The 144,179-nt window shown below is 38.1% G+C and overlaps 3 protein-coding genes across 10 annotated transcripts in view; 2 read left to right on the forward strand and 1 right to left on the reverse strand.

Annotated features, from left to right (window-relative positions):
* Positions 1–2,212: 2,212 nt before the first annotated feature.
* LOC134529715 (succinate--CoA ligase [GDP-forming] subunit beta, mitochondrial) lies at positions 2,213–42,626 on the reverse strand. Of its 4 annotated transcripts, none has more exons than XM_063364084.1 (10): positions 42,386–42,626; positions 40,135–40,224; positions 35,278–35,407; positions 18,151–18,250; positions 17,859–18,011; positions 13,601–13,781; positions 10,171–10,429; positions 3,155–3,289; positions 2,516–2,644; positions 2,213–2,440 (listed from the first exon to the last, which is right to left on the reverse strand). In XM_063364084.1, the coding sequence occupies exons 2-10, from the start codon at positions 40,210–40,212 to the stop codon at positions 2,331–2,333; spliced, it is 1,275 nt and encodes a 424-aa protein (XP_063220154.1). In that variant the 5' UTR covers positions 40,213–40,224; positions 42,386–42,626; the 3' UTR covers positions 2,213–2,330. The 4 variants fall into 4 exon arrangements, with proteins under 4 accessions (XP_063220154.1, XP_063220155.1, XP_063220157.1 ...); XM_063364085.1 differs by having other exon boundaries at positions 18,151–18,247; positions 42,386–42,606; XM_063364087.1 differs by lacking the exon at positions 2,516–2,644 and having other exon boundaries at positions 18,151–18,247; positions 42,386–42,606.
* Positions 42,627–43,183: 557 nt separating this feature from the next.
* LOC134529716 (lachesin) lies at positions 43,184–82,020 on the forward strand. 3 transcript variants are annotated; one of them, XM_063364088.1, is made up of 7 exons: positions 43,184–43,429; positions 47,788–48,029; positions 48,713–48,969; positions 61,746–62,009; positions 66,107–66,246; positions 77,328–77,445; positions 81,393–82,020. In XM_063364088.1, the coding sequence occupies exons 1-7, from the start codon at positions 43,372–43,374 to the stop codon at positions 81,412–81,414; spliced, it is 1,101 nt and encodes a 366-aa protein (XP_063220158.1). In that variant the 5' UTR covers positions 43,184–43,371; the 3' UTR covers positions 81,415–82,020. The 3 variants fall into 3 exon arrangements, 1 of the variants encoding a protein (XP_063220158.1); XR_010074680.1 differs by having other exon boundaries at positions 43,195–43,429; positions 77,328–77,549; XR_010074681.1 differs by having other exon boundaries at positions 43,195–43,429; positions 77,328–77,502.
* A 17,628-nt stretch (positions 82,021–99,648) lies between these two features.
* The window catches only part of LOC134529722 (organic cation transporter protein), a 98,010-nt gene continuing 53,479 nt past the window's right edge, over positions 99,649–144,179 (forward strand). The window contains exon 1 of one of the 3 annotated variants that reach the window (XM_063364104.1): positions 99,649–99,716. In XM_063364104.1, coding sequence (XP_063220174.1) covers positions 99,710–99,716 — 7 coding nt within the window. In that variant the 5' untranslated portion in view covers positions 99,649–99,709. Of the gene's footprint in view, positions 99,717–109,551; positions 109,708–144,179 lie in introns of those variants that run through there. The other 2 variants (XM_063364103.1, XM_063364105.1) reach the window with 2 other exon arrangements.

Below are 144,179 nucleotides of genomic sequence, written 5' to 3' on the forward strand. Positions count from 1 at the left end.
CGCAATACACACAATTAACATGCAATGCACACTCTTGACACGTAATGAACACACAGTACATACTGGAAATGCAATGGACACACACTAGACATGCAATGGACACACAGTACACACACACACAGGACATGCAAAGGACACACAATGGTCACACAGTACATGCAATGACCACACAACATATACATGCACACACACAGATGACATGCATTTGACTGAAAGAAAGCACATTTGGACGAAAAATTTAACTTGGTGTGGTACATTCACATCAGTAGGATGCAATAATACATGCTTGACTACATACATACATTTTTCACGAACATTCAACACAGTATGATGCGATTGCCAACTTATGATAGGATATAATGCCTCCAACAGTCTTTTGGCTCCAACAGTCTTTCCCTCCAAAAGTTAATGGCTCTAAAAGTCCTTTGCTCCAGCTGTCTTAGGTCTAGCTGCTATTGACTACGTGACTAGGAGGATACGAAGTTACGAGACTATAGGACTACAAGGCTTCAACTGGCTATGAGGCTACAGGGTTACTAGGCTACTAGGCTACAAAGCAACAAATATACAAGGCTATGTGACTACATGGCTCTAACTGTCTTTGACTCCATTTAGCTGCTAGAGTCAAATTATCTTCCTGGATGCAGACCTTTGCACCACAAGCACACACGGAATTCTCTGCAGCCCTTAGCCACACGACCAAATCGCTGGAAATTGCCACATTGAAGAGGGCCTTTGAGGTCGCAATAGTCCTCAACTCTGATGCTTTCTGGATTCACACATTTTGGTAGTTGTACTACCAGCTTGTTAATGGACCGTCTGGTCTGCCTGTTGGTCGGAAATCATAAATTCTGCACTGGGAGTTGCATATATACAAACACTACTTGGATAAATTCTTTGTCTGTACTGCTGTGCACCCAACACAAAAACTATTCTAGATCTCATCCTGCTGCAGTAGCATGGAATGTTGAACTTCAGTGTACTGCCCTGTGGTACACCTCCAAAGTGGAAGTGTTTACTAACAGTTGGCCATGACCTCTACTGAAACATAACCATCTCTCCTACAGGGCTGCAACCAAAGCAGCCTTTATGACAAAGGTCAGCCATGTTATAATAAAAACACAGTGAACAACTACACGTGGAAAGCCTACTAGCAACTGATCCAACCATTGAACACAGGCCGGAGACTCAAGTCAACCAAACCTGTGGCTAGGCAAAGGAGTGCTACTCCCTGGGTGGTTTCATTCGCTATACTATCTCTTTAACTAGACTCAATACCACCTGGCAATACTTACAACACAGACAATACTTATTCCTCGCTGCAAAGCTCCTTGGAACACATCCGTCCTTGTGCCAACTCAACTCGACGAGCTTATCAGCGAACTGCAGACATTGGTTTGTGTGTGTTTGAATCCCTCTCATGGCACAGCCAATGACAGGCAAGGACTTCACTAATTGGCTGCGCACCTAAGAGCTTATATTATTAGCTGGTGTCTTGTGGCAAGGGTGGTGAGTTTGCAATTGTTTTTGTGGTAAAATAGTTTCTCTTTTAATCAAAGGTAGCCACATGTCATATTTAAATACTTTGTTGGCTGATAACATTGTTATTGCTAACACTATATGTTGTTCTGTAATTTTTTCTGTCCTTGTTGCAACTGTTCAGTTGTTGTCAGTCCCTATGTTCTCTGTGCTATAATTTTTTGACCAAATTATTTTCAGGGAATTTCCTGTGTGCTGTCATAGGCATATAACGTTTGACATCAGCTGATATTGGCTTGTCCACCATGTGTTTATGTAGTTATCTTTGTTGTCCATTCTTGAGGGTTTTCTGTGACAACCAGTGTAATTAAGCAATAAGTGTAATTATGTCCATGAAATTATTTGTAATCAATCTTTCCCATTGCAAGAATTATTCAAAGAATGTATACATAGTAAATATTATAAATAGTCCATTAATAGTTTGACTCATGGCCATCAGGTGCATAAGTGTGAAGGTTCAGAATAAATAAAACGAACATTGTGACCTCAAAATATGTAGTTGTGTGTGTTGTTCCAGATTAAATTTATCAGTAACTAACACAGCAACTGAAGACTCTATTAGTTGAAGAGTTAAATTTTGACAAGAAGAGTCGAGAAACACTAAAGGGGAGATATTTTTGCTACGAGATGCTTAATTTTGCTAGCATATAAGAATAAATAAATATTCATGGTATGGACTTGAAAATATTTATTGTAAAAATATACATAAATGCAAAAAAAAAATCATCTGGTGGGTTTTAGTTATTAAACTTCAATAACATTGTTTACTTTTGCTTAAAATGTTGATTTCTTTACTGAATGCTGGCCACAGCTTTCTTTGCTGCATCATCTAAGCTGTCTGCAGACAGAATAGGAAGCTCTGAATCGGCAAGGATTTGTTTTGCTTCTTTCACATTTGTTCCTAAAAGAAAACCATACTCATTGTTAAACAAGTGTAAAATTGTACATACAAAAACAAAGTAAAGATTTCACATACCCTCCAAACGGACAATCAGAGGTATAGTCAAATTCATCTCTCTTGAAGCATTGACAATGCCCCTTGCAATTGTTGCACAGTTGACTATTCCTCCAAAAACATTCACCAAGATTGCTTTTACTTTTTCATCTGGGAAACAAACAAAAATCAATAACCACAATCTATATACTAGTTTTTCAAGAATAAATTATTTTAATACTTTTTTTTTAAATTAGAACAAGTCATTCATGGTTTTTTTTTTTTTGTAAAACTAGGTACTGGTGTTGACATCTGCCAGTTATTTTTTCAACATTGTTAATTCTTGCTACAAAAATACTATTAATGAATCAATATTTCCAGTAAAAGTATTTATGTAAAATATATCTCTAAAAATATAATGCAGTAAATATTTTTTTAATGGATTAACTATAAATGATAACAATTTTCACTGTGATTCACAGAAAAAAATGTTTTGACTTTAAAATTGCTACCATCTGCAGCTGTTTTCTTTACATCAGTGAAGTGCCATTGAGTTTTGGCCATGGATGACTGAAATCAATGCTATGTTACAATGATTATAAATAAAATAAATTGTGAGATTGCAGAAGAAGCACACGCGACAAATTCCAACATAGAATACATGCAACACTTAATACACACCTGATATAAGAATTCCAAAAGCTCTAAGAACTTGCTCTTCTTGCACTCCCCCTCCAACATCAAGAAAATTGGCTGGTTCTCCCCCATACAGCTTAATTATGTCCATTGTGGCCATTGCAAGACCAGCTCCATTCACTAAAACATCGCAAGGCCACTATTACTTTAGTAGGTACCAAGCTTTCAAGATAAATTTCTTAAAGAACATCAAATGATTGCTTCCAGACATACACTATCATCTATCATATTTTGCTGCACACTCACATCATCTACATCTCCACTACTGCACTTAAACATTCACTTATTTTACATCCCTAAATATTGAACATTCACTTCACACACATTTTAACACTGCATATTCAATTCATATACATAACCCACACTACTTCATTCTCACTGTAGCTCCATCATACAAATACAACACTACACACTAACTTTATCTACATCATGCAATGCTGCACACCCACTTCATCTACATCATGCACTGCTGTACAACCACTTAATCTACATCATGCACTGCTGCACATTCACTTCATCTACATCATGCACTGCTGTACACCCACTTCATCTACATCATGCAATCCTGCACACTCAATTAATCTGCATTCCCCCTAGTGTTAACTCATTTCACTAACATCCCCAATGCTGCAAACTGACTTCATTGACTTTTCCTACTGCTGCAAACTCATTTCTTCTACATCCTCCCAATACTGTACAATCACTTCTTTTAAATGCCCAAGCACACTGTAATTCACTTCATAATCATATCCTGACACAATACATACACTAGAACCTCGATAATCCGAGCTTGATGGGACCGGGGCCAACTCGGATTATCAGAACCTCGGATTATTGGAAATACGAATAAAAACACGCAAAATCAATTTCTAATACATAGTATGTCGATGTTTTAATAAAAATAAAATACAAACATATTGAAAGGCAGATTAGAAATATATACATAATTATTATTTTTTAAAATAATCTATTATTGTTTTTTGTTTTTTTAATGCTCCTCGCTTCTCAGCTGCTCGTGTGCTCCACTTCTTAAAAAACATTACGTCATTTGGCGTGACGTCATCTTGCTGCTCCACGTATTCGAGTGCCTTTTCTAAGCGTAGAAACCCATCTGCATGGCTAATTTTTTTGTTGGTTTCTTCTTCCCCTTGTTCGTCTTTTTCGGTGTCCTCATCCCGGTTGTTGACCATTTCAATAATTTTCTCATCTGTCAATTCTTCAATTTCATCACTGTCTAACCACTTCTTAACCTCTTCAGCACTGGATTCCATTTCGCAGCCAGGGATTGTCACCATTAAATTCAATAGAGTCATATTATCACAGTCATCTTCAACTGTTTCTTCTTCTTCACTTTGTGAAACTCTCGGTTTTATAAGTTTTGACCAGGATTTCTGTATAGTTTCCTGTTTAATTTCTGACCACGCATCAACTAACCAATAGATAACGTCTTTTATATTAACTGTTTTTAGCATATCTACTAATGAAATTTCTTCTTCTTGCAAAATATATGTCAGAAGCATGCGTCTGTACTTTTTCTTTATTGTCGCAATGACGCCTTGGTCCATAGGTTGAATGAGGCTAGTCACATTTGGGGGCAGGAAAACAGTTTTAATTTCATCACTTGAAAGCTCTTCTACGTTTGGATGGGATGGAGCGTTGTCAATAACCAACAGTGCTTTTCTCGGTAATTGTCGTTCTTTTAAAAAAGTTTCTACTGAAGGAACAAATTCCTCGAAGAACCAATTTTTAAAAATGGTCGTATTCATCCACGAGTTCTTTTGATTTTTGTATGCGACGGGTAGTGCGTTCATATTTACATTTTTAAAAGCTCTAGGTTTTTTTGATTTTCCTATCACCAAGGGACGAAGCTTATGTGTCCCAGAGGCATTGGAACATGGCATAACAGTAATTCGTTCCTTGCTCTTTTTATGCCCAGGAGCGGAAATCTCGTCTTTGGATGCTAGACTCTTGTCAGGTAGCATTTTAAAATTTAACCCAGTCTCGTCACAGTTATATAATTGATCATGTGTGTAGCCCCCTTCTTCGATCATGCTTTGAAATTTTTGAACATAGTTTTCAGCACCAGCAGCATCAGCTGAAAGCTTTTCTCCTGTGATATGCAATTGCCGCACACCGTATCTTTTTTTCCATTTATCCAGCCATCCTTTACTGGCATTAAAATTGCTTTCACCTTCTTGTAATTTATTACGAAAATACTGCGCTTTTTCTTGTAATATAGGCCCAGAAAGAGGGACACCTTTTTGCCGCTGTGCTAAAAACCATGAAAACAAAGCTTCACTTGTTTTTTCGTACTCACTTTTTTTCATACGAGATCTGGACGTTGTAGCCTGAGAAAGATTTTTTTGAGTTTGCCATAACTCCAATTTCTGTCTGTTGCGCCTCCAGTCACCCACAGTAACAGCACTCACTCCTAAATCACGCGCAATTGTTTTTAGCGGCTCACCTTTATCAACCCGCGTCAGCGCTTCTAATTTATCACTTAATGATATTTCAGTATGTTTTCTTTTACTCATACTGGTTCGTAATAGAACTGGGACGTAACTACATAGATGTGCTCACGGCGAAGAACTTATGGGAACTAACAATTACCCTCTGGAGGGACCCTACATGTATGTGTGTTTGCAAAATTCATATTTTTTTCTTTCTCATAACCCCCGAAACTGACTCGGATTATTGGGAACTCGGATTATCGGAGCTCGGATTATCGAGACCCTAGTGTATATTCAATTAATAAACACCCACTTCCCCCCCCCCCCCCCCCCAAAAAAAAATCATACTCACTTTATCTACACCAAGAAACACTTCACACTTATGTTGTCTACATCCCCCCAACAATTGCCAAATCATTTCTTTTACATACCCTACCACTGCACACTCATTTAATATACATCCCAACACAGTTCATTCACTTAATCTACATTCCTTATTACTGAACACACATTTATTTTACATCCCCTAACACTGCACATTCATTTCATATACATCCCAACTTTACATCTGCCAATGTTGCACAAAGACACTGTAACATAGCATAATTCCTGCCCCCTGCTACTAATAATACTGTAACTGAGAATGGTTTATGTGGCTGATGTTTTCTTAATTTTTCATAATTAATTCATACTCATGTTGCTTCTATTATGCATAGGCATTTAAGGTCTTTTGTTTGTGCTTAAATATTAATTATTAATAATTTTGGCTAGGATTTACATAAAGATTAATGTATTTTTTATTATTTTTTCACTCTAATTTGTTTGGTCAGTTATCAAAACAAGCCATATTGTGTTTTTTTTTTCCCTTCAAAATTTTAAGGGAACAAATTTTAGAAATTCTTGTTTCTTATATGGTCATGTACCTGGTTCTGTTTTGTGATTGGTCAGTTGACACACGGGGTTGCCTCCCCTTTGTAAGGGAAGACAACTATGTTGAACAAGTAGTTGTCACTCAATTGTCGCCGCGTGCAATAGTGCCATCGACAGCTCACAGAAATGAACTGATATTTAACGAATAAATAGTTTCACGCCTGTTGGTCGGGGCCAGTTTTAAGAGTAACTTTACTTTTGTTTTCTGACTTCTTTAACTAGAAATTCGACCCCAGGCATCGGCCCAAGGTAACTGTGATCACCCTCTCGGGACATTTCCGCGGGATATGGTACCTTAGTTAAGAACTTTTATTCATAATTGATTGATGAGCTACAATGAAAATGTGCAGAAAATCACTTCAACATAGGTAAGTTGTGATCCACATGTTTTTGAAAAAAATCATAAAAAATAAGACTGTCCAAAAAATCTTTTATTAAAACTCTAGCAGAAAAAAACTACTCCCTTGAAAGAATAATTCATTCTCAATGTTGACAAACAGACGGACTTAAAAATATAATTTAAAAGTCATTATATATAAACTTTCCAGTGATAAGTGTCCTGTTACTGATAAGTTTTTGTATAAAATTTCACTTCACTAACAAACAGTGCAAACTGATCACAAAATAAAGAAACTGTGTATCTGGACCAGCTTAAATTTAAATTTCAAAGTTTCATTACTTATTTTGATGAAATCAGGCATTACAAACAGATTTTGTGTCAATTGCAGAAGCAGCATCTGCAGAAGTGGTTGTAAACCTCACATACCCTTCTGTTGAAATGATAGTTGACACACCAAATGACAATGTAGTCTCAGAAAGTAATTCTGAAGGTAACATATTTTTCTCATGTGGTATTTATGCCATACATTCGAAGACATTTGATAATGAGGCGGGCTTTGATCAAAGAAACTATTATCCACCTCATAAACAAAAAAATTCCAAAAAAATTATAAAATATAATTTTCCTTTTTTCAACATATATTCACAAAATGCAATGTACTGGGTGTAAAAAGATGCACAAGTTTTTGAAATTATCATGGTGAATATCTATTGAAAATATTTGTGAGACAATAAATTAAAAATATATATTGTGTTAAATATACAGACATAGCTCTTAACTGATAGAAATGAAAAAATGGCATAAAGATTGAGCTTTAACTTTTAAAATACACTTGTTATGTTTTTATTGGAATTGGCAATAATCAACTTTTTCTTACAAGAAAAATGTATTTTGTCTGAAGGTATCTTGTTTGCATATGTTGCAAACAATGCAAATAGTTACATTGTACGTTCCAATTGTACAGTGAAAGTGAACCATATGCCATTTTGTGCATTCCAGGATCGTGTGGAACTGCATCAATGGATCACACATACGCTACCAGTCATATGTAAGTTGTCATGAATGTGACATTGTGTTCCCAGATCTTGCTGCTGATGATGTAGGTGCTGGAGTACTTTCAGAGAAGTTGTCAGATGGTAAAATTAAGTTTATCCTGCATTTGTAATGAAAAGTAAATGATAACATTTTGGATCTTGCAGTTTCTAGGGAAAGTATATATTTTTAAGCTGTAAACCAACTTCAATAATTGTATGGCCTAAGTTGCTTCATAAAACAAATTCTTGTAGTATTTTATTTTAACTTTGTTATTATTTATTTCATTTACAATGCAGCAATCCTGTGTAGAGGAATATGTACCAAGGTGCTTTCTTAACCATACAAGGTAGGATGGAATAATGTGGTATTTCCTTGATGTTAAGGAAATGTAAACCACCGGTACAAAAGAATATGAAAAAGATTCATACTTTTTTCCTTCCAATAATAAGATAAATACAATGTTTTTTTTTTAAATAGAAATGTACCACACACCTTACTGATCAAAATCCATAAAACTTAACTATAAGTCTGTCACTGTTTATCATTCTGAACATAATCAAATCTCACTTAATGTAGTCTCCATGGGTAAATGAAATGAGGCTACAGCTAACCTTTCCTACATAGTGAATCACATCTCATCAGTGCTAACTGAAGCAGGAAGTTTAGCCCAATGTATAGGAAATGGAACCATTCTTCAATGTAAATAATGCAAAGGTGTTTTATAATTTTTGATGTGCCACATTTATAGCTTCTGAGTCACTTGAATGGAATGGCCAAAACGCAAAGCGGGAAAAACATTAAGTAGTTGTGGGATATTGACCAGAAGCATCTGCTGATAAATAAGCAAAATTTAGCAGAAATTCACATTAATCCTAAAGGAATGGGAAAAACAACTGTAAAATATGCTGCACAAGCCATTAGCCAAAAAAACAATACTGCCCTTCAAAGCAACAAACTTTACACCAATGGCCAAGGCCCAATGGCTATTGTGGGTGCAGGTGACACTCCAGACTTGCCAACTTTTGAAATTCCCAATCCAGTAGAAAAATGTATATGGTTAATTTTATTGTAAATCAAAAAGGCAATTTGGTTACTCTATGATTAAACCTGACAAATTACTAATTATTGTACATTTTATACTATCAACCAAAGTCAAAATATCTTCAGAAAAAAACAAAAATAGCTTTTAAATGACCTGAAAAATCTGGTTTGTAAATTTTATAACACAAATCTTCTAAAAGTACTTTACACAATATTGCACCCAACATCAGCTGCACTCAATTCATCTGTTCATATCTAGGTGTGTACTAAACTACATAAACTTATTTACAACACTTTTGTACTAGCTATTTTTTCTTAAGGAAAATGCTTGAGTGATGTTGCTTTTTAACAGGTTATGTTTAACAATAAAATGTGTAAACACACTTCTAATGAGAGCACTATCCACGTTTTCAGATCTTGGTATCATATTAGACTAAAAATTTTTTTTTATCTCCACAACAACTCTCTTGTATCCACTTCCCGAAGAAATCTAGCATTAATCAAGTAAATAACATCCCATACTTCAAATATTGATTATATTCTTACCCTTTACCTAGTTTTAGATAGATCCAAATTAGAATATTGTTCAGTAATTTGGAATATCATCAATTCTGATAGTGAAAAAATTTAATCCATTCAAAATAAATTTTTCCGAATAGTCTTAGACACTATCATTTACCTAAATAAGATACCCTTTTTGATCACAGAACATACTTACATTCTATTTTTGTATATAACTGTTATAGCTCAAAACTCAATAATTGTAAATAATTACTTGATAATACTGGTATAAGAGTTCCCCAGTTTATTCCTTGCCTAAAATATATGTTTTGTACATTACTTAACAATAATGATCTTATTTATAGATTATTTACTAATTTTAATCAAACGGATAAGAATTTTATATTACCATTATTTTCCTAACCTTCAATTTTTTTAAATTTTTTTAATCAGTATCTACATGTTCAAATATTATTATATTGCATATTACATATTCCTCTTTGTTTTGTATATTGTGTCTTGTATATGTCAATGTCTTTATTAATGTATATATATTGTTTTGTACTTGTTGTGTATTTGTTTTCTTTATGTAATTGTTGTTTCTTTGTTTTAATGTCATGTCCACCAAACAAGTTCTCTAGCTATTGGTGGGCATGTTAAAAATGTAAATAAATAAATAAATTAATATTATTAGCAACACTTACCAAGGCAACCAATATTTCCAGACATAGCAATGTAATTCAAGTTGTATCTGGAAGCCTCCACTTCTCTTGAATCAATTTCAGATTTATCTTCCATTTCAAAAATTTCTTTTTGACGGAACCATGCATTGTCATCAAAACTGATCTTGGCATCAACAGCAATTACACATCCCTTATCTGTCTCCACTAGCGGGTTTATTTCAAGTTGAACAGCGTCAACATTCAAAAATAATTGCCAAAGTTTTTTTATTTGCAATGCTGCCTAGAACACAGAAATTATTATTAAAATTACAATTATTATAAAAAACATCATAAAATATATTCCAGCAATAAATATTTAGTTTTTAATTTATATGATTATACATGTTGGTATGAATACTACACCAAGTATATAACATTAGGTAACAATCTCAGTAATACGTTTATTGTTCGTAAACACCTTTCAGGCATATACAAAATGCATATATATTTCACTGTATCATTAAAAAACAGGCAAAACAAAACAAGTGAATTTTACATAATATTCCAGCAGTTAGAACTTTTAACTGTAATAAATCACAGTAATAAAATGATTAGCGTGCACAGATTCCATGCAGCGACGGCCACCAAAGTAACATCTAAAACCCAGCACGACTTGGCAGCCTATAGATGGCAGCCCCACCAGCCCGCTGTACGGCATGACACGCCTAGTAGGTCAACGATTCAAATAAAAAATGTACTATTGAATAAAGTGAAATGCCAGATGGCTAAAACAGGAAAATGACCCCAGTTATGATTAGGGACATTGAATATCGGTATTCTTACAGGGAGGATAGAAGAAATTGTGGATGTTATGACAAAGAGGAGGTTAGATGTTTTTGGCCTGAGCAAAACAAAGTAGAGTGGGAGAGGACAGATGGAACTGAGGGATGGCTATAAGGTGTACTGGATGGGAAATGATGAGGGAAAGAGAAATGGAGTAGGCTTGGTAGTGCAGGAAGGATGGTAGGTGGAGGTAGAAGGCATCAGTGACCGGATTATACAAATGGTATTGTATGACAAAGGAAAGAAATAGGATGTGCTTCAGGTTCATGCAACACACGTAGGCTGCGTAGCTGAGGAGGAGACATTTGAGGAAGAAGTGGAGAAACGATTGGGAAGAGAATGGCAGATAGAAATGGGAGATCTTAACGTACAAGTGGGCAAAGATAGAAAAGATTTTGATAAAGTGTTAAGAAGCGAAGGATGGAACAAAGGAAAAGTTAAGGTAAGAAGTTGCTGGAACTATATGCAAGGAATGGAATGAAGGTAGGGAACACCTGGTACAGAAAGATGATACAAACATGATAACGAGGTACATCTGGGATGGTGAACATCAATCCATCATAGACTAATTCCTACTGGAAAAAGATGCAAAACAATGGGAAACAGCAAACTAGAAATTTTGAAGTGGTACCAGATGTGCTAGTAGCAGACTTAAAGGGCTGGACATTCAGAAAGAAAGTAACTCAATAAGAGAAGAGAATAAGGGTGTGGAGACTGAAGAATGAAGAGGAGAGACAGAAATATGTGAAGAAGGTAAGGGACGTTCTCCCCAGGGATGAGATGCAAGGTGTCGAAAAGGAATGGGAGAGATTTAAGAAATGTCTGGTAGGAGCCGCAGAGGTGTGAGTAAGAACAAGCAATAAAAATAAATGGAAGGAAACACCATGGTGCATGAGAGTGTGCAGGAAGCAATGAAGGAGAAGAACAAAGCATTCAGAAGATGGTTTAAGAGCAGGTGTCCCAATACAGAAAAGGAAAATAAGGAAAAGAAGAGACACGCAAAACAAGTGGTAGAAGATAAGAGAAAGGAATGCATACAAAAATGGACGGAGATTTGACACCCCAAAGTACAAGGCTCTCAGAGATATCAGACATAGGAATGGAATACGTTATTGGTTGTTTCATAAGTAGACGGATTATGGTTGTAAGGTGGAAATACATAAACACTAGAGAAATATTCAGCAAAACTGTTAGCACTAACTAATGGGTCATTAGTAACATAATTATTAACTTTGAGAGCTGGTTGAGTTACATAACCATCCCTCATAATTTTCACATATCAACAAAAGATTTTAGGATTGTGTTTAATTTTATTGTTTACATTTAGCAGCCAAAGTTTTTAACTTGCAAAATAAATGACTTTGCCTCTTTTCGAAATCAAGAAAAAATTCATAATAATGATTCATGTTATGTTACATTTATATAATTTGTGATAAATGTTTTTTTTTAGATTTTAATGTCTGAATAAGTTGTTTAGAGTATCAATGTGGATAACTTGAAGTAGTTTCTATAGACAGTGGGATATAGTAATTGATATATTCACTAACTGTAGCAGTTAAGTAATTAATTATAATATTTACATCACCACAATTCATTAAACTTGACCTGACAAGTTCCTTAATAGAATCAAATAAGCTTAGATACACAATTCCTGAAGTTTCTGAATGCAGAGGAAACATATTCCTTTGATGCTTGCTTTAGGTGCCCGCCCGGGGCAGTATATTTACTTTGACTACAGGATCCAGCACTTTTGTGACTATGACAATGCTCTAAATTATAAAAACAAAGGTCTAAAAGGTGATCTGAAACCTAACAGTAGTAGAGGTTGGGATAATCCCACACCTGAGATGAAGTTGATCACAGCCTGTTCTTTGGATTTAATGCCAGTTTGATGTACATTGAGTGTTTGCCTAATTGTCCAGTCCACTCCTGGCACATTAAAGACACCAATTACTAGGATATCATCTTGATGATTCTATAATTTGTCTGCAAGACTTTCAGGTGATGCATGAGGGGGAAGCTTTAAGAACTTTGTTTGTGGAGTTTTAATTGGAACCAAGACAGCTAAGACAGATCATTGAAATATAGAGCAGACTTGCCAATTGTGTCTAAATTCTTAGGATGGATTCCTTGATTGCTATTTGTTCAGGATGTAATTTCCCATAGAAAGGACTGATAAGGCAGCCATTCAGCCAGAAAACTGTGTTGTAAATACTATCAAAATCTTCCAGAACAGTGACATGAAAAGCATACATGTTGTATTTAAACAGAAACTTTAATTGTGAGAGATTCAGTTAGTTCATTAGCGATATAATGAATTATTTCCTTTTCTTGGACAGCAGGGTAAAAATGTGTTACAAACAGTGATTTTTTCTTTTCTTTTGTATGCATGTTTTAAGATGGATTTTAGGAAGAAAGTATTTCTTATTCCAACTTGTACATGTGTTTTCTTTCTATTGTTTAGTATTAGTTTCCTGACTCGTATTGGATTTGAAGCTACAACTCCTCTGCAATACAATGCCCTGATCGTCTAACATCTGTTGGTTTTTAGATTTGCTCATGTAGTTGCTGACGTACCGGAAATTCCAGTAGAACTACTTTTGTTTTACGTCATGTATTGCACACATACCTTTTTGATCAGACTGCCTTTGAACTGTAACACTTGGGCAACTTCTTCTGCCAGTTTGTCGGTCACCCCCTCCTCAATGTCCACCGGAACTGTACTGATCAAATGTGGAGAATTTTTTGCCACTGTCTCTATGTCTGTTCCTCCAGCCGCTGACGCAATGATCACAGGGCCGTTGTGTTCCCTGAGAACAACACGACAATCATGCATTTAGAAATGGTTTTATATCAATGAGACATTAAAAGTGCTTTTTTTAATAGGTCATTTCTGTTAAACAGAATTAAATGCTACTCTAAACAAGACAGTTTTTATGATTGCGTAATAATAAACTATACTTGCGTTTTATTGTAACCATATTGACAATTGTTAATAATCAATAAGCAATAAGTTTGTACACAGATATTAACTGAAATGCTACATTTGACTCAATGCAGACTTGCCAACTTTTGAAACCCTCAATTAGTAAAATACATAAAATATAATATAACACGCGTAAACTGCTCGCGGCAATTGAAAAATTAATAAACTTTCATGATATCAAATTTTTTCTAGTAATCGAAATTATGTAATCGTTTTAACATACATTAGCATTGCAGACCAACAATCATTCCCATTATTTACCATTATGGAAACATTTTTGCTTAGTATCACATCAAAGAAAAAACTTCGTTCTTTGTGGTACCCTACAATTCAACCGAGTGTGCCTTTGTTACAATATACACTGATATCAGTTAACTTCCAGTAGAATCTCCCTGGAGTACCTACTGGTAATGAAAGCAACCTTAACACTATCATTTTCAAACTTGCATCACAAAATGTTACTACTAGTGGATATAATTTGGATTCAGAGTCATTGCTGCCGTCGGTCGTGACTGAAAATGCCACAGTTGGACAAACAATTTTATAGTTGCATCTGTTGCCATTTCTTTCACGATAGCCGTCGACTTTGTTCTTGCGCAATTAAATTTTTTTGCTACTTCAGAATTTGAAAACATTTTTCTGAATAACGGGCCGGCGTGATCCGAAACATTTAAAGGAATATTATGTTCAACAAAAAAGTTTGTAAACATACATTCTGCACGTATTACAGCATTGTCTGTGCTGTTATTTTTAGCGAACTAATCACTAACCTTTGAACTGACTGCGACACTTTTAACATTTTCGAGATGTTTTTAACAGTTCACGTGGAGATTGATGTCATATCTTCCGCCGTGCCCAATGTTGATGTCGCATCTACACACTGAAAAAAATGTGAACTGTGTTCCCTTGCTTGATTTAAGAATACACAGAAAATCACGCGTGTATGTATCACGAAATGCCTGAGAATAATTCGTATCACGTTTTGGGGGCATTTTCTTCTTCACTTGATTCCACTTCCGTTAATTGTGCACATAAAACGTTTATATTAAAATCATGCAATAAATTTGTTTCCTAACCTGTAATAAACCAAATCAAAATTGGCTCAACTTTAACTGAATAATCACAACATACGCTTATGTACGACACCATCTTGCCAAACTAAAAATGCTATTTAAACTGGTTCGTGATTGGTTGTAAGCGCATCAATGTAACTCAGGCGGCCAATAAGGAAAGATATACAATCGAACAACAAATTACGTGGTTCGCTGGCCTTCGACCAATAATATAACTCAATTACCGCACTCATTTCCACAGCAACAACAGGTGGCAAAAGATTTCACAAACCATACAATAAAACATTTAAGACAGACGGAAAATACATGTTTTAATAAACGTCTCGTACTAGAGGTGGGTTGTTACAGCAATTTTCGGTATCTGTTCCAACCTGATACTGATACAGTAATGTACCTAGTTACAAGTCTCTGATACTTCTGTATCAGACGGTCCCAGGAAGCAACAAAGCTCCGCGTACGCAGACAGTGCGACCGGAAGGAGAATCTGATACATTATTTATCACGCCCGGTAAATTCTCTACCTCTGTTACTCTCATGCCCGCCTGATACAGCCAGTATCAATCAGTTCAACATTCACTGCAGTTCGTCCTGGACGTGTATCACCATGTACATTGTTGCGGGCTGTCATGCTTTGTAGTTAGTATCTTTATAGTGAAATAAGGAATGGATAGGTGCACGAAAAAGCCTTCATTTGTGTGGAATTTTTTTATGGAAAATAATGAGTTTGCTAATTGTAATTTGTGTAAACAAAAACTGAGTTATAAATCATCATCGACTAATCTGAAGAAACATTTGAAACGTAAACATTGATATAGTATGCTCACTAATGTACGTATGTTTTTTTTTTAATTTTTAATTTTTTATAAAATCGTAATCTTTTAATGTATGAAAACACTAGTTACTAATTGATTTCGAAAAAAAAAGTCCTAATGTTGATTACATCTGTTATTAGTGTCAACTGAGAATTTATTTGCATTTTCATAGCTGTTAGGTGCACAAATATAAATATTATATCTTGTATTAATGTACTTTTTAATATTAAAATTTCATTAGTTTTATTATTGAACGAGACGGTGCACGCACTGCGCACTGAGTATACTTTGATGTGGGACAATAAACAAAACGACTCGTAACAATTTCGCTCTGCCCTGCGCCTCTCCTTCAACGCCTTCCCCTGCGCTTCCTCCCCTACATTATTTCCCTTCTTTATCCCTTATTCGTCGTTCCTGCTCCCTCCCCTTTCACAAGCTCCGCCCAAGTGACCGTCATCTGCGAATGGGTTCTGCGCACGCGCACATTGGCCGTGGTGTTGTTCCAGGCGAATTCTGAACTGATACTAAAGTACCTGATACTTTTCAAGTGTACTCGTTTGCCGTTCCTGATACAGGCGCGTATCAGTGCCAAAGTATCAGGTTGATACTTTTCGACCCACTTCTATCTCGTACTTAAAATTCGTAAAAAATGCAGACATCCTCGTACAATCGTAAAACGGACGTGATTTTCGTACATTTTACGAAAAAATCGTAAAGGTTGGCAAGTCTGTCAATGCCTCTGTAATAATTTACATTCCCAACTCACACCAAGTGTAGGTTTTGTTCCTTTTCCTCCAACTATTACTCTTTTGCGATTCCATGCAAAACATCAGTGCGTGGAGGCATGGAGGCATGACGGCCAATGCCAACAGTACCAACTTATCTGTGGCACTAGGGGCCATGCAAAACTTCAGAAAACAAACCATCATTGAAAAATACTAAACACTGTCTGATCTGTATTCAAATAGCACACATGCCTATATGTGTGTCAGTTTCTTAACTGCTCAGTAGAGAAAATTGACATGAGTATCAAAATGGCTAAAATTATTATATTCAAAGTGCTTTTAAGATGAGAAACTTCAAATGGGAGAACATAAAATTATTATAAGTACTTAGGAATAACCTGTGTTGTTCTTCGCATGCAATAAAGTTATAGAGAGTCTGCTTTAAGTTTAATAGTTGTATGAAAACTCAACTATGTTGACATTAAATAATGTGACTATTTGCAACTCTGTTTATCATTACGTACGTAAGACTGGGATCAGTTCTTCTCTTTAGCCGTATTTGAATTGATGGTTGGCTATTTAACACCCTTCTTTAGCTACTAAATGATATAAACAGAGCAAATTTTAAAACAGTGGTTTTAAATACTTTGTGATTTTCAAAATTTTTGAAAGGTTTATCAAAAGTACAAAAATCCCACAAGTAACAACAAAACTAATGATCCAGTATATTAAAAAAATATATCATTTTTTTAACAATTAAAAATTTATATTGCAATGGAACAGGAGCCACTTTTTGACTTGGTCTCCAGTGGCTGTCCTTGTAAGTGCTATGTGTACATTTTTCTCAATTAGTTCACCACTATTTCAGCAGGATGCACTAACATGGTAAACCAGTTTTATGATCGGCCTTCTGAAGATATTTCCCACTGGTTAAATTAAAATTATTATTGACCTTCATGGGGCAAGGTGGTGCAGTGGTGAGACTGTTACATGCATAATTTTCATCTTCCATTATAAACTTTTGTTAAGCTAGCCATGTACTCCCAACTCATTGTGTTGGGAAATTAAAAAGCATCAATGGAATCCAATAAAATATTGCTTTTCTATAAAAATAAATAAAAAACTTGCATAACCTTGCATACGTTGGCCAACTGCAGGGGGAGTGTTTATGTACCTTCAGCAACCAGTGTCCTTATCTGTATATGTCGTGCCCACCGCAAAAGCCCTCGGCTGTTGATGGGCATTTGACAATTACATATAAATTAAATAATTGTCTATGAAAAGTACTGACCTATCCATCAAAATGCAGATGTACACTTCCCTGATTATAGTAACTGATTCAGCTACCATAACTTTGTGTACGAGGCATCCAGATTTAGGAGTCTGCTTTGTGATTAAGTGATGACCTATCATCTTCTTAACAATGGCCGGCACCTCACCAGGGCTGTAACATGACACAGCAATAACTGACAACTGCATCAATAAAACTTCTACTTTACAAAATTATCTGAATTAACACATGCTGAAACACATCTACCATATAGATGAATAAGAGCATACTTAACTATGTACAACACACTCACTCCTTCGTTATGTGAACACCACCTTTGAATCCATTATCAAAATATCCGAGTCCTCGACCCCCAGCCAGTATCTGGGCTTTAACAACATACTCCTCTACTTCTGAAACAAAAATATATTCACTATATAAAAACAAGAAGAAATAGAAATGTTCATCCCACATATATACTTGTATTTACAAGTAGTGTATATGAAACTCCTAATCTCAAATTTATAAACGTGTATTATTTTTAACTTATTTATATTTTATGTTGCACTGTTTCTTTGAAATTAAAAAGGTGCTCTCCCACTGTTATCTTTTCTGTATTAGTAGTGCACGCACTGGGATTTTGTTAATGTTTGTGGAATGTGGCACCTAGTGGTCCTGTCACATAATCAAGTGTGTATTGTAGCCCAGAGCGAGGCAGTCATGTTTGGTGTATGGTGTAAGGTGTGTCTCGGTGCTACACAACAGTCATGGGACGCTGAGATGTGGCTAGAATTCTGTTTGTTGACTGACCGAGTTTTCAGCATTCTGTGAGTCGCATGTGCCATGCGCAGGCTGGGTTGCAGACAACAGACTGCATGCTGGGCTGTGGTTCTGCACGGTCTTCTGCAGTGGCTTTGTTGGACTGAGCAAGACAGCTCAAGCCTTTGCTAGAGATTGGACGATTTTAAACTTTAAGCGCCTCGACTGCAGCATGTCGCAGACACTGGTCACAGATAGTTTCAATAATCGAAGACGAACATTTTGTCGGTTGAGTTTCTGCCAAGAGCCACAGCGAGATAAACGACTCAAGATGTGTAACAACTTATCTCTCAGTACACAGCATTTGGTAGGAGTAATTTCATGAATGGAACGGAAGATGATTTGATATGTGGGGCTTAGAAACCTCGAAAAGATGGCGTACCTACACGATTCATCCGTATATATAGCTTTTATGAACATTGCAGAATATAGGTATCAAAAAATAAAACTTTAAATTGTACAACTACCCTGCGATAATTTATGTTATAATTTATTGACATAAAAAGAAATGACAACAACTTAAAACATAAGTTACAATCCTAGCAATACAACTGAGGGCTCCAGTGAGAGAGAGCTATGCCACTTTAACAAGAAATTAATGAAAATAAATTGAGTTTTCTAAAGCATTATGTTGAATAACAATTTATATAAGAAAAGGTAAACTTTTTACGGGAGCTATGCCACATGGTTGTAGTTCACATGATAGATGACAAATGGCAGGAGAAGAATGGAAATAAAGAAAATTAAAATGTAAGATTTTTAATTTTGACAACCCTGTACAAATGTGGAGATAGCATTCATCATAATATAGAGACAGAACAAATTGTTAACCTACAATGCCAAGAAAAATAAAATAATTCTGTGATGAAATTTTTACTGCTAAATCTTAAATGTTGATACAGCTCAATAAGGCTAAGGGTTGTTTAAAGGAAGTATTCATTGACTGATTTCAGATGTTTAAGCAAAAACAAATATACAAACATACACTAAGTGTTATAATATGTTTTAAATTTTTCAGGTAAATATTTTAGTAACGCCATAAACGTATAACTTCTAATGTGTGTACCTAATACACATTCCCTTTTTTTGTATACGAGATACTTCAATTATAACATACACTTAATCTTAATTTTAAAATAAGTAATGTATAAAATGTTTGAAAATGTAACATGTATAACTCAGGGACATGCCAACAATTCTGATTTGGCAATGGGGGAAGGGGGGGGGGGGGGAACAAATTATGATATTATTGAATAATGTTTCTAGTGGAATTAAGTTTACTGCCCAGCCCTTTTCAAACTTCTTTTGTATAATTTTTGATATGTAACATCTCGGCTCCTGGTATACTACATTTGGTAGGAAGTAATTTTGTGAATGCAACGGAACCACGGTGCTGCCATCTGTGGCAGATGGCATGAACCAAAGTTCACAAAGTCAAAGGAAAAATTTACTGGATGGAGAGTTATTTTAATAAATTCTCTTGTCTAAAATCAGGTCCAAAGCTTGTTTTTAGTATTTTTTCTAGTCTTTTTCACTTTTATCAGAGTCGTTACATTATACAGTTTAAAATTTCGCTCTGCAAATCGAATGATTCGATAGTCGACGTAGCTGCTCCGGCAGCAAATTCTAGGGGTGGGAGCAGAAACTGCATGTGATTCAAGTCTAGAAATGTACTTAAAAATACCATTTGTGCATATTTATCATGCTCAGTATTATTTAAAAAAATTCTGCATTAAATTTTGTGTCCGAGGCCAGAGTTTTGTATTATAAGTGTATTTGCTCATTACCTAGATTAGCTGTTACATATCTCTGGCGAGTACTGAAAGACTAGCTCACTTTATTTTTATGAATAGTGGACGGCCAGTTTCATACAGCGGGATTCTACTGCGCAGCAACAGAAAGATTAGGCTTAGTCAAAATACTCATCAACAGAAAATCTAAGCAGGTACAAATTTTTCACGCTGTGTCCAGTTTCACGCAGCTGTAGAACATTTTTTTTTTGAAAGAGAAGAAATTTTGATTGTTTTCTTTTAAATTTGAAATAGAGTACTGGATGTCACACAAAATGGCATGGCAAATTAGACTTTTAATTAGTATTTTATGGCTGTATGAGAGTCTTTTATAAAAGTTACAGGCAGACACTAAAGGCAGCTTGCAGAGTCAGGTAAGTAAAATCCAAGCAAATACCTTGTCTGGTAATTAAAAGGAGGAGTACTTTCCTTTGCCTCAAGTCTTGACTGTGCAAGCTGGCCTAAGATCCCAATTTGGGGACCAGCATTTAGTTTATTTTTTTACATGCATGAGCAGGCTTATTTTTGTGGATAACTTTATCTAGTTTTTTTTTGTGAGATTCTTGGTGGCCAGTCTAACCACAATAGAGATTATTGTGCTGAGGAATAGTAATGTCCATGTATTTTATGTTATAATTGTTATTTGGTAGTTGAAAACAACAGAAGAGGAATGGTCCGAGTTAATGAATAGCCTTTACAACATCTTTAAATAATAATAAGATGTTTCAATCACTCTGCTCCTGGTGGGTAGAAGAGGTACTATGTTTTTCGGCTTGGCTTTTACAGTGAAGCATCGTAATGCAAGGTGAGTCAAATGTGCCTGTCGTGCACATCTTGATCAACTTCTTGAAGCACGTTGGAAATTTTTATACTGGGCCGTTCTGCCAATAGGATGCCAAAATCCTTTCAATTTTACTATGACTATGTCTGAAGTTTTTTGCATTGGAAGTTCGGTTGGTGGTACCAGGTGGGAGTTTGTCGTGGTGCCAAACTAAGAAAATCTTGTTAGATCTATCCCAAATAAAAAACATTATTTTCTAATTATAAATTATAAACATACAGTTAAAGAAAGAAAGGATTACATCTCATAAATTAAGATTGCTATATTTCACACATTTGTTTTAGTAAATTTTTTTGATTCTTGTATGGATTGTAAATTTTTTAACATTTTTGATGTGAATAATAACATTTACTTTATAACTGAGTAATCTCTTGTTAGTCATTTTATTTAAGTGCTACATATCTGTAGAAATAGGTGTATTTCCACTTTTAAAAATAATATGCACACATAGAGGCTACCTAAAAAAAAAAAAAAGATCAGAATCGGAAGCATATATTTATTGTATTTCTGATGATTTTATATAACTGAGTGAATCCTTTTATTTTTAAATAAACTCTCTTTCTTGAACTAAATATTATGTAAGTTGTGATTTCATTACAGTAAATTATTTCTAAGTGTTATAATTTTATGCATGGGAAAATTAGGAGCAACTACAAACTAAAGAACCAACACTTTATCATAAGCCTGAGGCAGCCACCTGTGGTAAAGAAAAATTGGAATTTTTTTGTTTATGTCAGTATGTTTTACGTGTAGTTTTTGGTTTTGGTGACCTTATGTCCTTTCGTGTCACTTCTATTACACTTCAAATCATATTTTTTTGGTTCAGTTTTTTGCATACTTTTTTTTAGATTTAATTATTTGTGCTGATTTCTAAAATTAAGATCGGCAATGCAAAAATCTGTAACGACCTTTTGGGGCAGCAGCTGCCATTACTCCTTGCACCTCTTTTAAAACACCTTTTTCAATAAAAGTATAAATAGTGGCATTTACCCTTGCAATTGGAAGCTTGCTACAGTCATTCCTGTTCCAAAAAAGGTAGCAATATAAATGTTTCAAACTATAGACATATATCTCTCTTAAATGGTTTTGCAAAAGTATTCAATAAAATAATAGTTATATATCTTAATTCAATAAAAAAATATATTTACAGATTCACAACACAGTTTTATAGCAGGAATAACTACTATGCCCAACTTAGTATATTTTATTAACCCTATTTTTTCTGAGGTAATTACTCGGCCAGGTCGATGTATTTTTATTTAGCTAAAGATTTGATACTGTAAATTATCACATTCTTCACACTAAATGTGCTAATTTTGGCTTGAGTGACAAATTTATAAACTGGTTATCTAGTTATCTAAATAATAGAAATATCTATGTTTCAAAAAAAAATATCAACTCTGATTTACACCTGGCAACATCTGGTGTTCCGCAAGGTGGTACCCTTTCACCATTACTTTTCAATATTTACATTGATGACATAATTTCAGTGTTAAACTTTTCTACTGGCAATCTAATCGCCAATGATTTAAAATTCCAAAGGAAAATACTGTCCTATAATGATGGCTATTTACTTTGGTGTGATATTTCTGCTTTTGTTGAAAAGTGTAACTTAAACTTAGTTATTCTTAACAATGATAAGACTATCACCATAATATTCTCCAGAAAAATTCACTCAATAGTTTTCGAGTACAAACGTGCAAATATACCTATCTCGAAATTGCAATATGTTAAAGATCTCGCTCGATATCTTACTTGATTCTAAGCTATATTTCCATTAACATATTGAATCACTCCTGAATTACCCAAACAGAATACTTGGACTCATTAAATTCATTACATATCATGCTTCGACTGTGGACTCCAATCTGTTCCTCTATACTGCTCTTGTAAGGTCTACACTCGAATACGGATCAATAATTTGGAACAGCATCAATAATACGATTGATTATTAACAAACTCAACAGAATACAAACTAAATATTCAAATTCATAGGCCAAAAAAATAAATAATTCTATTAATGTACGTCGCAGGTGGCGGACTAACAGGAGCAAAGAAGCCAGGCTCCACTGGCAGGCCTGTCAGCGACGTTGAGGTATCTCGTTAACCTGGCTATTTGGTACTCACGTGGAAGTCAAAAGACTTGCCACACCCCAGCAGGCGGCTTTGCTCACTTTAATCTATTTAATTCCTTGTACCATTATAAATTGTTAAAATTTTAATTTTTGGCATTGTTCTCTGTTTTGTTTCAAGTTTTTTTACATTGTTTTATATTATTACAAAAATTGTTATTGTCCGATTGTTTGTACAATATCAAGTATATTATGTTTGTTTGCTGTATAATTGTATACGTGTTGTGCCTTTCTAAAAAGGTTTAACAACTGTTGACAGTTTTTGACTGAGTCAGTTAGTATTCGGCAGCATGAGTAATGCAGACCGAGAACATACACACTAATAATATTCTCTTGTGACAGACACCACCACAGTCCTATAGTTCCAAAATGTATCGGGCAATAGTTGCCTTGAACATAACTTTAAATAACTGCAAGACAAAAAAACAACTAAAAATGAGTTTAAAATAGATCACATAACCAATAGTTTGGGCTGACAGATGTGCCTGTAATTTTTGTTCGATCAATAGTATTAAAGTGATGATACACCTTAATCTAGCAATAACATTTACTTTCAAGAAACAGGTATTATTTATATTACACCTGATGCACATAGCAATATGTATGTTCATGGAAATAAACAAATCCATATGAAAATAGCACGGAAAAATATTGGCTTCAATTTTCTACCGTGATGAAGGATGCTCTGTGGCCATGATTGTTAAGGCATCTAGCTCATGAGGCACCACCACCTCGGCATGACCGTGTTTATGAGCACTGAGTCAGAACCCAAGTGGTTCGTAGCTTACTATAATCAACTCAGTCAAGCCCCTGTGCACAACTCTGTGATGCAAAACCTTATACAACAAACAAAAAAATCGGTGATGGTGTTAGTTTTTCATTATAATTTTTGTTTGTCACAATATGTATCTTTACTAGGTCCCAAGGAAAAACAAAACATTATGAACACATGAGGTATTTTATACTGAAATATATTTTGGCATGAGTTACAATTTTACTTCCAAGTGCACTGATGATTTATTTATGTCTACATATTTCTCTTCAAATGCTGTAAGTTTAATGACTTAACACGAACCACGTCTAGCCGTAACCTGTCTAATTATAAATCACATGTTTAATTAGCACAACAAAGGTATTTTGCCACTTGGTCAATATAATGTTCTTTTTTAAAAAAAATCAGAACTTATGCCCTAAGTAAATTACAAAGTAATTATGTGGGTTCTTCACCCAATAATTTCTAAATTATGTGCATAGTTCTGTCCAGTTGCTCACAGAGCTTGTATTCTTTTGATCTTTATTCTTCACACAAAATTGTAATGATTTAAGATGTTATAGATAAAAGTTAAAAAGTTTTTTATGTGATGTGATGCTATGCGAAATAACCCACAGGAGTAGAGTTGGATGAGATCCTGATTTTTCGGGGAAAAGTGAAAACTTACCGTTCCCAAAACATTTGACGGAAAATTACTTTAGCCCATTCCCAAATTAATTATGGTAGTATACATGTCAATGTGGTGAAATAGTTCTTAACAAACTATTTTCAAAGGAAGCACAGCACTTTAAACCAAGTCAATACATGCACGTAATTGAAAAAAAAAAAATATTTTCAGCAGTTCAAACCAAACTCAAAACTATTCATGGTGGCATAAAAACATTCACAGGCACGATCATAAACAAGCACTTTCAGCATTTGATACATACGACAAATATCAAAGTTACTTCACTACTGACAAAACCGTAGCAGAACGAATCTTGTCCAAGATTGAAAATAATACAGACTATTTAACATGTTAAATAGTTCAGGATTTAAAAACTGACTACGTATTTAACACGGTAAACATGTAAGAAATATATATATATTTTTTGTTTCTTAATAAGTACCAGTAACATAAAAATATATATAATGGTCTATGACCATTGACAAAATCAACAAAAAACACAGACACTGTTTTGCTATGGACAAAATATGAACACATTAGTTGAAATGATGTTTAAGTCGATGGTTAAGATCACTCTACCACCATATTCACTTAGTAGTAGCTTACTACATTTATCTATGACACTACATATGTTGTAACTTGTGACTCAAAAGCAATATAAACAAATGTTACTAGAAATAAAAGTGCCCCAGATTTTAGTGGAATTTCACTGTTAATGTGTTTGAAATATTGCCAAATGGGTACATGACTATAGCAAATAACAAAATTGAGTGAATAACTCTAGTTAAAAGTGTAAATATGAGCTTATTTTGTTAATATTTTGCCAATTAGGCTTTTTAGGTTGTTTTAATTTTAAAATTATAAATTAACTAGCTGCCCGACCCGGCTTCGCACGGCTATACTAATGAAAAAAAAAATTAAGCCACATCTCCCATTTACAGTAATGGTAAATACAAAAAATTCAGTGAAAATTTATTACAATGCTGTATAATGTACCGGAGAGAAAATGAATAGCACCGATGGTTTCCCGACTCGTGCACGCAACGTACAACTGATGTACCCGTACTTCGCTACGGCAGTCTACAGGCAGATCACTCTTGCACCGCTCATTATACATGCCCCTCCTTGTGGGTACGCCACTGCCGCGCGATGCCCGTTGGCATGGAACCGCAGAAGGCATGAACAATGCAAAATCCTGTTCTAATGCAGACAAAGTACCCACTGTTGCCTGAATTTAACCACCCATGGGATCTAATTTTCAGAAAATTTCATCCAGCGTAACATAAGGAACATTACTGAGAAGTTTCAAGTCTGTAAAATATATATACTTGAAAAAAAAGGGCAATTTTTGATATTTAAAGTACCCGCAAAATTTCAATGGTGATGAGGACTGCACTAACAATGAAATAGTCGTTGCCATAAAGACGAATGAAGCATCAACAAAGCAACAGCCGTTGCCATGGTGATTTCCTACCAAAATCTGGAAATTTTGATATATTACACCCCCGAAACTCCCCTTGGGATCGGATTTCCGCAGAATCCGTTCTTAGTGAGCGTCTACATCACAAAATGAGTAACTATGCTAAATTTCAAGTCAATCGGGTGTATAGTTTTAGAGATCTCGTGATGAGTGTGTCAGTGAGTGGTATTTTGCTTAATAAACTTCTAGTGCCTGCGGCATTGTCAACACACACTTCGTACGTGTACTGCAGGTTGTATCTAACCCCTTCCAATGCATTTGATTCTAAATTGGACTTTTAGTAAGTATCCCTAATGTTATTGATAATATAATATAGCCTTCCTCGATAAATGTACTATCCAACACTGAAAGAATTTTTCAAAACGGACCAGTGGTTCCTGAGATTAGCACGTTCAAACAAACAAACAAACAAACAAACAAACAAACAAACTCTTCAGCTTTATAATATTAGTATAGATTCATCATTATTTTATTGTATTTTGCAATTTGTGAAAATTACCTCCATCTATCAAATTACAATCACTATATTTGGGCTAACATAATAAATATGATATAATTTTTCTTTTTAAAAGTAAAGAAATAGTTTAAATTTGTAACCTAAAATAATTCCTGATCCCATACAGTTTCCAGTGGAAAATATTTTCCATGCCCAAAATTTTCCCAAACCAGAATTCCCCATCTCATTGAGCTCTAATACAGACATTATAAGTAATCTAATCTACATACACAACCTATCTAAACATCAAAATCAACATATAATTACCAATCCTCAAATAAATGATTATTTTTAATAACTTTAGGATTTAGATTAATGTTCCTTTGTCTAAATTTTATTTATTTATTTATTTATTTATTTAATTTGTTACATGCCACACCAACAGCACAAGGCTCCAACGGTGGGCACAACATGTAAGACATGTAAAAAAAAACAAATACAGTAACAGAACAAAAATAAGAACAAAACAATAAATTATAAGAACAACAAATAGTAGGACAAAAACAAAGACAAGACAACATAACATACAGTTGGTATCCTTAGATTAATACATCTGGTATTAAATAATTTAGGTAATAACATTAGAGCATAAAGATAATTAATCTTTGGATGCCGAAAGAATAATTTTTTTAACAAGTTTTTTCTCTCTGGTAGGTTGTAAGTGATTAACATACATATTAAAATTGTTAACAAGTCTATATATAATATCATTTGTATTTAAAAGTGTGCACAAAAAAGGTGGGTTACGGCTATTAAAAGAAGGAATTTTAATGCCAGTAACATCAAATATATGAGGACATATAAGATTACCATAATAACAATGGAAGACAAAAATGGCATCTAAGATCTTTCTTCTAGTTGATAATGAACCAAGGAGGGAATTTAAATCTATGTTATTGATGGTATTTAATTTTTTGTTAATATAGTCAGATACTTTAGATTGAATCCTGTCAAGCTTTTCAATATCAGTGTTATTGATGCTATTCCATATAATAGAACCATATTCAAGTTTTGATCTTATTAGAGCTGTATAGAGGGAGAGAATAGAGTCAATATTGGAGGTGTTAAAGGTGATAAATTTAATTAGACCAAGTATTTTGTTAGATACCGAGATAATGTTTTCAATGTGAAGATGAAAAAATAGTTTTTGATCCAGTAAAATTCCTAGGTCTTTGACATGTTGAGATTTTTTAATAGGTGAGTTATCAAGTTTGTATTCATATTGCAATGGTTAGGTTTTTCTAGTGAAGGTAATGATAGCAGTTTTTTCCATGTTTAGATTGACCAAATTATTTGTGCACCAATTTGCAATTTCTGTAATATCACATTGAAGTAGATAGCTGTCATGATATGAAGAGATTTTTCTATATATCTTTAAGTCATCGGCAAAAAGAGTGCCAACTGAGTTCTTTAATCCAGATATTATATCATCAATGTAGATACAGTGAACTCTCGATATCTCGGACTTCGATATCCCGGACTTCGGATAACTCGGACATCTGCAAAAGTGAGGTGCGAGTCATACGTGGGTATTTGCTGGCGCGAGGTGCGAGAGACTTGGCAACAGTGCGTGGTGGGTGGATCGGGAGACGTGGCAACGGTGCACGGTGCGCGGCGCGCCGAGGTGGCTATTGTTATTAGTACGAGCTCGTTACGCCGGCTGTAACAATGCCAGTTATTGATGCACTTGTGAACTAATGGGTAGTTAGAAAAAATAAATCGACACGTAGCAGTATCTTTTTTGTTTATGTTCAGTTAATTCTTTGCACATTATAATGGCGCCTAAACGAAAATGTGTATCTTTAAGTATCGCGCAAAAGTTAAAATTGATTGAAAGGCTAGAGTCTGGTGCATCTGTGGCTAGTTTGTGCGTAGAATTTGGGATTGCTAAACAAACTGTTTCGGATACAAAAAAACAAAAGGAAAAGTTGAAGGCGTTTGCTGTGAAGTGTGATGCTGAAGAAACTGTTGCTAGCAGAAAACGTTTAAAGTTGCCAGGCGATACAAACTTGGAAGAAGCTGTACACAGATGGTACGTACAGCAAAGATCCAGTGGTGTAGCAATTCGTGGTGTTGAGCTACAAGCAGCTGCCGACAAGTTGGCTAAACACATGAACATTCAGTTCAAAGCAAGTGACGGATGGTTGTGGCGTTTCCGACACAGACACGGCATCGTTAATAAAAGGATGTTCGGAGAAGCTTTGAGTGCAGACACTGCGAGTGTCGAGCCATTCAGAAAACGGCTTTGCACTTTAATTGACGATGAAGGAGTGACAAAGGCGCAGCTTTACAATGCGGATGAGACGGGCCTATTTTGGCGTTCGCTGCCTGAAAATACACAAGCTTATAAACATGAGGGCACTGCGCCTGGGCGTAAACTGAGTAAAGAGAGGCTGTCTGCTCTACTGTGCGCCAATGCTGACGGCAGTCATCGTCTTAAGTCGGTTGTCGTGGGAAAATCACGCCGACCTCGAAAGCTAAAGGATATAATGACTGATCTGCCAGTTCACTATACCAGCTCAAAAAATGCTTGGTTTACACAGTCAATTACAGGTGACTGGTTTCATAAACAGTTTGTGCCTGAAGTAAAGAAGTTTCAGACGGAAGTTTTAGGCATTAATCCAGAAGATGTCAAGGCTTTGCTAATTGTTGACAATGCACCATCCCATCCTGATACGGAGAAGATGTGTAGCCAGGATGGAAAAATTAAATGCTTGGCATTGCCTCCTAACACCACATCTCTTATCCAACCCATGGACCAGGGAATAATTTTAGCATGCAAGAGAATATACAAGAAAAATTTTTTAGACGAAGTGATGGTGGTGTTGGAAGAACCAGAGGACAAAGAGGATGATACTCGAGGAATGAGAACACTGCAGAACATTCGAAATTACAGCATTAGGTCTGCAATTTTCAACTGGGCTTCGGCATGGAAGGAAATCAAGACATCTACACTTGCAAATGGGTGGAATAAACTGCTCTTTGACGATGCCATAGAGCCAGATTTTCTAGGGTTTGAAGCCAGTGACTATCAGCGCACACTAATGGCTGGAGGCGAAACAGGTGTCACAAAAGAAGACGTCACTGAATGGTTGGATGCTGATGAAGGAGATCTTGGTTATCAGTTTCAGACTGAGGAAGAGATAGCTCAATATGTTTTGTCTCCTACTACCACGCAGCAAGACACAGACGAAGAGGATGAATTAGGGCCGCTATCAAAGCAGGACCTTTCCAGTGCTAGACAAGCCCTGGATACTCTTATCAACATTGTTGATTCAACTTCAGATGCTGACCTTCAGTCATATTACAGACATTTCCGAGCAGCACGGGAATTAGTAATCAGTAAGCAGCAACACAAGACCGTCCAGAAGAAGATTGACAGCTTTTTCAAGCCTTCGAAGTCAACAGAATCTGCAGAAGCTAGGCCAGCTGATTTACTCTCCCCTTCATGCTCTTACAGTGACAGCCGCGAAAGTGTGTTTTACTCAGACTCTGACTAAACGATGTAAAATCAGAACATGTTACAGTGATAATTAATGTTTATTTTCACAGTTATAAATTTATATTACATACGCTCATAAAAACCTTTATCGGTACGTATTTGTTATCGGTAAATATTTTGTATCATTATCTCCCACGTTTTCCGTCCGCCCCCTCCATTCCGTAAGAGACGTTAAGAAACAGACAGCTGACCTCGCATCTCTCCGTCTCTCTCTTTCATCTCCTCCACTAGACCATTCCGTAAACAACACGAGTCTCCGCAGTAGGCAAACACTGGATTCATTATTCAGCATATAGCACAGGCTTATCTTATCACGTCCCTTAAGTTTTTTGTATTTAAGATGCAATGTAATACCACAGTCAACCGTAGCCCTAAAATAACTTGCTGTGTTGCCACTTCCCGCGTGCCATGTGTACTAACAGTACAGTCTGTCCCGTTTGTTAAAACATATGGCTGTCTTCTCTCCCTTTATTTCCCTTCGGTATCTCGGACAAACGGTAACTCGGACCACCTCTCACCCCTTTTAGTCCGAGATATCGAGAGTTCACTGTATTGAAGAGTAAAGGAGATAGTGTGCCACCTTGCGGGACGCCAGAAGGAGTTGGGTGGAGATCTGAACTTATATTCTGTACTGAAACATAAAAGTTTCTGTTATTTAAATAGCTTGTTAACCATGATAAATATTTATCACTTAGCCCAATTTTGGAACATTTGCTTAGTAGTATTTGATGATTAACAGTGTCGAAAGCTTTAGCTAAATCAAAGTAACAAACATCTACTTGACCACGTGTGATGACTTCTGAATAAATAGGATTAAGAAAGGAGACTAAGTTTGTCATGGTTGTTTTACCTGTTCTGAACCCATGCTGTGAATCAGACAATCTATTTTTTACGTTAAACGCTAAGTGTTTAAATATTATTTTGTCAAAAATTTTGGCAAATCCATTTAACAGGGATATAGGCCTATAATTTGAAACAATAGAAGTTTTGCCCTTTTTGTGTACAGGAATAACCTTTGCAATTTTCCATTTATCAGGGTAGATGCTATTTAGAATACTGAAATTATATATATGCTGTAAGAGAGGAGCAAGGATTAAGGAGCAACCTTTGATGATAAAATTTGGTATGTTATCAGGTCCTGTGGACAATGTAGATTTTAAGGTTTTTATACTCCATATGACTAAACTAATCGAGATATTAGACATTGGAATATTGTATGAACAACAAGAAGATATGTTTTGGTTATTTGTGTTATTTGTAGTAACATAGACACTTGAAAAATATTCAGCAAAGGAATTTGCAATTAAATAATTATTATCCGTAATTGAGTTATTAATTTTAATTGAGGGATGCTGACTATAACCCTTTCTCATTATTTTAACATAATTCCAAAATTTTTTAGGGTTTTGCTTAATTTTATTGTTAATATTACAAAGCCAGTTTGTTTTATCCCTACACATAAGTGGTTTAGTTTCCTTACGGTAATCTGAGAATAATAAATAGTAAAAAGGATTCAGATTTCGTTTATATAATTTATGATAGTGCGATTTCTTCTTAAGAGATTTTATTAGTTGGTTGGAATACCATAGGGGATATTTTTTAGCCTTTTTAATAGTGGTAGGTACAAATAAATCTATAAGATCATTCATTGTACACGTTAAGTAGTCAACCATGGTATTTATATTTTTAGAATTGTATAAAATTGACCAGTCATGGTCCCTAAGAGCAATAAAAAGGCCGAGATAGTCACCAATCTTATAGTTTTTATATGAAGTCGATGTATTATCGTTTATTGACATATCAAATTGGAAGTTTATCTCTAATGCAGGATGAAAGCTATCTTCTTTAACTAGTGGTTCCAGAGCTTTGCTAACCAGACATGATTCAATATTAGTGAGACATAGGTCCAAGAGTTGGGCCGAAGGTTGAGTTTGATTAAGCTGAATTAAACCTCTTCCTGATACAAAGTTGATTAATGATCTGGCTTTCGACTTAATATTTGAATGAACTATATTTTGGGTATGTAATTGAGGCCAGTCAATGCCTGGAACATTAAAATCACCAATTATTAATAAAGAGACATCAGAATTCACAAACTTATCTTCAAGGGCTTCAAAGTATGAAGTGTAAGCTGAAGGAGTTGTTTGAGGGGGAATATAGATATTCCCAATAATTAAAGGTTTATCATGTGTTTTTATATTTATCCAGACAGCTTCTATTCCTGGATAGTCATATTCATGCGTAGATGTTACATTTTTGAATTTATGTTTATTAACAGCAGTCAGGACACCACCACCTCTACTCTTCAAAGTTAATACAGGGTCCCTATCAGATCTGTAAATAAGGTAATTATTGTTGAAATAATGAGAATTCAGACTATTATCAGTGAACCAAGTTTCAGTTAGACATATCACTACGCGAGATGTTTTCAAAAAATTCAATTGCTTTGGTTCTCAAGCCTCTTACATTCTGATAAAATAAAATAAACTCCTCATTTTTAAGTTTCACACTGAACTAGTGAGAAGCCCCTCCAGGCGCTAAGGCAGAAGTAGGAGCAGATGTAGGCTTAGAAATAGCAGTAGAATTTGTTGCGATGTTGCAGGTAGAGGTGTTAAGTTCCTCGGTAGTGGATGAGTTGCTCAAGATTTGTTCAGGGTGTAATTTACCATAGAAGGGGCTTATTAGGCAGCCGCTAGGCCAAAACACAATGTTATTAATTCGACTGAAGTCCTCTTCTAAAACCTGAACATGGAAGGAGGCATATGAATTGAATTTAGTTTTCATCTTCGTTACTTTAATATGATCTAAGTTCAGTTCACTTGAAATGTATTCTACAATTTCTTGTTCTTGTACACTTGGGTCGAAACGAGTCACAAACAGAGCTTTCATTCTTTTGGGTGCTGGTTTGGGTAACATTTTAAGTGTGGAAATGTTACGAATCCCAATTTTCATAGGAGTTTTCTTCATTTCCGTTGAACGTTTAATGTCACTGGTATCTCTTGTGTTGGACTTGCGCCTGTGTTCCACTAACGTGAATGGTGTACTGTCGACACGTTCTTTGTCATCGTGTCTCATGACGCATCGGGATTCCTGCTGACTGGTAAGTAGGTCACGCGGCTGGCTGCGGTTTACCGTGTCCCGTTGAGAAATTACACGTTCCGCTGTCTTGTGAGTGGAAGAATTCTTAATTACTTGACTATAAGTTGCATTATGGTCTTTACCTGATGATAAATGTTCCTTTATTTGTATCATTTCTTGCTTAATTTTGACAGTTTCTTCTCTGGAATCAAGGAGTAGCGTTTTTAACACGAGGTTCTCACTTTTTAGTTCATCAACTTTGACACTTAGAGAATTCACTAGATTATATAGAGCTTCCATATTTATTTGATCTGACTTTAATGGTTCGATACGCAGCTCGTACATAGGTTTATCACATGATCCCGTCGCATTAGTAGGAGTTTTTTTCGTGGGTGATCGAAACATACTCGGATGAGTTAGATCGTGATTAGAAGTACACGGATCATTTAGGGTTGAGGGGAACCCCAAGAAGTCAGACTGATTAAGTAGCGAATTATTAATACTGATTTTATCACAAAACAACAGATATACACGGAGCGCGATCGCACACACACGACCGTCCGCTTTGAACACACGGCGGCTATACAGGATATGGATGCCTTTGACGTAGCAACTTTCCTACACACTACACTTTCAAGGACTGACTTTTCACTCGCACCACAAGTATCTCAGCAGCTCAGCGATATCTTTTGTAATTTTGCACACGTCCATGCTGCTTGTTTCCTCGGCAAGTCAACACCATTGCGTGGTTACGACAAGGCTGCGTACAGATCAATGCCAAGCACTGTATGGCCATAGCAACTCACTTAATTTACCTTCTGCAGTGTATTACGACAGCATGGTGTGCAATGCAGAGTTGAAAAAATACCAGGGTTTTTAAAAAAATCAAACAAGCTTTTTTTTGTTTAAACCAAGTTTTTTTTATTACATTGGTTACTTTGGTTCTCAGCATGTTCAAATGAAAGCTATACAACATCATGCTTTCTGCCACTCATGTTGAACCAGAAAAGATATAACATCAAAGAACTGAAGTCCAGCAAATCTGTACATCTGACTGGGACTTGACCACAGAAAGGGTATTTCCTCACAGGAGGAGGATTCTCCATAAAATGGGTATTTCCCGCACAATTTAAATTTACAGTACACTCAGGGATTTCCCACAAAATAAGATTTTTTTTTAAAATAATAAATTTATTTATTTCCTCTTTTTTACACTTTTGACTAAAATTTACTAATTTATTTAATTTTAGAGGAGTATTTCGCTGGGTATGATTTATAACTTATTTAGAAAATTTAAATGATAATATCTTGATTCATATGTAATTATTAGTTCCTGTAAATCACAAGAAAAATTAATGAGCAACTATTGTTATTAGAATGGAATTAGACCAAACATTAAAATTTATTAAGATATTCTATTCTTGAGTGGAGTTAGAGAACACCAACAAATCTGCATCGAGCTGCAGACAACAGATTGTTATTGTGTACTCAACATTGTGCTATGGAGTGGTTTAGTTCCGAGGAGCTTGGCGACGTGTATTTGGTGTATGTAGTACGGAACCTGTGGTCACGTGTTTGTACGAGCACCTTGTTGCTGGTATACTTGTGGAACCATGCTAAGTTCATTCCGATAGCATTATCCCCTATGCTACACCAGTTGCTTACCTGAGAGGCATTCACCCACTTCATGTCAGTATCTACAATTTTATAGATCACAGGAGGACAAAATTTCAGTTGTAATTTTTGTGTACTTTACCATGTCGAATTTCCTCCTAAATTCTATAACATAAGTTGTGTTACACTTTTTTTTATAAAAATATATGAAGCTAAAATATAATAAAACCTTTCAAATAGCACACTTACTGAACTGTTGAGGTAGACGCTCTGCTTCATCAGTAGTTTCAACAATTTTGAACTGCTGAACAGCAACACCATTATTTTGTAAAAGCACTTTACTCTGATATTCCAATAAATTTAAATGCCTCTGTACCACCTGAAACAAACATTTTAATTACAAAAGAAATACATTAAAATTAATGAAATCATTAAATCCAACTGCTTTGCTACTTCTACAGACACTGATTAAATACTAGAACAGAAAGGGATGTTCATACAAGTTTTAAGCTTTACAAAGTTAATAATTAATAATACGGTCTACTTATCCCTGCACAAAAAAAATTATATGTATAATCATTATCACTCATTATTATGGTCAGTAAAACCAGCACTAATAACTAAGAAAATTTCAGATAAAATCCACATGCAACATGGCTTTAAATCTAAAGAACAAAAACTTTTAGGAATAAAGTAACAACTTGAATTTTTTTTAACAAGTGACTACATCAGATGTTAGATGGCAACTAAATATATTATTATTTGTCAAATGCACATTATTTGACCTTTCCTTAATTCACTTTTCATTTACACTGCCCTGTGAAGTCTAGTGCTGACTTTTATATCACCTACTTCATTGTTTATTTCATTTTTTTCTTTGTTTGATTTTTGGTACTTTTTAGTTTTTTGTTTTGTTTTTTCTTGTCTGGGCAAGTTTTTTTTTAGTATTACCACCATTTCTTGGGTTATTTTTATCTTCTTTTGTTGCTATTTTTTGATAAGGATTTTGGTTGTAATCTATTAATACTTGCTGTGGTGGCACTTCGTTTGTGTGGGTTTTAGAAATGCAGTTTAATGGTTTTAGAGTTATGCTTACAAAAACAATGATGTGCATTCTGCGAGAACGATGTAACTTGTCGGGATAAAAAGTATCCTAAATGCTATGTAACAACATACAATTATTGTGAACAATTTCATCAAAATCCATTAGAATGGTTTCTGTGTGATGCTGTAACAAATTGGCAGACAGAAAAAAAAAATTTAACATTGTTGCTTTGACCATTGCATAATTCTTATTACCAAATAAACTACTATTTTGAAAATGAACTCCATGTACAGACATGACTTTGGTACAATTTAATTATATGTATAGATGTAGATGGTTTTTGTGTTTTTTTTTCATCTCTGCCATTTGCCCTATGGCTATTTGACTGCAAGGTTCAATCCCAAGGTCGTTTTAAATATTTCTTGATTCATTTTAAGAAATGCAAATTGAAGATCTTCAACTTCTTCCCATAGCTTCTGGAGTTCATGCAGCACAACACAATCATTTCTATGATCAATGCTTCTTGCATGGCAATTCGTTCTGTTTGTGCCTGATGACGGCAACTGATGACATTTCCTGATACATCACAACTGTTTTGTCGTAGGAAACCTACAGCGTTCATCGGTGCTGTCGTTATTGTGTTGTCCATAATACTTGTTTATTTTCATTGTTGTGTTCGTATGTTTGCTGCATTGTCCAGGTTTGTTATCTATCTGCAACTATCTCGTTGTTGTTAGCCTACTGTGCTCGTCTGTGCTATTAACTTTTCATGACTAAATTCCTTCCACATAATTCTTGTGCTGACTGATATTTAAAGTTTAAATGTGTTCATCTGTGTTGTCATAATTGTGTTGTCCATAATACCTGTTAACTTTATCGTTGACCCATCTGTTCGGCATCAGCTGATTTAGGCTTGTTCTCTGTGAATTTATGTTTTCTTTTTATTTCTTATTTTGCATTCTTGAATTTTTTTCCATTACAAACAGTGCAATACTGCAATGGCATATGTCCAAAAAAATTTATTATATCAAAATTGCCCATTTAAAGAAAGTTCTACAAGAATTGTTTTACACCATTTATTAATTTCAGAAATATCTTTTCGGAATTGGAGACAACCGTGTACGGAAGTAATCCTTCTAAAGATTTTTCAGTCATCTGCAAATAAAAGGCCAGTAGAATGATATAGAACCTGAGTAATATCATTACTATAAGTATTGAAAAGAAGTGGTGATAGCGTACCTCCTTGCGGAACTTCAAAATTGATGTATTAAAGAGAAAAGTTAGTATTGTTTATAGATACAAAAAATAACATTAATTTCTTAAATAACTGGTGAACCAATTTATGTATTTATCACACACACACCTAAATTTGACAACTTATCCATTTTATGAGTGATTTACAGTGTCAAAAGCTTTAGCTAGATGAAAATAGCAAGCATCCTCCTGACTACTGTTTGATACTTCATAATAAATTGGATTAAGAAAGGTGAGTGGATTTGTTGTAGTGGTCATTACAATTCTGAATCTATGCTATCAGACAGCCTATTTTTAATTTGTTTCACAGTCTTCATTATTTTAACTTCAACTGGACTCTGATGACGTGCAGTCAAGCCTTTTATGCCGTTTTCTGCAGCTTACCAAGTTCTCTTCTACAGCAAAGCAAATATAAGCTAACTTTTCTTTTAATTCTATATCAGAAGTACTGAAAATATTAAATACTGGGTGAACTCATTTTACAAATACAATGTAACTATTCTTCAATGAACATTATTCAATAATTAAGATATAAAATGTAAAGTAAATAATAAATCTTAAAAACTTAATGTGAAAGGGTCCTTGCTCATTTAGTTTATCTTATTTTTAATCTTTAATTAAAAATTTCACATATGTAATTTAAAGTTTGTAAACTTTGTGATCAGTAAATGTTAGTATAAAAACCATATTTTCTTGTTATTCATTTTTAAAACCTGGTTAATTTAAAGTAACATGATTCATCTATAGGTTCACGAAGAACGTCAAATATTTAACGAATGCCCTGTAGACAGGTAATTCTAGGATTTTTAACATACATATATCTCTCCACCTCTGAAAAGGATATTAGGTACGTATATATTCTTAAAATCAGCAAGTATCCAACTAATGAATTTTCAAAATTATAAAAATTAACTAATCATTTGTAAATGTGACAGTGTGTATTGTGTACAGACAATCAATAGGAAATGTGCTCAATTTCATTTAAGTTTTATTAAAAAGACCACCAAAAAAACTCACTTTTGTACACTGCAAAATAACTATTAACAGCAGAAAATTTTATACATAAAGGTTCAAGCCATATCCAACTTTGAAATGAAAAGAGCAGTATAATAACATTCAGTGTATTAAAATTGCAGTTTTTAGTATGTCAGTAGCATTTGAAGTACGTAGATTATTACATTTTCAATGAAATCACAATGAAAAAATATTTTACCAAGCAGTAAAATTTTAAAACAATGAAAATAGCATCTTCATTAATTGAAGCTCTGACTTTGTTAAAAATGTTTCAGATATTATTCCTTTATTTTAAAATTAGATATTAATTTTTCAACCTTATGCCAAAGGTTTTATTGGAGTAAATCTAATCCTAGAAATCCAATGCCTAAAGTAGACTCATATCCTCAAATCCTTGATTAGAAAGCAGTAAATATTTTACTGTTTATATAGTTTAATTAAATCATTGCAATATTAAGTTTATTGTTGACTAAGCTAAAAATTATTTTCATTATTACATTTAATGCTCCCATTTTAGTATGGCAAGTTAATCCACAACGGATGACAAACAAACGAATATTAAACTTTATTTTTAAAATGTAACCACAGCACGGCATGCCCGAGATTCTGACCCTAGCTCGTACAAAGATGCTTAACAACTTAAGTTACGAATGTCAACTAAAATCTTAACCTATCCTGCAAAATTAATATTGCAAATGAGTGGTCAATATATTTTGTACATGTACATTGCTTTTCCTATTATTTTTTCTTAAAATTATTGCAATATTTATAGGTCCACCAATTAATTTAAAGCTTTATTTTCCCTAGAAGACAGTCAGACTGCATCATTGGTTAGCCTACATTTACTGCACAATATCTATGAATCCATTAAAAAACATTTTATGAACTAAGCATAAAACTTTTTTACTAGAGATAATTAGGTCTAATAGCCAGTAATTAAACTACAGAACTGCATGTTTATGTCTTACTATTATTTTAAATCCCGAAACATGTTTCCTCCCAAACCCAGCAAAAAAAGCCTGAAATAAGTGTAATATCATGCAATAACATGCCGTACATTGTGATGTTTAGCAGCTCACACAAGCATTAGTTGCTTGCTCTTGTAACATCTAAGCCATTTTCCTCCCATATCTGAAGCGTAGCAAGCCACTGAGCTGATCTGAAGAACACAATCACAGGGAGTGACGGGTGGGATGTGTCATTGCCTGTTGCGGAAGAGGTGGGTGGGGGAGGGGTAGCGAGTGTGGTGACAACCCCACCATTCCCTCGCCTCCAAGAACGGACACCGAATTGCATTTCGGGGAGATTGAACCACTTTACCTGTTGTTTTCTTTCCAATTCTTTCCTTTTGTTGGTGGGAATGATAGATTTTTTTAGGGATTGGGAGTGGGTGTTATCCCCCCCCCCCCCCCCCCTGTGTACGCCCCTGACCGCCTCCTCACCACCAAAGCACATCAAATAACCATCACGAGGCTGCAGCCTATAGGTCAGGCGCCATTAAAATCTGCATTTTAAACATTTGCTGCTACTATTTTTAAAGTCACCACTGACTTTTCTTATCAAAAATCCATGAAGGACTTGGTAAATTGTATGGGGATGCAACTGAGGCTGAAGTAAAGCATGTGGTAATGTTTGGAGGAAGGTTTAGAGCATTTCAATCATCCATTCCTGTGTGTGACATGTGTCACTGGCTGCTGCTCTGAGCGCTGGGATCAACAAACACCATCTTGTTGAAGGTGTCATACGATACATAACATGGCTGAAAAATATCAACTATAATGATGTAAGCTCACCTTCTGCACAACCCAACAAGACTGGTTGAGTAAAACAGCATTCACGTTCTTCGAGAGGCTATGTAAAATGGAAATCATTTTAGGGAAAAACTGCAACAAAAATCACATCAGCACTTATTTACCCAAGTGCTTCATTAAATTATCATATAAAATTTTAAAAAAATTATATATTTATTCTGTGTGTCCATGTGTCTTCTGGGCATCTTTTTTAAAAATGTTGCTTTATAGATATTTACTGATAAGAAGGAACTATGTATGTACTGCACAGGGTAGCCACAAATATATGATTTAGAAATTCAGGAACATTTCAAGGGCCAAAATGATGTTTATGAGGTTAAGTAAATGAAAGAAAAGTGACGAAAATAATTCAAAGCATAAACATTATTTACTAGGAGTGTATACTATGCGTGATGATATCAACATCGTTGATGTACAGTTGTTCACATCACCATACACACATGGTGTTTAAGATATATAGTTCAATTTTTTTCTGAACTGGTAAACTATACTGAATATTGGGCGAGTAGGAGGGTGAGGAGAGCTAAGCAACAAGTTGCAAAGGGAAAGCCTATAAGCAGGAGGGAGAACTCTAGGAAAGTTTTTAAGGAGAAAAGTAGAATGGAAAGGGGGAAAAGTTTTATGGTATTGAGAACAATAGCTGTGAGAGGAAGGAAGAACTTGAGGAGGCTTCAGGAATCGGGAGAATTGGGCGGAAGCCCAATGGCAAGCGTACAAGCCTATCGTATTGTAATGTATCACTCTAAAAAAAAAGGAAAAGCCCAAAAATGGATTTGTTTAGTTCCTTGTTTTATTTATAATGACTCTGTAAAGGTATATTCAGATGGTTTCAAAAACTTCACATGTAAGTAACCATTTTACATTCGCCTGTGTGGTAACATGACCGCCACCATGCTTGAGTCCCGGTAAACGTTGAATACTACTATTCCAGCTACATGTGAAATATGGTATTTTCAGACTAAGAGTTGGTGAAAATTAATATAAATACTACCTGTAACATAAATATAGTAATGTTAATTTGTGCTGTGCTTTAATACTGTAGCCGAGACTGTTTTCAATGAGAGATACCCCTGATCCTGTTGTCACTGCCCATTTGTTTAATTGATACTGTGACATGAACATGTGGTTCTCCAGAGATGAATAGCAATTTGAGTAGCCGAAGCTATTTTAAAACAGTCAAGGATTTTTATATTCCTAGGGATCGCTAGAGAACCACAAAATCATGTTTCAGAATCAAGTAAGTAGGGCAGCGACAACACTATATTTACATTACAGATCATATTTACAATAATTTTACACTATCCCTTCACCCCATTAAGGCCCGTACTATGACACGTACGCTCCGCAATGATGAGATCTTCCTTTTACATTGCTTCATGCGACTAATAGTAGCTGAGTACTCAGCTGCGGTGGTAGCCACGTTTGTTTGTATTCTAAATGCATTAAAAATGCTTCAAGTAGAAGAATATAAAGTGTTCTAATATTACCTTGGTCCTTAATTTTTATTACATATCTAAATTCTGCCCGTGCTATGATCTCGAAAAAAAAATGTATATTTTTTTTAATAAATTAATGTTTCATAAACTTTAAATGCAATCTCATTGGCTGCCATTTAAGTTACTGTGCATTGTAGAAGTAGCAGACAAGATAGTGAAGTGTTCCTGAAGATCAGCCGTCTCTGTTTACGAGATCAGCCTTCGTTTGCGTGCCATTGTAGACCGGGCCTAAAATGTTTACCTGGGCTCAAGCACTGCAACGATCAAGTTACAGCACAGGGGGCCATAAAAATTATTAATTACATGCTTAGTTCTTAAAAATATATAAATGTGCCGCGACTGAATCATCGGAAGCTGATCCCTTTTCTTTTGGAGTGGCGCATCAACTGTTAACGACTACCAAAAGAATTAATTTTTATAGGCTAACTGTTTTTAAATTTAGTTGGTAGTTGTTAAAAAAAAAATATCAGTTCTTTCTTTGATCTTCAGCAAAATGTCTTATGATTTATTAGTATGCTTCCGTAATTATAACCTTAAAAAGTATTATTTACGCACTAAATAGTGTTTACTTAAATCTTGTCACTATACTAGCTAACAGAGCATTTTTGCAATTTGCAGTCTTTCCGTGAAATATTAAACACACAATACGCACGTCAACCGTTTCAAACCAAAACAATAAATGAAAATAGAGGAATTTCACGCATTTGTTTAACACGTTGTCGTCAAACAGTACTCACAAATAGTTGTGTAAATTTAAGCAACAAATTTTAGATATTGCCCTTCCACATTCCTCTTAAACCCACTGAACTTCAGACTTCTTATCACAACAAACAACCGCCTCATGGTTCTCGATATAAAATGTAAACAAAAAACAAAATGCTAAACCAAATATTTTAGGACAACAATATAAGAAACTCATGCATGTTAGCATTGAGAACGCTAATGACACCGACTACAGAGCTACTAGCTGCTTGACCTGAAGTAAGCCCGCGAAATTCAAATTCGCTTGTGTTATAATAGGTTCATATCGGCACATATTTTTCTCTCGTCGTTTGAAATATTATTTTCGTAAAGTAATGAACTCATACTCCATACATTTGAATGAAAACAGTGTATTCATAATCGAAACAAGTTTTCGCAATCTAAAAATACATATTTACTTAAAGATGGCGAAAAATGCCCTAAATTTAAACATGATGACAACGAAACATATTTAACATTAAAACTGAATTTTTGTAAATCGTTTATTTAGTAAACAATTTCGTGAAACGTGATAAAACATTCTATCTCCTAGAATAGGTGCTCACCTGAAAGTTAAAAATAAATTATCACTCCGAAAAATTGTATTCTTGTGTACTACTTTCCAGAGAAACGCCGTTAAGTGTTTGATAATTTATTAATAAAATATTTACAAAAATGATTTTGAATCATTAATATATTAAAAGAATGAATAATTAAAAGCATAGTCTTCAAGCCTTGGTCGTTGGCTTTCCTCTAGAGACCATAATTCTCAAAAATAAAACTCTAGTTTGTTGTTACAACGTACCTGTTTTCAATATCTATGGAAGTAACCAACGCCTTCACGGCGAAGCAATTTGAAAACGTATTTATTTACGAAAACATTGAGGAATTCTTTGACTTGTGAATATAATTTTTTGTTGATATTGAAAGTAAGATTAGTGTAAGGTTGATAACGAACGTAACCTTTCCTGTAAGATATATTATGGCGATGTTTACGAGGATGTCAATCTTCATACTGATGCTTTGTTTATGTGGTGCAGGTGAGCTAAGCAAAATATTAATTTAAAAATACCTAATAAAGAGTTAAATGTTAGTAGTGTAGGGATTACAGAAATGGCCAGTGTGTATGATGCGGGAGGACCCAATTTACCAACTTTGTGTAGATGACAACATTTTTGTAGGATTGGGAGGGGCATCAACAAATGTGGCCCACCTATATTTTTGTTTGCTTTATAGTTCTTGCATTTATTTTATTTACACTACCCATTACTAGCATAGGGTAAAACTCGGAAGCGCGGCTTTTTAGAACGAAAAGAAAAAAAATATCTGAAAACATTGTTTTCACACACCACATACGTCCATAAATTTACTCCGAAGGAATGGTTTCGTAATTCATACTAGTTTGTGAAAAAATAAAAATTTATATATATTATGATACCTGTACTTTTACGCTGCCATAGCCATTCATCTTTTACCCGCAGATAATAGGAATGTATGTTTTCCATATACTTGAGACGTTCCAGAATTAACCCTGAAAGGAAGGTTTCTTAATTCCTACTGGTCTGTGAAAAAATAACAGTTTATAGCTTACATTACAATACCTATGTATTCACGCAATCGCCAACATTTATTGGTTACCAATGTGGGTTTTTTTATTTTGGAGAACTTTAGTCAATGTAGGTGTTGTAATTTGTTTAAACGACTGGATTGCAACTTTAAGGAATTTTTAATGAATATATTTCCATGTTTGTTGTTTTATTAGAATAAGTATTTGTCTTATTACAAAATGTTTGTTTTGTTAAATTGCATTTAAAGTACGTACTATTTTGAGTCACGTTCTAACAGACAAGTCTAATGGGAGGCAAAAATTTCAATATAATTGTTAATGTTAATTTTCTGTGAGGAATATATGCTGTGCACTGAAGTAACTGGGTCATTCCATGTGAAATCACCCAAATTTAAATTATCAGGTTGCATGACTATTTTATTAAATTTTTATTTGGCAGCCATATTGAAATTAGGCTAATTTTTCTACACGAAAACGTATGAAAATGTGTGTATTTTAGGGTTTCGAAAAATTAATGCTGTACTTTGTCTATTACAATTTGAACATTCTGGTTTTGACTGGTTGAAAGAAGATAACATTCTAAGGTATCATGTAATGTATATAAATGCAAACAAGCATTTAAGGTACTAGGGGAAAATGGGACTTAAAAGTGTGCCAAAAAATGAGCAAAATGACCAAATTCAAGGTCATTCTGATGGTGAATGTCAAACATGATAATTACTTTGGAAATGAGTTACAATGGAGCATGCACACACACGCCTTTCATTAGCGAACTTATGGCTGCAACTGACTCACAGCCGCAGCTGAACTCACAGATGCAACCAAATGGAAATTAACAAAGATTTTTCACAAAATTGCTGTAAACATAAAAACAAATTTTCAGATACAGTTATAAAAATTAAAATATTCCAAGTAGTGTTCCAAAACAATTATTTATGGCTGAAATCAGAATGATATAATTTCTGTAACAAAGATTTTACTTCTTTCCAAAATGAACATATAAATATAAACTGAATTAAAAATTTAAAGCTAAGTTAATGAGGCTCTCACATTTTAAAAAAAAACACTGGCGGGAGGCTGCAATTAGGTCCACAAACAGTAAAATATTTTGCTTCTTCTAGTTATAAGAATACAGTCTCGTCTATGTCATAGGGAATGTGTTGAATATTTTTTTTTTTTAATAATTAGCAATAATGGATGATAGAAATTTTGTGAAAAACAAACAATTTATGTTGGTAGGCATATAAAATAACCTGTAAACATAGTTCAAGCTTTTGATTTTGGTTTAGTATACAATAAATATTGCATTTATTGAAGCCCATTAATAATATGTAGATGGGTTCTGGCCATCCTATTTAATGAAAGATGTCAAAGCGGTTATAAAATCTTGCTAGGCGAATGAAACATTGTATAAAATTCATTGCAGAATATTTGCTTGTCATTTTGCTATAAAGTGATTGTACAGTATTTGCATGCTTGTGAAGTGTATTAGTTATCAGATATGACTTTCTTTGACAAAGAGTAAGTTTAATAATATTTACATTCAGATTATTTGTATCAAATATTAAATAATTTACATTGTTAAATTCTTATGATAACTTTAACATAAAGCTTTTAACTATTTCATAGGTCATGTGAAGTATCCGCTGTTTAATGCATATATATTGTGAATGATTTGGTTTTCAGTTTTAAGAATGATTAGTTTAGTATACTCAAATATTAAGAGAAGAAAACTTTATATTGTATAGACAGTTGGGGCATTCCATATCAAATCAACCAATAAAATAATTATTTTAAACCTCGAGGTTTTCAAAATGTATAATATTTGGTGATTGTGTTCTACTCATTAGTATGACCAAAAATACAAAGTTAAAAATTTTTTTTGACCTTTCATTTTTGATCTATAAATTTTTTTAAAAATTAAAAGATAGTTTGTAAGAACATTTCAAAATATTTAAAAGCATGTAACTCTAAAACCGTTTGTCCTAAAAAACTCAGATTTGTATCATTCTCTTAAGAATGACAAAGGCTTTTAATTTGACATATAATTTGAGTGTATCGCATCACTTTATATTTTTTCCCAAAGAACTCTAAAATAGTTTTTTTTTATAAAAAACAAAAATCAGAATTTTTAGTTGTGATTTTATATATATATATATATATATATATATATATATATATATATATATATATATATAATACTAAACCTCTTTAGTAAGGTGTGTACAAAGTTTCATGATGGTATTCCAATGGTATAGAACTGAAATGATTTTTTTAAAATTAAATGTGTGTGAAAATTATGCTAATTCATGACTTGGTACATCATAAAGAACTTATATATATATATATCTAAGTTATATATAAGTTATATATATATATATATGTGTTTTTTCATTTAATCTTATCGCAATAATTGATTCTCTATTATACCAAATAATTTACATAAGAAAATTTTGGTCTAAATAGGGTGATAGTAGTTTCTTTGGTAAATATAACTGGACCTAACAGGAGTTACTCAAGCAGTGACAGCTTTCCTGTCTCAGCTTGCAACCCTTAGTCAGCTTCCACCTACTAGGGCTCTTGTCTTCAGTCATTGTGTTGTGAGTTGTCTCTTGAGTGAACAAGTGCTCTGTGCAAGTTCATAAGTTACAAATGGATAAACTTTGGGGAAAATGTTGCAATCCTTTTAATAAAGACAGGCATTGGGTAGCTAAACACCTAAGGAATGTCACATCATGGATGAAAAAGCTAAATGATATTATTGAAGATTGAATAAAATTTTGCACTTTTTGTCATTTAGAGTTAAGTAAGAAACAATCATACTTAAGTGAGGGTGAGGTTTTGAATAAAAAAACATTTACGAAAATTCTAGAAATTTTTTATTATCAGACGAAACATTACATTTTTTCCATTTTGCAATAAATTAATACTTTTATGCCATATCACAGCAGACACATGATGAGACACTGTTTACATCTCCCTTTTGCTTCTTTCCTTTTGCCCCGTACCATACTCCGACATCCACAATAACAGACAGGTACTGCTCTGCAGCAACTATGCCTTCTCCAGGTCTTCCTCAGTACTGTAGTCCCTCCTCTCCCTGGACTCTTCTGACCTTTCCATGTAAGTAGCCCTTATCTCCCTCGTTTTCTTCCCAGTTTCTGCACTAGCTCCCTTATCTAGCTGCTTTTATTCTCTCATCCTAGCTCCCTGGCCTTAGCATGATGCCTGACCTGGTTTACTTATCCTCTGTGACTTATAATCACTTTGCTGATTATTTGGCTTCAGTTATTGTTGTATATTATTACACTCTGGTCCCTCTGTGATTCAACGTGAGCTAACAAGCAGTTTCGAGTCTAACCGTCTCGCTGCCACCTGATGACTGTGAGGCTAGTTACAAACACACACTACTCCAGTTTCAATATCTTGCAAATGCAATAAAGATTAATTAAGTAAAAACTCTCAATTCATTACATTTAATGTATTTTAACATGGATATATTTTGAGTATGGAATGCAAAATTGACTTTCAACTTTAAGATGCTTTTAATATAAAAGTTGGTTGGCAATAATGAGTGATTTTCAACACAAATTATACCAAATGGAAATTGTTTATTGTTTATGTGGTGAGGGTTGTGGGTTTGATTCCACTTCCAGCCAGTTGTTACCCAAGGGTTATGTCACTGTAAGGCTTTATCGATAACCACATGACATAAAACATTATCTTTACTTTTTTTAAATGTTTATCATAATAATGTTTTCACTAAGCCTGTGTTACTGCGAATGGAAACGGCAAAATGATGCCAGGGTACTCTGTGCTGGTGTGTTTCAGCATGGGGCCAGAGGACCCCCACCATCTCATACATCTCGCAGCTGCAAATCAAGGACATCGGTGGTGTAGTGGAGCTGGAGTGTTCGGTGCAGTATGCACAGGACTACCCGGTGCTGTGGATGAAGATTGATCAGTTCCGCACCACTGAGCCCCTGCCCATCTCCACTGGCAGTGCCTTGATTATCCGCGACAGCCGCTTTGCTCTGCAGTACGAGACGGCCAGTTCCACCTACACACTGCAGGTAACCGTCCTCACTGTGTCACGCTCTCTAGCTTTACTTTTTAGTTCTATGTACGTTTCAACACATGTGATTTTTCTTTGGCTGTAAAGTATAAGTGATTGATCCCAGTTGTGTGAAGAAATGAATGTAGAAATACATGTATCTCTTAACTATAATGTTGCACATCTTCAGCCCCAGTGTCACGTGCCATATTGGATTTGAGTTTTTTTCGCTAGTTTCAAATTTTAACCAAAATAGTGTAAAAACTGAAGCTTTAAATCTGTAGCTGTGGAAAAAACAGAAAATGAAATTTCACATCTCACCTTAAATTGATTGTATTGCACATGTGATCAGCATGCATTCTTAAATGCCACAAATTATTTTATTGTACTTGCCTAAAATACATGTTTGTGATGAGCCCAATAAATATTTTTGAAGGCATCCTCGAAGGTGGTGATCATGAAGGCATTATGTTCATGTAGCAAAGGTTGTTCTTTTTGATCCCAACAACCTGCATCACTAAAATTTATGAGCAAGTTGATACCCCAGTTGTTTGCAGCTCAGAATAATTTTGGAAAGTACCGTCATCTGTGCAATAACCATCTCATGTCAAACCCTATACTTTTTCTTTACTTAATTTAAGTAGCATATTTGTAGTGGTGATTGTTTTGAAGTGATAGCAACACAATGTTTGTCTTGTTCAGATCAAAGACATCCAGGAGACTGATGCTGGGTTCTACCAGTGCCAAGTAATCATTGCTCTGAACAACAAGATATCTGCAGAAGTGGAACTGCAAGTGCGTCGACCACCCATCATATCCGACAACTCGACACGCTCCTTGGTGGTGAGCGAGATGCAGTCTGTAAAACTTGAGTGTTATGCGAATGGATATCCGGAACCAAGGATATCGTGGCGGAGAGAAAATAATGCAGTTTTGCCAACAGGAGGATCTATTTACAGGTAAGTCTTACTGTTACTTTTGTAATAAAGAAGGGAAATGTTTAGTTTAAGGATGTGGAGGGATTGTGTGTAATGTAATGTTATTCTATGAAGTCTGCCTGGAGCAGCGTATTGCTTGTTGGGTAGAGCCAGGTCATGGCATGAAGGTTGCCTTGCTTACCACAGTCACTATCTCTTAAACTCACTTTCCCCAGTGCTGGTCCTTTTGCTTCTATGTTGACAGTGTCTGCTAGATTGCATCATTAAGCGAGGAAACAGATTTGGTAACCCCATTGGTAGTGACTGGACAATAAAAAATGCAGGTTTTCCAGCACAACAACTTTCACACAAACACACACACACACACATGCCAGAAACATACAAAATTGGATTTTTTTTTGCATGTTTTGCAAATTAATTTAAAAAATGTAACTCAAATAATTTTGAAAAATTCCTAATTTACTTCAGGTATGTAAGTCCTAAATAAAAAATCATTGAAATTAAAGAGGGTAAGGTAGAATGTGTGTGCTGGTTTGACTTAGAATCAACCGTAGTGAGTCAGTGTTTACTACTACACGCCCAAGCCAACTGTGGTCCCGAGGAGGGGAGTGACGGGAGCGCTAGTGTCGCAGTGAGAGAGGGGTGGGGAATGAGGAGGGGTTGGCAGTAGGGGAATACCGTTAGCTGTGGAAGCAAGAAGTATACACATGCGTTCATAAGTGTACGCAACATGTAAGCATGATTACCTGGATGAAACGATGGCCGTGAAGCGCAGTCATGCAGTAAGAAATGTTGTGATAAGCTGAAGGTACAGTCGTATGTAACAGCGAAACACAGTGTCTACGAAGATGTCACAGTGTCACAGCATCACATTGTACCGTTTGTGTTATAATAATTATATCACTCAGCACCATATTTAACATACATGTCGGTATACATTTGCCTATAATCAAAGAAAATATTGTTTGTGTGATTAATTAATGAAAAAAATGCAAGAAACATTTCAACACAGTAACAAACGCCCACTCAGCCATTTAGTTCTTCAATTCCTGATATGTTACCATTGGAATATGTGCTGCTGTTGTCCGAAAAGTCCCATTCACTGTCTGAGCTGGACTCGCCAAAGTTAACAACAATTTTCTCAATTTCGTGCTCCATTAGACAGTCAACTGTCCAGTACTCTGCTTCTGTATGTTTTACATGTGAAGGCTTCCATGAGCTTCATGGGACAGTGTAAACAGGTGAAGTACATTCACGTGAACCTTCAACTGCGTGTAACACTATCCTAAAAATACTGAATAAATTATGCTGAATAAAAGGTTTTCAAAGAGGTAATCTAACAATTATAGCCAAGGACGGATGCAAAGGTTGAAGTAGCAAATAGTTACATTAACTTAGTTCGTTTAATCATGGGCAAAGGCCTCACGTGGTTATCATACAAATACATCATTCTTTCACATATAATTAATACTTGCTTAATACTGATAGTGCTAGTACACATGCCACGGCAAAATACGTGAACGCATATCTATATTTTCTTTAGGATTAAATGCTTGATTGAATACATAATATTAACTTGATAAATACGTGAAAGAAATTTTACAATTAAGTATTAACGCTTACACACAAGGATAATGAACACTAACATGCCTCATTAGAGAATACAAAAACGTCAAATGAACATGCAGGCGACCGCGGCCTAACCTACACTAGGCGGTATAAGCTTACTGTAAAGCATGATAAGGCATGATAAAAAAGGAAAATTTACAAATTAATACATTAAATTCATTACGAAAAAAACAAGTCCTAACGAAGACTGTAGACCAGACGGGGAGAGACGTCAAACAAACTATGCATGGTACTAATACAAAAACGATCAAGGAAAACAATAAGTGCCAAATAGAATTTAGACGGTGACGGCCGAAATGGAATTTATAGTACGGCTATTACCAAGTACCGTTTACATTACTGTAAGGGTCACCACCTTACAACACTTACGTGCATTCTCCCCGCTGTCACACACTCTCTCTAAAGCAAGTATCAGACTACATGCTTAATTCACGACCAGCAACGACTGACTGCTAACGAACAAGAAGAGCCTTCAAGGCATTACACCTAGTTTTAATTAAGCAAGAGGGCGCCACGCGCATGCGCGGACACCTCACGAGGGGAAGACAAAACACAGCACTGGACGCAGAGAGGGGGGGGGAAGGTAGGAAGGGAAGGAGCGCCGAAGTCCGCCGCGCGGCGCGAAGTTCAAGTGACGCGCACCGACCACTTCAACTCCCCCACCCTTGACGAACGCAACCGCGAGCCTCGCCAACCAAGTCACAAGGAAGCGAGGAACTGCAGGTCCGGTCACAACACTCTTGAAGTAACTCAAATGTCAAGTCAACACAATTCTATGTGTGTATAATAACAAAAGTGTATCTAACTGACGATTTCTTGAAGTGAGTTCAACACATTTCTCTGTGTATACAAATACAAACAATGTTTCTAAATAACAATTTCTTGAAGTGAGTTCAACACATTTCTATGTGTATACAAATACAAACAATGTTTCTAAATAACAATTTCTTGAAGTAAGTTCATGACTGGCATAAGTTTCCGTGTAGGACACCAAGTAAGGATTATCAGTGTATCCACAGAAATAAAGAGTCTTCAGCGTTTCCACTGAAATAAAGACTCTTCAGCGTTTCCACTGAAATAAAGACTCTTCAGCGTTTCCACTGAAATAAAGACTCTTCAGCGCTGAAGAGAAAGTTTAGAGTACGGGACGTCCCTAATAAATTCAATGTCGGACAGCATCTTCTTCATCCCAGAGTAGCAGGAACAGCATGCCTTCACCCAGCGCGAACCCAGGGCAAGAACGGCGGGCGTCCCCACCGCCTGCCCACGCTCGGCGCCTGGCAGGCAGGGCCATCCGAAGCGGCCGCTGCAGAAGAGTCAGTCTCCGCACGCGTCACGGCCCCTCACGGGCAGGAGACGGCGGCGACTACATGCCACCGCTCCTCATCGGTGACGTGACGGCGACCAACGTCCCAACAAGCAAGTGACCTTGCAGACACGACGAACCCGGCGGGCGGCTGCGGTCACGCTATCTCGGGCAGGGCGAGGAGCGTCGGGTGCGCTGCGGCGCGAAGTCCTCTTCTGGGCGTGGCGGGAGCATCGGTGGGAGGAAAGGAAAAAAAAAAGAGAAGGAAACACGAACACCCATACAACAACAAAAAAAACTAAGTCCAAAAAAAGGAAAAAAAAATTATTGATGAAATTTCTTTAATTGACCCACATGGGCCTTTTTATATTTTCTAGAACCAGAAGGGTTACGCAATAGGACCGTGTTGTCTCCCAAAAATCTATCAATCACAAATGGCCCAACAAAAGCAGAAATCAATTTTGAATTAACATTATCAGCCAGTTTTGGCAATTTAAAATTCTTTAAGAGAACCAAGTCATTAACAGCAAAACCATGAGGTCTCCGCGTAGCGTTATAAGAGGCGGCTACAGCCTCGCGGGCCCTCTTAAGATTACAACTCACATCGTCAAGCATGGCCTCCAGGGAATCACTGTCAGAGGCGAGTTCCAGAGGCGGCAGTCCCCAGGAGTTAAGCAAAGGATGGGTCAACTCACGGCCCATGAAGGGGATGGAAGGGGGAAACCCTGTCGCCATATGGACAGCAGAATTAAACGCCACGTTGATGAATTCAAGGTCACTGTCCCACAATGACTGGTCATCCCTGTAATAAGCAGTTAGAGTGGCTTTAAGCACCTTGTTTACACGTTCAGACTGATTACCCTGGGGGCAATAGGGACTACTGTAAATGGGTTTAATAGCCCATTCAAAACACATATCCTTAAATAATACAGACCGGAAGTAACGGGCATTATCACAGGTTATCATAGCAGGAGCACCAAAAAATTTCCACACTTGCTCTCTTAAGGCTTTAACAATACTAGTCGCCTTCATATTTTTTAAGGGGAGTAGTAACACAAATTTGGAAAAGATGTCCAGAACCACTAGAATGCAAATATTTCCCTTTTTGGAGCGTGTAAGGGGGCCAAAAATATCCATATGCAGAACGTGCCATGGAGCAACCGGGGGATCCGCACAATACAGGCCAACCTTGGCACATTGCGGGGGTTTAGAAACCTGGCAGTCAACACAGGACCTCACGTGGTGACGCACGTCTGCACGTAGTTCGGGCCATGCCAGATGCGCGCTGATGCGGCGGAATGTTTTTTCGATACCCAAGTGAGCACCCAACAATGAGTCATGAAAGTACTTAAGAACCATCGGACGAAGGGAGGCAGGAACCACTGCCTTCCTCTGCTTGCCAGACTTCCCTGTGTAATAAATTACACCTTGTTCCTCTACGTAGGGCGTAACAGTGCCATGATGCAAATCCCTGCGTATGCGAACGCACAGCGGGTCATCCTTCTGACAATCACGGATACTAAGAAAAGACTCTGGGAAGACCTTGCACACCGCGGCACTAATCGGCTCAGAACAAGATACTGGCAAGGCACTGGTGTCAAACTCCTCAGGGGTAAACATCCGTGACAACGTGTCAGCGACCACATTGTCACTACCCTTAAGATGGTGTAGCTTAAAGTTAAAGCGGGACAGCCGTAACACCCAGCGCCCTAATTTCCCTAGCTGGTTAGGGTGGTTAAATAACCAGCTAAGTGCCTGATTGTCAGTGTACAGGTCAAATTCCTGACAGTCCAGGTACGAGGCGAACTTCTCAACGCCGAACAAGCATGCAAGCGCCTCCTTCTCAAACACGCCGAGACGCCTTTCTCCGTCTGTCAACGATCGGCTAGCATAAGCTATGGGGCGTAATCTATCATTTTCGAGGTGACCTAAGACGGCTCCTAGAGCAATACTAGACGCATCGACCTGAAGTGCGAACCTACGCTGAAAATCCGGAAGGATCAAAACGGGAGGAGAAGACACAAGGGCCTTAAGATTATCAAAGGCTTTCTGTTGCGCGTCACCCCATTCAAAGGCTGTGTTTTTCTTGCGCAGCTTATTCAACGGACCACAAACCGCAGCATAGTCCGGTATAAAGCGTGCATAGTAACCTGTCATGCCTAGGAATCTCTGAATTCCCTTGACGTTTTTAGGGGGCGGAAAATTAACTATGGGTAAAACCTTGTCAGGGTCCATAATGAGCTTACCCTTAGAAATAATGTAACCAAGGAACTTAACATGGTCCTGGGCCAAACGAAGTTTGTCAGGATTAACAGTTAACCCAGCCGCTCGAAGACGGTCAAACACTTGAGTTAGATGTTGTTTGTGCTCTTCTAAGCTAGCGCTATAAACAATAATATCATCAATATAGTTAAAGACAAATTTATACTTCAAATCAGAAAGAATATGGTCCAGCACGCGGCTCATGGCCTGACTACCAAATGAAACTCCCATGGGCACCCTATTGAACTGAAATTGTCCCCAAGGGGTAGAAAATGCGGTGTATTTACGGCAATCAGGATGCAAGAGGATTTGATGGAAACTGGCGTTCAAATCGATGACGGAAAAAATGGCTGCCTCTACTAGGTGTTGTAGAGCGCTCTCTACCGTCGGTAATTCGTAAGAGTCCTGAATGACCTTATCATTTAGAGATTTGAAGTTGTGAACCAAGCGAAATTCTCCAGCCTCCTTTTTAGGAACTAGAAAAGTAGGCGAGCTAAAATCAGAAATAGATGGGGCAATGACCCCAGCTTCCATGAGGCGATCGACAATAATCTTCATTTTTTGTAGTTTAGGGGGTGATACTCTGTGGCCTTTGGCCTTAACAGGCGTGCGATCCTTTAAATAAAACTTGTAGGGCAATACATCACACCTACCTATACGACTGTTTATTACGTCAGGATAACGACTGAAAACGTCCGAAATCAGAGAGTCTCTGAAGGTCATGTCACTCATGTCAGGACAAGACATGACTTCAGGGGCGGCATTCTGCGGAATTAATTTAATTTTTAATGAAGGGCGAAAGCCAAAAACAAGATGCTGATTAGCCACGTCAATCAAACAACGAGTTTTCCCCAGAAAATCCAGACCAAGGATAAGTGAATGACACAAACCAGGAATAATGTAAAAATGCCAGTTCCAGGAAAATCCGGCAATTTTAATGTGAAGCTCAACTGTTCTGTTAGCGCGTACTACTTCTCCGTTAGCTACACAAATAATGACGTCAGGGCACGTAGTCACACGGCTCTGCAATGCAGGAAATTTATTACATAAGGAATCAAAAAAATCAGCACTCAACAAAGAACGAGTGGCTCCGGAATCCACTAGAGCCGGAACAATATCACTAAACAAATTAACATGAACAAAATTGTGAAATTAATGAAAGGCGGCTTTTCTCTGACGACGATCGCGGCGACCGCTCATACGCCCTGATCGGGGCCCGTTTCCCGGACACTGGTCCCTATAGTGCCCTGCGCGGTTGCACCTAAAGCATTTGCGTAAATCACGGCTCACAGCGGGCTGCGTGCACTCAGACACCGCGTGACCGAACTTTCCGCAGTTGGCACACCTAGACCGGCTGGCCTTAAGGCCGGGCGCATTAGTGGGAGGGGGGCGCCTGTCGGTAGCGCGGCCGGAGCCGACAAGAGGCTCGGTTACACTAGCCGCACAATCAACGAGCTGCGGCGCGCGCGTAGCACGAGCAGACTGAGAATAAACCTTCACAGCAGGCTGAAATTCTAAGTATTTAGGCTTATAAAACCGCGATGTAGATGAAATGGGGAATTCCTCCTTATATTTTCTAACAGCGAGCAAGCGATTCTCCACTTCAGAGCTCCACTTGCGTAAAGCATTCAAAGTTGTGGGAGGACTAAGCATGGCGCTATGTTGAAGCACAAGCGGAGAGACATTCCCTAATATAGTTTGTACTAACTCCGTTTCCGTGAGATTTAAATTAAGAACGGCCGCATAATTGGCCACGGAATTAATGAACTGAAGAGTGGGCTCGTTAGGCAATTGAAACCTAAATACTAAGTCTCGTTTACAGCTCTCAAGCACACGTGGAGGACAGGCAAATTGCAAAACTGAGCTCTTGAACTGAGCAAAAGAAAGATTCTGAGTAATTGCGTCAGTAAGTAATTGCAAAAATGCGGCTCCACAGAGACTCAGCAGGGCCTTTAACAATTCTGCCTCACTAACTAATTTCAGCCCTTCAAGACGTGATGCCGCACTTAAAAAATCCAAAACAGCTCGTGGCTCGCAGCTATCAAGCCGAGGAAGAAGCTTAAGGTTAGAAAAAAATATTTTTGTATTAAATTTTGAGTTCAATGCGGGGCCAGAAGGGGGTGGGAACTGCAGAGACGGTACCTCATCAGCTGATTCCCAGGAGTTACGAACATGCTGGACGAGTAGGCTCCTCAAAACAGCAACAGTAGCGCCCTCCTCGAAGGAAACGCCCTCCTCGGAGAGGATTTGAACCAGCTCGTCACGGCGCAGACGATACACCCATCCCGTGACCGGTGACCCCATGGTGCATGCAAGACAAAAGAGAAAAACAAAAACGTTAATAGTCAGCATAACACAACAGAGTTGCGCAGTTGAAGGCTTCCATGAGCTTCATGGGACAGTGTAAACAGGTGAAGTACATTCACGTGAACCTTCAACTGCGTGTAACACTATCCTAAAAATACTGAATAAATTATGCTGAATAAAAGGTTTTCAAAGAGGTAATCTAACAATTATAGCCAAGGATGGATGCAAAGGTTGAAGTAGCAAATAGTTACATTAACTTAGTTCGTTTAATCATGGGCAAAGGCCTCACGTGGTTATCATACAAATACATCATTCTTTCACATATAATTAATACTTGCTTAATACTGATAGTGCTAGTACACATGCCACGGCAAAATACGTGAACGCATATCTATATTTTCTTTAGGATTAAATGCTTGATTGAATACATAATATTAACTTGATAAATACGTGAAAGAAATTTTACAATTAAGTATTAACGCTTACACACAAGGATAATGAACACTAACATGCCTCATTAGAGAATACAAAAACGTCAAATGAACATGCAGGCGACCGCGGCCTAACCTACACTAGGCGGTATAAGCTTACTGTAAAGCATGATAAGGCATGATAAAAAAGGAAAATTTACAAATTAATACATTAAATTCATTACGAAAAAAACAAGTCCTAACGAAGACTGTAGACCAGACGGGGAGAGACGTCAAACAAACTATGCATGGTACTAATACAAAAACGATCAAGGAAAACAATAAGTGCCAAATAGAATTTAGACGGTGACGGCCGAAATGGAATTTATAGTACGGCTATTACCAAGTACCGTTTACATTACTGTAAGGGTCACCACCTTACAACACTTACGTGCATTCTCCCCGCTGTCACACACTCTCTCTAAAGCAAGTATCAGACTACATGCTTAATTCACGACCAGCAACGACTGACTGCTAACGAACAAGAAGAGCCTTCAAGGCATTACACCTAGTTTTAATTAAGCAAGAGGGCGCCACGCGCATGCGCGGACACCTCACGAGGGGAAGACAAAACACAGCACTGGACGCAGAGAGGGGGGGGGGGAAGGTAGGAAGGGAAGGAGCGCCGAAGTCCGCCGCGCGGCGCGAAGTTCAAGTGACGCGCACCGACCACTTCACATGTAAAATAGCATTTTGCCATTCTTCTTTGGTGACGCTATTGATTGCTTCTGTTGTGATGTTTTCAATGGTACGTGATGATTGAGCGACATTTTTTTCAGCAACACGTGATTTCACAATGTTCCATACATACTCAATAGCGTTAAGCTCACAGTGGTATGGTGGTAATCTTATTACTTCATGCCCATGTTCTTCTAACATCTCATCTATGCAAAACCTGGGAGGTGGACGTCGACCACGAATGAGCTGGAGGAGTTCACATTTTGTCATATCATTGTCATGCGGAATGTTGTTCTGTAACCATTGGATGATATCTTGTTTTCTTGTACCGGCTGTTGGTGACTTATTTAACTGAACGGAATGATAAGGGGCATTATCCATTACAACCAACGAATTAGCAGGCAGATTTGGAATAAGCTTGTCTTGCACCCATCTGTAAAAGTTTGCGAAGTTCATCTCGTCGTGATAATCGCCACTTTTACCTTTGGACTTCAAAATGAGATATGCACCTGGAATGAAACCTAGATCGCAACCTTCATGTACGATTATCCAACGTTGACCAGCGCTGTCATTCTTCAAAACACCGGGTGTTTCGTTGTCTTGCCAACACTTGCTTACTGTGTACGTCAGGTGAATCCAGGTTTCGTCAATGTACACAACTGTTTTTTTTTTCTTTTCACCAGCCTGCTCATTTGCTTTCATTCGACGTAAATATTTGCCCCTACAAGCAACAATGTCATTGCATTCCATTAATATTTTCCTTTTATTCTTGCATTTTTTGAACCTGAAACCCAATTTATGCAGGATTTTCCTCATAGTTTCTTTTCGTCCAGGGAAATTTATTTCTTCTTGTAACACTGCAAGAAGCTTATTAAGTGTTGGAACCTGTTCTTTCACCGTATAAAACTGTTGTACCGTGCGCCGTATTACCCCAAGGTCAAACTCTTTAACCGATATCTTGTAACTACTTGCTTTTCTTTTCTTTCCTGTAGTGCGCAAAATTCCCCCACTGATAGCGGCTTCTTTACTTTCTTTTCTAATTTTGCATATTGTTCCTTTCGATTTCCCTGTTGCTGCGGCCGCACGCTTTGTTGCATTACATAATGGATGGGTCAGTTTGCCTGATGCCTTCTCCTGATCACAAAATGCAATCACATTGCTAATCACTTCCCTGCACTGGCTATGTATAGTTTTGTGTTTTGTTGTACTGCCCGATGCCATTTGTCAATACACGTTATATTACAGTCACGCACGCTTCGAAACCTTGCTCCGCTTTCAAAGGATCCGTGAAATACTCCCGTATCCGCGCACTGTGTCGTGACTTATGGTAACAACTCTACTTGCCGTCCCACCCGCGACATGACGCGCTTCGACCCTTGAGGCGGACTAGGGAAAGGGAGGGGACAGTGTGGCGGAAGGGATGACGTTGGAGGGAGGGGTCCGTCTGACCTTGGGTAGTTCACATTTTTCCCGGGACCACAGTTGGCTTGGGCGTGTAGTACATGTTGATCAAAAGAAACTTTCAAAGCATTCCATAACCTAAAATGGGGTTTTTCTTGCCAGGACAGTGTGTCCAGCGACTGGGAAAAGTTAGGGAATTTTGTGAAAATATTGCTGATTGTTAAAATTAAAAGTAAATTATAATTTAAACCTGCCGACTTTTAGGGTTTAGCTTGAATTCTTACAGAAAAGTGTGTGTGTTATGTTTTTACGGAGGATGCACACATTTATCGTTTTATTATTCCTTCTCATTTTTCCCTTGCTTAGCCATGCTTTGTCAAGTGACAAGTGCTATAATTGTCACACCAGACACAGTATTCGTCAGTTTTTATATGATTATTTTGGTACTATTTTAGGATCCTTTTATGGGACAATAAGATACCATACTTTCTACAACTTGCATAATTGCAGCAGATCTATTTATTTATATTATTTTAGGTAATGGTACAGTACTGAAAACATTTGGTGATTTGTGGCAGATGGTATATGCCATTTTGTTTGTTTTCATGAGACATTTGATCTTAAAAAACTAAAATGGAATGTAGTGATAGGGTAACTATAGTGACTGTTAATGTTGCAATATTTAGCTAATGCATGGTTAACGCTTTCATTGCCAGGGTATCTACATTCTGGAAAGTCAGGGAAAATCAGGAAAAAGTAGGGAAGTGGGAATTGGTCAGGGAAACAGGGAAAGTCAGAAAATCCACTTGGAATTCTGGAAACGTCATGGGATTTTCCCAGTAATAGAAATTTGAAGGGAAAATTTTATGTTCCAGTCTGCATTCAACCAGACTGAAAGAATTTTTTTTTGGATTGTGTTTTTGTGCATAGTTATTAACACCATAAAATGGTGTATACAAAGCTTTATTTAATTTATTTTAAAAAATTGCAAAATAGATAAAATATTCTGGACACCCTGAATATGTTTGAATGTGACGCCAATGACTATAAAAAAAATATGGCGGTCTTTTCAAATGTGGCGCACCTCTGCATAACCACTACTATAATGGCGTGGCCTTTAGTACTTTTGAATGTGGCGCCAGTATAAAAAGATGGCTGCCTGCAACAGATGCTTAAATTTTTTCAAAGTTGGCGACACTGTAAAAAAAAAAGATAACGGTCCCTAGCAGCGAACTTATTTAAATTTGGCGGCACCATAAAAAAGGTGACTGCAACAGCAAACGACGGTGTTTTTTTAAATACATAATGATGGCGGACTCTAGTATTTTTTTAAATATGCCGCCAGTGATAAACTTGGCGGCATCATAAAAAAATATGGCGACCAACAGCAGACAATATTTATTTTTTTACATAAAAATATGGCGGAGTTTTTAAATTTCAACATAACTAGTACTGTAAGTTTGGCGTGCCTCTGGGTGTACTGCCGCCCAACTGAAAGAATATATTCCTTATTTAATTCTTCCTCCCTCAACAGTGGCTACCGTCGCTGACTGCCGATTAGCATCCTCGGGTTCGGGACGCAGTTGCTGCGATAAAAGATTTTTATTCCTAAAAATAACACCACATCAGCACTTCCAAGCTTTGGAAAAATAAACCAAGATGGCTGTCTGTGACATCACCAGCAGACAACCACCACCCTCGCCTTGTGGCCCAAGCACATGATGCCACGCCCACCTGGCCACGTGGCTCGATCACATGATCCCACACTGCCAGAACAAAGATGGTGCCCATTTACACTGTCCCAGAACCCCCTCTGTCTCCCTACTACTGAAATAATATTATTAAATGTATGTATTTAATTTTGAAGTTCAAATACTAAACAGCTCAAGCGGGGGTGCATTGACAAATGTTTGTGTATAGCATTGCTTCATCCTTATTAATATAGACCTGAAAAATAAAAGCTAAACACTTGGGACGTGAAACAAAAAGTAAAAATGACAATGCTGTTGTTTTCGTTAATTACTTGTGGGGCACTAATGTCTCACTTGCTTCTTGCGGTGGTGGGATTGAAACCACACACGCGTTGCTGACAGGAGTTTCAAAAAGATGGTGCCCATTTACACTGTCCCAGAACCCCCTCTGTCTCCCTACTACTGAAATAATATTATTAAATGTATGTATTTAATTTTGAAGTTCAAATACTAAACAGCTCAAGCGGGGGTGCATTGACAAATGTTTGTGTATAGCATTGCTTCATCCTTATTAATATAGACCTGAAAAATAAAAGCTAAACACTTGGGACGTGAAACAAAAAGTAAAAATGACAATGCTGTTGTTTTCGTTAATTACTTGTGGGGCACTAATGTCTCACTTGCTTCTTGCGGTGGTGGGATTGAAACCACACACGCGTTGCTGACAGGAGTTTCAAAAAGCATCGGTAGAGAGATAGAGGGTGATGGTTTGAAGGGGAATATTAAAGCTATTTAAAGGCAGATATAAAAAACTGTTGTACCAAATCTATGCTAGTAAAACATGGTGATTTCAAAGTATAAATTGACAAATGTAAAATATTGAGTTTCTCTAATATAATAAGATTAAAAATTTTAAATTAACAACCTAACAGGTCATTACTTATAGTGAAAAATAAAGCTTCACAGTGTTATATGATTAGGAAATGAGTGTTTTTACTTGTTTTTCAGTGTCACTTTAAGTGATTAATATAATGCATGTTGTTGTGTTTGCAGAGGAAATGTGTTGAAGATCTCAGCTGTACGCAAAGAAGATCGTGGGACTTACTACTGTGTGGCAGAGAATGGAGTTGGCAGAGGAGCTCGGCGCAACATTGCTGTTGAGGTGGAGTTTTCCCCTGTGATCACGGTGCCGAAGCCTCGTATTGGCCAGGCGTTACAGTTCGACATGGACCTGGAGTGCCATGTTGAAGCCTACCCCCCACCTGCCGTGGTCTGGCTTAAGGATGATGTTCAACTGTCAAACAACCAGCACTATAGGTAAGCATGTGTGTGCTAGCTGGTGATGGTCATGTTGATGTTTTGAGCAAGATTTTTTTAGAAATCTTAATTGCCTGTGCAAAGCACTATGACCCAATTTAAACACTGTAAATGTTTCACAAATTTATTTCAGTTGTATTATTAATTTTTTATTTCTTTATAACATAAAATTTAGGGGTGCATCATTTGTCCTAATAATTAGGACACACGACTGTAAGACAAACTACAATGTCAAAGTCAATAAAGTTAGTGCACTTAGAAATAGCATGAAATTATGGAATTGAGAAACACAACGAAACATAAATGCAAAATTAACATGTTATTTAAATTTTATACGTTGAATACAACATTGTAACAGCATTTGTGTTAGTTTGCAGCAAAACAGATAGTTATGATAAACTATGCAAGTGTATTCCCTTGTACAATGTAACAGCATTTGTGTTATTTTGCAGCAAAACAGATAGTTATGATAAACGATGCAAGTATTCCCTTGTGCAATGTAAGTCAAAAATGTTTGTTCGGTTTGATTACCAAGAGGTTAACGTCACCGTAACAGCGGATAACCGCAGTAAGATGTTTCGGCATGGTCGACACTAAATGGCTCAATGTGTCTGTAGGAATTTTTACCCATTCCTGCTGCAGATAATCCTGTAATTGTTGTATATTGCGAGGATGACACTGGACCATCTTCCTCTTAAGAATTCTCAAAATATTCTTTATAGGAGATAGATCCTGACTTGTTGCTGGCCACTCTAAAACAGGGATACATTTCGTACGTAGCCATGTTTGTATTATCTTCGCCGTATGTGGCAGTGCGTTATCTTGTTGGAAAATATATAATTTTCTGCCAAACAATCACTGCACTGATGGGCTTAGATTCACATTAAAAACTTCTATATAGTCTGGAGCTTTTATTGTACCCATACAAAAGTAAACATTTCCAACCCCATTTGCTGCCATGCAACCTCACACCATCACAGAGCTTGGTTTCAGAACCAGGCGCTTGTAACAGGTTGGATCATTTGCTTCGTCCGTCTTCCTAATAACCTTTCGACCAATATTTTCATATGAAACTTGAAAAGTAGATTCATCTGTCCACAGTACCTTGTTCCACTGAGATGGAGTCCAGATGAGGTGAGATTGGGCATATGTAACATGCTGAGGTTTATACGATGAAGTGAGAAATGGCTTACGTCTTGTTTTGTAGAATGCGTAGCCACACCTTTTGATACACCAACATGTAGCTGCTTCGGAAATAGTCTTTCCAAAACTTTCTCTTGCCCGTGTGACTAGGTCTGCGACTGCCAAGTGCTTATTGTTAGGGACCCCAGAAAATGGTAAATAAAACTGGCTCATTTCGGTGTAAAAAAAATGACAAAAGCGGTGCAAAAAATCGGTGTAAAAATAAGCAAGCGGTGCTAAAAATCTGTGTAAAAATTTGGTGAAATACATTAAATTGAAATTGGCAAACGAGGATTGTTTTGTTTCAATTTTTTTTAAATTTTAATATTAAACATAAAATGCACTCAGTTGGCAAACACTAAAAGTTTTTAGTGTTTCTAGTTTTCTTCTTGGTCTTGTCTCCTTTACAGCAACAAATGGTGCTTAACTACTGCGCACACACAAAATAATAAAAAAAATTTTAAAAATGCAATAAAAATACTGAACCACAGTACCGTGAACATATTTATTTAACCAGGTCCTCATGTTTGGGTCATCTGCTTTTTCCAAAGGTATGTTTGCCCCGACCATCATTTCAACAAAGTCAATTATAAATTGTTGTTTGTTTACAACTATGTTTTTAGAAGTTTGCAAAGCAGCTCCTATAGACGTCTGTTTTGCAGTACCGGTAATCGACGTTGATGTCGCACATAATTTTTTTTTATGAGTTGCGTTAGAAACGTGTTTTAGGCATGTGTCTCGACGCATCCAGTCCACACGAACGTTGCAAAACTTACACATTATTATCTTATCCTTAACATCAAATATATAAAATCCTTCCTGCTTCATCTCTCGTTCTCGATCGAAAACCGTAACTATTTTCGGCATCTTAAAACAAAAATAAGCAAAATAAGCATCTAGTTAGATGCTTGGAAATTAATACCGAGTAACCGAGACGACATAAAAAAAAACACTACTGCAAGCTGCACCGTAAAAACATTTATGCCGTAGTGGCACGCACACGAAAAAATATTTTGTTCGGCCAGAATGAAACTATTATGTAAGCGTAAATATTGTGTTCGCTTCTGTGCGCTAGAATTTTTGAGAACTAATACCAACTACACGAAAATTGTGTTCGTAACGCTGCTACATAGCGGCAACGTACCTAAATATACACGTTGGCCGCCATGTTGGAACTACAATCGATTTCGTTACGCGATATCAATACAATCGATAGTAAGATTATTTACAGTATCCGACCAATGTAAACATTCTTGGTAACGGAAATTACGTGGATTTCGCGCAAAGTTTCGTGTTTTGTGAAAAAATATCAGATTTCGTGAAAAAGGTGAAATAGTGCCCAATTTCGCGGTATTTCGTGTATTTCGCGGTTTACCATTTTACTTCTCGATCCGTCCACGTTTGCTTCCCACCAGGAGCCTTTCCTTTGCAGCTATTTCCAGTTGTAGTTAAACATTTTATAATAATACACACTGTGGATTGTGTTAAGCGGAACATTTGGCCAATTTGGCGCTGTGAAATACCATTTTGGTGCTGTTGTGTTATTTGGTTGCGTACCGCAGGATCTGTACCTCATTCCCTTGTCATGCTTTCGCTTAGCACTGATAACGATCCCGAATTGCTTTCACTTGTATGCTGTTTGCTTCCTCTGACGTCACTGCCTCAGAATTGTGCGCAAAATGGCATAGTCTTGTTCTTTCTACGGAACAAACTATATGGGAGCGTTGGGATTCAGAATGCACCTTTTAGACTAACTTTCTGTTCTTTCTTTGTTTTATGAGTTGTGACACTTGTACATTGTCTAAAACTACATATAACTATGCATTTTAAAATGTTTGGATGATAACCCAATTTTTTTTTTTTTAATTACAGAAACCAATGAACGAATTTCATTGACGTTAACTTTGTATTTGCTGGTTGGTGGATATAAGCATAATTTTACTGAGAAAAAAAAAACCTTTGAACAGGGATGTGATCTATGCCTATTTTTGACCCACCAAAGCCTAGGTTGCTCTACCTACCTATAGAAGGTAATATATTTAATTAAAGCAAGAGTTCTAAGAGAACTGGAAATTAGATAGTTAACATGTTGGTGAATATACAATTTGGAGTCTAACATGTTACCAAAGTTTTTAAATTAAAGGTGTATTGGAAATAGTACTTTTTTTATCTAACATTTAATATATATCTAATTGGGTAAAGTTTTCTTGCGAAAGTATCAGAATATGTTTTTGTCTCAATTTTCTGGCAGGCATGTTCATGGTATTGTTTGAAAACACGTTTTATGATTCTGAAAATTAAAGCTACAAAACCTAATGATAAAATATCATCTTTATTCTAAAGATTATGAATTATTTTCTTATATCTATTAAATAAATCAGCAAACCTATAAAAACCAGGAACTAACAAACAGTTTGACCCTGTTTATTATTAGTAGTTGGTCTTAAACCCTCTAGAAATTTTATGCAGTCTCACCAATGATAGAGGTGTGACAAAGGATTAATACTGGGGAAAAAAACTATGTGGTGCAATAATCTTAAAGATAAAACTATGTTGCTACTATTTGTATTATCACCAGGGTAAGTGAGTATGTATTTATTTTCCTGTCTATTGTGAATTATTAAACTTTTTGTTTATTACTACGTCAAAAATTGGCTGCAATTATTACAATAATATCTCCCTCAAAATTGGCTGCAATTTTTACAAATATCTCCCTCAAAATTGGCAAGGGACACACTTGTTTTTTGTCATGTTTTGCTTGTAAAATAATTGGAAAAATATTTTTTCAGCATTGAAAAGCATGCAGCTCTGATTATGGAAAACTGTAGCAGTGACCAACACTTTGTTGTTTTCACGACACTCATAATTTGCCTGTGGTTCATGTTCTGTGTTTGAGTGAATGTTATACATTGCAGCATCTCTCATTTTGCAACTGCTGACGAATTCACGGACACAACCATTCGAGTGATCACCATTGAGAAGCGTCAGTATGGGATGTACATTTGCAAGGCTGCCAACAAACTTGGAACTGTAACTGCTGAAGTGGAGTTGTTTGGTGAGTTGTTTGCTATGCCGTGCATGATGTGTTAATTACCTATTTTCAAATAAAGCTGCTATAGAAAAAATATTAATGCCATCTCTGAAATGGAAAAGTAATGTATGTTTGCAGGGTTCCCACGACAGGGCAATCTTAAAAAACAGGGGAAAACTTTGGGAATTGAAAACGCGTCTTCAAAACTGGAAAATGCAGGGAAATTAATAAAATTTTTAAGCAAACTGGATTAGTAATTTTTCACATTGGTGTGTTTCTGTGTCCTGATATCAGTCTGTTTTTTAACGACAAATTCACGTGTAGTTGAAACCCCATAGAATGAACTGCACGTTGTGGCACTGCTGCAGAAAAGCTCGGCTTGGCATGCATACCAAAGTCGCATGTTGCTGTGGCATCCATCAATCACCTCGCCGCGTGGTTACGTCTCCCCTCTTCTTGCGCGCAGCTGTCGTTTTTGTTTGAAGGGGTTTTATGTCGCACGGTTCTGCACACTGGCTTAAGGTTCTGTCTTTCGCGGAGTTGCTTATTTCATGTTCTATTAATTATTATTGATAAGTGATTTTCCGGCCAATTTTTCATGATAGCTATGTTGCTTTTGTTGTTGGGTCAAACATTGTCTCTCAAGATATTTACTAAATGTTATTTTCAAGCTGTTAAAGGTAATAAGCTGTAAAGGTAACCTGTGAATGACTATGTAAGATTACAAGCAATCTGATATTATACATACGGGAATGTAACCTCACTTATATAAGTACACTTGAAAATACATTTGAAAAAGTTTATAATAAGTTTTTATCACTAATATTCATAATAAATAATTTTTTAAAATTAAATAGACCAGTATTCAATATCAATCACTAAAGTGTATGATTTAGAAGCACATATATAATTGTTATTTGTAGAAAGCTTTTTTTCATCCTGTCAATTTTTGTTGCATGCCATTTACAAATCATAAAAATTAATTCATTTCTTTTTTCATAATGCACCTAACATCTTGAAAATACACTTGATAAAGTTTTAAATACAATTTATATCACTAATATTCACTGTAAATAAATGTTTGTAATGATATGGACCATTATTAAATATCAATCACTAAAGTATAAGATTTAAAAGACATAAATAGTTTTTGTTTGTAAGTAGTCTTTTTTTTTTTTTTTTTCATGTGTGAAAATGTTTGTAAAAATTCACTCATTACTTTTTTATAACGTGTCTAAAGATATTACTTCAAAAACTATAGCGTATATTGACAGAAGAATCTGGCAAGGTTTACATGTAACAAAACTACAGATTTATGTTAGCAGAATTTTCTAAAACACATCTGATATGTTTAGAACCAAGAAGCATCTGTAAAATGAAGGTTGTGCTTATAGATTGTGATTTAAACCAAACATGTCTCCAAATAATGCAGAGTCAGTAAGTAGTTGTTGATGTGCTGCTTTATGTAGTAGGGTAAGTGGTGGCAATCGTCCACAATTTTTAGTTTTGAATTTTTAGGGACATCAGTTAACATGATTTTATTCAATTTATGGTATGGTATCAAAATATCAGGATCTAACTCGCCATTCTATAACAACTCCATCCATGTGCAGTTATTGTTTTGGGAGATATTAATTATTTTTTTTGCAAAAAAATGTTTTTGCAGAAATTTTTTCTGTCTGGTGGGGCAAAGTTCTGGACTGCGGAGATTTGCCCCAATAGTAGAAAATGTGGGGAGAAAATGACAGTTCTTTTAATACACATTATAACTTAATTTTTGTGTCTCTAGAAAGAGTAGAATATATCATCAAACAGCAAGAAGGCCATTTTTTCAAAATCGTTTCTCTTTTCTGCCATGTCTTAAGTTTACATCTAAGTAAAAAAAAAAAGGAACAAACAAACTTTACAATAGGAACTACGAAACAAACTACATACTTCAGAAAGAATAGGAATCTTTAGTTTTCTTGGCTAATAAGAGTAAAATCACCCAAATCATCTGGGAAACTTATTTTTTGAAACCTAGCATTGTGGATCACTATAGGTTTTGATAGTTTGAGAACAATATATTTTTTGTCAATAAAGGCTTCTCCTGGAGTGTCGGAGAATTTATGAGTATTAGGATACTGCTTGAAAACATACATTTGTATCCACAGCTAGGAGAGAGGGTTTTACTTACATAAAGATGGAAAGAGCCCTGGATGTTTCATGAACTTTGATGATAGCAATCCTGAGATGTTCTTGTCCTCTTGAAAGTTTTCTGACAGGTTTTCTTTGTCAACCTCGCTTCCAACATACAGTGACTCTGCACCTAGGTCAGTGTCTATGTCATGAAGAAATATTTCATCCCCCGATTCTGAATTGCTTGAAAAATTAGTGTTGTTGTTGGGTTTTTTTTTTTGTTGCTCTTCTTATTAGTTTATTTCTTAGAAATTAAATTTTTTCAGGGAAAAACAGTTGCTTACATGTCTTCCTTACCATCAAACATTTCTCCTTTTCAGCAGTGTGTTTTTTTTTTTAAATCCAATTCTTTTTCCATTTCTTATTTATGAGGAGTTGACGTGAGAAATGCAGCCTTCAACCCTCTTACTGACAGTTTCCTCTTTATTGGTTCTTCCGTAAATGGGATTATATCTTATAGACTCTCGGCTTGATGTTGAGATTGTTGAGTGTTTTCTTTCACAAGAGGGTTATAACAGCAGCCATCTACGAGGCAGTTAGTTGATTGCTATTTTCAGGAGGCTATGTGGGGGAGATGGAGGATGTTTGGTCAGGCAGAGCTTCGTGCGAAACAATAGTCACATTGTCTTCCACTACATTGACCAAAATCATTTGGTTATTTTCATTCTGTAAGTCTTCTCTTCCTCAGCTGGAAGAAAGTTGTCATCTGTGAACCTATTCACATCCAAGGGATAAATTCCTGTAGATATTGAAACCTGATAGTGCCTTCCTTCTGGAATGCTATCTTGAAAGCTTCTGCAACACATTAACTATTGAAAACTTCCCTTGGGAGGGGGGGGGGGGGTTGTGGACATCCCATGTGTCAACAGCAACATTGTAACATTTTTTTTATGGTCCGAAGAAATTACGATCAAACGGTTGAATCTTGTAGCTGCTGTGTGGTGGCAAAATGTGGTTGGGTTTTGCATAACTCGCAGCCTCAATAGTTGTGTGTGAAACTTGACTATCAAGAAAGTAAGAAATGAACTTGGGGGTTATCATGTAGTCTTTATCAGTTATGCCAATATCACATCCTGTTGGCCCTCCTTTAATTAAAAATCAATTAATATTTTAGTGCGCATAAATGAAATATGGAGGTACGTAGTAACCTGTAGCACTTATAGCACAACATTATTAATAGTCTGATCCTGATCAGCAGCATCTGTTTTAAATACATCTCTTTTCCTCTTGGGGTCACATGTTTTGGAAATTTATTTGGCACTGTTTGTACCCCAATTTCATCCATGTTGTATATTTGATTTGGAACTAATCTGAGTTTTATCATGGTGGTATCCAAGTTTTTGAAATACGTTGAGCATTGCACCTGATGGAAACCCATTGTTTGAGTCACACTTGTTTCGCAGTGAGAGGTTGTTCCCCTTCATGAAATTTAGAGTGAAATCCTTCTCGGCTAACTTGGCCTTGGTTGAGAATTAATGGGTAATTGTATTTTCCTCAACATATTTAATAAGAAGGAATCTCAAGGATTTAAGTGTCACACCAAATAAGTGTTTTGTCAAGTGAATGTTTTCTTCCTTTGACATCAATTTCACAGCATCTTTTCCTTGAATCAGGCTTCTTTAGCAGCTTTGCAAATTGAGAATCCTCTTTGAATCAATGAACTTGCGACTTTAAGTTGTTCTTCCGTCATTTCTTTGTAAATTTTCTTCCTTGCATAGTTCTTGGAACAAAATAAACATTTAGGATAGATATATAGATAGGTATGTTGGTAGTTACCTAACAGAAATCAGGTTATGAATAAAAATGTGTGCAGGTAGCTATTAATCTTAAAATTAATGAACTTCCGTATATACTTAGTAAATCTTAAAAGATAATAAAAATTTATACTTTTTTGTTTTTATCATTTTTCTGTTTTAAGAAAGTAGGTTTTGAAACCATCAAGTACTGAAGAGGCAAATGTTTGCAATCTTAGGAGTGTGAAGAATTGACCCAAAAAAGAGTTGTGGAGACTTACATCATTTCATAATGGTGGGATGACAAGGCATTGTCTTTTATAAACAAAATCAAACGTGAAAGTTAAGCCATAGTTTTCAACAGAAAGTTTAACAGCCTGAATAAGTATCACCATTCTTCCACAATATTGAACGGAAACTTCAAAAATATTGTAATACACACATGAAAAACTGACTTAATTTTTTCTGTCCCCGTGTGATCTGTCTCCATGAGATCTGGAAGGGCCATTGGTGGATATAACAGCAACCTGTTGTGGCTAGACCTGCCGAGTAATCGATTATCATCAATAAATGGCATTATGGACAGTTCATGATTCAACAGTAAGTTATTTTTGTTTGTTGAATTTTATGAAGGTTATAGAGATGTAGACCTAATTTTTTCAACTGATTTTTGAGGATTCTTTCAGTTGCTTATAATTGTAATTTATTACCAAATAAAAAAATTCTTGTGTTTTAATGCATTGCCAATATAGAACAAATTTTAAAAATAGATTTTAAAAATTGGTTCAGAATATTAGAGATAAATTTAACTTTTTTACACCAAATATTTATACTTTTTCTATGATTTTACACCAACATTTTGACATGCTTTTGCCTTATTTTAATACAGCTTTTGGTCAGTTTTATTTACATTTTTTTGGGTTCCCTAGCAATTGTGTGTAATGATAATGGGCTGGTAGTTTATTCAAACCAAATTTTCAAACCTATAAAAATAATAATGTATTAATAATTAGATATTTTGTATTTATTACTGAAAATACATAACAAAACAGGAGATATTACTTTAATATAAATACGATATAGGTGGTGCACACACAAATTTATGTGAAATAAAGAAACAGATATAAATCTGTCATTATTATTTCTTTGCTCATGATTCATTTGCTAACTTAAAAATGAGTAATTTATGTACACATATATTTTTTTTTAAGTTAAAACCAGCCAAAAATGGTTAATTTGGTAACTTAGTTACCTTGTTTTAAATATTACATTGTAATTTTGATACATGAGCTTTTTTTTTTATTATGTGTCCTTTAGAAATGTTCAACAAATATTTAAAATTATTTTTTTCCTCATACTGTCGCCAGGTACGTTATATCCGGTAGGGTGGAATATCTGGTTCTCTCTCTTTGCGGGGTCGTTGAACTGTGCGCAAGACTGCAGTGCTCCAGCGATCATGACTTGTTCCTTTTATTTCTCAGCACAGCCAGGAAATCATTTTCACGCTTGACTGAGTCATATGCGATTCAGTCTTACCTTCTTTTTTCTGGCATGAATACATGTTATAATCAGGTTTCCGGTTTTAAAAGTGCAGTGCAACAAAAATAGGATATAATTTTGTAACGTTGTAATGCTACTTAAATTAATTAAAATAACTGTGGAAATATAAGTGTGAGGCAGAACGTAGGTTTGGGGGAAAAGTAACACTCTAGAGAACTCGCTTATCTTATTATAATTTCTGCAAGAGGTAAACCACAAATTCTTTTGACTTAAAAAAATTTGGCCTCTCAGTAATTTTTTCTAAGTTCCCTACCCCGTACATGGTGTTTCTAGTGGAAGTTAAAACCAGGGACTTACTTGGAAATGATTAACATTAAATTATAAAAATTAACATTTTATAAGTTAACCAAATACTTATAATTACAAAGTGGTCTTCTAAAGTTACCAGATTAATCTTTAATGACAACTATGAAATCATCTTTGCAAGACCGCAGCTCTAATTAAAACTCCGAGATAGTGTCACAGTTTATTTACTTCATCAGCAATTAACCTTAACCTAAGTTAAAAAAAAGTGACAATGAAAGATGATAATTAAAGATAATCCTCAGGGAATGTAGTGTCCTTAGAGGGACTCTCAACTTAAGATTACATAAAGAGAGTGACTCCACAACTAGAACTACGGGCCTCACATCTTCAACTCAATGACATTCTGCCAATTCTAACCCGGCCCATGAGGCAGTGGCATTGTGCAGCGACGACCAGATGCTCAGAGTGCTCCAGGCTGTGGACGTTGATTAGTCACATGACTCAGCTCTGCAAGCGGGACGAGGCAAGTCACGTGGTGAAGCACATGAGCTGTTGCATGGTCGCTGAGCAGACGTATCCAGGGCTACTGGAGATGAGATAGTCACTTGGTTCTGAAATATCAAGGAAAGTACTTGCACAGTAATTGGTCAAACAGTCAATTTTGCAATCCCTCTCCAATAATTATGGATTAGTCAGCCATCCGGCACTACATCATCATTACTTTATAAAAATCTGACATAAATTGGAACAGTTTTGTATGTAACAACGTTGCTACTGTGCCATGTTAACCATGAGTGACATATTGTTTACTCTGCAGCATTATGTTTGTATTGTATTGGTAAAGTGAATGTTTACAGAATTAAGTTTTTTTTTAAATAATTAACTTTAAGTATAATTGTCTTATAGAAAAATGGACACATTAGTGATTATATTTATCTGAATACAAATCAACCACAAATATAAGTTGATTTCCAAGTTTTAATACACACCGAAAAGTAAAAATTATAATTCATCATAAAATTGTTAGAACTTAGTTGTAACTGAATAACAGATAAATAACATAATTCTTTATACAGACTGTGCATGTAGGATACTATGAAAAACAAGTATGTTGCATACATAACATGAAGAAACAACCAAAATTATGCACTAGCATAAAGCTTATATTGCACAAGTCAACAAATTTTTAACTTTTTTGAAGTAACATTGATGAAAATAGCTGTATATGAAGTATTTTGTAGTTCTAAATGTGAAAATGATAAGCTTATTACTGTAACATGTACAGTTTTTGTGTTACAGGGGGTGGGTGGTGGGGGAAAATAAGATGACATATATTTAATCTAATATTTATTTAATATAAATATGTTCAACATGTCAAATCTATGTAAAGACATTACTAAGGATTATGTGAATAAATAATATATTACATGAGATTTCATACAGCAACAAAAACTGTCACTTCTTGTATTCTGTAGCATTGTCTCTTTTTAAAAACCAGCAGTTGTCGCCCAATGTAGATGGGTTTCAGCATCCTTGGTATCTTGTTTCCTTCATCCTGATGTCCTGGTGCAACCTCTCCTTGTTTGTCGCTTACTACACCCAAATTTTCCGGGAAAGAATCCAAATGTGAGTGTAAAACAAAACACTTCCAAACTGCCAATTCCTTTTAATTTAATTTTTCTTAAAAACAGGAATCACTTTGAAGTTTTATTTCAGGTCCAATAAAAATGCCTTCTTTTAGTTTTGCATCACATATTTTAGGAAATATTTATTTTAGGTACTTGTAACATTACCTTCTTTGTCCATGGCTTAAACAACATTTTTCATTAGTCCAAGCTTAATATAGAAATGGGGAAGAAGCACTTTTTTTTTTGGGTTAACAAGGGGGGTCATATTTTGTTTGAAGTACCAGATTCAAAAGAAGTTCTAAGAGGCCAATCTTTTTTACTGTAATGTTCTTTTTTGCCCTACTGTCCAATAGACACAAAAAACAGCAATACTTTATAAAAAAAAAACATTGAAGTCCTAGAAAATATTCCACTGATACTGCTCATATTTAACATGATAAAGGAATAGATGACTTTTTGTTTCCATTATGAATCAATACTGATTTTAGGCTGTATTTCAATAAATCTATGAAAATATGCTACTCTGAAGGTATATGTTCCATATTAAGCTATTTAATTAAAACATCAGTATCACAATAGACACACTGCGATCCTTCCATTTTATTAAAACCTGAAAATGTAACATTTAGTTTTCGGTAAAGTGAAACACTTAACATTTTTATCTAACAGGTTCCACTGTTGAAGTCTGGAACCAAGAAATTCCGATTTTTGTTTTGACAATCCCAGGTCATGTTTCAAATAATTTAAGTCATCCAAAGTTATTAAGTTGAGGTTCACTGGTAGTTGGTAAAAATGTTGGATCACAACTTTTTTTCTTAGGAAGTTGTGGATCATATCCTGATGAATAATTAAAATCACTGGAAAACATGTCCAGGATGAAAAGCACAATCAGTACCGGTAGTTTCTGGCTATGAGGAGCAGGCCTAAGTGCAGAAGGCAAATTTGGATACTGAATTTTGTCCCTTTGCTTTTTTAAATCCCTTCTGATACATAAGTAGCAGTCACTTACATGGTCAGTAGGTTCTCTCCACACCATGAGGAAATGCAAATGGCATCGATTTTTTCTTGCGATGCATCCACTGCATTAAATTATTGTGACAACTCACACAGCAAACATGAGGAGCCCAACTTCATCTTGATCTCCAAATTGGCACTTAAAATATAAAAGATAGGCTTTTTTGACTTTCTGGGATAAATATCTAGTTTGTGACTTAAAAAACCACCCGCATATACAGTAGAACCTAGTTTATTCATGATGGTCGGGACCGAGATAATCACGGATTACCGAATTTCACGGGCTAGCGATTATAAGCCCGGAATGTCTTGTCAAGCTTCTCAGACACGGGCGTGCAGCTGGGTTAAGGCCAAGGTCATGTGACGTAACATCTCCCGAGGCTTACTGCGCCTTGGCAGCAGATGGATAAAAATAGTAAACTCCCCATTATTTGTGTTAATTGGGACCCGCGGATGCCCAGATAATTGAAATCCTGTAAAAAAAAAAATAAACCCGGATAATTTGTTCACGGTAAGGGCCGTCTTCGAATTAGTGTCTCGGCTTAAAAAAAATACGGCACTGCCTAGCCATTAGCTCACGGTCATTTACTACAGCCGAAGAGAGAAAGATAAGATCGTGCTGACCTTGCACGTAAATTTTGGGTAGCCCCCCCCCCCTTCCCCCCCCCCCCCCCCCCTACACTCCTTTCTCCAGCCATGCCAGCCAGACACGTCACTCGCCAGGCGCCTGCCGTGCGTTGGCGGGCGGAAAGTAACTCAGCAGCACGTGAAACAACATTCAAACAAACGGGTAACGGGAAGCAGAAGTCAGGACATCTCCCTCAAGTTTAAAGAGTGACAAATGTGACAGCTGAAAGGGGGGCGACACAAAGGGTCGGTACAAACAGCGTTGCAGAGTTTGGCGGCCCGCGCGATGGCTTGCAGTGTTTGCCGGCCGCTGGCCGCCGGCCTGCGTGACGCTAATTTTAAGCGCTGACAATTTTTAATTCTCTTTTTTTTTCTGCACTTTTAAATCATCCCGGATTATCCGATTCCCGAATTAGCGCGTCATGGATTAACGAGGTTCTACTGTATAGCAAAACTTGTCGGCTGGATTTTGGCAGCATCAGCGACTAGAACTTGCTCTTTTATATAAAATTGACTTAAACACTTGACTATACTGTAAATAAGACAGGAACAAACTAAACAAAGAAAACATGTGACAGAAAAGTGATATAGATTAATCGAAAAATATTTTGTCAAACATGACATTTGGAAAGAAACATTTTTCCTCCCGCCCTATGAAATAGATTGATAAGGAAAATATGATTATATTAAGCATATTTTGAGATAAATTTTTGTTTTGAAAAGTTTTCCAAATACTAAGCATACAACTAATGTGTAAATGAGTTCAAATCAAAACGACCTCTCAAATATGAACTATAATCCTCTGATCAGTATGTACATATCATAGGGCAGGAGGGGCAGTGTTTCTTTCCAAAATGATGAGATATATCAATTAATCGTTACCACTTTTTCCATCTATAAAACTGCCCTTAAAGTTTGGTAGAATACTGTACAGTCTTTTCATAATTCCTAAATTTTCCAGTTAAAATCTGGTACAAATGTCAATGACTCCATGAAATAAAGGGATTAGCAGGTGCATCCATCTTGATTTTAGTTTTACCTGGCTTCCTCAAAAGCAATCCAGGCGATTGCTAGGACAGTCAAATCCTTTGCCAATGCCCTGACATGTATATTGTTTATCCCTTTTTAATAAATCTAATAAACTTGCTTTTGTAGAGGAGAATAAAAAATCTATTGGTAGTAATTATACTACTTTATAATAATAACATGGTATGGCTTATGTTTCATCTAAAATTATAAACAAAACAAGCATTCTAAGAAGTTTTCTTATGTTATATTATACTACTGTTGTCACTTAATGGTCACTGAGCGCTAATCTATTGTAGTTAATGGAAATGCAACTGTCAATATGATGAATGCTAGTTGTTGCATAGCAGGGAATCACTCTGTGTTTGATGGTGATATTAAACTGAAAATTTGAGAAGTTATACAACTATAGTTTTAACAAATGTTAAAAAAAAATTTTTTAATCCTACTGTTCAATTGTGTTGTGGAATTGTTGCTGCAATCTTATTTACATATGATCAAGTAAAACAACATTGAAAATTATGGCTCTTTGTGCATAATTTCTGTCCTGAACATTTGCCACTCTTTAATAAATCTATTTGAAACTTTTCATGCATAAAACAGAGTGCACCAATCTCGAGTATAACTCTGTTACAAGTTGCTAAAATAATTTTTCTTGTAAATGTTCATTTGTGTTCATAGAAATGTATCTGTAGTCACACTTTAATTTCTTCTTTTTCATTCATCACATAAATATTGTCGTAAATGGATAGACATAATTTTATAGTGCATGTTATTTAAGTGCTAGGGGATACTATATGTTTTCTATGTCATTTTCTGAACTTGCGATGGCTTTATGTGAATATGTTATCACTTCATTTGCATGAATTCTTTATCCCTCTATTATGCAGCTTTCCTATATTTGCAGATGATCACTTAAAATTTATTCTAGTGTAATATGGTTTGCATTTATATTACAAATGATACTTTTATGGTGTATGGTGACTGTTCTGTAACTAAATGTTGTGTGTACAACAGTGGCATATATTTTAGACGAGCTGATTGTTGCTTGATTTGTTTGTTGTTGCAACGTGAGCATTTTGGCTGTTTGCAGAAACCATAATCCCAGTGTGTCCGCCGGCCTGTGGGCAGGCGCGCTATGGGGATGCAGCGCAGATCACAACTAGCATGGCTCTAGTCCTGATCTCAGTACTGCTAGTTTTCCTGCATCGGTAGGTTGTCTCCTTGTAGCCAACTGTAACTGTAGCTGCATAGCTGTTGGTTCTGTGGCAAGTATTCCAGGTGATGGGCAATGGTAGGCAAATAAGATATCACGGTAAGTGTAGTTTATAACAGCATGCTCAGTTAAAGGAAAATATATACTCGGCACCGAAACTGCTGGTACTTAAGAAAGGATTGTTTCACGATATGTTCAGGCACGTAGTTGATCCTTGGTTATGCGGCAGATGTTTGTTCTTTTTATGTAATGCCGTTCATTGTTTTAAGTAAACTTTTCTGATTTAAGTTCAGATAGTTTCTGTTGTTGAATCCTAGTTGACACTTTCCTGTCTTCCTAGACCTTAGAGCCAACACAGCTGTTGTGGTATGCTGCTTATGGTTACTTCTGGCTGATGGACTGTGAACAAATATTTTATTATTATCTAACTTGAACTCTTTCATAATTAACTTTTGTAAACACACTCTGCGAACCAGAGACAGCACACCCGACCCGGAAAATTGGGAAAACTTTGAATTAGCAGTGAATTTTTTTTGTGCAGGAAAATCCATGAGAAACCTGTGAATTTTTGAAAGCCAACTGGAATTATCTGTTTGTCTAGCAAGTTGAAAAGAGCTTAGTTGGAAAACTGTGCATTGTGTCTACAAGCTGTGTCACTTTTTTTGAGCGCTGTGTACTGGCGAACCTCCGCAGCGGATGTAACACATGGCATGTGATATATGGTTGCCAGGGAATGTTTTGTACAGGGTGTGTAGCGGGGAGGGGGGGGGGGGGGCAGAGCCTTTGGCTCAATTCTTTCTTCTCTCTCGCTCTCTTTTTTATTTTTACTTCTGAAGATTTTTCACAGATGGCAATAATAAACAGAAACCATGACCGAAAACTAATACCGTGATTTGACACATGAAAGACTGGAGGATCTCAATTGCAAAATAAAAAAATAAAAAAATTACTTGAAAGAAACTAGACTTGTGGATGGTGCCATAAGTCTTTTTTCTCTCTTTTACTTCTTTGCAGCACACAGCTATCCCAAGGCAGTACAGCACTAAAGAACATAGGTATATCTGTTTATAAGATTGTACCATTACAATTAGTTTTTAGATATATTTGTTTTACAGCAATAATTAAGTGATTTTTTGATAGTAAATAGTAAAAAAAATATGTTGCACAAGTAGGGAGGTACTTTTACACCTCAAAATTAATAATTTGCAGGTTGCAGTGATTGAAAGGCTTTTATGAAGAATTTAACGCTAGGAACATGTTTTATCAAGCTCAGCAAAGAATACTAGTGAAAATTTTAATTGTTTATGTTGATAATTATTATTGCTACATGTAAGTTGATTTTATCTGTTTCAGCTGTTGAAGTAATTTTAGTTGTGCCCTTGTGCTTTGCTGTATTATTTATGTCAGCGCTGTCTTTTCTTATAATTTATCTGTTCTATCGTAGTTTTGACGACATACAAGATCTACTAAGTTAGGTTCAGGAAAAACAATTTTTTCACAGTTGTAACAAACTCTTGCAGGAATACTTTTAATTTCAAATTTTATTTTTTTAGATTTAATATTAAATCGTTAGTTTGGTTTTATTAGCTCTGAAGTAACCAGAATAGTTTGCTATATTTTTATTAACTTAGTAACTTTTCACAAAAATTGTGACAAAAACCTTATATATCCTAGAAAAAACCTTGAATTGGGTTTTGCCAAAAGAGTGGCCACCCTGATCATGCAAGTTTAGTATACAACGTTTATGGGTTTGGCTAATGTTTTATCAGAAGCCAAAATAAAAAAAATGCTACGAAGCCACCAAAAGAACTATAGGACTTTGAACATCTTCTGAGCAAAGTCTAGATTGTCTGCATTAAAGGAATTACTGGCCAATTGGCCAGACTTCTCAAGAAGCATGACATAGAAACAATTTTCAAACTCACAAACAAGATTGAGGGGTCCCTGATAGCAGTAAAAGACAAGACTCCAACCGAAAGGCTAGCCGGTGTATACAGGATTCATGTTAATGTGGCAAAGTGTATGTAGGACAAACTGGCAGGCAAATCATCACCAGCATTAAAGAATAACATAAGGTGGTACTAAATGCGATAGAATGACGTAAGGTGGTACTTACAGCGATAAAGTGACTTAAGGACAACACTTCCCATTACAAGAAATGATACATTCGAAAAGCAATAGAAATATTAAAACACCAATCAGATAGGGAGGATGGATACCATTTTAATATAATTTAGGAACCACTCTTTAGAAACCTCCAAATCAAGCTCTGCATTCAACAAAAGACAGATTGCCGTTGACTTTCCAGATAGCCCAGCCAACTGGAAGAGAAGAAGAGGCCACAGATTGGCCAGCAGCTCCAACCAATCAGGAAACACCCACCTCTCAGGCGAGAGTATTTAAAGGCAGGAGAACTTCCAAGACCTTTGGTATGAGACAGATGCCCTGTAGATGGAGACTGCAATGTTGACCCAAACATCTGTGAACTCTTTGCCTTCCCCTGAGCACAAAGATTTAACTGTAAGAAAACTAGCTACAGTATGGCTGAGTTACTAGCTCAACATCTTTACATATAATAGGACAATATTAAACCGTAGGACAATAATAAAAATTAAATAAATTTAAACAAGCAAAATCATTCATGTAAGCATTCCCAATTCTTTTTTTTTTTTCAATACAAGTCTGGAATGTAATATGTTTAGTAATTAAAACCATAATTAATTTAATTTACAACATTTATAATGAAAGTAATCACACTGAAATAATTAACTTTCAGTATAATGATTTTTTACCTACAAACCTCATTATGCAGTCATATGTGGACTACCAGCAAACAAATTTTTTGTTTCTACTGAAAGAAAGTTTTTCACTGATGTAAATGTTTTTACACAATGTTTGAGGTATAGGAGTCATTTTATTCCTCAAAGATTAATTTTTTCAGACCTAATCAAGGTTGTATGTTACCGTACTACTGCCACATTTTAATACTGGTCTCTTCATGGACTTGCCAGGCACAATTGATGTAATTCACTTGGAAGAGAAGCCTCAGTGAAACACACAGCTTGCAACATTTCAGTCTTTCTTTTGCTCTGTGCCATCTGGCTGTCTGAGACATGCTCCCTCTTCCTCAATTTACATCTTTAAATATAACATGTTCTGTTACAGATACATTCACATCATCTAAACTTTTATTATCTTCCCGTCGCAATAAAGCTAGCACTGTCGTCAAATCATTCATTTTCACTGTGATAGTCTAAGTTCTAAAGGTTTCGTAATATTAAGTTGGTTTGTAAAAAATTCTTATTTCATCCTGTATCCTTAATTGTGTTTTAAATATCTTATAAATGTTGTTAGTGTGACATCTTCATTTTAAATAGTCTATTTTTCCTGTTAAAAGGGTTGTTCCTTGCAGTTTTTCGTGGCTGCCTGACACCCTTAAGACGTGCATATCTGTATAGGTGAAAGTTTGAGCTGATTAAATGATAACAGGTGGTTGTTTTGAAATTCGTACCTGACTTGATCTTTATTCTTACAACATGAACTTTTACCAATTTCCCCCCCACCGCCTTTTCCTCTTTCAAATTTTACAGGTGTTGTAAATGTTTACGGACTTCTAGTTAACAAAGTAAACACTTATCTGTTAAAAATAAAATATTATGGTAACACTTACATACCTGTGTGTTGTTTTATGTATAGGTGATAGTATAATATGGTAAATGAGAATTTTTGTTCTTTCTTTCTGTCTGTGAATGCAGTAATTTCTCAAACTTGTTGTCGCTACAAATAGAGGTAGAATGATTAATAATTTGAAAATTTTAGGTGGGTACTAAAAGTTTTGGTTTGGGTAGCAATAGTTTTAATAATTTTTTGCAATTATGAAACAGTAAGGCATGAGTAGGGTAAAATATGTTAATAATGTTTCAATAAACTTTCTTCTTGCAGAAACTTCCATACCAAACATTAACTATCCTGGGCTGATCTGGGAGAATGGCGCCTGCAGTTTCAGAAACATTCCACTTCTGAGTATTGTTTTATTTGTTGCTGTTCTAGCTAATTATTTTTACTTTAGTATGGCCAAATAATTTTTTCTACTGTATTATTTATGTGAATGTACAGTTGTTAATAAATATTCCTTTATTTTTGTAGTACCTGTAAGATGGGAGGAGCTGGTGATTATTGAAATGAAAGAAGGGATCATTCTCTTTAACATTTATGTGTGACATTGAATAGGGGTTGTGTACATTCAAATTGCTACTAGTTATTTAGACATTTTTATTTACAAACACATCACTTTATTCATATAAATTTTTTGAAAATTGATTTTCTTTTTTACCTGTTTCATACCTGTAGTCAAAAAATATTATGTTTGACATGAATATATTTTTAATTGTGTACTTGTTTAAACTCATGTTATTTCAGATTTTCAATGGCTTTTATATTCAATGGTGTTTTTATATTAATTTTTTTTTTAATTTGCATGTATTTGCATTGTACTTTCAGGGTATTTTGTTTTTAGTGTCAATGTACTAAGTATAAACCTGCATTGTTAATTAAAAATTAATAGTTTTCTCTTGGTTGTGATTACTGATTACACAAATACAGTAAATCCTGGGAGGTAATGACATTTTCAATTTAAAGGTGAAGCAAGACTTAAAACTAAAAATAATATTTAAATAAGTAGGTAGTTTACTAAATTCAGTGAGTTGTATGGGTATGTTTGCATTTATTTAGGATTTAAAGTAATTGTGAATTTATTCATTGAAACATGAATGTCATGTAATACATCCTTTTTTTAACTATTAAGAATATATGTATATATTTGAAAGTTTTTTTTATGGACAAAAATGTGACTGTTTCATTTCAGTAGTTAAATACTGAAACCATAAGGACATGCAAACACATGGAAATATAAAAGATATTTAGGTTGTTGCATTCACATTCGTACATATACTAGAACCTTCTTTATCTTCCTTTTATTTGAAACTTGTTTCTGTGGTTGCACATAATATTTTGTGGCATAAATTTTCCTCATCACTTATTTATAGTATTTGTCCTAATCCCATGGAAAGTAGAAAATAGAGTTTTCTCTTAAGTTTTTCAATCTAGTTGACTAAACAAATGTGTATCATGTCAGCTTGATTTTGCTTGTCCACATAGCTTGCAAATCCTTTGCTGCATTTGAGTACAGATTTTGTCAAAGGTAGTTTGAAGAAAATAAATTATGCTTTTGCTACTTATTTAATAAGTTCATGGTTACTCATAAAATATTTCTGATGTTTAAAGTAGCAAAAATTTGTCTAGTCATCATTTTTTCTGGCTATAAAGAAAACTACTGCAAGAAGGCGGGAATCATAAATAATTTTCATTTTTATGTCATTTATACTTGTAATTAAATTGTACCGAAGTCATGTCTGTATATGAAATATATATTCATAACATTGGTAGATTAGGTAATAATGAGTGAAACAGAGGCAAAAACAACGATTTTTATCATTTTGGTCTCTAAATTTGTTTCAGCTTCGTGCAGAAATAAAGTAGACCCACCCCTTCGAAGTAACACCTTAATTTCTTTCAGGAAAACAGTGCTAATTAAATTTTTTTATTCCTTACGAGTGTATGTTAATCAAAAAATCTTTATCTTTTTAAATAAGATCAGCGTAGGCCCTATCTGGTGACAGCCCCCTGGTAGTAACCACATGCGATCTCTCTACCAACATAACTTGCGTGCATGTTCACAATTACTGTGGATTTATTTTTTACACCCACTAGATATTACATTTTCTGCATAATGCTATTACACAAATTTGCCACATTTTACACTCCTGGTGTGTTAATTTTCCATTGATTATATTCGGTAGGATTTTTATTTTGTCTAAGGATAAAGACCTTGCACACATACCATGTTTTATTGCATAATCATTGCACCTGTATTTTAGGGCATCAAAATTTTAAGAAAATTTTTTTTTCTTCGCATAAACGTTTCATGATTTTTTTGGTCCCATTGTTAGATTCCGAGTACTTTGTGTAAGTAGTTTTCCTGTATAAAATGGGGTATTTTAAAGTTGAAATCTAATATTCATTCAGATACTACTGCTTACTTATTTAATTAACAGAAATACAAAGTTGTCTGATGTGTAAATTTTCTTTTAAAGATGTTTTCAAATGTTATAATCTTTATCTATTCGTCTTTGTCGCCGCTGTATACTGCTTCTAAAAATGTAGCCAGCGCTAGTTAGCATCATTCATGTTTGGTTATGTTTATTCCCGTATAGAGCACGCGCACATAGTCGAATATTGTGATAGAACACCGATTTCAACAACGTGCGCGCTCTGTATTGCCGAGTTAACTACATTTGATAGCCCGCACTCTTTCGTGGTAAGTGTGTACTACGACAATAGTTTTGCGTTAATTCCAGCTCATGTTCTGGTCACAGTTTTTGTTTTTCTATTTAAAGGTGAACAATATTTTTTTGCAGGACTTATTTATTTAAATTGTTTGGCATGCTTTTGTATACTCTACTTTTTAAATAAACGTACTTTTAGGTTTTGGTGTTTAAGAATAACTTCACCTAACAAAAAACTGCTTTTTTTTTCGCATAAAAATCGCACCCCTACTTTTCAAACTTGATTTTAGTATAAAATGTGAAACGATTATGGGATAAAACACTGTAATATAAATTATTAAATTTACTCTGCTGGAAAATAAAGTTTTTTTTTTTTTTTTCGAGAGACACGCCAAATGACCAAACTAAATAAACAAGACTTAGGAATTAAATTAATGCATCAAACCATGTATGGACCAATTTCAGGCTCTTTATTGGATTGTTTGGCCTCTATGTAAGAGCTCAGTGCACAGAAGTTTATTCTACTGCGTGTGATTCAATGGTACTATTTTTTCTTCTTAATTTTGTAGGTTGCAGTGTTTTTTTAGAACCTATTGTATTGAACAAAAAAGTTGTGTCTGTTGTTTTTATTTTCAAGTAAGACTTAATATACAAATGACCAACATGGATATTTTACTATCAATTCATAAATTTTTTCTATTAGTTATCCAATATTAAACTATCTAATTAAATTAGATAATCTCATAAATGTAACAAAGCATATTGATACATATGTTTTTGTTGCATTTTTATATTAGTTTTTTTATAATTGAATTTAAAAAGTCCAGTTTTTTTAGACTTTTAATTTTGTGTTGTATGGTAACACTGGAAATCTTATGCTTAACCTTAATTGCTGTCATTAACCTCAGTGTGGAGATATTATACTCAAGTATTGTAGTATGGTCATATCACTCTTCTCCCACTGAGGTGACTCATGTCTGATTCTCAGTACGATCAAACCTATGATTTTGGCATTGGGAAATATGGAAATGTATTGTTTTTTCTGCATCCTCATTTTGGTCATCCTTGCAGTAAAAGTTTGTTATCTCAAAATTATTTATCAAATTTTTAGATAATATTTAGTTTACATTAACATAATAAAATTGATACTGTGCTTACTAAGAGAGTTACAAATTTTAAGTCCTTCTATCCTATTTTATCCATCCCTTGAGCTAAAATTTTTGGTACTAATTTAGGAGATATAGTTTTTTTAAATGGATGCAATATTTTTAATATTATTGTTTGTATAGAGATTTTTCAGTTTTTTAAAAAAAATATTTCCCATTTATACCCCTTATGCTTGATTTCGCCCATAAATAAACTTCACAGATTTTTTAATTATTTTGTGAATCAATTTGGAAATAATTTGTGCAAAATTACAACATTTATCATGTAAATAAAAAGTATTATATAATTATTTGAACTTATGAGTTGTTGATGGTTGTGGGTCTTAAGGGCCATGATACTAAAAACTAAGTAGAATTTCCAGAAGTTCCACCATGTAAACGACTGCTTGCTTCAAAATCTACCTCAAATGTCAAATTAGTTGGAATCCTTGAGTCGTAATAGAGCCATTGGAACACTCGAAAACTTTTTTATGATCTGTAATAATTTAGACTGTAAGTTTATATTTTTATAATCACTGTATGCATATAACAGATTTTGATTGTACACACATTGTACAATAAATGCTGTTTGTAATACTGAATTGTGGATGTGATTTAAATGGTAAAAAATTTTAGTGTATAGGAAATGTAAATAATCATGTATACAAATTTGTGGAAATGTATGCTTTTAATGCACTAACTTGAACTTCAAATTAATTATTGATTCAAATTCTTAGAATGAAAAAATATATGGTTTTTCTTTTAATAAATTTTATCAATACTTAAGTGTTAACATTTTAACATTAATGCAGGTGGTAATGTCTGAATTAACCCAAGTTCTTAAATGTATAGGAGATTTTTTGTCTTGAATACGGTGTTAATGGGTTGGTGCAAAAAAAGGCTATATTTCCAAGTTTGCTGGATATGCTGTGCTCAGTGGACGTAAGCTAGTAACAAGTATATCAGCAATGTAATCTCTCTTTGTCATTTCATTATCAATATCTCTAAATGCAAGAGCTATAGTAATAATCTCAGTTACATTTACAGAAATGCTTTCACTACTTTTTGTAAATTTTTTATACATTAGGAAAAATTGCTGTTACTATACTACTATATAATTTTTAATAAACTGTGATTTTTAATGGTTTAGTACTTATTACTTTTTGTTATTTAAAAAAAATTCTTGAACATATTTACTCTTAAGATGGTCAGTTTTCCATTTCTTGTGACACACATTCCAACATATGGAATTACATTCTCTTCCAGTCAATTTCTACATTGACTCATTACATCGCTTTGCTGAAAGCTGGTTTTCTTACCCTCATTTTCAGGGATTTTTTCCCATATGCATAGTTAGAGTAAAATGTAATCATAGTTAACAGTGATTGATATAAGAGTTTGGGGGGAGGGGGATTTTTTAAAAAAAAAGTATAAGAAATTAAATATACGTATTAAAAAAACATTACTGTTGCCACTAACATACTGACATATAGGTCTACAGTGGCAGCCGTTGGCGACGTAGCTTCTCGCTCAGTCTTCACTGATATTTTGCAAAAAAATTTCATAACTTCCCCCCCCTTTTGCATCCACCACTGTTAGTGAAATATCTTATATATGTGAATGTGATGAGACTCAAATGCAAAACAAGGCCAACATCATTCATTTCTACCTTTAATGAAGAGAAAAAAATTGTTAAGTTTCATGATATAGGAAATTTATATTATATCAGTATTTCACTGCTCTATTCTACTCACCCAGGGACCTACACTTTTGATAGGTAAGAAACTTCATTCTGGTATTCTTATATTTTTCTTGAAAGTTTTTGTGTTTCTTTGGACTCTACTTAAATAAACTACTCAAATAATTAATTTAATTCTGCTCATTAGATATTTCAAACCAACGACAAAGGTTAACTTTCTCCGACCACTTGGGTAGAGCGGACTTTACCTAAACTGGAAGTAGAATGCAGGCTTTTTCTGCCAAAGTCTAATAAACGATCTTGGATTTCAAGGTTCAGCCACATCAAAGTGGTAGATTGTACCGACGTTTCAGTCTACCTTGCAGCAGGCGTCTACAGGGTTGAGAAATCAACTGAGAGCTATAAAATGGTAAGGCTCTATTTATACTGCCAAGGTCTATGTGGGTCTTCTTCAGGCGGCCTATCACGAGCGAGAAGCCTCTTATCATATTGTCGCCTCTTCTCATTACATAGTGTGGCTTCGATCCCATCCCCTTTTCTTTTTTGTGGGAATGAGTGCTGTGAATATTGTAATTAGCTTTTCAAAGCATTGAAATTAGTTTATTTAAATTGTTCGCAGCTCCAGACATTGGCAATAGGGAGTAGCTGCTACCAAACTAAAGAAACAGAAATCAGTATTGGCCTTGTAAATCTCTTATATGTGTACGGATTTTGTTTGTAAAATAAAATTGTAATTGACACTGCACTCCCCGCTAGTTGTTTTATAAGATGTTGAGGTTAGGTTAACCTCTCCCCAACAAAAATTTGAAATACTTAACCTCCCCGGTTATTTAACAATTTTTTTATATTTTTGGTAGGATCTACCCATTACATAGTACAGATTCAGAAATTTTTGTGGTATAATTTTTTTGTACATAGTTTCCATCAATTTTCTAACTGACCATAATTTTCATTGAATTAATATTAATACAAAGCATTTCAAGAAGAACGCCTATTTATTTGTCTTTAAAATTGAAAATTATGTCCCACAGTTGAAATTGTTTTTCACATAATATAATCACATAAGCTCATCTGCTTGGAGTGAACGAGGCAACCTTTGAAGACAGCATTGTTGAGAAGTGCTGCTTTCTGAAATAACAACCAAAGGACAGCAACACTTCCAAACAAGCTAAACGACTACACTCCAGGGCAGCTCACACATTACCTAACATTTACTTTAGATGTTGAGCCAACATCCATTTCTGTAACATCCAGTTCTGTAACATCATTAATAGGCATTACTCTATGTTTAAAACAATAAATGTCAATACTAACAAGAAATTATTTTTTTATCCTTCTAGCTTTATCTCTGTGGCTCTTTTACAAATAAGTTTGGGTATTTATTTTACATTAAAGTACAATGGGCCAAAATAAAACAAAATCTTTAATGGCATAGTTTTAATCAACAGTCAAAATTTTTTTTAAATACTCAAATGATAGGGAGGTGACTATGGATTCAAACTTTTGAAAACTTAAAACTAACCTCATAATTAACCCAATAGAACAACATGTTTCCACCCTCAAAACATTCTAAAATGAGGAACCTGGCTTGGAACTACAGGACTAACTCGAGGATTTGTTCCGTGACAACAGGAGACTGCACACACAGCTCTGCATCCTAGTACAATTCATCCTTTACGCCCTCATTTTCTGTACAATGGTATAAGAGTAAAAGGTCACTATACATAACTTACCCTTTCATTAAATCTTCTTTTCTTCTTTATACAGCCATGCTGCTCTCCAACAGCATCTCTTCATGCTGCTAATATGGCTAAACCATGAAAACAAGAACGCCACTTACAGGCTGGGGGAAACACTCTGGCTCCCTTAAAGAAAACTAAGTCTAATCTTCTTCAGCAGCTGTAAACTGGGATTATTTGGGGTACCAAATAATTCTACATGACCACACAACCATCAAGTCAAAACAGTTCACTCAATGCAACATCTCATTAGAGGATCCATCACAAATAAAATCACGTGTCTAAAACATGTCCAGCAGGTCCCACCGATGCTTGATAAAATCTTGTCCAACTCCACACACTTCACTGAAGACTTCTGTTAAAGGTGCTGTGTTCCCAGTATGTCATGTTAGGAAGGTAAGGGGTGAAAGTGGCCGGCACCCACCACATCCCAAAAGCCTAAACCAGACATGTTGACGACCTGCCACATTCTGCTGTTTGTTGACAATGCGGTTGATGATGAAGGCATCAACTAGCTTTAATTACGGACCTGCGAGCTAGTCCGCAGGTCGAGCAGAGACCTGAACTCAAGGCATGGCGTCGCCACTTAGCCAGCAGACGGCAGGTAATGAATGCACAGAGATACCCCCAACTTTTATAGCCACCAGGAACTTTATGCTACGCAATTATGGCTTACATAAAATAGAAAGATGGTGTGGCCGGCAGGGCCACATTTTTACTTGTAATTTATTTTTGTTTCTGGTCTCTAGTTTTATATGGGTTTTTATTTCACGTATTTTTACGCTTTTTTAATAAATGTTAATTTATCTGTAAATTTTTTTAATTATATTTGTTTCTGTTAATTAGTTATACGCAGTTTGGTAGCTATCGATTATGAGTTTAAGAATATCGATTGTGTTTCACGTAAATACCACTTGGTGAGCGCCCGGCGGTTGGCTGATGACGTCAGACATTCGGCTTGCCGGGAAGAAAAAATCAGCTGGGCCGGCGAGAGAGTTTGTGCCGAGCGACCGTCGAAGACAGAGCCATGTGACGGCGCGGACTGGTGTGCCGGACGGCAACGGGCGACGAAGAGTATTGGGTTGGAGGCTCCACGATGGGTGACAGGGCAAATGGATTGCCCTGTGGTACAGAAGAAATCAAGGTAAAGAGAGGCCGCGATTTTGATTTTTACCCTCGTGGTGCTGCACTGGTTTTTGGCAAACCTAGTGAACTGTGTATTTTCCCATACTAAATTTTATTTGGACGGAACTTTTATTAGCCTGTTTGGTGAAGAGGCCCATTTGTTTCACACGTTGTTCCAGTGTGGGATTTTTTAATAAGGTCGCCCGTTTGCCTGTAGTTGCCATAAAAGTATAAGTTTGGAAGAAACGAACATTTTGCAATTTGTTTTTGAGACTTTGTCTTCGGAATTGGCATACTTAAAGTTGCATTTAGCTAATATATCAGCTTGTGCAGTATTATTAAAAGTATGCGATCGGTATTGGACTACATGCGCAGCCTGATGTTGGTTGGTGCGGCCATTCTACGTTTTTATGAAATCATTGGCAAGTTAATAAAGAAGTAAGACTTTGTTTGAAGCTGATGATAAATACTTCTGTGGTAACATGGTTATGTTACGTGAAGAGTTTTTGCTACATTTCCCTTAAAAATAAGATATTTTTTTTTCGATCATCGTTCACGCCTTTGTGAATTCGTACCTATGGCCCGGCGTGGCATTAGACTCTGGAGTTGGTGAGGAAGGTCAGGAAGCCAGCGCACGCCTAGGATATTAACTTTGTTTTTTTGGCAAGTCTTTAGCAACGAACATCTGAAGAAAGACTAAACCGTTGATTGAGAGTTTAAGAACTTTATTTAAATAAATTTTTTGTACTTCAGTTTTATTATTGTAATATTTTTTTATATATTTATATATTATATTGATTGTCTTGTTTGATTTTTGGTATTAGGGCAGTCAGTATATTTTGATATTTTATAGTGGCCACGCCTCACGCCCTTATATATTTTTATACTTGTTGTTATCAGTATTTATATTTTTACGATTTTTTAAAGGTTATTGTTAGTATCGCAAATGGGGATAAGATGCTGCCATTATTAACGTCAGCTTTTGTAACTAAGCTTGTATGGTTATGTATAGTAAAAATTATTTTTGCAAATTTCTATTTTTTAATAACATACGTCCAAAGTCTTGCCTCTTGTTTGTTTAATGGTTACTCTACTATTATATCCTTTGAATTTTTTTGGCCTGACCCCTGGGCAGTGGTGTGGGGAATTTATATTGTTTAGCTTTTTATGCCTGGTTTTAATATTTATTTTTTCCCTTCGCGCCCAGAGTGAGTCGGGGACGCAACCCCTCTTCCAATTAAGGAGGAAGAAGGGTTACAACCTGCGCCACTCTGCTAGGCAGAGACTTTGGACTTTTGCGATTTTGCTGACTTTTTTTGATTTTTTTAATAATGGCAGTTTCTTGGATTTATAAACTTCCCAAAGAACAGGTTTACGCTAATTTGCAAGCTGCGGGAGCAGGATCAGCACCATGAATTTTAGTGGTCTTTTAGATTTCCAGTGATGGTTTTGATTTTTTTCCTGTGAGGTTATTGTTTTTATAGTTCTTTGCTTTAGTTTGCAACCTTTAGTTATTGATTATTTTGAGAGAGAAGGTTTTGTCTAATACGTTTCGGTCTTGACTTTGGAGCTTGTTTGTTTTGTTTTGGCATACTTAGATCCCGTTTGTTCGGTTTGTGAGTTTTGTTTGTCTTTTCCGTTACTTGTTGGAAAATCCTTCTCTTGTTGTTTTTTTTTTTTTTTGAGCGTTGAAATTTTGACTGAGGCTTTGGAGGCAAGTTTTCCTTGTTGCAGGTTTGTTTGTTTGAGTTTGGGCTGGTTTGTTGGATTAGAAGTTTTTGAGAATACTTTGTCTCCAAGTCCAAGGTTTTTTTTTTGACGTTTTAGTTTTTTAAGGTTGCTGTTTAAATTTTTTTTTTGTTCAAGGCGGAGGTTGTGGCCGGCAGGGCCACATTTTTACTTGTAATTTATTTTTGTTTCTGGTCTCTAGTTTTATATGGGTTTTTATTTCACGTATTTTTACGCTTTTTTAATAAATGTTAATTTATCTGTAAATTTTTTTAATTATATTTGTTTCTGTTAATTAGTTATACGCAGTTTGGTAGCTATCGATTATGAGTTTAAGAATATCGATTGTGTTTCACGTAAATACCACTTGGTGAGCGCCCGGCGGTTGGCTGATGACGTCAGACATTCGGCTTGCCGGGAAGAAAAAATCAGCTGGGCCGGCGAGAGAGTTTGTGCCGAGCGACCGTCGAAGACAGAGCCATGTGACGGCGCGGACTGGTGTGCCGGACGGCAACGGGCGACGAAGAGTATTGGGTTGGAGGCTCCACGATGGGTGACAGGGCAAATGGATTGCCCTGTGGTACAGAAGAAATCAAGGTAAAGAGAGGCCGCGATTTTGATTTTTACCCTCGTGGTGCTGCACTGGTTTTTGGCAAACCTAGTGAACTGTGTATTTTCCCATACTAAATTTTATTTGGACGGAACTTTTATTAGCCTGTTTGGTGAAGAGGCCCATTTGTTTCACACGTTGTTCCAGTGTGGGATTTTTTAATAAGGTCGCCCGTTTGCCTGTAGTTGCCATAAAAGTATAAGTTTGGAAGAAACGAACATTTTGCAATTTGTTTTTGAGACTTTGTCTTCGGAATTGGCATACTTAAAGTTGCATTTAGCTAATATATCAGCTTGTGCAGTATTATTAAAAGTATGCGATCGGTATTGGACTACATGCGCAGCCTGATGTTGGTTGGTGCGGCCATTCTACGTTTTTATGAAATCATTGGCAAGTTAATAAAGAAGTAAGACTTTGTTTGAAGCTGATGATAAATACTTCTGTGGTAACATGGTTATGTTACGTGAAGAGTTTTTGCTACATTTCCCTTAAAAATAAGATATTTTTTTTTCGATCATCGTTCACGCCTTTGTGAATTCGTACCTATGGCCCGGCGTGGCATTAGACTCTGGAGTTGGTGAGGAAGGTCAGGAAGCCAGCGCACGCCTAGGATATTAACTTTGTTTTTTTGGCAAGTCTTTAGCAACGAACATCTGAAGAAAGACTAAACCGTTGATTGAGAGTTTAAGAACTTTATTTAAATAAATTTTTTGTACTTCAGTTTTATTATTGTAATATTTTTTTATATATTTATATATTATATTGATTGTCTTGTTTGATTTTTGGTATTAGGGCAGTCAGTATATTTTGATATTTTATAGTGGCCACGCCTCACGCCCTTATATATTTTTATACTTGTTGTTATCAGTATTTATATTTTTACGATTTTTTAAAGGTTATTGTTAGTATCGCAAATGGGGATAAGATGCTGCCATTATTAACGTCAGCTTTTGTAACTAAGCTTGTATGGTTATGTATAGTAAAAATTATTTTTGCAAATTTCTATTTTTTAATAACATACGTCCAAAGTCTTGCCTCTTGTTTGTTTAATGGTTACTCTACTATTATATCCTTTGAATTTTTTTGGCCTGACCCCTGGGCAGTGGTGTGGGGAATTTATATTGTTTAGCTTTTTATGCCTGGTTTTAATATTTATTTTTTCCCTTCGCGCCCAGAGTGAGTCGGGGACGCAACCCCTCTTCCAATTAAGGAGGAAGAAGGGTTACAATGGTAAATCTGGTAAAACTGTTTTTATTGACATGTATCAGTCGTACACGGTGCTGCTGTCATGGCTTTCATTATGTCTAAAGCCTGAGCTGGGTGCATCACGTCTTACAAGTAGTACGGTTGCGACTATTCTTAAGGAGTTTTGCTGTAGATTAATTAAGGGCCCTCTGGCCTTATGACTTATCTAGTGATGAGCAGGCGCTATTACGATGCTGCATTGAATTGAAACATGGTTAAATGTTACACAATTTACAAACATATGCTAACGTTTACACTGTTATACACTTACACATGACGTCGTCCGACCGATGACCATCCCTAAGCCCGACCTGCAACCGCCAGTATACTCTCCCGCTAACGGAACGCACCCCTGGCCGTGGCCCACCCGAGTCGAGCGAGCCACCGAGCCGAACGGCCAAACCAGACAGTATTATTATAAAGCACACTAAATCCGAGTGGACTAGAGACGAACCACACCCATTCCCCCCTCAAACAATTAATTACGAATTTTGCGACCTTAAAGTCTCTTCCAGACGCAGTCATTTAGTTTTTAACGTAATGAGGTCAAGCTTGGCGCGGCAGGGGCCGACGCGCCACCGGATGCCATGCCAGTTCCGCAGTTCTACTCGACTCGCGGACCGGGACGGACCTACGTCCCACGGAGAGACCACAACCATTGTCTTCATCGCAAGTAACGTCCGGTAAATATAGTCATTTAGCATAAACCAAACCTTTTTCTATTCACCTCTCCGTGCGTGCCCGGTCCGTTTTTACGGTTCAGGACCTAATCCGACCGCGTAAACGTAAAGACGCCCCGCACCACACCTGGTGCGCAGGGTCGTTCTTCAGCATACGGCACGGGCCGTCTCCCGCAAACCACAGAACTTTCTTAAGGCCACGCGCCTTCGCGCGGACCACAAACCCGCAAGGGAAACTTCGCCAAGTTTAGTGGCGGTGCGTGTACCACCCAGTGGGCACGGCACCCGCGTAGAAACAATCGCTTACGGGACTGGCCGACTCCAGTCACCCACAAACTCTGTGTGCCACGTCATTTGTGCGCGCCTAATTTTCATTAAGGGTACTTTGTTAACGTAATTTTGCGCCACGTCATTTGTGCGCGCTTAATTTTCATTAAGTGTACTTTGTTAACGTAACTTTGCGCCACGTCATTTGTGCGCGCCTAATTTTCATTAAGTGTACTTTGTCAACGTAACTTTGCGCCACGTCATCTGTGCGCGCCTAATTTTCATTAAGTGTACTTTGTTAACGTAACTTTGCGCCACGTCATCTGTGCGCGCTTAATTTTCATTAAGTGTACTTTGTTAACGTAACTTTGCGCCACGTCATTTGTGCGCGCCTAATTTTCAATTAAGTGTACTTTGTTAACGTAACTTTGCGCCACGTCATTTGTGCGCGCCTAATTTTCATTAAGTGTACTTTGTTAATGTAACTTTGCGCCACGTCATCTGTGCGCGCCTCTCTTGCATCAAGTGTACTTGGCCTGCATACTGTTACCCGAGAAACCAGTGCCACGAAACATTGAACATATACCGGCCTGCACCCCGCTACGGACAAGTAGCCCTCAGGGGCATGTCTGTGCTCAGTAATTGTATGGTGTGACGTCAATCCCGTGAATAAAGGCACGTCGCTACTACGGCAATCCCACGCATTCTTCTTTAACGTAAATTCCCAAGCAATACCGCCGACGGTTCTAGCGGACCACGCTGGGGCAACGAACCACGAACCCCCATTGGTTAGACACCGAGCTAGCCTGGCGCCCTCCCGGAACATAAAACGTTAACCAGACCAGCCACCCCGCTAGAACTCGCGCCCGGACTCGAACACGAGACCGCGGCTGACGGCAAATGGCGCCCCTGCGTGTGGCAAAATTTTAAGCAAAAAACGTGAAAATTGAGCAAACGGCAAGAAAACGGCCATCTTGGACGCACCAAGAGCGGCGGACAAAGGATCCATCAACCCCCACCCCCAGCGCTGACATTCCAGCAGAGCGTGCGACGCAGGCGAGCGACGTCACAGCCCAGCGGCCACCCCCAACCCCTCTCCACTTCCGCACCATCCCGCTTTCTCTTTCGCGTGAAGGGCCGAACACCCTCACCCCCCCCCCCCCCCGGTTTCAATCCTCCACCCGTCCGCTTTGTGCGGCTGTCCGGGCGCTCTCGGCCATCGCCTCACACGCCCATCCGCACCCCCGCCCGCGCCGCGGCCATTCTCGGCCTCCGTTTTGTGCGGCTGTCCGGGCACCTGCCCAGCCGGCGAGCGCGACCCCGCGCGCAGACTTGCACAGCGCGCACAGAGCCGCGAGTGAAAAACACGAATCGACACAGCTGAACACGCACGATAACAAGAGATGTATGCAGATGAATGCAGCGGGTGTTACCACCTCTACCCGAGATGGTACTTAAACGGCAGGATCGCCGCGGGGTACGAGTGTGGCTATTGTCAAGAGTATCGCACATACGGGATGACGATGTGTGGAAACCTGTCGTGTCCCGGAGGAAGTAGCAGGGGCTACCACTGCGACGAGTGTGCCAGCCTATGGCATCGTGACTGCACCAACGAGCGTGAAGGGACTTTGAGGCGCGAGTCCTTCACGTTCACGTGCGCGCGATGTACCGCAGAACGAGCCACCCAAGTGCAGTATCCGGAAGCAACGCCAATAATTCCTCCCCTACGATACGCCGCGACGATTCACGACATCGAGACGCCACTCACGCAGACGCATGACATATCACAAACGCACGCCCCGACGACATCCGCACCGTCACGTACAACCGTCCCAACGCCGACGACCGTCATCCTGCCGCCAAAAATCCCGCTCCCGTCGCCTCCTGTTCCGGAGCCACCAACCTCGGCGTCCCTCGTAGACCTGACGCCACTCACGCCGACGCACTACGCCTCACCAAGGACGCCTTCCGTCCCGACGCCGACGCTCGTCAACCCTTCGTCGCCAATCCTGCTCCCTCCACCTCCGGGCCCAAAGCCACCAGCCTCAACACCCCTCGCAGACCAGACGCCACTCAGCATGACTGTGACGACGCTTGACCCGCCGAAGCCGACCGAACGACGCATGACGCCGACCGTCCCACCGCAGTCTGTCACGACGTCCCGAACCCGCCTCGTGTCGGAGACAACTCACGACGCCGGGATGGCCTCGCCACCGCACCTGACCACCGTCACCGTGCCGCGAAGGACCATTCCGACGCAACCCGCCTCGTCTCCGACACCCGCCTCATCCGGGACGCCACCAGACTCGACAACGACACGTCGCGCCACACCGTCGCCACCGCCTAGCTTCAACGTCATGCAGCCGTCCTCACTGCCACATGAGTACGCGGTCTCAAAAGGGACGCTGGACAAGGCAACGCCCAGGGCCACGACGCCGAGACGCCTGTGCGAGGCCCCGCCGCCTGGATTCGCCCCGCGGTGCCCGCCTGGCTTCGAGGCCCAGTCGCCACGACGCCACCCCTCGGCCGGCCTGCCACAGCAGCTGCCGAAGCGACGCGCCCTCAAGCCGCCACAGGCGCCACGACGCCACCCCTCGGACAGCCTGCCACAGCAGCTGCCGAGGCGACGCGCGCTCAAGGCGCCACGACGCCGCCCCTCGGACAGTCTGCCACAGCAGCTGCCGAAGCGACGCGCACTCTGTGCTCCAGAGGCGCCACGACGCCGCCCCTCGGACAGCCTGCCACAGCAGCTGCCGAGGCGACGCGCCCTCAAGCCGCCAGAGGCGCCACGACGCCGCCCCTCGGACAGTCTGCCACAGCAGCTGCCGAAGCGACGCGCACTCTGTGCTCCAGAGGCACCACGACGCCACCCCTCGGACAGCCTGCTACAGCAGCTGCCGAGGCGACGCGCACTCTGTGCTCCAGAGGCGCCACGACGCCGCCCCTCGGACAGCCTGCCACAGCAGCTGCCGAGGCGACGCGCGCTCAAGGCGCCACGACGCCGCCCCTCGGACAGTCTGCCACAGCAGCTGCCGAAGCGACGCGCACTCTGTGCTCCAGAGGCACCACGACGCCACCCCTCGGACAGCCTGCCACAGCAGCCGCCGAGGCGACGCGCCCTCAAGCCGCCACAGGCGCCACGACGCCGCCCCTCGGTCAGCCTGCCACAGCAGCCGCCGAGGCGACGCGCGCTCAAGCCGCCACAGGCGCCACGACGCCGCCCCTCGGACAGTCTGCCACAGCAGCCGCCGAGGCGATGCGCGCTCAAGCCGCCACAGGCGCCACGACGCCGCCCCTCGGACAGCCTGCCACAGCAGCTGCCGAGGCGACGCGCCCTCAAGCCGCCACAGGCGCCACGACGCCGCCCCTCGGTCAGCCTGCCACAGCAGCCGCCGAGGCGACGCGCGCTCAAGCCGCCACAGGCGCCACGACGCCGCCCCTCGGACAGTCTGCCACAGCAGCCGCCGAGGCGATGCGCGCTCAAGCCGCCACAGGCGCCACGACGCCGCCCCTCGGACAGCCTGCCACAGCAGCTGCCGAGGCGACGCGCCCTCAAGCCGCCACAGGCGCCACGACGCCGCCCCTCGGTCAGCCTGCCACAGCAGCCGCCGAGGCGACGCGCGCTCAAGCCGCCACAGGCGCCACGACGCCGCCCCTCGGACAGTCTGCCACAGCAGCCGCCGAGGCGATGCGCGCTCAAGCCGCCACAGGCGCCACGACGCCGCCCCTCGGTCAGCCTGCCACAGCAGCCGCCGAGACGACGCGCGCTCAAGTCGCCACAGGCGCCGCGCCACAACACCGTGACGTCACCGCGGCTACCGGGTCGCCTGAGCTCCCTGCATCTGCCTGACGCAATGCAGGTCGACGCCACGGCACCTAGACGCCCGACCGCCCCACCACCGCACGTGACCGTCACTCGGCCGATGACACCTGTCATCCGTCTGGCACGACGAGCCGCGAAACGCCCGCATGTCGGCAAGGCTGAGCCGGGCCGTGCCGAGCGCCGCCCGCGCTTGCTGCCCGCCTGCCGAGAGCCGCGTAACCTTGGTCGCCGCCGCCCCTGCCGGCCGGCACCCTGGCCACCACCGCACCACCGCACGCTGCGAGACACCGCAGCCACACTCGGAACCACTGGCACCCCCCGAGAACGAGTCCGGGGAGGTGCTTAGGGCACAACCGCAGAACGACCACGCGGACCGGAACTGGACGACGAGGACGAGGAGGCCTCTACTCCAAACCCGCCCGGCACACCGGAACGGGAGAGGAGGCTGTACCCATCCACGCCGTACCAGACGCTGAGGGACAACGTCAACAAGCCGCCAACCCAGGACGACCCATCCGCAAGGGACAGGGTGTACCAGCTGCGGCCGCCACGGCCCCCGCCAGCTCAGACGTGCTGCCACCCCTAAGGCAGCAACACTCCCGCCTCCACAAGCACCACGACGCCGCCCCTCGGCCCGCCTGCCACAGCAGCAGCCGGGGTGGCGAACACATCAGATCCAGTGCGCTGGCCCTACCAGCCGCTGACCCCACACCGGCACCACGACGCCGCCCCCGGCACGCCTGCCACGACGGCAACCGGGGCGGCGCGCACGCTGGCCCAGTCGGCCACGATCACCAGGTCCAGTGCGCTGGCCCTACCAGCCGCTGACCCCACACCGGCACCACGACGCCGCCCCCGGCACGCCTGCCACGACGGCAACCGGGGCGGCGCGCACGCTGGCCCAGTCGGCCACGATCACCAGGTCCAGTGCGCTGGCCCTACCAGCCGCTGACCCCACACCGGCACCACGACGCCGCCCCCGGCACGCCTGCCACGACGGCAACCGGGGCGGCGCGCACGCTGGCCCAGTCGGCCACGATCACCAGATCCAGTGCGCTGGCCCTACCAGCCGCTGACCCCACACCGGCACCACGACGCCGCCCCCGGCACGCCTGCCACGACGGCAACCGGGGCGGCGCGCACGCTGGCCCAGTCGGCCACGATCACCAGGTCCAGTGCGCTGGCCCTACCAGCCGCTGGCCACCACAGGCGCCACGACGCCGCCCCCGGCCGGTCCACCACCGCGGCAGCCGGGGTGGCGGACACAGCAGGTCCAGAGCGCCGAACCTACCAGCTGCCGACCCACGGGCGCGCACACCTGCTCCAGAACGCGGGGCCTATCAGCTGCAGAGCCGCGAACCGCAACTGGACAGGGCTGCCGGAGCTAGGGGTGCTACCACGTGGCGGGACCATAAGCGGCGCAAGGTCGGGCTTCTCGAGGGGGGGGGCGTTTGACGTCGTCCGACCGACGACCATCCCTAAGCCCGACCTGCAACCGCCAGTATACTCTCCCGCTAACGGAACGCACCCCTGGCCGTGGCCCACCCGAGTCGAGCGAGCCACCGAGCCGAACGGCCAAACCAGACAGTATTATTATAAAGCACACTAAATCCGAGTGGACTAGAGACGAACCACACCCATTCCCCCCTCAAACAATTAATTACGAATTTTGCGACCTTAAAGTCTCTTCCAGACGCAGTCATTTAGTTTTTAACGTAATGAGGTCAAGCTTGGCGCGGCAGGGGCCGACGCGCCACCGGACGCCATGCCAGTTCCGCAGTTCTACTCGACTCGCGGACCGGGACGGACCTACGTCCCACGGAGAGACCACAACCATTGTCTTCATCGCAAGTAATGTCCGGTAAATATAGTCATTTAGCATAAACCAAACCTTTTTCTATTCACCTCTCCGTGCGTGCCCGGTCCGTTTTTTACGGTTCAGGACCTAATCCGACCGCGTAAACGTAAAGACGCCCCGCACCACACCTGGTGCGCAGGGTCGTTCTTCAGCATACGGCACGGGCCGTCTCCCGCAAACCACAGAACTTTCTTAAGGCCACGCGCCTTCGCGCGGACCACAAACCCGCAAGGGAAACTTCGCCAAGTTTAGTGGCGGTGCGTGTACCACCCAGTGGGCACGGCACCCGCGTAGAAACAATCGCTTACGGGACTGGCCGACTCCAGTCACCCACAAACTCTGTGTGCCACGTCATTTGTGCGCGCCTAATTTTCATTAAGGGTACTTTGTTAACGTAATTTTGCGCCACGTCATTTGTGCGCGCTTAATTTTCATTAAGTGTACTTTGTTAACGTAACTTTGCGCCACGTCATTTGTGCGCGCCTAATTTTCATTAAGTGTACTTTGTCAACGTAACTTTGCGCCACGTCATCTGTGCGCGCCTAATTTTCATTAAGTGTACTTTGTTAACGTAACTTTGCGCCACGTCATCTGTGCGCGCTTAATTTTCATTAAGTGTACTTTGTTAACGTAACTTTGCGCCACGTCATTTGTGTGCGCCTAATTTTCATTAAGTGTACTTTGTTAACGTAACTTTGCGCCACGTCATTTGTGCGCGCCTAATTTTCATTAAGTGTACTTTGTTAATGTAACTTTGCGCCACGTCATCTGTGCGCGCCTCTCTTGCATCAAGTGTACTTGGCCTGCATACTGTTACCCGAGAAACCAGTGCCACGAAACATTGAACATATACCGGCCTGCACCCCGCAACGGACAAGTAGCCCTCAGGGGCATGTCTGTGCTCAGTAATTGTATGGTGTGACGTCAATCCCGTGAATAAAGGCACGTCGCTACTACGGCAATCCCACGCATTCTTCTTTAACGTAAATTCCCAAGCAATACCGCCGACGGTTCTAGCGGACCACGCTGGGGCAACGAACCACGAACCCCCATTGGTTAGACACCGAGCTAGCCTGGCGCCCTCCCGGAACATAAAACGTTAACCAGACCAGCCACCCCGCTAGAACTCGCGCCCAGACTCGAACACGAGACCGCGGCTGACGGCACACACAGCTTTTGTGGCCATCCCTCATTGGTCACGTATACGGAACAAAGACAAAGACCCTAATTCGCGGTGCAGCAAAATTTCAAAGAAACCACTTACCGCGTTGGGAATTCATTATGTAATACATAGTATCTACATTAAATTATGGAATGCTGCCTTATACCGCGTTATGTTTTCACTCTTCCTCTGTGATGATTGAGTCCAAGCTGAAAATACCTGTAAATACTCAACTATGTGTGTCCCGGCTGGTTTAATTATTAAAAGTAATAATTAACGTCTTTAACATGCAAGGGAGGACAAGAAAAAAATAAATACAAAAATAAATTGTATAAAATATAGTGTAGTGTATATTGTGTTGATTTTATCTTTGAAAGATTTGTGCAATGGGAGTGCATGACTTGATGTAAGCTTTTGGACATACGCCATTGCTAAAGCACATGTATGTCTGTAAAAGAAAACTACAAAAAACACAAAAGACAAAAACACAAATTAAACAAAAAATTGTTGTTGTCAACAGGATATAAACACCACATAATATTCCATAACAGGAATATGGTCAACAAACAAAGAAAAACAAAGAAAATGGACTAACAGAACGAGAAAAAAACAAAAATATTGAACCCAAAAAAAAATTCAGCACAACAGTTGAAACGAGACAAAAACACGACAAACGAAAAGACGAAACAAACACAATAGTTTTCTAAAACAGAAACAAGCGACGTTTCGGGAACTGATATCTGCTCCCGTCCTCAGGCAGAGACGCACACGGTACGAAAACACAGGTGCGACTCCCCCCCCCCCCTCCCGTCTAACTGTAACCTGCAGAAATAAAAGCCGACCCGGGCTGGGAAACGGAACAGGGACCTGATTTATAAGGTGCAAAGAAGAGGGTAAAATAAGTTGAACAAATAAAAATTCATCCACAAAGTTACACTAAACTTAAAAATCATTAATAATTAAATTAGGGGCTCGGAAATCTGTGCCGGAGCACTGCAAAAAAGCTGCACTCTATATTTGTCTATGGCACTGAGCGTGTCAAATCATTCGTCAATTTGCAAGTCATCATTTACTGAGTCATAATCATTATGACTCATATTCTGCTATCCCACTCATTCCTACTTCCTCCTTGTTTTCCACCTCGTGCCGTTTACGACACAATAGATATGACACTTCCTCGTCTGACATGCCTACTTTCTTCTAGCACTGCGCAAGGTCACTCCAAGGTCGTAGCACCACAAAAAGACTAAGCTCTCATCTATCGACTGCGACTTACCGCCAAGGGGGGGGGGTTAGGGGTTCTAACCCCCCCCCCCCCCGCCCCCGCCCCCCAGCCCCAATTATTTTTTCTTATCTGAAAGCAGGTTAGCTAAAAGCCTGGGTGTCTTACTGCTATCACCGGCCACTGCACTGGAGGGGAAGAGTAAGCGAGCCCTACCGATTATCCTTCCCTTCCCCTACCACTGTCGCGAGCAGAAGCTATAAGGTTGTGACGCCGTGACGGATCCCAAGCTTTCAAATATCTTACATCTATTGTATTTAACCAGCGCGCTAATTATAAGCAGGTGTTGACTGGGCTTCCGAAAGTGTAAGGATCGCTGCATGTGTATAGAATTGAGACGACGAAATGGTGTCATGTAACTCTTCAAGCTAAAGCTAATTGTTTCCAGGAATAGATCTGTTCTGCCGAAACCCAACCCTTTTTATTCTTTTTTTTTTTGTATTGTCAAGCTTCGAGCATGATTTATGATTTTGAGTGGACGTAAACAAGGCACTTGAATTGATAAAAATATCTTTAATTAATTTCTTACTTCTTCACTCAAACAATTTTTTTTATTAAAAAAATTAATAATATTTTTACCATTACAATATTTAAAGTTAAGTACCGAAAACTGCTAAAATAGCACTATTTTACACCTTAAAATCATAATTTTTTCCGGGGGTGGACCCCCGGACTCCCCCGTTTCAATAGGGGGGGGGGACCATGCTTCTTAACCTCCTCCCCCCCCCCCATACACAAATCCTGGCTACGCCACTGCTTACCACTATCGAAGACCCCACAGGACGGGCGCCAGATTTTCCCCTCTGTCACTCTTCTTCTGTGATGGGTAAGTCCAAGTTGAAAATACATGTGTTCACTCAACTATATGTGTCCCGAGTGGATTGATTATTATTAAAAGCAATAATTTAACGTCTTCCACGTGCGAGGGAGGATGAGTACAAAATAAACAAAAATACATTTAATAAAATCTAGTGTAGTGTATATTGTGTTGATTGCTGCAAAAGTATAAATGCTAGTTGTTATTTTGAGATATCAAATTAAACTGTTTGACAGGCCTGAAATAAAGAAACAACTAATTCTCATATAATTTATTCGTTACGTTAACCGTTAACGCCTTAAAATTACAGGTGCAATATTTCCTTCACGCAATTACATATCTGTAGGCACACTAACTGGTGAATCATTATTGTATTTTTACTATCATATTAGGACGTCAGACATAGGATCTGATTATAGTAACACCAGATGTAATGTGTACGTTCCTGTGTAGGATAATACAGAAAACTACAATAATGTGATATCAACCCTACTTAACACTGTTAATAAAAGCCGATGGTACGAATCGGTATTATATGCAGTACAGGGCACCACACTTGCTGAACTTAAGTATATGACATAGGCGTACCCAGGGGGGGTGTTTTCGGGGTTCAAACCCCCCCCCCCCCCCCCGAAATAAGGCAAGAAAATTATGAACACTCATGTCATTCGAGCTCAATTTCTAAACACAGAGCGACGAGAGAAATAACGTCACCAAGCAGCCCAATTGGTAAGTAAATGTAAACAAATTTGAATTGCAGTGGTTGGTTCATGATAAGTCAGTCTAAATTCTCAAATCGCGGTGATTGGTCTATGGAATAATTAGTTCAACTCTACTTTGATTATGTTTTAGATTTGCTTAGTAGAATTGGGCATTGAGTAACAGTAGTGATTGCGACCTAATTTCATACAAAACTCTATAAAACTATTAAAACGGGGGGGGGATGTGACGTTTTTTGGTCGTTTTGTCAAGTCAGGTACTTTCATTTAAATACTGTACATCTGTACGTATAACACGAAGGAAAAAATTTGATTATCGCAAGGTGCGTAATTTTAAACGACTGTTACAAACATTGAAAAGCTGAAATGAAAATTTCTCGCCTCAGATGAAAGGGACCTCGTTGAGTGCAACGTGGTGTGAAGTTGTGTTTGAGTCAGTAGCTTAATGGCTTCAACTCAATGTGTAGGTGTTTTTAGCGAAAATTGTAATAGAACAATATAATTTTATATATACTATATAATATACTAGCTGCCCGACCCAGCTTCGCACGGCTTTACTAATGGGGAAAAAATGAGACTAAATATCCCATCTTCAGTAATAATAAATGAAATAAAATGCAATTAATTTCGACAAAAATTTATTACAATGCTTTGTAATGTACAGGAGAGAGAACGAGTAGCACCGATGGTTTACCGATTCTCGAGCACGCAACGTACAACTGGTGTATCCGTACTTCGCTATGGCAGTCTGCAGGCAGAACACTCTTGCGCCGCTCATTAAACATGCCCCTCCTTGTGGGTACGCCACTGCCGCACCTCGAATTGGGAAAAAAAATCAAAGCAACGCACGTTGCCATGGAGACGCAGAAGGCATAAACAATGCACAATCCCGCTGTCCCACTGTTGCCCGGGCTTAACCACCCTTGGGAGTTGATTTTCGGAAAACATCATCCTGCATAACATGAGGAACATTACTGTCAAGTTCAAGTCTGTAGGATATAAAATTGAAGAAAAAAAAGGGAAATTTTTGATATTTAAAGTCCCCGTAAAATTTCAACGGTGATGAGGACTGCACTAACAGTGAATTAGTTGTTGCCATAGAGACAAATGAAGCGTCAACAAAGCAACAGCCGTTGCCATGGTTATTTTCTACAAAAAACTGGAATTTTGATATTTTACACCCCCAAAACTCCCTTTGGGAGCTGATTTTCGGAAAATCATATCTTAGTGAGCGTCTACATACATCACAAAATGAGTAACTATGCTAAGTTTCAATCGGTGAAAGATTTCAAGTCAATCGTAATGAGTCAGTCAGTGGTATTTCGCACAAATATATTTTACTTAAAATAATAATAAAATCTATACAGAAATATGCCTCGAATTGAAAAAAAAAAATCAATCTAAGCGATGCCCGTTGCCATGAAGACGCAGAAGGCATAAGCAATGCAAAATCCCGTTGTCATGGAGATGGATTACCCACTGTTGCCAGTGCTTAACCACCCTTGGGAGCTGATTTTCGGAAATAGCTGTCATTAATCGAAATAAAATGTAGCCTATATATAAAGTTGAACAAAGTTACAAATATTTGTGTGAATTTTCATTAAAATCAATGCAGTAGTTTCGGAAATTAGCCCGGACAAACATCATTACACAACATTTTTATATATAAAGCCTGAATTACAACAGCCCGTCGCATCCGTCCGTCATCCGTTCCTCCGTCAGCCGCCAAGCGATATACAACTTCACTTCACTTCACTGCTTGGATTTTGGCCTTGAGCGGTATCCGTTTAGCCAGAAATATCAATTTCATTATTCTTTTTCATCATCTTTTATCGCATGTGTATTTTGAATAAGTCTCAATTTCCTCCCATACCTTACCCGGGACTCGAACCCAGAACCTCTCCCACCATAAGCCGGTGTGCATCCGACTACGATACGGAGGTCGGCTGGCGATTTACAACACTCCGCTCGTCCGTCATAATATTTCTCCATGTCAATGCTGACAACTATTGAGAAAACTTAACAATTTGGGGGAATAAATTATCATATGTAATTATATTACTCAAACAATTATGTAAAATAAGTACTTGAAACTCATTAAACAAAGAGTGTTTTTTTTTTCCGGTATGTATTTTCATATTTCCAGAGTTACCATACGTAATTATAATACTTCCGTGACTTAGACCATTTTTGTTTCAAAAAAGAGCTTTCGAAATGTGTCTAAACGTAAGCTAAGAAATGATTTTGGAATCAGCTAAACAATTAAACAAACTTTAATAAATTTTAATATAATATTTTATATGCAAACACCTAGAAGACATTAGGAGGTTATAGTCTCATCCATTCACCCGTCAAAAGTATAAAGTTACCAAGCTTTAGACGGACGAGTGGATGACATTTTTCAGTCCATCTTATTGGGTGCAGGTCACGTAATTGACAGACGGATGACGGATGGACGGGCTATTGTAATTCCGGCCTAGTTGCTAACACCTTTACAATCAAATTATACAGCAATTATTCTATTGTCATGCCATCAACGTATTAGGAATAAGTTTGTAAAGTGCGTACGTAAATTCGTTAAGTTAACTAATTATTTTTATTTATATATGTGTATATATATAAAAGTATATATCTTTTTGGGTTTTTTTTGTAGGTATTTTAATATTGTAATGTGATCTTACTTAAGTTAATTGAAAGAAAAATTACGTACAAATTACATATCAACAATAGCCCAGGTTAAAAAATGAAATTTGAGACTATTCTATTTATTTACTCAAGAAATAATTAATTTTTGGTGTTTATGCAGGTTTTCTTAAAAATCTGGAAGAACACCCCCCGAAAAAAATTCCTGGGTACGCCTATGGTATATGACATGACAAAATATTCGACGAGCGAATGAAATAAATATTAGGTTAAGTAGACTTTTGTTCGAGGTTAGCTCTGAAGTTAAAATAAAATGATTTATATGAATCAAAGTAACAGGAGGGGTGCTCGGAGCTCCTTACCTCGAGTTGCGGCAGCGACACACTGCGTAAATCCAAGCATGTCATAGAGGCATGTACTAGACAAGCGATTTTATTCAGAGTCTTGTTTAATAACTGAACATCTGTTACTAAATCATCACTTATAATATATTTATTAGATGGAATTCAAACAAAAAAAGTCCATTACTCAGTCAAATAATATGTTTTGAGACAACTGAGAAGTACCTACTATGAAGCAACATGAACTTCGTTTTCCTTGATGTCTAGCGAAGCCATCCTTCTTTTACGACCGTGAGTGAGCAACCTGCATCCCGCATAAAAATAAATAATATTTACCTAAACATAACTCGTTATGCTATATGTTGGCGAGAATAGTAACTACTTGCAGCAAGTTTTTTGCATGAGATAAATTAACTCTCGCTGATGAAATATTAAAAATTATATTTAAGTAATGGTTCAAATTTCAAACTCTCAGTAAAAATCTACAATTTGTCTCTGTAAGTAATCGGAGAACCCCTTCGATATTTGCAACTGTATAGAAAGGACACAGGTGTAAGTTCTGCAGTAAGGAATTACTTTGAGAAAAATTGACTGTTAAAACTCCGCTACCAAAATGATAAGTTGCGTTCGTTACAGCAAGTCGTTAATGCGATGAGAGAGTTTAAGAAGGCACGCCAAAACTTGTAACGCCAAGCCTACTCTCAAGATAGAGGACAACGATGGAGCTCGATTTTCCTTGTCTTGAACGATATTATGTTCATAACTCTCCTGATCTCGACAAAGAACTAACATTGATGGACAATGGAAGTATCATTGCCATGAAAAGTGAGAATACATTCAAACCGAATTCAGGTAGATCCTCCGTACTTCGTAAATTTATGGACTCTTTAAAAGGAAGCTTGAAGACAATGAAGAAGCTTTGATATCAACGATTTCGAATTCTTACAGTAATCTGGGTGAAGACACTGTCTTCTACAGTGATAGCGACAGTGTCCCTGAAGCTGGTGAAAGACCAAAGACTATGATGAAGTACGTAAAGCTGGCAAGATCGAAAGCTGTGATGAAGCCCTGAGATCGAAACGATGGAAACGGCGTGATAAAATACAATATCAAATAAAATTAGGTTATTCGAAAGTATTTCTTCATTGAAATACTACTGTAGTATTTCGTGTAACAAAATAAGCAAAATTTGTATGTCTCTTCACAAATCAATGTTACTGCCTGATATTAAAATATATTCCACGAAATTTATAATTTATATATATATATATATATATATATATATATAACTTAGTTAATTCAGTCATGGGTAGTCTGTTACACTGCATATTCTTTGAAAATGTTTCAAATCGGTTGAACCCGGAACCAAAACCGTTGCTTAAGAACATATAAAACCAAAAATAATTGAAATGTTTATGTAACAGTACTTTACAAGCCATTTTGAGGTATCCAAGTTGGCGTATTTCGAATATCACACGCATCCATTAGTGAGACACAGCATAGAACATTATTATTTGTTTTACCTTTTTCCTTTATAAATTATTTGCTACGTACTAACTCTTGCATCGCACTATATACAAGAAAAATTTCAACTATCGATGTGAACTGAAACAAGACAAATGATTGTCATCGTGGAGAGTGAAGTATGAGAATTAGACAGGAGCGAGTAAGTAACCTTTACTTGTTTCAGGATGAGAGCCGCTATTGTGATAAAAAATAAACCTCGATTGCAACTGCCGCGGCGACAATCAGGTTTTATTAAAAGTTATAAGAAAATACATTTATAAATCTATATACTTTTTTATTTACAATGAATTTACATGGCTTTTGTCATGCACTTCTTTCTCATTACTGTGTTGCCTTTCTAGGGGCTGCAGCATTAGTTTTGTGAATGTTATACGAATCCACTTTCAGACGCGTCGGGTACCTACGACACTTTGTGCTTCGGGCTGGCGAGTTTACATTGGTTGCGACATGCGAGAGGTAACCAAAGGAGGAAGAACCCTCGGCCAACACTTTCAAATTGCAGTGAAACGCTCAGTAACGGACTCGAATCAAACAATGTACAGTCTTTCACCTTTTAGCAAAGGGCAGACCTTAAATACAAGGTCAGTTGAAGGCCGCTGAAACCGGAGTGGTCCTTCACAAGGAGTATGAAAAAATTCAACTATCGTAAACAATGACCTTTTTAATATAGAATGTAAAGCATTTCCCCGGTATTTAACATAATTTTCGCTACGTTGTTTATATTATAATTTTTCATTTGCCCTGTGATCAAAAAAAAGTTTGTCTCGAAGTCTTTTGTCCTAATTTCGTTTGTCCTGAAGTCGTTTGTCCTAAATTTATGACAAACAATTTTGCGACAAAAGACGTGTACATGTTCCGGGTTGTTTGTATATACGCACGGTTGCCTAGCTAACAGCCATATGTTCGTTGTAAGGATGTTAAGTCATTGACATTCGGTCACCATATTGAATCTAGTACTTTTTCCCAGGCACAAGGATCACTACGTTCTATGGGAGATGCCTTACTCTATGAGCGCTGCCAGTAGGCGGGAGACTTTTTGAATCGGTAGTGGCGGAATGCGGGTAGTCGGGCGGGGAGCCTTCTTTTCACAAACGAGAGAGGCAAACGCCCGATCGTGCATCTTCGGTTTTTTTTTGTTCATTGTAAATAAATATGGCGGTGTTGATAAAAGGATACTAATGGTCAATTAGGTTAGGTTAGCTACATTATAAATACTTTAAAACATTGTGGACGGTTGATTTTGTTAGGATAGCTACATTAAAGATACGGAAAAAAAAGGCATGAACTTCGGGGAACTTCGGGTTTTGGCTCTCTCGTCTGTGAAAAGATGGCTTCCCAGGCCAGTGCACCCCAGGGCGACTAGAGCGCGCCTGGCGGCAGAGAGCGGCGCTCAGCGGGAACAAAGCACAGTCGCAGGCGCGCGGTGGCGGGAACTGGTTGTGTGTGCTCGAGGCTACAGCATGGACGAGGACCGCGACTTGGAAAACTTGATGGGCTTCTTGGGTGAGTGTTGGCTTCCCGCCCACTTCTACATTCCTGAGTGCCGCGCCGCCACGTGACAGGCCAAGTCTCGCAGCATATTGGCATGCTCACGCTTCCTAAACATCACGATTGCAGGATACAGCTGTCGCGCCACGCAACTCTCTCGCTCCAAACATTGAACCTTTAACTGGAGGATTCGCACAAGCTTCATGATTAAGTGTCTTGTGTTTCCACCAGTTAAGAGTTATTTACAGTTTTCCATTATTTGGTTTAGACCCTGGTTTCTAAATACCAAACGTTTTCGGGAACATGCTAATTTTAACAGTTCTTTTAAAATTTAATTTTCAGTGTTCGCTAGTATATAAGATACCCTTGCAACAATAACCTAAATTCCTTCTTTATTTTACACTAGCAAATATATACGGCAGACAATTTTTTACGACCACTCTCCCTCCCCCCCCCCTCAATAAAAAAAACCACGTGTTTGTGCTGTATTCGTTAAAACACACACACACATATATATATATATATATAAAGTGTGATATTTAAGAATAGAAATAAGCTCACGGTAGGGGAGGAGAGAAATTGACGAGTAAATACTAGTTTAGTAGTTTTTTTTTTTTTTTTGAGAAATGCTAGGAAACGTGTGATGAGGAAAATGGCAGTAACTGCTAGGAGAACGTGCCACTGTCACTGCCAGCCGGACACGTGGTCAGGCGCAGTTCGTCTGTCACTGTTTACCTTATCGAGCCCTGACATTCAGTAAAAACTTTTTTTTAGGGGAAGCGTTTTATTTTCATTCAATATCACGGTGAAACTTACGTGTGAGAAAAAGCGGAAGCGCAATATCCAACGCCCATAGGTTCGATCTGTAATAAGGTTAAGCACAAGAAAGTAATATAATAAAACCTAATTGCTCTCTTCTCTACGCGCCAGGCACAGAACTGGCGTGCAGTCTTCTTGTCGGTTACACGTCTCAATGAGACTTGTAACAGCTCTTAAATGCTATTCGTAATCGGTGGGCAAGGATTTTTCGCGAAAATATCTGAACGCTCATCATACTGCAATATGGTATTCCTCCTTGTGATTGGCGGCCGTCTTGCGTCTGCGAGAGAATTCGTTGCCTTACTTCACCGAGCCACTCAGGACGCGTTTGCCTACGCACTGAATTACTGTGATAGGATTTCTAACAGTAGACGTGCACCTGAAAGAATCTCACCTAATCACGAAACACAGACGATGCTCCAATGTTTTAACTTTCAGCTAGTCTCGGAATATCTTCGAGAAATAGGCATGCCCTTAGTAATCGGACACTTTTAATGAATCTCGAGCTGTTTGCAAATGGCACGTAAACGGGAAGCCTAAAATGCACATAAAGTTCTGCCATTCCCGATTACACCCGAACAATTCACCTTCGGCCAACCTCGGGTTTATTTATATATATTTATATTTCTCTGTTTATTTTAATGTAGCTATACTAACCTAACTAACCGTCCATAGTGTTTTAAATTGTTTTAATGTAGCTAACCTAACCGACCACTTTTAATATTTGAATTCATTTTTCCTGCTCAAAAATAAAACAAATCCCGAAGTTGGCTGAAGGTTAATTGTTAGGGTGTAATCGGGAATGGCAGAACTTTATGTGCATCTTAGGTCTCCCCACGTAAACACCTGGAGCTCTGCACGCCGTTGGGCAACCCGGCCAGGCGGCTAGCTTGAGTGGGCGGGCTTGCACTTAGTAATTGAGTTGTCAGGCGAAAGGCGAATGTACTCGGACAGTGTATCCTAGGCACTGGATTCCGCCACTGAGACGCCTCAGAAACGATTCTGAGACATTTCTGAGACATTTCTGAGACACTTCTCAGACACTTCTCAGACACTTCTCAGACACTTCTCAGACACTTCTCAGACACTTCTCAGACACTTCTCAGACACTTCTCAGACACTTCTCAGACAATTCTCAGACACTTCTCAGACACTTCTCAGACACTTCTCAGACACTTCTCAGACACTTCTCAGACACTTCTCAGACACTTCTCAGACACTTCTCAGACACTTCTCAGACACTTCTCAGACACTTCTCAGACACTTCTCAGACACTTCTCAGACACTTCTCAGACACTTCTCAGACACTTCTCAGACACTTCTCAGACACTTCTCAGACACTTCTCAGACACTTCTCAGACACTTCTCAGACACTTCTCAGACACTTCTCAGACACTTCTCAGACACTTCTCAGACACTTCTCAGACACTTCTCAGACACTTCTCAGACACTTCTCAGACACTTCTCAGACACTTTTCAGACACTTTTCAGACACTTTTCAGACACTTTTCAGACACTTTTCAGACACTTTTCAGACACTTTTCAGACACTTTTCAGACACTTTTCAGACACTTTTCAGACACTTTTCAGACACTTTTCAGACACTTTTCAGACACTTTTCAGACACTTTTCAGACACTTTTCAGACACTTTTCAGACACTTTTCAGACACTTTTCAGACACTTTTCAGACACTTTTCAGACACTTTTCAGACACTTTTCAGACACTTTTCAGACACTTTTCAGACACTTTTCAGACACTTCTCAGACACTTCTCAGACACTTCACTTCTCAGACACTTCACTTCTCAGACACTTCACTTCTCAGACACTTCACTTCTCAGACACTTCACTTCTCAGACACTTCACTTCTCAGACACTTCACTTCTCAGACACTTCACTTCTCAGACACTTCACTTCTCAGACACTTCACTTCTCAGACACTTCTCAGACGCTCTTGAGACGCCTCGGTGACACTTCCGAGACGCCTACGAGACGCCTCCGAAAATATTTTGAAACGCACCCGTGACTCTTTCGAAACGTCTCCGAAACGCTTCGGAGACACTTACAAAACGCTTCCGAGACGCCTTTGAGACGCTTCCGAGTGGCTTCCGGGACTCCACCGAGAAGCCTACGAGACGCCTACGAGACACCTATGATACACCTACCAGACACCTACGAGACGCTTCCGAGACGCCTCTGACACGCGAGGAGGTACGCTATGTGGCTAGCAGACGATCACGTCGTAACGCAGTGCCAAGAGTTTAGCGTCTGGAATGAAACTGAGGCAGCCAGTGCCGAGTCTTCCTAAGTTGGCAGTAGGATACTGCCGCGGCTTCTCGCCGGTGAAGTTGCTACTAGCTTCAAGAGTGGCGTTTACACATTGCTAGAAAAAACTTTCCCTTCACTCAGTATAAGTTTGCATACATATTTGTTTTATCTCTAATAATTGTTTAAATAATTTTCAAGACTTCAACGACTAGAAATCACCCACCTAATAATTAAACGTCGTCCCCTCATAAACAGCAAACAGCAAGTACACACCTTGAAATTATTAAATCGAGCAAAAATGTGACGAGCAGTAACAATAGCTTCGCATGTAGCAATTTTTATAAACATCATAGCAAAATTTATTATCAAGTATTAAGTAAACTACTGCGTGCAGCAACGCCAGCTTTCTGGAGCGATTATATTGGGCGAAATTGCTACACAGTTCTCTGGGGCGAGTTTACTGTGTATTTTTTATCAATTATATTGGGCGAGTTTGCGATACATCATTTTGAGCCGATTGTATTGAACGAGCTTACTATTCAGCATTCTGGGCATATTGTATTGGGCGAATTTACTATGCAGCATTCTGGGCCTATTGTTTTGGGCGAGTATTCTGTGCAGCTTTTTTGGGCGATTATATTGCGCGAGTTTATACATATAACTTTCTGGAGCTATTTATTGGTCAGGTTTACTGTGCAGCTTTTTAGGGAGATTGTGTTAGGCGGTTTTAATTTTATGTTTTCTGGGGTGATTTTATTGTGTAAGATTACTCTGCAAACTTCTTGAGCGATTATATTGGGTGTTTTTACTATGCAGCATTTTGGGGCGTTTGTATTGGTTGAGATTTTATACAGTGTTTAAAAGCCTTTGTATTAGGCTATTTTACTTTTCATCTTTCTGAGGCGAGTGTATTGCATTAGTTAACAATGCTTTCTTCTGGGGCGATTGTATTGGGCGAGTTTATTGGGCTTATTAATTATGCAGCTATATGAGTCGATTGTATTGTGATAATTTACTATGCAGATTTATGGGGGATTGTATTGGGCAAGTTTACTATGTTGCTTTATGGGGCGTTTGTATTGGGTGAGTTTCCTTTGTAGTTTCTAGGGCACTAGTATTTAAAAATAATAATATGCAATTATTGTTTAGTTTGTTTTAATTTCTAAATATTAGAAACAAAAAAATTAAACTAATTTAGAACCTTTACTTTGCGAGGAAGATTTTTAACCGGTTCTATGTAAATAAAAATTGCTGAGCTCATCCACTCACTAACGACATTGCTCATAAATAATTACTTGATATTAATACTCGCCCACTGCTATCATCTCTATACTAATTTAAGCGAGTATGATGTGAGCAAGTTCATTAGTAAGTGAGTACTCACTATGTTGTGTGGAGTGTTGGCGAGTTAACTAGCTTCTGGTTGGAGAAAGCCGTGCGCGTGTGTGCGTGTGTTACCACTTCGACGGTCGAGTGATCACACAAATGCCACAGAGCGGGTACGAAACACTTTTACCTCTCATGACACACACCATTACTTTATTGTACTGTCGCCATGGCGCAAACAGGCCTCACCGGGCTTCGAACTGCGGGCTGCTAAGATACCCAGCCGTCCTTTACCGCTTTTAATGATGCCATTGGCCTTGTCGGGAAGTTCTTTTCAATACTTGTTTAGGAACCTTTTTGTTGTAGGCCTATGTAGTCGTACGGTTTTTCACTTTTTAAACACATTCTTTACGTTTACTCAAAGTTTACACTCGCTGTAAGTGTAAGGACTGAAAATAGAAATATGCATGATGTAATGTTTAGTAGAAATCCAGCTCACTGCTCCAAGACGTGGACTGCGCCGGCTTTCGTCAGGTCGAAGAGTGGAAAGTGCGCGCACACAAAAAACAATACAAGGAACGGCGCGCGCTTGAAAAAAAGAAAAGAAAAAAGCGGAGTGGGTCGGGCGCACTGTAAGTGAAGGAAGTGAGCCCACAATCTTCGGCTCATCTCGGCTCTCGGGTGGCCTACTTCGGGAAGACTCGGCACTGTATCAGCTCGCACTGGGTTCGCTTTTAAGGTACGCGCGCACTAGGGCGTCACGTCAAGGAAGGACGGACGGGCGGTACGGACGGAAATTGTAAGGTACGCGCACACTAGGGCGTCGCGGCAATGACGGACGGACGGACGGACAGACGGACGGACGGATAGACGGACGGTCGGTACGGACGGAAATTGTTTCGGACGGTACAGTGTCACCCGAGTCACTGCAATGGAAAGTGACGAAGAACTTGTAGTTGTTAGTACAATATTAATGGAAGTGGAGGAGAAACGTAAACGGCGAAGAAAGTGTAAATTCTGGATCCATAACATAAACCGGAAGAGATTCCAATTCGGCGAATTCCATTCATTATTTCCTGATTTGTTGGAAGATGATGTGACATTTTTCGCATATTACCGAATGACCCATGAAAAGCCGCATGTTATATAGCTCTTCATAATTTTCAACCAACATTATTAACTTTGAGACATCCATTTCGTAAAATGTGTAAAACAACTGAAATGGCGGTACCGGTCGTCATGTCCTGTCCTGCACGTGCGACTGCTAAGAATTGCCAATGGCTCATCGGGACGGACGGTACGGCACGCACCGCACTGTCTTTTAATTCCCTCTCGTGAACTTTCTGTCGGACCGCCGAAGCTACCGATCGTCCGTTCCCGTCCTTGCCGTGACGCCCTAGTGCGCGCGTACCTTTACACCGACAGACAAAGCACAAGCCTTCGCGAATACCCTTGAATTAGCCTTTCAACCTAATATCGAACCCTGTGATCCGCAATTTAATTCGGAATATACAGGGACCTTACAATTAAACTTAATCAGCCTTTAACTTCAAAACCTTACTTAACTCAATCTCAGGAAGTTAAACAGGCTATCAGGCGTATGAAACCACGTAAGGCACCGGGAAACGGTGGCATTCAGGCAGTAGTCCTTAAGAAACTGCCTGACGAAATTTTTGAATACCTAGCTCAATTAATAAATGGAATACTTAAACTACAGTATTTTCTATCGCAGTGGAAAGAAGCTAATGTGATAGTTTTTCATAAATCCGGAAAAGATAAGACACTGCCCCAAAATTATAGGCCCATTAGTCTGCTGAGTACATTGTCAAAAGTAGCCGAATGCATAATTCTGCAGTGACTAAATGCTCACATTAAAGAAAATAACGTACTGCCGGACGAACAATTTGGTTTTCGCAGCGCGCATTCAACAACGCATCAACTGGTCCTTATGACAGAACAAATAATAACTGCGTTCAATCAAAATAGCTATAATCTCGCAGCGTTTTTGGACATAGAAAAAGCCTTTGATAGAGTGCTTCATGAAGGCTTAATTTATAAATTATATAAAACTGGCTTCCCCGATTGCTATATTAAATTACTGTCCTCGTATTTAAAAAATCGATCGTTTAGAGTCACGACAGAAGGAGCACAGTCCGATTTAAAAATAATCAAAGCAGGAGTCCCACAATGCAGCATTTTGGGGCCGGTTTTATTCAATATTTATATCCATGATATGCCTAAGCCCGCACACCGATCAGTTCAGTTTGGCTGCTACGCGGACGATACGGTATTGTTTAGCAGATCTTGTATTCTAGAACTCGCAGCAGACAGATTGCAAACAGCGTAAATTCAATAGAACAGTGGTGCACAAAATGGCGAATTAAGGGAAACCCTACTAAATCAGAAGCTATAGTTTTTACGCGTAAACATCTCCCGCCACTCGAAGATAGGCCACGACTAACACATTTCAATGAGAGAATTCCTCACAAAAATGTGGTTAAATACTAGGCGTGCACATGGATAGGAAACTACTATGGCGCGATCACATAGAGGCGAAAAGAAAAACAGCTTTCACTAGTCTCATGGCCCTCTACCCCGTCATGAGCAGACGATTAGGTAGCTCTGTTAAAAACAGAATAATAATTTATAACGCGCTAATAAAACCAATAATCACGTACGCAGCGCCGGTGTGGGCAACAGCATAGCGGAATCTCACTTAATCAAGCTACAGAGAATGCAGAATAAGAGTATTCGTATTGCGACAGATGCGCCTGTGTATTGCCCCGATTTTTGAAATGTGTAAAATTTGCTGAGGCCTCGTAGCGCGTGTGCAGCGCTCTCTGAGCACAGACAACTGTCACTAAGTCCGAACACATGTCAAGTGTTATGACCACCTTCAGTGTGACTCTGTGCGGCATATGATAATGACGGTGCAAAAAAATTAAATGTGAATATTTTGGCCTACTGGTATTTTGATGAATTCACACTCGTGGCATATAATTTTGAAAATGTTTTGAAAATTCAAAGTTTAGCATTGGCTTGAAACATTTTTGATGTGCTTAGAATAGGTAGAATATCTTTGAAAATTATTTGAAAGCAATTTTTTAGTTTGGTTTGAAATTTTTTTCAAATTCTTAATTGAAAATTGCATGCAAGAAAATTGTTACATCGTAGACGAACCTCGTGAGCACTCGCGTGCAGATTGTTTCAGTTGTACTTCTTCCAACAATGTGTTTCTCGTAAGTCTCGGTTAAGTTGGCTGGAAACAAGTGTGCACTGAACAGAGTCCAGTTTGTGGTAGGTCATTTTTGGGTAGACCAATATTTATTGTTTGTTCTGGTGACAGATGCTCGAATACGTGAGAAGTGTATGAGCTATGATAATGATTTAATACCATCTGGCGAAACATTTATGTGTGTCAAGTGTACCGATTAAAAAAAAAACACAAAAATTTCATTCACTGTGACATTGGACACTAGCAATTAATCATGCTAATCTGCAGACTACAATCAAGATAAACATTCTCAACAAAATGTTTTACTTATAGAACCACAGGTTGGTGGTTTTATTTCGTCCGTGATTTCCTGGGAACCGCAAAACATAGATACGACTAACTGTAAGTTGGACTATTCAAACAACCAACAGTAAGATGGAGGAGGCTGTACTCATCCTCACCAGTAAATTGTACTTTCTAATAAATCAAGTTGCAGAGCTTAAAGAAGTGGTGGTGTTCCACGCGCAGTGATGGAAAGCGTGGAATTAGTGGTGACTTCGAGTGTTTGCGAACCTGGTGACTCGAAGCCTGTGAACCTCTGCGGAAGAAGACGCGCAGTCAGGCGGAGGTCTGCGGTCAGCAAGTGAACACGAGCGGTGCATTGTCCGGACAGTGCTCGAGTACCTGAGCTCGCAACCGCGCGCAACTCCGCGCAACTCCGCGCAACCCCGCGCAACTGGGTCAGCGAGAGTTGCTGACGAACAGGCACGAGCTCACTCTGCAGTTGTTTCAAGTCCGTAACTAGACCAGCGCAATGTCAGCCGGTACCTCGCGAACGCGACTCTAAGAAGCAGCTTGGAGGAACAAAGGCCCTCCTTGTATTCCGTTTTTTTTTTCCACGGATGTGACCCATAGAGCGAATGAAATAACAACTTACATAATAAATTAACTCAATCTGCAGCATCTGCAGGTTGCAAAAATTCACACGAAACACCCTTCATACCCTTATTTTCATATAGCCGTCGCCGAACAAGATTTGGACCTTAAAAGCAACACAGTCTTAGACTAGCTGGATGTCTCATCTGACCTTCCTTCGGACGACTCCTTCTGAGTATATCTGAGATAAGCTGAAAAATCAACCGGTGATTGTAGTTCGTAAAAACAAAACGCCCGCAACTTAAGCGCCAAGAAACAAACTTACAGCTATGGTTACGTGCCCCCCCCCCCCTCCTTGGTTTGTAAACACTCGAGAGCAATGAATGACCTACAGCGAGGTAGAACGTTATATTTACCATGAGAATATTTGTGTTTTAAGAACAATATTTCTACCTTTTTTTTTTTTTTTTTTTGCTAAATTATGTACAAACAGCTACGCAATAATATGTACCTATTACTGAAACGTTGTTAACTGAAAAACCCTTAAATCTTATAATTTCCCACCTAACTATGCAGTTTATCACAATGATCGTAACTTAGAAACCACAGATTTAACTAAAGGTTGTGGAGTCCCTGCAGCAATAGACATTAAAGGTTCTTCATAAAACCACACCGAGATATGATTTAATTACAGATAAAATTTTAATATGGGTGACATAACCTTCACTTATGGTTGTAAGATATTGATTGTAAATATACCTATATTTGCTTCCTAACATTAACCCTAAGACCTTCCAAAGTTACTTTCTCTTTCTTGAATTTAATTTATATTTATATTCTAATAAATAATAGTTGGTGACTTCAGTGTTCCGGTAATCAACTGGATTAATAAGCATACTTTTAATATCTCACACTATTACACAAAAATTAAAGCCCAATACTTAGTTGCATGAACTAATCCCTTGGAAACTATTTCACAAATATTTTTAAAGCCTTAAACTATTAGATACCGATTCCATCTTGGCACCCATTTTGAAAATATGCAATTACTTAATTATTAATTCGGAAAAAAATCTAAAAAAATATCACAAAAATCAACAATTAACATACTGATTGACTCCTCGATCCCTGGCCTTGGTTTTAACCTTGTTCGATCCCAAATGTTTAATCTATGTAAAATATACTTATTAAAAAACATGGTAAAAAAAAGGGGGGTTGTCTGTAAAGTCAGTTTACGGACGATAATTTTACGTGATAACGTCATAAGAAAACACTGATGAAAAATTGCATACTTTTTTAATTTTCAGATATTATTAACAGTTTTTGTAGATATAATTTAAATAATTTGTTTAAATATAATCACGAACAATTAGTTAAATAGCCCGCCTTAACTTGTTTAATATTATAGAAATTTTCTCGCACGGTGGTTGGCCGGTTCTTGCACGCTCGGCTCAGGCGGAACGTGGCAATTTTTTGTTCGTGCAGCCGGCGTGTATCGATTTATAAGACGTTATCACGTCAAAAATCCTAAAAAAAAAAAAAAACAGCTTAAATACCTCTCCCACCAGCCGACAGTAAGCCGATCATGACATATTCTTGTCATTCTTAAAATTCGTAATTATTTATCTGTAAATCCAAAATTCAATAAAAAATCACCTATTAAATATTAAATTTATTGTTTTATAAAAAAAATACATTGGAAACGAATTGGAAACGAGGTGAATTGAACCATGACAGATCGAACCTTTGTATTGGAAAACATCTACATTTGACTCCATGGCCATCGAGACATTTACCAGACAGGGAATTAAATAAGGTACCGGTATATAAAAATAACACACATATTCGAACTTGTCAATTTTTTTAGTATGAAGGAATAATAGCATCACCTGCTAGAGCACTGCCACCATATTGATTTAAATACTTGATACTAGGAGTGCTAGTGAACATATCGCCTGCTAGAGAGGGTGCTGCTGCCATCTTGCTTTCAGTACTCGATACAAGGAGTGCTAGTATGCCAGTAAATACATCATCTGCTAGAGACTGCTGCCACCATATTAGTTTAATTTTTACCTGCTAGAGTGCAGAAGTATTTAATACCATAGTGTGTCTGCATCTTGTCTATCATCTTGGCCCCCATATTGAAAATGTGTAATTATTATGCAGTTTTCCCATTCGACCGCTAGCGCTTGCGTTGAAGTGGCATCGCCGCTGACGAACTATCCTCCTCTACCGGTACTCCCACCACGTACCTAACTATTCCCCTCATGCGATCGGAATTTTTGTAACGCCCGAAATTTGTAACCCCCTCAGCAAAGAAGTTTCACTTCAAAATATATGTACAAAGATAGAGATATAGATAGAGAGAGATAGGGTGTGCTTCCTATTGTGCTTCTTATTTTACTGTGGTTCCTTCTCGTTGATTGTGCTTCCAATAAAGATAGAGATTGAAAAAAGGTAGATATACAGATTAATGTATAGAGATTAAGATAAATATATAGTGAGAGAGAGAAAAAAATATAGATTAAGATAGAGATAATTGAGACTCTTTCGTTAAGGCCAATACTTTGTCAGGTGTATTCGTGTTAGTGAGGCGGGATGATAAGTGCGACGCTCGATTGTGCTTCTAGCACGGTGTCGCTTCTAAGCGCAATGCTGTGGACTGGTACTCAGTCTTCAGGTCGTACAGAGGACAGGTATAAAATTTTAACGGTCCATAATTATTGTATGGCGGAGAAATGAAGATAAAGGAGTACTGCAAGGCCCTTGAGTGCTTTCAACAATCTGCACCGGACGTTTAAAGTCTTAATATTACTCTGAAAACACGCGTTTTAGCCATTTCCTCTCTCCTAAAAATGCCGTTTAAAAACAGAATCCTTAAACAGAACTAACCATCCGACCTCGGAGTATTCTTAAATGCTTGTCGTGAAGAGAACTTTCGGTGATATCATGGGTAGTTTTCAAACCGCGTGGTTTCTTCTGAAGCTGTCCACACCGTGTGTGTGTCCAGGTGTGTGGGGCTTCGTGGGGCTTCGTGTGGGTGGGCCAGCTCAGACTGCCAGACTTGCTGCGAGGCTGCGGTCACCAGTACGCCGCACACAGCTGATTGGTTGTTAGAGCAACTACATCCATCTGCGCGAGCACTTAACTGCACCTGCTGTTAGTAAACACGTCATGTAAACAAAGAGGCCGATGCGTTCCAATTCACCGTTGATGAATTTGCACGTTACCTTACAGTTGCAGAAGCATTCGAGCCAAGGCCTTAGCTATACGGCTACAGGTGTAACCTTCCGAATATCACTTTACTACAAAATTGTACATTTCAACCTCATTAATTCATTGATTGATTTGGGTTCCAAGCATTTCTTTAGTACGGTTGCTGTAAAGAAATCAACCGCTGCTTTGCTGTGGGTGTCTGCAGGGTCGGACTAGGCCGGAAGGGCCCGGGTGGCTGACCACAAGCCCGGGGCCCGAGATTAGATGATGGTAGAAGGGATACTATCGGAAAATACTGAGATACACAAATTGAGATAAACAAAATATAAAATTTAATTAACAGCGATGTAATAAATTATTAGGAACGGACAATAGCACATCAGGTTACCCACTACCAGTATAAAAGGACCTCGAGTTTCATATAACTGGAGCTCAGTTCAAGGTCAAAGTTTAGTAACCTGAAAGATATTCCAATAATTATTAATTATACTAAACACACACTTAAGAAAGGCGTTCTTTGTAAATTGTTTGACACAAGAGACTGATATTAATTATATAGTCTCTCCTCTAACATTAATGGGCTGTAGATTATTTTATTTTCCTAGTATTTAATACGCATGTACATTACCTACTGCAAACCTTTAAATATTGTTTTTGTTTTTAAATTACACTTACATAAAATAACAACCATTGGGTGCTTGGTTACTTTGGCAATAATGTCCTATTATTGGCTTTTGTATTATGTATAACACAATTAAAACATGTTTATTAAATACAAGCTGTTGGATATCTCAACCAATAATAAAATAAAATAATAAGTATAACAAATAATATATAAAGCTAGCCAATAAACATTTTTTTAAAAGAGGAGAACTTTCAGCTAAGCAGTTAATGACTCGATCGTAAAACCTGCTGTTCTCGTCATCCTTGATTCGATCCGATTCTGTGTTTAATATAATCAACGAATCCAACAGTTCTTGCCCCAGTAGAGAGCGAAGTCTCGTTTTAATGCGCTTCAACGCTGAAAATCGTCTCTCACAAGTCACTTGCGTGGATGAAATTGTGAGAATTACACAATATGCAACATATAAGGTGGTGTACGTGCTGATATGCATGTTATACTGTGATAAAAGTTTACATGCACATGGTATGCAACTTTGACAGACGTCCAAACCACTTCTGGTAAAACACATGGCGTCCTTTGCTGTTTGGTCTAAGTCTAAGACATCTTCGTCGTTTTCTTCACTTTGTGAATCTGAGTCTTGCTTATGTTGCCTAGGTGAAATATGCTCATCCCAAAGAGTTTTAGACATTTCATTAAAATTATTTGCAAAGGATTTCAGTTCTTTTGACAGCAACTCTCGATCGATATTTGCAATTGATGCGAGAGACTTTAGTGCGTCATTAGGAATCCTATTTGTGTTGATTTTATTGAAGTTTTTCGGGTCCAAACAAGCAGCATTTTTCATTAAATCTTCGTTGCAGATGAATTTTTCGTTTATTTGAACTAAAGCTGAATTAATAATGACTTTGTAGACAGAAATAGAATAGAATCTATTTGGGTCTGTAGCCAATAATGTTGCTTCATCTTGGCATAACTCATCACGTTTCTTCTGTTTTTTAGACATTCTCGTAACGGCAACGTGGTTTGTACGTCGAGATCAATGTTTTCGGCGTGCATCGTCTTGAACATCAGATGCAAATAAACTTGCAGCTTTGAAAACATCATCAAAAGTATCTAAATATCTTCGTAAATTCATATCTAAACATTTGACGAATCCCCAAGTTTTAAGATAATCCAATGTAGGGGTTTGGAGATATTAGCTTACTGGGGTTGATAGGTCAAATATTTTCTTGAATGTGAAGGCTGTCAGGATAGTTTCAAATTTCAAAAAGGAATCCATCAATGCCTTTGCTTGGAACTAAACCTTTGGCTCGAACTCCGTGCTCGAAGATATGGCACTTAAAATTTTTATTAACACGACATATCGAGTTTTCTCCATAATAGTGGTCAAGGCTTTGTCTTTAGCACACCATCTCGTTTTTCCAATATTCTGTAATCGTCTCAATTTGTCTTGTCCAGCTATTAATTCTGAAATTTTGTCCACCCATACAGATGTGCGCTTAAATGTTTCATGAATGAATACACTGGTAGTCTCCAAGAGCTCAAACAAATTCTTTGCTTCAGTACAGCTTGACGTCGCGCCTCCTAGCACTAAGTTTAAAACATGTGCATAACAATGTGTGAAAATTAATTTTGGCACTTCTTCCTTCAGATTTGCTTGAAGACCATTATACCTGCCTGCCATATTTCCGGCGCCATAAAATGACACGCTAATAAGATCTTGCAAATCTAAGCCTAACTGGGCTACTTCATTGCTTACAAGAGCTCGGTAATCTTCTCCTGTTGATTTCCGGAGAGGGACCATTCTGAGCATCCGTTCTTGTGGGATCCCATTCTTAACATAGCGTACGCAAATTGCAGCCTGGTCAACAACGCCAACATCCTGACAAAAATCCACATTGAGGCTAAAAGATTTTGCCGCCTGGATTTCTATAACGATTTCTTGTTTAACTTGACGTGCACATATATTTATTAATTTATTTCTAGTGGTTTTTGACAAAAAGGTAACAAGCCTACCTCGACCTTTATCTTTTCCTGAATCTTTTCTTATTTTACTTTCAGTAATTGCCTCGGATATGTGGGTCTTAAGAACTGGATCATACTTGGACAACAGGACAACTAAATTTAAAAATCTTCCGTGATTCTGTTTCTGGTTGTCGTCAGCGATATCCGTTAATGAGTACAAGGCCTCCCTTTTTCCACGATAAGCAATGCCTTGTTTAGATATAAATAGTATTATAACAATTATTCATTTCAGGACCAGACACCTATTGGAAATCTCTTGCATATTCTTTCGCGTGAGATGTTGTTCCACATTTCCTTTTTTTTTTTTTTGCTGTAAGCAAGGCGACCACGGCTAACTGATGACTGTGGCTTTCCTCGTGTTTGAAGAGTTGCTCATAAATATATTTTTTGGACGGAGTAACACCATCAATAAATGGACTTCTTTCTCCTCCTTTTTTTTTGTCGTCAGACGCAAAACACATGCAGGCAGTGCAAAATAACTTATTTCATTCAAGAGAATAAGAGACAGATTCTCGTCGAATTAAAGTTCCTGTTGGTAACTTTCGGTAGTAAACCCGATTTCCATCAAAAGGCAGACTGTTTTATCACCCGAAGGTTGGATAGGGTGAACAGATAATAAACTTAATTTCTCAGGAGTCGTAGCATTTTTTCTTGGCGGAGCAAATTCAGAAAGTTTTTGAATTTCACTGGAATCATCGTCTGTAAAAGTGGCTTTAGCGCAACGCTATCGATATTTGCACTAGCTCAAGTATCGCTAGAAATTGAAGTAATTGTGTCTTTAAGATTAGAAATGCATGCATTTGTTTCTTGTGATGCTGTGTCCTGCGTGATAAGTATCGATACAGCCGCCGCTGCCATGCTCTGTTCTGAACTACTTGCATGCGAAACTGAATCCAATTTTTCGTCTGACGAAAATATTGGTGATGATGATGAGGGTCCTATAAAACTAATATATTGTATATACATATTTGATACCTATACACATTCACAAAAATTCATTGAAATCGGTTGCATGGTTTCGGAAATTTAATAAAAATCCGCCTTTTTTCCTCTACAACAATACGAGTAAAGGGAGCCTCATTACCAAAGTTCAGCTACCTAGGTCCGAGGGTTTGGGCTGAGCATTAATGAATTAATCAGCAAGGACTTTTGTGTATAATACATTAAGATTTCTAAAAATTGAGCATTCTCTAAAATATTCCGTACCTATCTGCAGCTTAAAATTCATACAACTGAAAAATTATATAAAAAGACGCAACTTTGGCTTAAAAAAGGTAATTTCGACAGAATTTAGAATATAAAAAAGGAATTAAAAAGTGAAACTACTGGTAACACTAGCAAATATGTAAAGATTTGTTAAATTAGAAAAGAAAACAATTGTATTAAATTAAATCTATTAACCTGGTTGCGTTTCGCTCCGATTTTGAGGATCTTCAAGCTCTTGAGATGTAGACGTGAAGGAAAGCCTGGATTGCTTTGGATTCGAGGCAGCTGTTTGTAATTCGATCTTTTATTTTTCCGTTTCTCGGAACCAGATTTGTGTTTATATGCAGCTGAATATGACTGAAACCATTAGGTATATCAATTTGAGTAAGTAATGCATATATAATATTAGACATGTACAAAGGCTCCAAAGTAACGTTTTTTCAGAAGGCAATTAAAGTAATATGCAACTTACCTTTTCCATTGTAATGGATAATTCAGTATTTTTATGTATTAAGTGTTTAACATAATATAAGGAGAGTTAAAACAAACTACACGCATCACACATAAAAACATAAAAAAACCATCAATAAATTAAAAAAAAAAAACAAAAAAAAACGTAATATTATGAACTTGCACTAACTATAGTATCGGCGATAACGGCAATACAAACCGACAAAACAATGGAATACGATGCCAGGAGCAAGGAGCACGCGTCGGGGATTCCCCAACCACAAGATTCTTTACTTGTGTAATCCGTTCCGTTTCATCAGAAATATGAGATGAGAGTGAATAAATACGTTACGTTCGTTAATTTTTATTTATAAATGTTGCAGTACCGAATCAATCGAGTTTTTAAGAACATGCAAAAATTAAATTTCGTTTTTTTAAATATCTATGAAACAATGTAAAATGTAATGCATTATGCTTTAATGATACATGTCTAAATTAGTTGATTCGATCAAAAGTTATTGCCGTTCAGAAAAAAATTCAAAACTAGTTTCAGTGGGTGGCTTGCTCAGGTTCAACCATTTTTCGAATTTTTCAATTTCATTTCTCTCTAATTGTATGAACGAACTATCTGATCTAGTTTTACATTTAGGTCGCAAGAGCTGGACCCAGCCTATGCTACGGTTGCCGCAAGCCCCGCAAGCCAGGTCCGTGGGGGCCCGCGCAGGCTGGGGCCCGGCTGGCAAGTGCCACCTCGACTATATGGCCAGTCCGACGCTGGGTGTCTGTCAGAGGCGCTCACAATTCACTACTAAGCAAATAGTTGTTAAAAGAGACACATCTTAAATTTAAGTACTTTAGGCAATGTTTATTTTCAATTATTATTTTTTCAAGCGTTTAAACATGAATCGCTGTTTGTGTATCAAGATAGCCTCAGCGGTGATTCTCAGTTGACAGGGACTCTGAGGCGTTCTGCGATATCCTGATGCACAACAACTCGGTGCGTATCAGGACAGCCACAGAACGGATGATGACTGATGTCATTTGCACCCCGCGCGTTGTCTGGTTCCCACGGGGCATTTCAACATCTCGGATTTGCCATCGCGAGTAGTATATAATAGCAGGTCCGGCGCCAGGGTTCAAGGTGAGGAGCCGAGCCAGCTTAGTTTATGACGTCACGGTGTGCATCTTCAAAACATTTCCCTATTTCGAGGGGGAAATACCCTTTTCGAGAGAAATTTTCCCATAAAGCTTAAGTTTACTCAGAGATGTTTAAATTTCCTGGCTGAAACTTGCATTCCTTAAAATGGTAAAAATCCTCAAGCCTCTGGGTCATGACCCTACCATGACTGTCAATTTTAAAATCTTAATGTTTTTAACCAAAAACATATAAAAATTATTTATTTTTAGTATTTAATTACATGATCAATTTCGATTCCCGGTGGTCCTTCCCCCTTGATGTCCTCAATCATACTGACCTCCCATCACTACTAACAAGGCATACATTTCTTCCACATGATGAAATCATGGCAACCATTTGGATCCGCCATGTGGATTTTCTGCTAACATTACTCATTCCAAATGCCGTGTACTGTTTACACATCAAAATCACTTTATACTTAACATAACACATTTTTGTTCCAAAGAATGTATTTAATTTATATAACTAGGGATTATATATGTTATTTTTCATACGTTCTTTTGCCGCTCTGACGTCATGCCCACTCTCGAGTCTCGAAGGAGGGGCGGAATCGGAAAACCTGAACTTACCTGGAGGAATGTTGCGTCCTTATGAGTATCTATATTTTTCGTCGTTAGAAACGCTACCGAGTCAACTCATTGTCGAGGTGGCTCGATGGATGTAAGGATAAACTTAAAATAGTCCCCATCGTAAATGGATACTTGATGTTTTACGTCACTTGCAAAAAATAAAATAACTTGTCTGTGTCTAAAAAATTTTATACAATTTTCTAATTAAGGATAATGAAATTTACTTTTAAGGCTAGTTTTACAAATAATAATTTCAAAAGTAGGCCTATATAAGAAAATTCGGGTCTGCTTTAATAGGCCCTTTAGTTTATTTAAGAAATAATCATAGTGATAATTGACAGTAATAATTATTCTAATGTAATCGTTAGAGTTTAAAATAGCACTCATTTAATTTTTTAACAATAGTTATTTGTTTACTTAATTATTAATAAATATTTTGAGATTTTGTGATCAAACCTTTTTAACAACGAAAGAAAAAGAAACAAACATTTTTTTTAAAATGGGAGTGCTCATAATAAATTTAAATTCTAAGGAAAACCAACGCACTTTTCTATTTAACACTTATGCTGGTCTTATAATTTCCTCGTTCAGCCATCAATAATTTATGTACTTTCTTCTACTTATAAACGTAGGTGTTCTATTAGCGAGTTATTTTTTTTGTTAATGATACTTTTGTTAACCAACGGAATGAGCTATGCCTTGAAAGTTATAACAGCAATTATATAAACATATACGAATTAATATTGCATTTCCGCTTAGAGTACAATTTATATAATGTACCTAACTATAAAGTATATTATTAAAGTAAACATTGGTTCCAGCGACGAGATTTGAACCACTTATAAATTTTATTGTGGCAACTATAACCTTTGTGCCCCGCTATCGAGACGCTGGGCTTGTAATGTAAAGAACGATGATTGTCAAGGTAGTAACACCAGTTTTCTTACGTATTTCATTAGTTGTGATTACATCTTACTGTGACTATTTAAGTTTACAGAATGTATTTCTGAATAGTTTCACTATCACAAAGTTTCATTTGCGACATCAATAGGTTTGTAAGTTTCTCACTGTTCACGAAAGAGAATATACGTATACCTACGAGTGTGCTGCTACAGGCTGGTCCGCCATCTTGACTATTTATTACATCGAGAATGACGTCACAGGAAAACTTAAGAGTACAAAACTGTCGAAAGTTAACGATAATTGTTAAGTAAAGACAGTTTTAATCGAAAGGATAACTTTTGAATGAACACCCTGGGCAACATTTCTATTACAACTCGTTTAAATGATTCGCTGCTATTCGCTGAGTACAATAGCCCATCGGGGTGGTTTTACGTGAAGCGCGTTTACGAGCGCCAAATACGCTAACGATTCGGAGCATTCCAGTCATGGCGATGTAAAACAAAGGTTTAACTTTCCCACGTTATACTTGAAATTCCGAGTTGATCGGGCGGAAACGCCATTGCTGAAATGAGTGCAGTGTCTATGCCAGGCGCCAGATGGGTGTTCCCCCATTCACCCACGCTTACGTAACGTGGACGATCAAACCTTCAGCTGAGGTGGCCTATATAAATACGTATCTTATTCCAGCCTGGCTGCTATTTATACTCGCCCTCGGATCTCGCACCTACCTACCCACCTCTCTGTGTGTTCTCTTTTAAAAATACATTTTATAGCGTTACCAACAAGCTCGTGTTTGAACTTGATTCAGCCGTCGTTTGAGCTTCACTTGACGTGCATGGTTAATTACACTCGCGAGCTCTCTCTCTCTCGCTCTCCGTCTTGCACTCTCCGTCTTGCACTCTCCGTCTTGCACTCTCTCACAATCTCACCTTGGGTGCCGCGAGCAATTTTTTTTTAGGGAAGGGACTATATTGTTTTTTGACGTGATAACGTCTCATAAATCGATGAACGCCGGCTGCACGCACGAATCATAGTCACGTTCCGCCTGAGCCGAGCGTGCAAGAACCGGCCAACCACCGTGCGAGAAAATCTTCTATAATATCAAACAGGTTAAGGCGGGCTTTTTAACTAATTGTTCGTGATTATATTTAAACAAATAATTTAAATTAAATTTGCAAAAACTGTAAATAATATTTGAAAATTAAAACGTATCAGTGTTTTCTTATGACGTTATCACGTAAAATTATCGTCCGTAAACCGACTTTACAGACAACCCCATTTTTTTTTCGGGCTTTGAAGGTTATACATAACTTTTAATAGAAATTTTTGTCATTGTATTGCATATACGCGAAGACATTTAAACTGATTCAGCAAGCAACAAGTGTTCAAAGCCATTGCTATTTTGTCCAATATACGAAAGTGTAAAGCCAACAACAATTTATCGTGAACAAAGATACAAATATAGTTAGTGCCTAAAGTAACAAACGTTGCATATAATGAAACATTTACACCAATAATAAAAAAATTCTAAACAAGAAAATCTACACTACAGTAGTTGGAAATAGGGGGTTCAAGCACAGGCGGAGGAGCCAGGAGCCCGCCATCTTGGATGACGTCATCGGCGGCCATCTTGGATGACGTCATCATGACCTTTGACCTTGACCTTTGACCTTGCTAATCCATGCCAATCTGTGCTAATCTATGCCAATCTATGCCAATCCATATGCTAATCTATGCTAATCCGTATGCTAATCTATGCCAATCCGTATGCTAATCTATGCTAATCTGTATGCTAATCTGTATGCTAATCCATGCCAATCCATGCTAATCCATCCGCCATTTTGTATTTCTAGAAATTTCCACCAACTTCGAATCGTGACGTCACCGTTGCACTTTGTGTCACGGACGCCATCTTGGATTTGAATTTTTTTTTTCGAACTTTGAAATTCGATGTAAACATCAACCGCCATCTTGTTTTCGTCTGCTGGTGGCCGCCATCTTGTTTTCGTCTGCTGGAGGCAGCCATCTTGTGAAGTCATATAGTTCTGTTGGTCGCCACCAGATAGCAGCAGGGATTATTTTATTTTAACTAAAATATTTTCAGTGCCGAGGCTGGGATTCGATCCATGGGACGTGAAAACGTCCAGGATGTCGTGGTTACGAGGCGGACACCTTGACCACTAGACCACGAGACCAATTGGGATATGGTGGAATAAATAATCTATATATGCTACGTACTGACGGCAAGTTTATGATAAATGGGGGAGGAGGGTGTTTTTGCCTTCCTTAATGCATACCTAAGGCCCCACATTTTAAATTAAAATTATTATACAGCCGCCATCTTTAATTCCAGCACAGACTACCAGATGGCGCTAAATTCAAAAATTAGTTACCAGAGGCGCCGCCATCTTGGTTCTCAAGTTGGCTGGTAGATGTCGCTAGTATCGCGCGCCAAATTCAAAAATTAGTTACCATAGGCGCCGCCATCTTGGTTCTCAAGTTGGCTGGTAGATGTCGCTAGTATCGCGCGCCAAATTCAAAAATTAGTTGCCAGAGACGCCGCCATCTTGGTTCTCAAGTTGGCTGGTAGATGTCGCTAGTATCGCGCGCCAAATTCAAAAATTAGTTACCAGAGGCGCCGCCATCTTGGTTCTCAATTTGGCTGGTAGATGGCGCCACCGTCGCCAAATTTTAGTTAATATAATCGATACCAGATGACGCCACCATCGCCATCTTTAGTTCCTAGTGTTGCTACCAGAGTGTGCCACCGTCGCCATCTTTAATTCTTAAAGTTACCGCCGGAGCGCGCCACCATCGCCATCTTTAATTCATAAAGTCGCTACCGGATGGCACCACTGTCGGCCATCTTTAATTCAAGGTATTGTCGCCGGATGGTGCCAAGTTTGAATTTAAAAACCTACAAGTGTTATGCAATGTGTAACCAGTCGAGATAAGTTTGGAACCTGTAGCCATATTATTATTATTATTTATTAATGTATGTTTATTAAATATGATAGAGTATTTATAAAATATTGGTGTTGTGTAGAGTCTCTCTCTCTTCTTCTCGTAGTGGCGGAAGACATCTCGAAGGTAGTGTTAGAATTTATGTATTAAAGCAATCACTCTAGCTGAGGAGACTAATAACTTATAGTTACAATTCAATAATAGCGGCAATTAAATGTTTTGAAATTAAAGCAAACAACGTAAATGTTAAACACATATTTATTTAAATCTTATTACAAACAGCAAGGGGTAAGAACAATCGATGATTTAAAAGAAGTAAATAACGAGTAATAAAATCACATAATATTCACACACTACACATCATAGTGACAAAGGCAACATTAACTCGAGACCCAATTATACATAGTAGTATGGGTGGTCGAATAGCCAGAATTTAAGTAGCTGAACATTACAATGGGCGCAATGGAATTTGCCATACAGTTTTATACATTTATCCAGGCGGTTTCCATAAGTCTTTAAAAGTTTGTTGAAGCTAGGACAGTTTCTTTCATTATGTAAATCAACAATGTTGGCACTGCACAGTTCACTAAAGATACTTTTCTGTTTGTCTCCTAGGACGTATACTACATCTCCTTCTTCAGGGTTGACGATGTCACATAACACTGATGAGATTTGGTCAAAGCTCACTTCACCTTCGTTCCACGAGGGTCCATGCACTTCATAAGTCAGTTTACGATTCTCGCTTTGCGACAGCCTGTCTAGTTCGGACCAGTCACATGGTGGTTTGAATATGTATTCATAGGTCCTCAATACATCACCGTCCTCGATGAACATTGCTGCAAGTTGCTTAACCACATACCCCTTTTGTGATGTGAGGCACTGAATGTTGCAGAGAAATAATGACATTTTTTTTTGCCAGTACTCACGATAACTGATGTGTGAAGCTGTGCTAGCTCTGCAAGGCTGATGCTAGTTCTACAGGTATGACTGCAAGGCTGCAGTGCTGATGTTGTCTCTAGGATGCTGAATGTCAGACTGGTTGTAACAACCTTTGGTGTCGTAGTACACACAAATTTACAATTCGTCTTCATCACTATCCCCCAAGCCACTATCCGTTCCTTCATCCACATCTTCGTTCACCTCTTGCGCTTCCTTTGCGGCCTCGATGCAGGTCATAACAGCATGATATAAATAGGTAATAAATACCTCTTCTTCAGGGAACTCAGTGAGAATGTTGAGGGTGGAGGATGTAAGGTGGTAATGTATATCATTAAAGTCCATACCTATGTAGCGACGTACTACATCCATTACAAATTCCCGAACATCGTCCATCGTAACACTGTTTAAATTACAATCGCAAACACTCTCCGCGTAAACACTGGTGGAAGCCATGATGATGAGAGCGTGGTTAGAAGCAGACTACCACGTTAGCGGAGCGATGCTGTGAGGCCCCAGAACTCGCTCGAAATAACCTGCACAACACATTCCAAAAACATGACGTAGCCTATGGTTGACGGCACAAACACCCTGAGTGGCTCTGCGTGTTTCCTCCTGCCCGAACACGCGCTGCTGTGAAAGCCTCTTCCCAAGCACAGACGTCACCCCCGCAGCAGACAAAACAGGCGTATGCTACAGGAGCTAGAACAATTGAATAGCCAAATATATATTTAGACTACCCAACTTCATAAATGACATGAGATAATTCCTGTGCGATAATCATACTTTAAATGTTGTAATGTATGTATAAACAATAATCATGACTAAGTACTTGAAAAAAAAATGTAAGTGAGGTGTTATTCACCTTTAGCGCTTCTCGATTTCTGTATCTGCTACCCACGAATTAAATTGAGACGGGAAACCCCACCATTTCACAAAAGACCGACCATTTCTTCGTTTGAGAACTTTGTCCACCAAATATGTGTCCGGATACATCGTAGACTGGATCTCTTCAGCATAGAAGCCACCACGAATAGGCTTGTGGTCCAAGTCTTCGAGGTAGTAGGTCCTGGGTTCCGATTCACGAACGTGTGTCACACGGAAAAGTTCAGAACTCCAATTCGCCGTGAAACCTTTCTCAAAGACACCTTTCTGCTTGGAGATTCTCACAATGTCACCAACATTAGCTTTATGCTTGCGTGTATCTTTCTTCTTCGTGTTGGTGAATACAGCCCCAAGTAGACGATCATCCTTTACATCTTTAGGCTTCATTTTCGTGGTAGAATGCACTGTGGAATTATATTCACTTATAAGTTTCGACAAAAGATCCAACCAAAAACAACTCAAAGTCTTTTACAAACATAATATTTATTACTCAATTTCTATCCTACTACAGAATCACTTGCGAAAGCCAGCAATCTTATAAACATTTAGCCCTGCATAGACGTGCAACAACTACTTCTTAGCTCCAAATGGCTCCAAATGCTCCAAACGGCCTTCAAATGCTCCAACAGCTCCAAAAAAAGGCTCCAAATGCTTGACAGCTCCAAATGGCTCCAAATGCTCCAAACGGCTCCAAATGCTCCAAATGCCTCCAAATGGCTCCAAATGCTCCAAATGCTTCAAAAGACTCCAAATGCTCCAACAGCTCCAAAAAAAGACTCCAAATGCTTAACACAGCTCCAAATGGCTCCAACAGCTCCAAAAGGCTCCAAATGCTTCAAAAGGCTCCAATTGTTCCAAGAGCTCTATCTTCAATTGGTTCCAACTGATTCCAATTACTTTTCTTATCGAACTTGGCATGATTACTAACATGTCTTTATTAGTATACATTTTGACTGGCAGTGGTAACGTATTTTGCACCTTTTAGTTATAAGTTTTATTTAGAAATCAGATTTCGATAAATGGTAGATACCATTTGGAAAGAAAATATATTAATTTATCTTCAAGTTTATACACATACATTTAATTTAAGCCATTATTGTATGTAGCCAGCTTCCCTCAGTTCTTTGAGTATGAAGGATATTTCTTTAATGTTCGAATAGTTTCCTGCACAAAGCGATCCATGTAGTAGTCGTAGCCTGTCAACCAATATGTTAGGATCTCCCAATGAGGTATAATCAAACTCTTCTGCTGCGTTCATCATCCTTGCATGTTTATAATAAATATTATCTCTGGTGTCTATCGTTTTAACACCAACCTCAAGGTCACTTTCATCATCGTGCCAGAGATTATCACAAGCTTGATCAGGATAATTTATTTTATTACGACGTTTCCATCGTTTTGGTCTCAAACCACCATCACAGTCTTCACTCTTGCATGCTTTTGGTGCTTCAGCACAATACTCAATCATGTCAGCCTTAGATGTGTCAGCACAGTCTTCGTTCACGCCAGCTTCTGATGTGTCACCACAGTCTTCAATCATGTCAGCACCACAAACTTGATCAGGATAATTTATTTTATTACGTCGTTTCCATCGTTTTGGTCTCAGACCGCCATCACAGTCTTCGATCTTACCTGCTTTAGGTGCTTCAGTACAGTACTCAATCATGTCAGCCTCAGATGTGTCACCACATTCTTCAATCATGCACGCTTCAGATGATTCATCAAAGTCTTCGACCTTGTAAGCTTCAGATGGTTCTCCATCTTTCTCATTTTCATGGAGACGACTAGATATTGGAGTAAATATATTTTCATTTCTAATGTGGTTACAACTACCTTCGTTTGTTTTAAATTTTAAATTATTATCTTCATCTAGATCAGTAATTTTAGCATTAGCTTTTTCGCCTTCGTTCCTCTTCCGCGATGTTGTAGCCCAGTCTTCGTTATCTTTATTCATCTTAATTGTACAGGTCTTGTAATGTCTATCCAAGTAATATCTTCTACCAAAGGATTTCTGACACTGACTGCAATGAAACGGTTTTTGACAAGGACCCAAATTACACTCGCTTCTCTCATGTCGTTTAGCATTCTTTCTCAAGGTAAACACCTTGCTACAGTATCTACAGTGATGACGTTTCGATACAGCGTCAGATCCTAAATCGGAATTCATATTAGTTACCGAGACTAATGCCAGATGCAAACTAAGAGTTTTAAATTAGATATATTACTTAAATAGAATTTTTTTAATTATTTCATCAGCGAGAATTAATTTATCTCATTCAAAGGTACTTGTTGCAAGTAGTTCTGCTTTTCAACAACAGATGTCGACACGTATTGCTTGCAGGTAAATATTATTTCTTTCTTTCATGCAGGATGCAGGATTCTCACTAACGATCGCAATAGAGGGATGGCATCGCTATACTCCAAGGAGAAGGTAGTTTGTTCTTCCAGTTAGTGTTTCTCAGGGTATATATTATTATTTGACTGAATAATGATTTTTTTTTAAATTCCACCTAATAAAAATAAAATAGAAGCACTCAGAGAAAACCATCAGGGATGATGTCGTTTATAAACATCATAAATTACCAATTTTTTTTAAAAAAAGTCCAAATTTAATCCTACTTAAGCAACATGAGAGTTCTAGCACAAGCCCGCTTGTGAACTCTTTGCTTAAGCAACATGAGAGTTCTAGCACATGCGGGCTTGTGCTAGAACTCTCATGTTGCTTAAGCAAAGAGTTCACAAGCGGGCTTGTGCTAGAACTCTCATGTTGCTTAAGTAGGATTAAATTTGGACTTTTTTTAAAAAAAATTGGTAATTTATGATGTTTATAAACGACATCATCCCTGATGGTTTTCTCTGAGTGCTTCTATTTTATTTTTATTAGGTGGAATTTAAAAAAAAATCATTATTCAGTCAAATAATAATATATACCCTGAGAAACACTAACTGGAAGAACAAACTACCTTCTCCTTGGAGTATAGCGATGCCATCCCTCTATTGCGATCGTTAGTGAGAATCCTGCATCCCGCATGAAAGAAAGAAATAATATTTACCTGCAAGCAATACGTGTCGACATCTGTTGTTGAAAAGCAGAACTACTTGCAACAAGTACCTTTGAATGAGATAAATTAATTCTCGCTGATGAAATAATTAAAAAAATTCTATTTAAGTAATATATCTAATTTAAAACTCTTAGTTTGCATCTGGCATTAGTCTCGGTAACTAATATGAATTCCGATTTAGGATCTGACGCTGTATCGAAACGTCATCACTGTAGATACTGTAGCAAGGTGTTTACCTTGAGAAAGAATGCTAAACGACATGAGAGAAGCGAGTGTAATTTGGGTCCTTGTCAAAAACCGTTTCATTGCAGTCAGTGTCAGAAATCCTTTGGTAGAAGATATTACTTGGATAGACATTACAAGACCTGTACAATTAAGATGAATAAAGATAACGAAGACTGGGCTACAACATCGCGGAAGAGGAACGAAGGCGAAAAAGCTAATGCTAAAATTACTGATCTAGATGAAGATAATAATTTAAAATTTAAAACAAACGAAGGTAGTTGTAACCACATTAGAAATGAAAATATATTTACTCCAATATCTAGTCGTCTCCATGAAAATGAGAAAGATGGAGAACCATCTGAAGCTTACAAGGTCGAAGACTTTGATGAATCATCTGAAGCGTGCATGATTGAAGAATGTGGTGACACATCTGAGGCTGACATGATTGAGTACTGTACTGAAGCACCTAAAGCAGGTAAGATCGAAGACTGTGATGGCGGTCTGAGACCAAAACGATGGAAACGACGTAATAAAATAAATTATCCTGATCAAGTTTGTGGTGCTGACATGATTGAAGACTGTGGTGACACATCAGAAGCTGGCGTGAACGAAGACTGTGCTGACACATCTAAGGCTGACATGATTGAGTATTGTGCTGAAGCACCAAAAGCATGCAAGAGTGAAGACTGTGATGGTGGTTTGAGACCAAAACGATGGAAACGTCGTAATAAAATAAATTATCCTGATCAAGCTTGTGATAATCTCTGGCACGATGATGAAAGTGACCTTGAGGTTGGTGTTAAAACGATAGACACCAGAGATAATATTTATTATAAACATGCAAGGATGATGAACGCAGCAGAAGAGTTTGATTATACCTCATTGGGAGATCCTAACATATTGGTTGACAGGCTACGACTACTACATGGATCGCTTTGTGCAGGAAACTATTCGAACATTAAAGAAATATCCTTCATACTCAAAGAACTGAGGGAAGCTGGCTACATACAATAATGGCTTAAATTAAATGTATGTGTATAAACTTGAAGATAAATTAATATATTTTCTTTCCAAATGGTATCTACCATTTATCGAAATCTGATTTCTAAATAAAACTTATAACTTAAAGGTGCAAAATACGTTACCACTGCCAGTCAAAATGTATACTAATAAAGACATGTTAGTAATCATGCCAAGTTCGATAAGAAAAGTAATTGGAATCAGTTGGAACCAATTGAAGATAGAGCTCTTGGAACAATTGGAGCCTTTTGAAGCATTTGGAGCCTTTTGGAGCTGTTGGAGCCATTTGGAGCTGTGTTAAGCATTTGGAGTCTTTTTTTGGAGCTGTTGGAGCATTTGGAGTCTTTTGAAGCATTTGGAGCATTTGGAGCCATTTGGAGGCATTTGGAGCATTTGGAGCCGTTTGGAGCATTTGGAGCCATTTGGAGCTGTCAAGCATTTGGAGCCTTTTTTTGGAGCTGTTGGAGCATTTGAAGGCCGTTTGGAGCATTTGGAGCCATTTGGAGCTAAGAAGTAGTTGTTGCACATCTATGCAGGGCTAAATGTTTATAAGATTGCTGGCTTTCGCAAGTGATTCTGTAGTAGGATAGAAATTGAGTAATAAATATTATGTTTGTAAAAGACTTTGAGTTGTTTTTGGTTGGATCTTTTGTCGAAACTTATAAGTGAATATAATTCCACAGTGCATTCTACCACGAAAATGAAGCCTAAAGATGTAAAGGATGATCGTCTACTTGGGGCTGTATTCACCAACACGAAGAAGAAAGATACACGCAAGCATAAAGCTAATGTTGGTGACATTGTGAGAATCTCCAAGCAGAAAGGTGTCTTTGAGAAAGGTTTCACGGCGAATTGGAGTTCTGAACTTTTCCGTGTGACACACGTTCGTGAATCGGAACCCAGGACCTACTACCTCGAAGACTTGGACCACAAGCCTATTCGTGGTGGCTTCTATGCTGAAGAGATCCAGTCTACGATGTATCCGGACACATATTTGGTGGAGAAAGTTCTCAAACGAAGAAATGGTCGGTCTTTTGTGAAATGGTGGGGTTTCCCGTCTCAATTTAATTCGTGGGTAGCAGATACAGAAATCGAGAAGCGCTAAAGGTGAATAACACCTCACTTACATTTTTTTTTCAAGTACTTAGTCATGATTATTGTTTATACATACATTACAACATTTAAAGTATGATTATCGCACAGGAATTATCTCATGTCATTTATGAAGTTGGGTAGTCTAAATATATATTTGGCTATTCAATTGTTCTAGCTCCTGTAGCATACGCCTGTTTTGTCTGCTGCGGGGGTGACGTCTGTGCTTGGGAAGAGGCTTTCACAGCAGCGCGTGTTCGGGCAGGAGGAAACACGCAGAGCCACTCAGGGTGTTTGTGCCGTCAACCATAGGCTACGTCATGTTTTTGGAATGTGTTGTGCAGGTTATTTCGAGCGAGTTCTGGGGCCTCACAGCATCGCTCCGCTAACGTGGTAGTCTGCTTCTAACCACGCTCTCATCATCATGGCTTCCACCAGTGTTTACGCGGAGAGTGTTTGCGATTGTAATTTAAACAGTGTTACGATGGACGATGTTCGGGAATTTGTAATGGATGTAGTACGTCGCTACATAGGTATGGACTTTAATGATATACATTACCACCTTACATCCTCCACCCTCAACATTCTCACTGAGTTCCCTGAAGAAGAGGTATTTATTACCTATTTATATCATGCTGTTATGACCTGCATCGAGGCCGCAAAGGAAGCGCAAGAGGTGAACGAAGATGTGGATGAAGGAACGGATAGTGGCTTGGGGGATAGTGATGAAGACGAATTGTAAATTTGTGTGTACTACGACACCAAAGGTTGTTACAACCAGTCTGACATTCAGCATCCTAGAGACAACATCAGCACTGCAGCCTTGCAGTCATACCTGTAGAACTAGCATCAGCCTTGCAGAGCTAGCACAGCTTCACACATCAGTTATCGTGAGTACTGGCAAAAAAAATGTCATTATTTCTCTGCAACATTCAGTGCCTCACATCACAAAAGGGGTATGTGGTTAAGCAACTTGCAGCAATGTTCATCGAGGACGGTGATGTATTGAGGACCTATGAATACATATTCAAACCACCATGTGACTGGTCCGAACTAGACAGGCTGTCGCAAAGCGAGAATCGTAAACTGACTTATGAAGTGCATGGACTCTCGTGGAACGAAGGTGAAGTGAGCTTTGACCAAATTTCATCAGTGTTATGTGACATCGTCAACCCTGAAGAAGGAGATGTAGTATACGTCCTAGGAGACAAACAGAAAAGTATCTTTAGTGAACTGTGCAGTGCCAACATTGTTGATTTACATAATGAAAGAAACTGTCCTAGCTTCAACAAACTTTTAAAGACTTATGGAAACCGCCTGGATAAATGTATAAAACTGTATGGCAAATTCCATTGCGCCCATTGTAATGTTCAGCTACTTAAATTCTGGCTATTCGACCACCCATACTACTATGTATAATTGGGTCTCGAGTTAATGTTGCCTTTGTCACTATGATGTGTAGTGTGTGAATATTATGTGATTTTATTACTCGTTATTTACTTCTTTTAAATCATCGATTGTTCTTACCCCTTGCTGTTTGTAATAAGATTTAAATAAATATGTGTTTAACATTTACGTTGTTTGCTTTAATTTCAAAACATTTAATTGCCGCTATTATTGAATTGTAACTATAAGTTATTAGTCTCCTCAGCTAGAGTGATTGCTTTAATACATAAATTCTAACACTACCTTCGAGATGTCTTCCGCCACTACGAGAAGAAGAGAGAGAGACTCTACACAACACCAATATTTTATAAATACTCTATCATATTTAATAAACATACATTAATAAATAATAATAATAATATGGCTACAGGTTCCAAACTTATCTCGACTGGTTACACATTGCATAACACTTGTAGGTTTTTAAATTCAAACTTGGCACCATCCGGCGACAATACCTTGAATTAAAGATGGCCGACAGTGGTGCCATCCGGTAGCGACTTTATGAATTAAAGATGGCGATGGTGGCGCGCTCCGGCGGTAACTTTAGGAATTAAAGATGGCGACGGTGGCACACTCTGGTAGCAACACTAGGAACTAAAGATGGCGATGGTGGCGTCATCTGGTATCGATTGTATGAACTAAAATATGGCGACGGTGGCGCCATCTACCAGCCAACTTGAGAACCAAGATGGCGACGCCTCTGGCAACTAATTTTTGAATTTGGCGCGCGATACTAGCGACATCTACCAGCCAACTTGAGAACCAAGATGGCGGCGCCTCTGGTATCTAATTTTTGAATTTGGCGCGCGATACTAGCGACATCTACCAGCCAACTTGAGAACCAAGATGGCGGCATGCGACACCTGCCTGCCGACTCCCTAACTAATATTTGAATTTGGCGCCATCTGGTAGTCTGTGCTGGAATTAAAGATGGCGATGGTATAATAATAATTTGAATTTCATGCATTTGGGAAGGCAAAGACACCCTCCCCCCTTTTATCATAAAACTTGACGTCAGTACGTGGCATATATAGATTATTTATTCCACCATATCCCAATTGGTCTCGTGGTCTAGTGGTCAAGGTGTCCGCCTCGTAACCACGACATCCTGGACGTTTTCACGTCCCATGGATCGAATCCCAGCCTCGTCACTGAAATTATTTTAGTTAAAGAAAAAAAATAAAATAATACCTGCTGCTATCTGGTGGCGACCAACAGAACTATATGACGTCGCAAGATGGCTGCCACCAGCAGACGGAAACAAGATGGCGGCCTGCAGCAGACGAAACAAGATGGCGGCCACCAGCAGACGAAAACAAGATGGCGGCCACCAGCAGACGAAAACAAGATGGCGGTTGATGTTTACATCGAATTTCAAAGTTCGAAAAAAAAAATTCAAATCCAAGATGGCGCCCGTGACACAAAGTGCAACGGTGACGTCATGATTCGAAGTTGGTGGAAATTTCTAGAAATACAAAATGGCGGATGGATTAGCATGGATTGGCATACAGATTAGCATGGATTAGCATAGATTAGCGTAGATTGGCATGGATTAGCATAGATTAGCATACGGATTGGCATAGATTGGCATAGATTAGCATAGATTAGCATAGATTGACAAGGTCAAGGTCAAAGGTCATGATGACGTCATCCAAGATGGCCGCCGATGACGTCATCCAAGATGTCGCCGATGACGTCATCCAAGATGGCGGGCTCCTGGCTCCTGCGCCTGTGCTTGAACCCCCCATTTCCAACTACTCACTACATTTGCACAAATATTTATCTTTCTAAATGACTTCTTTTTAACATAATATAGTTTTCTAACAATATGCAAAAGAACACTTTTTTAAAGATTTGTAACAGCGCGAGATGCACAAAGAGAAGACGAAAGCGAGAGTGAAGCACTTCCCAATAGCAATCTACAATGTACAGGAGAAAACCCATTTCTTAATTGTTCTCGAGAAACGGCCGATCAAGAAACGAGGCACAGCTTATATAGCAACCGTAACGCTGCACGCAGAATTTCTAAAGCAGCGTCTATCATTCGGCGACTCGGCTTCGATACAAGTGCGATACTTATTTTTTAAAATCTACTATCTATTTTTCATCGGTAAAGTGAAAATTAATTTTTATTTGTTGAAAACAATATAAATTTTTTCTGTTTTTTTGAAGTTATATTTCTTTAGGCACATTATAAAAAAAGGTACGTTAAATTTTATGCTTCTTTTTGATTAAAGATACTGAAATTTGAAATTTATTGTTTCAAAAGTTAATCAAACAAATAATTGGTATTTGATATTAATATAAACATGTAAAAAATTTAATTATTGTTTTAGTAAAATAATCGATATATATTTTAAATATTAAAATCAATAGTATTAAAATGGTTGTACAATTATAAAGTTTTATATTTTATTACCTATGCGAATTCATGGAAATTAATTCCCTAACAAACATAATTAATTTAATAATACTTTAAGAAAAATTAAGGTTATAGGCCTACCCAGTGTGACATAGTCAATCAAATGGACTGAGCTATGTATTTAATAAAATTATAGCAATACGATAAACAAATGAAATGTATTCATACATATTTGCTTAAAGCACAGTTTGTATAACCAGTATTCTGCAATTTAAAAAAAAGTAAAAAAAATTTCCACTGCCAAGTTTTGTACCATAATCCTTTAGCTTAGGTACTAACAGCACACTATAACCACTGCGGTACGAAGTCTGATAAAATATATTAAGGAGAACATTTATTGTAATTGTTGTAATACCAATATAAATTAGGTTTATTAAAATTTAAATTACTCTTTAATATGACTATTTTAGTTAAAAAAATATATTTCAGGGCAGTTTCACTATCACAAAGTTTCGTTTGTCACTCCAATAAATTTGGTATGTCCCCTAATTTGTATGAAAGCGACTATACATGGGTTCATGTTGATACATGTGGGTCCGCCATCTTCCTGTGAAAATTTCGTTGCGTGCTGCGCGCGCATCGTAAAAATTTACTCATCATTTTTCCATAACGCGCTTAAATAAGCATAACTTCAAACATTTTTACTATGCGCGCGCACCATTCAATGAAAAAATATTCAAGTGATGAAAAAAACACTTCATACAAAAATCTACATAAAAATAAAAATTATATATGTGTTTTTATATCGTATACTTTGGTCATTGATATTGAATACTGGTCCATAACATGAAAAAAAATATTTATTGTGAATATTAGAGACATAAATTGTGTTTATAATCTTTTTCATGTGTATTTATTTATATAAGTGAGGGTAGGTTATACTTCTTAGGCATGTTATGAAAAAAATATGAGAATGAATTTTACGATGCGTGCGCAGCATGCAACCAAAAAAACAGACGTGAGAGCCAAACGCCCGTTCGTGCATCTTCGGTTTTTTTTTTCATTGTAAATAAATATGGCGGTGTTGATAAAAGTATACTAATGATCAATTAAGTTAGTTTAGCTACATTATAAATACTTTAAAACATTGTGGACGGTTGATTTGGTTAGGATAGCTACATTAATGATACGGAAAAAAAACATGAACTTCGTGTTTTGGCTCTCTCGTCTGTGAAAAGAAGGCTTCCCGTGCGTGGTTACGGAATGATTTGCATGTCAGGTTCGTGACGGAATACACGGTGAACACTTTTACACGTCAGGGCACTTTAGGATGACGCAACACAAATTACCTAACATTAAAAACACTAAAAGAACATTTGTACCGAGTACCAAAGAATGTGCGCTGAATACGGACGTCTGCTGTGTCTCGCTGAGAATAGAGTTCAGTTCGTTTGCATGTGAATCGACACGGTGATGTTGCATAGTATAGTAAGCGTATCGATGGTTAGGCATGGGTGAAGGCTTCAACTTTCACGTTCCTCGTGTGGAGAAGCGGCCCACAGCAAAAGTCCCACGAAAAAAAAAAAAAACAAATTACATTATTTAGGGAAGCGTCTTCACATTTCATCCCGTCCGTGGAGGCCCAGTGCGGACGAGTCAAACGGGAAGCCTTCTTTTCACAGACGAGAGAGCCACACCCGAAGTTCCCCGAAGTTCATCCTCGCTTTTTTGTTTACATGATTTCACAGTATCTTTAATGTAGCTATCCTAACCAAATCAACCGCCCACAATGTTTTAAAG

This window comes from Bacillus rossius, chromosome 2, assembly GCF_032445375.1.
Source record: "Bacillus rossius redtenbacheri isolate Brsri chromosome 2, Brsri_v3, whole genome shotgun sequence".
Taxonomy (NCBI): domain Eukaryota; kingdom Metazoa; phylum Arthropoda; class Insecta; order Phasmatodea; family Bacillidae; genus Bacillus; species Bacillus rossius.

Excerpts from the sequence above, each read along its gene's own strand:
- LOC134529715 (XM_063364084.1), bottom strand. The coding sequence starts at position 40,212 with ATGATTTCCATTTTACATAGCCTCTCGAAGAACGTGAATGCTGTTTTA. Across the intron at positions 3,290-10,170 it reads TGGAAATATTGGTTGCCTTG|TGAATGGAGCTGGTCTTGCA; the intron begins GTAAGTGTTGCT and ends GCGATGTTTTAG. Across the intron at positions 2,645-3,154 it reads TTTTGGAATTCTTATATCAG|ATGAAAAAGTAAAAGCAATC; the intron begins GTGTGTATTAAG and ends TTTGTTTCCCAG.
- LOC134529716 (XM_063364088.1), top strand. The coding sequence starts at position 43,372 with ATGGCGATGTTTACGAGGATGTCAATCTTCATACTGATGCTTTGTTTA. Across the intron at positions 48,030-48,712 it reads GTTCCACCTACACACTGCAG|ATCAAAGACATCCAGGAGAC; the intron begins GTAACCGTCCTC and ends TGTCTTGTTCAG. Across the intron at positions 66,247-77,327 it reads TGCTGAAGTGGAGTTGTTTG|AAACCATAATCCCAGTGTGT; the intron begins GTGAGTTGTTTG and ends GGCTGTTTGCAG.